Source organism: Brachyistius frenatus, unplaced genomic scaffold, assembly GCF_029030835.1.
Source record: "Brachyistius frenatus isolate BFR_SWC_R1_liver_20210118 unplaced genomic scaffold, ASM2903083v1 Contig_3, whole genome shotgun sequence".
Lineage (NCBI taxonomy): Eukaryota > Metazoa > Chordata > Actinopteri > Embiotocidae > Brachyistius > Brachyistius frenatus.
The window spans coordinates 9,622,531-9,744,224 of NW_027210602.1; the positions used below are offsets into that span (position 1 = coordinate 9,622,531).

The window sequence follows — 121,694 nt, forward strand, 5'->3', positions numbered from 1 at the left end:
ACTGAAAGATGTCACACACTGTGCTGACAAATACAAATACATTATTAGGAAGTCAAACATGGAGGGAAATGTTTCTCATTAAATCCATAAAACATAAACCTGTGAGAGTGTTTTGTTATAAGTTCAGAGACCGTTTGTTTGGCTGGTTTAAAATCCAAGTGTCTGTGTCTTGCTGTCTGTGTTTTGTCATTACACCAGCTGACTGTATTGACGTTTGTGCATTTTTTAAGGCAGGAACACTGCAGTTACATAAGCATCTTTCCATACATGCATTTGTAAGATATACAAGAAATGGCTTCAGCATTTTCAACACCATAGGAATTACAGTCAGTGCACAGATATCAGAGTCCCGGTGAAATGCAGTACAAAAAAAACACACACCAAAGTCACCATCACTGAGTTAAAGTGGATTATTACTTTAATATGAACCGGGAATGAACTGGTGTAATGATACTCTGACATACAGCCTCAGCTGTCAGGTGGCAGCTCCTCTTCATCCAGCCGCTGGCTGATCGGTGTGGTGAACAGCGCTGACTTCCTGAACGGTGCTTTCGAGGTCTGTGCAGCGGTCATACCCTGAGACACAGAACAACACAAGAAGAACGTTCCACTGTCATTAATCATGTCTTGATGTCTTCCGGGCCATATGCTCTGAAAGTGAGTTAAAGACATCAACACTGAGGAATATGACACAAAATTATAATAAGCATTCAAACATACATCGTACAGAGAGGCAGTAATGGGAAAGAGCTTTGAATACAGAGTCAATAATCATCTTCTGCCCGACCTTGGTGGATAAGAGCAACTCTTCTAAGAGCTGCTGCTGCTGCTTTCTCCTCAGACATATTATCTGGCGCCATTAGTGACTGTATGTCATTAGAGAACAAACAGCTGCTCACATGCTACCGACCACAGTGTTCATCATTAGAGTAAATCTCTCTCACACAGATCACATATCCTTTTTGGCCCATAAATCAATCACCTATAAGAAACTGAAATTATTTAATGAGGCTTTTGGATTGACCCAAACAAAAATATGATGACAACAGTAAATTAAAAAACAACCCAGAATGACACACCTGTATGCGCTGGAAATTGTCACTCCAAAATGTGATGGCCTGATCAGTTTTATAATCATGAACCTGGAAATGAGACAGGAACAAAAATGAAGTGAGAAGTAATGAAGAGTATTTTGTAACATTTTTATAGATCAGATAAAGTGCTTTGATTATTGTAATAATTACATCAGAGATGGACTAAACATTTTGCACAGCCATGTGTAGTTTGTATCAACAAGCTATGACGATTAGTTTCATATTATTGATATTAAGGAATTAACTGGCATATGTAAATGAATGGCAATATCATAATACAAATTCATGCTGCACTTGACATCTGATGATGTTCTTCATGGGAGATTTAATACCTGGTTTTACTGCAACAAATATCTCTTTAGTCTTTTAGTGTCACATTCAATCTTAAATTCTCTGTCGTCATTCAAACAGCCAGTTATATATAGAAGAGATGAAAACACACAAATGCAACAAACAGATGAACCAATCAGATGTTAAACTGGTGCAACATAATGATCAGAATCTTAAAGTCACTTCCAAACCTGAAGCTGCATTTCAGACAAAGCACCTTTTTCAGATTGAACATCATAAATTTGACCTCATCCCTGTTCGTGACCGTTAAATGCTTCGTCACACACACAGAGAACATACACCTACACATACTTGTGTTGTTTCAGGTTTGCGGGGCACAAATCCCTTGACACAGAAATCCGTGTGGCTTGTGGAGGAGTACTCAGTTTGGAGAGTCGGAGGGTTTCGTTCGGCGTGAGCCTTTTCACTGTGGAAACAAGAAGATGACACGTGAGCACCAAACAGAGTCTGGTCCGTCTGCCTCATCGTGATTCAGCACATCGAAGTATTTCTTTTCTAAGGAGTAACATAAAGTACAAGTACATACATGATTATTAAATGAAATGTTTTCACCTCTTTGGGTGAACCAAAAACGTTGGCATTGAAACCTCATCACAACAATGTCAACAGACAAATTAAAATTAAAAAAAAAAAAAAAAAAAGGCTAATATTGCTCCCAAAATATAACACACAATATCACAATATAGTGAGGGTAGCCATCTTGAAATGATGCATGAACATGTCAGAATAATGGATGGGTTTCCCATTCCTCAAATTCTCTGGACATTTTCTGAACTCATGAACGAGACACATGGAAACGACGCGGTGACGGAAACGAGGACGCATTCACAAAAACAGTGAAGGTGTAAATTGTCTGGCGGGTTTAGGAACACGAGCAGCCAAGCACAGTCTGCTCATGCCCACACAGCCCTGCAAAGAGCTCGAATAGATGCAAACAACTGTGTGGGTGAGCTGATGGTATGTAGGCCGTTTAAGACTGGTGATATAAGCAATTGTTTATTCATACCATCATCATTACATGACACTCGGTGGCTCCGTGGTCACATATTGCAGGACCATCCACACCAGGAAGAACAGAGACCTTATACCAATTTATAATTGTGTTTAACATAACAGCCAGTAAATACAAAACCTCTGAGCGCTCAGCCGCACAGTCACACAATATGAATCAAGCAGCGTTGGTGTCTAATCATTAAATCCAGGAAATTAAGAGTATGGCTCAAAACTGAGGGGTGAGACACTGTCTACTACTGGACAAGTTTGTCTTCATGGAAGACACGCCGCTTTGAGTTCTTTATGAGCAGCTAACTCGTGCGGGATGTTAACCACCCCACATCTGTGGGGATAGACTTTATAAAGCCCATTAGGATGACTGGCCTCCATGTAAAACAACACCGTAAAATCTGATTTAAAAGGTATTACAGCTGGGATTGAACAGTAAAACAAACTCAGGCGTGTCAATATTACATCACTCTGCTCCAACATGTTCCCCGCAAGACACGCTCAGGCAGTGGTCTTCGTTTCCATAAACAAAATTGTTTCCAGAAATAATTCATTTCTATATTATATATCAAAAGACTTGTTCATAGTTGATTTACCTTGTCATCTGGGCAGCACGTTTCTCCAAAAGCTCGCATCGGACGCCTGAAATATAAAAAGAGAGATGAGCTGAACGTCCGTAGCAAATCCTCTAAAAAGACTTTGAATCGCAATAAAAAAATTAAAAAAAGAGGTCACAGCGGTTTTCAGTGTCTCTGCCAACGCTGTAATCTGGTATTAAGACACCTCCACCTGAAAGAAATCTGTTCGGCTCCTCTGAAATACTTGTCCAGTCTGTATGTGGCTTCTACACATTCAGCAGTTCCTTACTCTGGCAGGTGAGAGACAAAGACACGCACCCTTCAGCCTCACCCCTGGACTCCTCGGAGTGACATAAGCTGCTTTCAACGTGGTCATAGTCTCCATTTTAGCCTCCTGGTTCATCGTCAGAATCCCTTTGTGTCCGTGTCTCCGGATTTGCATCTTTGTCTCCTCGGTGTCAAGAGCTCCCTGAATTAAAGGACAGACGGGGTTAAGATGAAAAAAAAAATGCATTCTGGTTAGAAGCAATGATATAAATACTACCGCTGTAAAGATGGTGATGTTCAATGGCAGGTATCAATTTAAGATGAATACTCTTGACAGTGCTATTTACAGTTTATTATTTCAATGTTCACTCGTTATCTTTGTATCACCTAAATCTGTGTTCTGATTTGTTTAATTAATCCATAAATCAAAACAAAATTTATCGGCAGCAGTTTGGATTTCTGTTTACATCATCATCTCAAATGCAATTATATTCAGTAAATTGAATGTCGTATGTTTTGGACCTTTGCTCAGACAAAAAAATATATATATATATTTTTGAGAAGGTCACCATAAGCTCTTGGTTCTTTCAATGGTGATTTTTGTCATTTTATAGATCAAACAACTAATCAACAAGTATTTTGAAGCGGATGAAAATACACTGATACATAGGCTTTAAATCAAAAAAGGAAGTACGCCAGCTGAAAGGACACTTTCAGTTCAATCAGGTGGACTATTTTTTTTTTTTATCTTTAGGCTTCATCTATTCTCAAGTCTTCCTCCCTCTCACCGCTTCCTCTAATCAGCTGACAACGGGTGTCCACGGTAAAGCAATCAGATTTCGCCACGATCTCAGATAGCTCATCATGCCGTCCCTGTCAGACTTCAAATCTGTTCTCCTTCATCAGTTGTTATTTCAGTGCATTTTACTTTGATCCTCTTCCAACTGAGCTCATCAGAGTCCTCTCATCCAGACCTTCAGCATCCCTTTCTTCCCAGTGTCTCGACCCCAGGGGGTTTCCTATACCATGCACAGCCTCTTCTAACACGATGACGTCACCGTGGGGTCGAAGTGATCCAAAAGGATTCTCACAAACAAAATACACCAGCAACTCCTCTCTAACTGTCTGAACAAATAACATTATATAAAGATTGTATCAAATGGGAGGGCAAACATATCACAAAGAAAAAGGTGATGGTGTGACTTTTTTTTTTTAATATCCAGTCTTATGCGGTCCAACCAGCCCGCTGGCGACCTGACCTGTCAAACACTGCAGGTGTACCTGTGTCACTAATGACACTAACGACTCACTAATGACACTAATGACTCACTAATGACACTAATGACTCACTAATGACAGGAATTACGAGGTCCACGTGTGTCAGGTCGAGTTTCCTGTGATAAAGGTCTGACGTTATGTCTGTTCCTCGTTCTAATGATACGAAAAAAACAACAACAAAAAAACACGGTCGTGGTGTTAACGAAGTGAAACTAACAAATTAGTCGTTTATTTTTCAGTCATGTCTTGAGTGAGTTTGACTGAGACGTTAACTAACATTCAGCAGGATAACTCAGACCAGCGCTGACTGCACTCACCTCTTCAGCCAAGATGTGCAGGAGACATTTTCCAACACAATTTTCCTCATTGGTTTGATGGCCGCTCATTGTAGCAACAAGACAACAACTAAAATGGAAGAAAAAGAAAAAAAAAAGACCCGACGTAACGTTGAATAACTGACTGTCGCGTTAAATGGGACATTCCCTGTCCTCTGGCTGAAGTTACGACTCTCCTTCACTTAGCAACAGGCTTCAGTTGACGGAAGTGTTACCATGACAACGGAACGAACGAAGAGGCTATTTGTCATAAATTCCTCAGCTGGAAGTGCAACATTCACAAGTATCATGAAATGGAAATGGATTTTTACAACGAAGTATGAGACAGTTTCCGTCCAGCACTTAAACAATAGAAATGAAATAAATTTGGACACATCTGCAAATTCATAAATTCTGGAAATTTGAGTGGAAAGGAGAAATATATTTTCAGGGTTTTTACAAGATAGTTGAATCTTTTTGTGGACAAAAGCATAACTGACACACATTCTTAATCAGACTATTTTCTAAACAACTTGAAACATGTCTGGAGGGGATCTTTGATATTCTTTTGACATCAGTATTACTTTTTTTCTTCCTCCTGCTGCCTTTTTTTAAAATTTGTATTTTATGGTTTATTTTTGTGTGCATGTTACTGGTTGTCATATGCATTACATTTTAATGTACTGTACACTGGGTTTTCCTGCAATGAAACACCTTGCCTCCTTCAATGTTTTTAATATTACATTGTAATGAATCATCAAAAGCTCTCAGTTATTCCAAAAGGATGCAGAGTACATACAGTATATTTTGGCTTTTTTCAGTACGATCTGTCTGAAAAAAAAAAAAAAAGAATACATCTTTTCTGAATTTGTAAAAGTGACGTGTTTTGTGTTAAACATTATAGTCACACTTAAATAAGCGTGTGAGGTTACAGACAGGAGGGTGAAGCAGACGTCTTCTTCACACTCTTTTAGGTGAGCACAGAAGCAGATCTGGTCTCCAGAAGACAGCTGCAGCTGAAAGCCTCATCCCATGAGGTGCAATTAAAGTGAACACAGATGACAATCTTGTCATTTGATCACATGGTAAAATGACTTTACATCCACCTGCTGATTGATCCAGCCAATCACCCCCCACTGTTACATCCATCCAGCTGAGCTGATCCAGTCAGACATTTTTTTCCCCTTTATTCATCTCAACAAGTCATCAAGAAAACATGGTTCTGTTGACCAATGAAAAATCTACATTTCTGTATTGAAGATTCTTCTTAAATTGACAGATTGTTGACAACTTTTACATTCTTCAGATTTACTCAGCCTAAATGCTGCTGTTAGATTTGATCTTTCTACTAATAAAGAAAACACTACTTGATTATAACATGTAAAGATGCTTCTAATGTTGAAGTGCTCTATCTCGATGATTCTTTAGCAACACCATTCACCTGCTTTGGAGTGTGTTGGCCTCTGTTTCTCCACCACCTTCAATCTGCAATAGTCTGAAGCAAAACCTCCCTTCACATTTTTACCCTCTCTCTTGTTATACTCTGAAGGTTAAAGCTATTTGCTGCTAAATCAAAAAAGCCCATCAATACTGAAGGGTACAAACTCAATTTGAATGTTTTTACTTTGCTCAGTAACCTTGCTGAATCAATAATCATTGAGAATCACTTACCATTTATTCATATCAATACAAACCTGCTAATTTGAAATCTCAGTGTTTGTTACTGTGGATATGAACTGCAGAAACAAACCACTGAGTCTGTTGCTGAGAAACAGCAAGAGGAGTTTTCACTGTCAGACAGCCAGAGCATCTGGAACAATCTACCTCCTCAGCAGGAAGCATGGTCAGAAATTTAATTCATGTTTTATGGACGCTAGACTGTCAAATGGCGCTGCGTCATGGCATGCAAACTAATAGATGTCCAGCCATTATTTCATAGCAATCTGTGAATATGGTGGCAATAAATACCACATGTACTGTACCAGGTGCTGTAACAAAAGCACAACATGATGTTGAAACTTTTACAGTGGAGGGATGAACTCACCAGAAGCAGAATTTTCACAAAAAAAAACTGCACATTTCTTGCTTTTCTGTTGTATAATTTCATTGGTTTTCAATAAACTGAAAGAAATGTCATAAAAACAAAATACATGAAAAGACAATAATGCAAAAAAAAAAAAATGAATATATATAAAATGAGATCAAAATATCGTTCGTTATTGTGCCACACAAATGCTGTGTTTCTCTATCAGTAAGAGTTTACACTCAGACCAGTGGCTCTGTGAGGCTCAACTTTTGCACAACTCGTTAATGCTGCACATTAAAGCACAATTTAAAAGTACAGACATGCTCAGATTCACAAATGTCAACCTTATGGTGACAGAAGAGGAAAAATCCGGGGATCTCCGCAGGCTGAATTTAAATGTCAATTCTTTGGATATGTGGACTGAGCACTCACGAATGAAAAGAGTGGGATATTAAATTAGTAAACTTTGCTGAAGTCTGCACCCCAAACCCACTCTCTGGAAGTCTGTAGAAAGCCCGCTGGAGGGCTGCTGAGGACTGGATGAACTGTGGGTTTGCACGCCTCTCAGCACTCAGACTTCCCAGCAAAGTTCAAGAGTGTGCAGGAGCGTTGAAGTTCGAACATTTGGATTCAACCAAAGTCATTAGGATACATCCTCTGGGAACTATGAATGTCTGCACAAACCTTCATGCCAGTCCTTGTAGTTAATGTTGAGAGATGTTACTATATAAGTACAAACTTTGACCTGTTTGTAGGATAGCAGAAACAATTCATCCCAAAGGGGGCAAGAACATATGTACCTCATTTCAAGGCAATTTATCAAGTTTTAATCAAAACCGCAAATGTTAACCTCATGGTGCCACTAGAGGGAAAATCAGTGGATCATCAAAATCATTAGGATTCCTTCTCTGAGCACCATGAATATTTGTACCAAATTTCATGATATTCAATTAACATTTAACATTAACATTTTAATCTAACTGTGATAGACTGGCGACCTGTCCAGGGTGAACCCTGCCTTTGCCCAAAGTGAGCTGGGACAGGCTCCAGCCCGCGGTGACCCTATTCAGAATAAAGCAGGTATAGATAATTGATGGATGGATTCACATTTTTTTCTAAATATTGTACACCTCATAGTGCTGCTAGATAGATAATTTGAGTCCGAAACAAAGTGTTTGACCAGCTGACAATCAAGTGGACCGACACTGCCGTCCCCACACTGCTGTCCACACAGCCATGTTGCATAATCAAAACGTGTTGCAATGGTTTGGAAATAATTTGGAATTTGACTTGTTGACATACCTGAGCAGGTTCATCATCCATCAATTGAAAGTTGGCAGTTTCTTCTGTTTGAAATCTCATTCATGCACAGAGCACTTGAAAGTAAACAGGGAGTGACTTCGGGGCACAGCCTGGTTCTGATTCTTATGTTGTTAATTTGGGATTGGAGCATGGAAAAAAAACGACATCACTTTTTAATATTAAACCAGTCCGAAAAGCACAGGCAAAGACACAAATACAGTAATCTCTTAAGTGAAATAAGTGGTATGTTCTTAATTTTTGCAGATCATGTGTTGGTGAAAGATGTTATTACGAAATTATGTTTAAGACTTTTGGAGAACCAACATCCTGTATACTATGTGACCAGTCCAAATCTAGCCGAGGACTTATTCCCTGAGCAGAAGCACACATGCAATAGGAGCTTTTCAAGTTAAAACTCCTAAAGGCTTGGAGCAAGATTTCCCCACCCAGCATTAATGTTGTGGCTTGTGTTGCCAGTGAGGCGAGTGGGAGCCAGATTGGGACCAGATTCTCCAAATCCCATCCCTGCAGCTCACTATTCATTCTAACCATCCATGAAAAAACAAGATGCAGGGACAAGTTCTTCACAGGGCTTTCCCTCTCTCCGTCTCCAGCCAACACGCAGAGCACTAGTGCTGCTATTTTTGTATCACATTGTGATTACATGTTGTCTGACCATCTCCATGGCTACCAGCATCTCTGCAGATATATTGATGGGGTATGAGTGTGTTAGTCTGTGTTTTTCTCTTGAATTCGTGTCTCGCAGCACAAACAGATCACAGATAGTCACATTTTGTCATGCCTTCTTTCAGTTTTAGCTAAATTACTTTGAAACACTGCACCACATCAGCTTTCATCTCTTTGCTTTCATCTTCCTCTGCAGTCACATCCTGACCTCAGGACCAACTCACACTCTCTCCTGTAGTGATTATGAGCCTCACATAGCCAACAGTAATGTTGGGCTTTCATCTTAAGGCTCCTCAAGATGTGTTTGGAGTCATGTTGTGGGACATCATTATCATCTTCAGGATAGCCACATCCCTGGTCAAGAAATGTCTTTAAATAAACCTTTTTGAAGAAAATGATAGTTCTTTCATGGCAGACAGGGAGGTCCTGTCATGGCTTACTACTGGGACACCAAATGGAACTCAGCCATCATTAAGACATCAGTGCTTTCCCTACAATGACAAGTCAAAATGTCTGCCATGAAAAAGGTCTATTATATTATGAAATATATGACATTGGGAACTGTGCAGCACCTGCTGAAGCAAAGCACATCGCCACATAAATCTATCCATTCGCCATCATCCAATCAATCAATCAGCAATCGTGTAGTGACTACGGTCATTGTTGATGATGGCGAACACAGGGGAACTCTCAGCACTCATCCTCCTCCTGTTGAATGAAATCTCTCCTCCAAAAGTCCATCTGAGAGGAAAACTACAAGTTAAAGAGCTTCGGCCCAGATATTCACAAACACAGAACAGGCTAGAGTAAAAGGTAAAACATTTATGCAACTGTTACAGCAGAGAGGCAACTGACGGCAGTCATGCAAATTCCTTAATTCAGTAAGGGGAGATCATTACGAGTGGAAAACAATTTATTGACGTAATGACAGTTTGACTTTTACGTTTTGGTGGTTAGACTCCGATGATGAGAGGTCGCTTTGTAGAGCGATGTCCCAGATGGGTGTAAGGGACAGGACAGGAACCCTTGTAGCCTAGATGCTGGAGGTGGTGGAGTGTATTGATTTTGAAATTTGTGTTAATGTAGCACCAAATCATAACATAAGACATCTCAGGGCACTTAAGAAACCCAACAAATGCCACATGAGTGACAGCTGGGAGGAAAAAAACTCCCTTTTAAGAGGAAGAAACCTCCGACAGAACCAGGCTCAGAGGTGAGCGGTCATCTGCCTCGACCGGTTGGAGTGAGGGAGATCGGAGACGACTGATGGGAATTTAGGTTGAGATTCCCAAGAAAACCAGACGTCTCAGGTGGTGATGGGGAGGAGGAGGGATGAGCATCTCGAGGTCTGAAAGGCAGAATGACAGAATTAGGATGATATTTAAAGAACAGAAATGAGAAAATGATTGGCTCAAAAGCGCAGGCAGAGAGACCATTGGGCAAATATGGTGAAGATTATGAATCAGTGATTTGACAGAATGGGAAAGTACAAGTGACACATAAGAAAGAACAGCAGGATTAATTCACCTAGGTGGAATTAAACCATGACGCCAGGTTAGAGATCTTCATGATTGAATTTACGTAAAAACTTCATTTTGCTTTCTGTGCATATGTTTTAAAACAGCAGAGACAGATAAAACCTGGGCCTTGGCCTTGAACCATTCCTCTGAGTAAATTAACAGTACCTATCAGAGTATAGTCTCATGCAGATCACGCAGGTCGGTTCATTATTCCATGAGTCAGAAGTTTCAGTTCAGCTACTTGATAGTCATTACACAGTATATGAAACTTTTAATTGGCATATCTCATTAAATGATACAGTATGTGCACACATAGACACCCACAATTTGTGATTGTACATTTTTTTATGATCAACAAGATACATTTTTCCACTACAAATTCCACTAATCACCAGAATTATAAAACTGGAGTCAAGCAGGTGTAAACTAATATTAATGTGTTCCATGTCACACCAGTCGAGCATGATCGTGATTTCATTGTTGCCATCAAATAATTAAATAGGTTAGTACAGTGTTTTTAATAAATGGACGGCATTTTGTTTGATACCTTGCAGTAAATGATACTGGGGTATTTAGAGACAGAGGTTTGACATGGCACAACCCCACCACCAGCTGCTCTGACTGATCCAACAGCAGTAATGAGGAGGAAATTGGAGTTCTCTAATGATCCCTTCATGCAGAAATGGAGGGAATAGTAAATTCCTGATCCACTAATCAATAAGGTTTGTATTAACAGTGACTTAAATGACTCGGTCTAAAGTAAAAGCAGTGGGTTGATAATCAGACTGATCTGCCAGTGTGTCTTCTTTCACTCATCCTGACACTGTGGTCTCATTAGAGGAGAGGATTTTCTTTTCTCGTTTTCTTCAAACTAATTAGAAGAGACAAACATGTCAGTCCCGCCAACATTTTTTTTTTTTTTTGTCCACATGGAGACTGCAGTTGTCGTACTCAGAGGTAATTAGCTTGACGTTTTCACAATGCTTGAGGGAATATGTCTATTTCTTCTGCCAACTTGTAACAATGTGCAGGCTTCAGCTGCATCGATTTGTCCGGCTTATTGACATTTCTCGTCATTTTTCTGTCCTTATTTTTCATAGTTGTAGCTACATCCTGCTCTCCGAAGCACTGACTGGTCATCTGTTTGCGAAGTGCACGGTTATTCAGAGAACTGTAACTAACATGGATGTATTAGGAGAACTGGAGATGGCACCACCAGTCAGCCCCGCTGTTTATCTGTCAATGTAGTTACTCATTCTGTTGTGATGGAAAAAAATAACTCTGAAACTCAAAAGCATTTTCGCCATTGACTACCATTATAAAATAGTCCCCACGGTTGACAGGACACTTTCCACTGCAAACAAGGCCAGCCCTCACTCTTTCTGTTATGAATTTTGTCTTGTCATGTCTCATGTTTATTAGTCTTGCATAGACAGAACAGTGTGTGAGATTGGTTGGGCTGCACCCATGTGACACTCTGCGAGAGGGGAAAAACACTCTGGCGTGTCTGGCTTTCTTTAAACTAATCACAATCATCTTGGGTGGCGCAAACCTCAGGATGCAGGGATGGTTGCTCCTGAAAAATACCTTAATGGTGGAACTTGTTTTGGTGGAACATTTGCATGTGGCGAGGCAAGCCCTGGTATTAAACTGACCAAAGAACCAGGCAGGCCTGCCTAATTGATGATCCTGCTCTGATGGGGGCTTTAAAAATGGTCACACACAGAGAAGAACAGGAGAAACTACACTGAAATAGTCAGTCAGGTACATTTTAGCTGCTGAACCACCAGTAACAGCACACTTTCAAACGTCCTGCCTTGTTCATTATCTTGAGTGGCTGCAATACAAACTCTGACCTAAGATGTTTTGTACTCACTCAACATAGCACTGAGCAGTGTTGGCACATACCAAAGCCTCCATGTACATTTCATTTGACTTTCTTGTATGTGACATAGCAACGAGTACTGATGAAAAACCGCTCACTCCTAAGGTGGGAATTTCAAAATTTTTAACAACTTTAAAAGACAGTTTTAGCCGCCCAGCTATCCACCCTAATCCATGCTGAAGCTCATTTCCCCCCATTAAGGGAATAAGGTAAGGTAAGGGAGAAGGACAGAGGAGAGAACGGAGGAAAAGAAAGCTACTCCTACACTTTGTGTAAAAATTGTATTCTACAGGTGTAGCTCTGAGGTAAATGTGCAAATTAAACAAATGTTGCTAAGTAAAAGTATGAAGTCTAGCAAAATAGAAATACTCGAGTAAAGTACTGACTTGTTAGTGATATTATTTTGTTACTTTGCACGTCTACCTTTGTGTAAAATCAGAAATCTCCTGTTGCTGATTTCAGAGCAGTGAATTGCAACCAGAAGTTCCTGCCCCTGTGAGGGAAGTGCTGTGTGCATGTTGCGGTACAGAAATCCTCAACCTGTCTGAGCGCAAACGAAAACTGAGATTTCAGTCGGTCAGACCTCAAAGCCGTCTGACAGAACGCACCGTGTTGGAATTTTAACAACATAATTCAATTTGTGCCTGTTAATAGATTCAGCGCTGTCAGATCTGTGTCCTGTATTTACCTAGCTGGAATAACACTTCAGCCTGCGCCGTGTGGCCCGCCGCTCGGTCCCATTATGAAGAGAAGCGCCGCTGTGTGCCTGAGGGGCCGGTGTTATGTGAGAGCCACTGTCTTCTCTCAGCACACAGTTGGGTCTTCTTACACCGTCTTCAGACTCCCGAGCCTTGTGTTTTGGCTGGCGCCCATCGGTGTAGTCAGCTGGTCAGCACATCTCAACCTCTGCCTTTTAGAAATCCCTCTTTTCTCCTTTTGGACGAGGTGTCGGCTGTCTGTGGAACAGCAGCACCTTCGGCAGACGGCTGCTCCTTCACACCCGAGGGCAAACATGGAAAATGTTCCCTGCCTCTGCTTTCACAGGGACATTATTGACTTATTTTATTAACACACATGGAACAAAGTGTAAAAGAACATGCAGTGGTTTGCATGCACGTCATCTGATGGTTTTTGTTTCAGATATCCAAAGCAATATTCATATCTAGAAAGAACCAAATGACTTCCCTTCTTATATTTTCAAATTTATGATGACAACTTGCACATTCTCTCTGCCTCAATTCACAATGAGCAAATTTGTGTCTGTTTATATCTTTGCATTGACTTTATATGCTGCTTCTAAAGTCTTTTAGGGAGAATGGCTGCTTGTACTATGCGTGTAATCTGAACACCAAGGACCAGGATTAACATTTTATCTCCGACTAGCAGCCAGTGTTGGTTTCCTTTCTCTAAGCTAGAAGTTCAACAAGTGTTCCAACCCAAAAACCCACTTGACCCACTTTGAGAGAGATTATGTTTTGGGTTAAAATGATGACCGGAACGGTGTTATGAGTAAATTTGCTCCTTTCTTGAAGTTAAGGAACCTGAGTCATCATAGCAACAGTAAATGCGGTTTTAAAAAACTGTCCTGATTTGTGACCATCAGTCTCCTGCACCCAAGTGAACCATCCGCCCAACTCACCTCCTATTAAACAAGGAAAAATGATCATTATATAGACATCATCATTGACAGCTAACCCCTCGATTGACTCCCTCATTGACTTTCTGCTGGTATTGTTTTCATGGTACCGGCACATAATTTTAACATATTACATGACACCACTATGTAATGTGGTGTTAAGAGGTTAGGGTCAATTCACGCAAGGTCAAAGGCCATCTGATGACGAGAAACCCGAGACACCAGATTGTCATTACCGCTGGAGGTAACGACATAACTCAACTGTGGGTCGTAATAAGCTGCTGCACAAGGACATATGAGGAGACTATGGGACAGTCAAACATGTTGCCTTCATCCATCTGCATATTTTAACATCTTGTTAAAACTTTACTAATACAACTGTAATGCTGTTTACTCACAGGTCATAATTGTTGCCAAAATGTGGCTCTGATCATCTTTATGATTCATATTTATTATTTTTGGTAAACAATTTTTAGTATTTTGTTACTCACTGTATATTTACGTTGGATATTTGCTTAAAGTTAACCATAACTCAAGCAGAAATTGTTTGACTTAGCCACAATCTTTCACTGTCCAAGTAGTTTTAGTTGCTGTAAACTGACATTGGTGTGTCTTTGTCTTGATGAAAACCGATTATTAGACCTTCGTGACATTGTATATAAAACATTGACATAACCCGTCTTCATACGTTTTTTTTTTTTTGTCAATGTTTAATTCTGCGTAGGTGCATTATGAAAGGATGTGTTGGACCAAGGAAACAGCTGGTCTCTGAGAGGAATCAAATAGATATTTTCTATTGTAACCACGGTAACCACTATCAATAGATGGTGCATTTTCAATGAAAAATGGTGCATATTATGGGGGAGGCAACACATATTAAAACTGTTCTGGATATGTTTGAGAAGAGAGATTAAATGATATTTTTCATGAGTCCTCTTACTTGCAGGCTGACTGCAGATTTGAATTGTTGGCAGAAAATGACTATCTTCAGGCATACCATTATTTTCTTAAATCCTAAAAACACCATCTTTTTCATGGATCCATATGGTTTTCATCTAAAACCAGCAACAGGCTCTTTTACACCATTAACAACCCCAGCACAGGAAGAGCGCCACCCATCCCATCAATGAAACATATGAATATCTGACATCGAAGAATGAAAGATAAGATTTAAACAAAACCGTCAGTCTCCAGAAAAACATCACAAGGCCGTTCAGAGGGTAATAAAAACAGGGTGTAGATAACTCTTAAAAAGCCAGACTTTTTAAAAACCGCAGGCCCAGTTTTCAATAAGAACTGGCCGACAACACTTCCCAACTGATCTTCCCAGCTGCTCTTTACCACCAATAAAATAATCCTTGTTTAATGACAATAATTACATGTCTAGCCATCAAAGTTTTGCAATGTGCTGCAAATCATGTCAGTAAAAGTAATTTAAATGCATTCACTGTTAATGTACAGTGTTAAGTGTAATGATCTTAGAGTTCTCATATGCTTGGTATTCACAGCATCTGATCCAAATATCAAAATAACTATGTTTCTGGAATGGCAGATGACATGAATTTGTCCACATTATAAAAAAAACATTGTCGACATCTTTGATCAGACTCACCTGCATAAATTACAAAACCTAATTTCCTGTGGATCTTATGAAGGGGCAGGTGTGCAGCCCTCCTGCAGCACCTATCAAGCAACTGTAATTAGATACGGTTGTAATTATGTTGCAGTCTGGCAAGCGATCAAACCAGCTTCTACCTCAAGGCCTCGGGAGCAGATCTCCTGTATATGCTTCTCTGAGAAACATTTCCTAACTTTTCTTTTTGACACGTTGACAGAGAGCTAATGCCATGAAGACACAAACACTTCAAGAATGATTTGTTTGCTTCCCCCACTAATCCAAGGTTAAATCCCTCAGTGATTGTCACTGCAACAGCTTTCATCAGTGAGCATCAGACACCACAAGAGCTTCACGGGTGGGTAATGCATCCTCGTTGTTTTAAAAGGTCGTAATTTAGGATTAATGGTTTTCTTGGGTGTCACCTGTTCAAAGAATTTCCACTGTTTCATCGTCAAGTGTCCAATATGAGCCACCACATTGGAGATTTTAATTAACTTTCTGTGAAAACAACACACTTGAACGCTGCAAGAGTTCGACCCAACTGCCTTTTAATGCTTGTGGCTAATTTCCTGAACCCAACAGGAGAAGCTTTGATGACGATGTCCAACGTTGCCAGTTCACGATGTCCAAAATGGTATAAAAGCCCATGATATGATCTCAAAGTCAGAACAGCGAACAAGACTTCTGGAAAGAAATTCTCCCACCCAAGCCAACGCTTCTCAACTCCTGGAAGACCTTCACCATGAGACAGTCACTCATGTCCGTCATCTTCGCCACAGCACTCTTATTCAAGTGCTATGCACTATCTGTGTCGTCACCCATGGGCAAGAATGAAGACAGCTCCTTGGAGCAAGATGCTTTTACTTCGCTGCTAAGCGACGAGGCGACAAAAAACAACCTCGGCGACTCAGATCTGGCCGCTGTGACCAAAAGTAGAGCGCCGAGGGTCATTGTCGTCGCTGCCGACCCCAGCCTGTGGAGGGACCTACGGGTGCTGCACAAGCGGAGAGCTGATGACAACAGCCAGGTGACCGAGCACAGAGATGTCGGACAGGACCTGAGCATCCCCATCCTGAGGAGGGACACCATGAGGTGCATGGTGGGACGGGTGTACCGGCCGTGCTGGGAGGTCTAGGACAGTTTGCTCCGCTCCTCAAAGCGCCCACACCGAGGACAACCGTCAAGTCCTTTCCTTAGCTGTAACATAGTCAACATATCTGTGTATCTATATTTAAATTATTACAGGTCTGAGAATAAAAATCATTGAATTCTGATTTCTGTCTTTTGTATATTTGGTAACTGTCTTAAAATTGGAGTTGTTGAAAGTTAAAGTTTCTATTTTAGATTCCTTCATTCGCGGCGGCATAGCAGAGGCAGTAGCTTAATTCGTTAGCTACATAGGTGCTGCTGGGTTTGTTATTGGACTGAGCCAGGCGAGCTGTATTGATCTGCTTCCATTGGTTATGCTAAGCTAGGCTAATGCCTTGGAGTTTGCCAAAATGTCAAACTACCTCTTTAGCACTTGAATCGAGGCTCTAGAGGATGACAGAGAGGGGAAAGGTTTAACGGACACGAAGAATACTGGCCTGATCTTCTTGATGTCATTCAATCAAGATTCATTCAAAATGTTTCTGAATGTGTTTCCTGCAGTAGATCTTCAAGTAGCTGGTAGTTGCAGAAACAGTTTGGCTATTCTGTTGGTGTTGTAGGTCTGATTCAACAACAACATCTGTAATGGCAGGAGATCCTTTGATAACCTCTATGACTCGCTCAGTTGTGGCAGCTTCCCTTTCTTCGACAATTACACACAGATTCTCAGAAGGGTTTGTTGCATCAGATTCTGCATACTGGTAAATGACTGCTGTATTACGTCATGTTGGTGGCCGGCTGCCTGTGGGATGAAGGCGAGCTCTTCGGAGAGTATTTAGAAATCGTGCAGGAGCTCATCTTTACCAAGAATTGAGGTGTTCATCGTTGCCAGGGCTTTAGGCTTAAGTGATTTACTAAGTGCTGCAGATGTGTCCTGCACATCTGCCTTCGACTAGCAGGGGCTGGATTTAATAGAAAATGACCTTTCAGTGGATTAGGACCAGAATCAAGATCCCTGACATTTAATTACAGAGGGTTTGGCTCATCATATTGTATTGGTGCTGTGGTTCATGTTTTATAAATACTAAAAAAAGAAGATCCACAGATTCATACGCAGAACTTTAGAACTGCAGGTGTGAGAAAGCGATTGTTCGATTTGTATTTTAAAAATCGACATGGTAGGTTGTTTCGGACCATTTGAGAGCAGGACATAAAAAAAAATAATAATAATTTTAATTGTTGCCAAAAATGTATTTCGCAGTAATATATGCAGGACTACATTTGTAGCCACATCATAATCATTCAAACCCCAGCTAATATTGCTGTTTCTAAATTGTAGGAAAAGCTTTTGGGAACTCCATAATGCCACTAAATTTGCTCAGCTTTGACACCACCAACAGACTGCATGACATTAAAACTGATGGTACAGACCCTTGGCATGGCAGATAGATTTCTCCAAGGTGAAACAGATGTTAAAAAAAAAAAAAAAAAAAGATTTACCGACATGTTACCGAGGAATTGATGAAGCCAAGAACAAAAGTATCAGTACCTTTTATAAGACATGATGCAATTAAACAGGAACTGTGTGGACCCGTGGACTAGTGGTCTGGTGTTAATATCCTGTTGGTAGGGGAGTTTGTTTCTGCAAGAAATGGTAAACTTGGCCAAGACTGTCATCTTGAAGAATGTATAAATTACAGCTTAGAGATCACCAGCAAGACAATGATCCTAAATATGCTCCCCCGGATTAGAATCCCATTGAAAATCTTTGGAAGGGAAACCAAAGAACATGATGAGCTGGAAGCTGTTGGACACGAGGAACGGGCTAAAAGGCTTCAAGATAAGTAGGGGAATTGTTGGAAAGTTTTCAAAAATATTACAATATTATGAGATGATGGCTTTGTCTTTATGTATATATGCGCCAATAAACCGCGTGGTTAGGTTTAGGAAAGGATCATGGGTTGGGTTAAAACAAGTAATTGTATGTACATAACGTTACAAAATTCATGTAAGTTATTCAACACACATTTCACAAGCTAAATAGTTTCTCAAAGATTTCAACACTGGTCCTGTGTTTGTACCATCTGACCACCACCGACCTCAGACTTTACCCCTCTTTGTAACATGACCTCCTTCTTCAACCCTGGTCATACATGCAAGTACTTTTCACGTCAGAGGAAGCAGAACGTGACACCGACATGGCATCCTCTCCCTTTCATCATACCGGGCCGTGCTGCAGAATGATGCTCAGCTTGTGAATGAAGCACACTGAATTAATTCAAAGTGTGCACGGTCACGTATGTGTCATGTTAAGTGGTAACTTGTGAATAAGATTTGCTGCCCTCTACCAGGAAAGTGAAAAAAACAAGCTTCTGCTGCTTGATTGTTGTGGGTCTCTGAAAAGGCCTCAGCCAACGACTGCACAACATTCCTCACAAAGTACAGAATGAGTCAGCAGAACAGAGGATGTCTGCACCTTTTTGGTATTTAGGAAAAAGCCTCTGGTTGGAAAAACAATTAGGCTGAAGGCGTCGGCAGATATCCAGCACGTGAAAAATGAAATGCTTACTCTGACAAAAAGATTCGTGGGCCACAATTTAAAAAAAAAAAAAAACCTGTGGTACTTTATAAACTATAATTAAAGAAGTAATGCCCTGTTTGACAACATGAGAAAAGATTTTACCAAGTAAAACCTTCAAGTCTCATAACTATCGAATGACAAAGCCATGGTAATGGCTTTTAGATTATGACGGCAGAATTTTAACAAAACTTCAAGTTTTAGTCACCATGGTGACAAAGATGTTTTTTGGACATGCTCGTGATGTTTCTGTGGTCAGTTTGTTGGTTTTTCACTTCAGACCAGACTGAAATATCTCTTCAGTGATTCAATGGAATCTATAATCCTCAATAGACATTCATGATCCCCAGAGGATTAATTGTAAAAATGTTTTCATCATTGTGAGTATATTTGCATTCACACTGACTTTTTATTACTGTAATTTATTTTTCTTCTGCAGCAGTCTCAGAGCTTAACATGATTTGTTTTATTATGAACAAAATATACAAAGGTAATTAATGAGTCCGAATTTTCAGAAGATTTTTCTATGATGTGTAAGCAGAATTTTGTTAAATACGCTTTTTCCAAATAATATAAATACCGATCACAGTGTGTGGTTTCTCCACAAACATGACATAATGCTTCAAGTCCCCAGCTTTAAAAAATAAACGCTCTGCCCTTTAAAATTACGACAAATTAGAGGTGGAGCCTTTTGTCATTTTCATACCTCATAAGAGTACGCAATTTAGATAAACGTTTTATGGGAAGTTGTTTTGTTTTACAGGTAACTGTGGGGTGCAACATCTGGAAACTGTTAAACAAAATGCTGTGCAACATTTTTTTTTATAACCAGTAGTTGGTTATATGTGGTTTTTAATTTAACTTGTCATGAGTGTTAATGGTTTGACACGTCTCAAACACTTTCCTGAGATGTTTCTCAGAGAAGTATTGGACAGAATGATTCACTCAGACTCACTGCTAATGAGACAAGCGTTCAGTAGAATACCAGATTTTAATCATGTAAAGACAAAACACCAGACTTTAGAAATATTATCACTCTGAAATGATGTGTGGTAGAAAAAAGCTATGAATTGTAACATGTTGTTACCATGCTGCTGTCTGCAGCCCAAGCTCCACATCTGTTAGCAACAATAGCTTTATTGGTGACTCTTCACTAAAATATTTAGGCACAAAATATCTGAGTGACAGACAGTTTAGAACAGCAGCAACTACAAAGTCGCAGCATTATTCGAACAGAGTCAATAATCAGTGTGACCAGGAAATACTGTCCAACAGAAAAATGTCCACTTTACATCTGTATTGTTTGAAAGGTTAACTTTTCTTCAGTATTATTACTGCTTTTATCAATCAAGGTTCTTTGTTTATTAAAAACTATTTTCTCTTGGTCTCTGGTCTGAAAACGTTTAGCTTCTCCTCCCTAGTTAATGACAAGTTTTGTTAAAATGTGAATGCAAATTTGACTTTGAACCTCTAATTATTAATATCCTCAATAGCAGCCTTCATCAAGACCATTAATTATTGACAATTTCCCATTGACTTTTTGCATTACACTTCATAATAAATGCTTGGCCTGTAGCTGCTGCAGTTAATCAAGGGATTAAAAGGCACTTTGTATCCTCTGCAGGCAGACATTGTAAAGCTTGCTTGCCTTGCCTGTCTTTTCTTACGAAAGAATAGCACTATTAATAGCTGAGGACCAGGCTGTCCGCTTTATGCTCCATGGCTCAGTCCCATTTTCTCCAGAACAGTTTTATTTAGGACAACGAGGCTCTTAAGTAGCCGCTGGACAGTCAAACTCACTGAATGGGGATTAAATGAGGATGATACTTTTTGAGTGGGAATTTAAAGGAAGGAATTTGGGAGAGCAATAAACGCAGAGTTAATGTTCTTACATGGTGCCGTTTAACAGAAGGTACAAGGCAGGATAAAGAACACAGATGTGTCATTAAACATCAGGGTTTGACTCATTGAGTGTTATTTGATGTTAGGAAATGTTATGATGAACTGCTGGTACACATACAGCGAGGCAGCATACTGTATATGGAAGATCAAAGTGAGGTGACACCAAAAACCAAAGTGTTAGTTTGATGAAACCCAGAACATTTTCCATGGTGTTCGGGAACAGGACTGTGAATGAAGAATGGATGCCGTCGACTGGCTGGTTTACACCAACAGTCATCTCACAAACACTTGTCCTTGTCGTTTAAACAGAAGATGCAGTATCTGCAGGCACAGGGCTTGAGCTTCAAGCCGCATGGACAATGCACACCACCGTATTCTTTTATTTCAACACAAATCATATTTTAGATTCATAAGAACATGTAAAGGTAAAGTATTATTCAGCCAATAATATGGAGACTGAAGAATCAGGATGTTGTCAAGCTTTTTGAGCACTAACCACTGTACAATTTAGCAGTTTCACATTTGCTTATGTATTATTATATATTATTGTGACTATTTAAGTTTTCTTGACTTATTTATACATTATCTTGCACACAGGATAATGACATGTACAGAATATGAAAATGTTTAGGAGGTCTTGTAAAAAAAAAAAAGTGCAAAGTGGAGGAACCACCAATTTTTATGTCCTCCAAAAAGGGTGCTGATTGGTCAAAAGGTATCATTGTTTTAATTATATAACATATTTTCAGCTTTATAAAGCTGAATGACGAACATAAAACAAACCACTGCAACCACCGGAAGAAAAGATTTATCATTTTAGATGGCAGCAGTACCTTTTAAATCTCGATCAATTCCTGATGTGGCTCCCTGAGGTTCAAAGCAGAATTAGTGGTATTTTTTTACCATGCAGAGGAGAGCTGGGAGGGTTTTAACATGCTAATGTTTTGGACAGAGACTGCTCAAGCTGCGGCAGGGAAGGCCGGCGATTGTCTGGAATAGCTGAAACAGCTGAAGCGGTGAAACGAGGTGAACACATGAAGGCTAATTATAGCAGGAAAGCAGTCGTCTCCTTATGGTTTCTCCACATTTTTGTTTGTTCAACACTGCTCGTTTTGCGCAGTTTACAACAAATGGCGTTGGCCCTCAATGGGGTACTTTGGGGGGAAAAAATAACATCTGGATCCCATTTTTGGCAAAGTGATTATTCTGTCTGGGCTGTCAAGATCAAAATCTCTGCATTGTTTTACCAAAGTGCAACTACAGAGTTTTTCTTTTTTTCATGCCCTGAGATATTTTGTTCAGCTTACTTGTGAATTTGACACTGGAACATGGAAATGCCAGGAAGAGCATCAGAATTGTGTTTTAGTTTAGTTTACCACCTTAAGACACACTGTGACGTTTGACGGCAGATATTAAAGATCCAACAAAATGTTACAATAACCTCTTTCAAAAGGGATGTTGCGATGGAACGTTATAATGAAAAGTTCAAAACAATGAGTTATCTGATTTGTCATAACATTATCAATTGGATGGATTGCTTTTGTCAACCGGCGGTGCAGCGTGAGGTCGTCACTGGAACTGGATGAGGTCATTTTAGTTTGCAATAGTTGTTCAATAAATAGTTTGAATAGATCCGCATCGGCTCATTCTTCAGAAAAATGATGGATTGAACTTCATCTAGTGATGAAGATCTTGTCCTGCTTGTCCTCACTCAACAAAAGAAGAGGAGAGTTTAGTACATTTGCCAATTAGACTCCTGCTAATAATTAAAGACACAATCAAGTTTATGACTTTGTGTGACAACGTAATAGGTGCTTAATTTAGCCAAATCCAAATTACAGTTAGTGATGGACAAATGCAGCAGGTCACAGTGGACAATTATTGTCATCGTGGCGTTTTCCTCTGCTTCCCTTTATCGAGGAGGAAACGCTTCCTCCCTCCATGCAGGGTGAAAGCAGAGAAGACAGGTCGGTCGCACCATGCAGACTCCAGAGCGGGAGGGGGTCAGCCATTGAAGCCCCAGGACTGTTGTGCAGGAAAAACACTTGAGGCCAACAGGAAGTGATTCTCCAAAGTGATGTCAACATGCCTTTAAACAGACAATGCTAAATTTATGGAACTAACTAATCTGTTTGTTCAGAATTCAAAGCATCCTTCTCGGGGGGCTTGAAAATGTATATATTATAATTAAAATTTCTGTAATAAATAACACGGTCACCATGACTAGAACAATTGCATTTTGAGTATCATGTTAAAAAAAAGATTCAAGTTTTATGTAAAATATTATACTATTTAAGAGATGAGGGACAGATGCTGGGATCAATATTTTCATCTGCTCTACCATCTGTCTCAAGCCGTAAACATTAAATTGAACCTCTCTATAGAGCAGTGACAATGACTGGCTCTATGTGAACGAAACCTGATATTGAAATCTAATTTGGTCCGACTCTATTCTTTGTTCAGCATAATAGTTTGGTCAACCGGTTACATGACATCTGCCGCCTAAGGGCTCTCCGATGTCTACTGCTAATTGAATTCCTCTCAGTCAGTTTAAATAATCACCGTAACAGCTCAACATGTTCAACATGTCAGAGTCTGACTAGCTTTTAAATGTTCAACGCTGTTCTGATGGTTTCAGAGAATTACAAGATCGTTTGAATGCTCATATTTTCAGAAAATTATCTCTAAAGGACTTTACTTACAGACATACTTCACTAATGCTCTCACGTGAATGGCATCTCCATCAGTGTATCAAGCACTGACCTAGTTTACAGGGACAGTTCGGGGTTCAAACTTTATTTTACTTCTTCACCAACGTTTGACATTTTACAACACAAATTGTTAGATTTTACATGTATGATTTTATAAAGTAAACCACCAACAGTAAATTTGCTCTAGTAAGTACCGCTTACATAATAATACGCCAATAACAATTATCTGGGCTGCCCCATTACTTTAATGGTTAAAGTGCATACAACATAAGTGTTGACAGTTCAACTCCTTCATTGTGTGGTAGTGATACCATGTGTGAAAAGGTTGCTCTTCTCCCTCCACTAATCCCCAACATTATCAGTGTTAACTGGTTCGTGAAATTATTAATTTCCTTGCAGTTAATGAGTAAATATGCTAAATGATCAACCCAGTTAGAATAAAAACAAATCTGTTTTGTCATTTTTGTTGTTGTTGTGCATGTGTTTGTGTGTTTCGTTCTTCTTCATTTGAAAGGTGAATTGCAACCAGGTGGAGCATTATCGTCACATAGTGCTGTGTTATACCGTCCTGATTTTCAGGTGTGCGTCAATGAAAACGTCCCAGCCTGGTATGTACGTAGGATTTTGGAGACTTTAAGGAGAATACACCGGATGCATGCTTGAATATTGTCTAAAGAAGTGTAATATTTTCTCTGAAGGACTCTGTAGGATGTTGAAGAAGACGAGACATTGGAACAGTCCTTCGTGCGATTTGATGAAGTAGCATCCCAGAAAAACAGCCTTCCAAGGACTTGTCCTTGAGATCGAGAAATTCCCTCAAAACACTATCCACTGAGGGAAATGAGGCTGCATTTATTCCCTCGTGTTTTGTAGATTTTGGCTCATTTTGTTGCCTGTTGTTATATTTTTGTTAACAGATGCTGTCATTCCTCCTTCTCGACCCTGGTTCTTTTAGATTCCATTCAAACTTCTCTTCGTTACCAAGAAACCAGAACGGCCTGTCTCACTCTGCTGCTGAACATACTACTTCAGAATTATGAATGGTGATAGGTAATATGCAATCGGTTAGCTTAAAATAAATGAACCAGGAATCTTTGAATCAACAAAGTGATCCATAATTTACACGTTTAGTTTCTAGACTCAGTGTCTTTCTCAAAATCTATCTGCTATCTGGCTGGGAAGTACTAGAGATGATACTATTATCCTCAGCTGTTGATATTAATGCATTTCTAAAATGTTGGTACACTTTAAAACTTTCAGTTATAGCTGTGAAAAGCAAATATTAAAGTAAAAAATGACTCTGAAACTATTTCCTCTAATTTCCACCCCTGTCTCCTGAGTAGTCTGTGCAAACTCAACATTATTTTTGATGTTTTCTTTATTTACCTTTTTTTAAATTGCTTTTTTATTAAGTTTTCTCATCATGGTTGCATGTCCATTTACAACCAATGTGCGAGGGGCATCCAAAAAGTTTAAATTTGGGATGTTTGGGACCTGAAAGTTAAGCAAGGAGCGCATATCAAAGTTTTTGTCAAATTTTTGGGGAACAGAAAGAAGTCACAGGGAGCTAAATCTGGTGAGTGGGGGGATGGGGAGCGACCATTGTGTTGTTGCTAGTGAGAAACACATGCGTCTTCAACGCATATGCATGTTATGTGGGAGAACCCAAGTGCCATTGTGCCACTATTCAAATCATTGGCAGCCAATGTTTTTCCTCAGATGTCTCAACATGTCACAATAGAACTGGGGGATGAATTCATGGTGCATAACTGTCAAAGAAAACACTCCGAACCTGACGATCCCTCTTGAAACCCAAATGCCAATTAAAAACACGTCTCCAGGCTTAGTGCTTCATTGCCACAGACATTTGATGTGCGTTCTCTGCTCCCGTCGACGGTGAAATCACAAATGCACCTGCACACTGCTACCAAAGTCATGTGTTGTGTGAGGTGAGAACTTTTTGATTGTAGTTGAAATACAAGATGTCAAGATTCAAGAAGAACAAAAATCTTAAAATTGTAAAATAGCCTAGTTGCTTGTTTTGTGTTTGTAGGTTCATGAACAGCATGACGAGCAGCGATATCATCACATCGGTACATCAGTCAACAAATCCAGTGAAATATCAGCAGAAATATCCCAAACAACTATTTGTCCAGACGTTTTGTGCAGACATTCATTGTACCCAGAAGATGAATCATAATGACTCTGGTGATCGTTTTTATTTATTGTCGTCATTATTGTCTGATACTTTGTGCCCAAACATCTGCACGAGCAATGAAGAACAAAGAGCAGCAGGAAGAACACATCCACAGAGGAATGAACATGAAACGTTATTGACCTTACGCACAAGCTTCATTTATTAAGTCCAACTCAGCTCTACATTCACACACATTTTAAAATTGTGGCTCCTGAAATATTAGGTCCTAACCCTTAGATGAACCCATAGTCAGAAGCCCTGAACTCCATCCTGGCTTCAGCAGTCCACAGACATTGGAGTCGTGACATACCAGATGTTAGCCCGTGCCACTGATTTGAAAACCTTTCCAGACATCATGAAGCCCAGAAGGGTGAGAGACAGAGAGAGTAACGAGGAGACAGAAAGACGGAAAGAAAGAAAGACGCCTCTTGGCATCTGTTTTGCTTTCATATCTCCTGACTTTGTTGCTCACTGTGTTGATTTTCCACTGTGTTTTAGTGTTTCTGCTGTGTATACTGCAAGCCGAACTTCCCAGAAATGAGACCGAAGAAGACCAGCAGGAGAGCAGAAATACCTCACACTCCGGTGAAAACACACATGGCTTACTTCATGTGCTTTCAAATTTGGATTAGCAGCAGGGTATTGCGTGTATTGTGACGTTATTGCTTAAGTTAGATCAATTTTTTTTCTTCTATTTTCACAGCCTTTCACAAGGGTTCCTTGAGTTCAGATTGGACCGTATCAAATAGGAGTTTAGTGGGAATTAATCTGAAGTCAATTGGTTGTTACAAAGAAGTTTCTCATCAATACAATTCATATTCATTTCATAGCACAGGACACTTTTTTCCTTTTATCCCAAACTGTATTTATTTATTTTTGTTTTATTTTATTAGTCTTTTTGTGTGTATATAGTCTCTGTGTATTTATTCTAAAATATATATATTTTTTATCTATCTTATTTCTTATATCTTATACGTATTTGTAATTTATTTCATATTGTGTGCACTTTTTGATTTTCTTTGCTGCTGTGATGACCGAATTTCCCCACTGTGGGATTAATAAAGTCAAAACTATCTATCTAATCTGCAAATCACAGGACAATCAGCTGTCATCCTCCTGGAGAGACCAGCTAATCACACTGCTATAGTTTGCATACAGCTGAGGAACACTCAGTTGAGTGACTACAATCCGGCTTTTCCTCCACCTCACTCTCCCTCACATCTCATACAGCGGTGTTGACATTCAGATGGCTGTCAGCCTCTGAGTTCCCGTTGACTTCACTGGCAGTCTGTCAGCATCAGGCTGAAGAAAACCAACAGTCAAAAGGTGGATAGTGTGTAATCACGACGATCTTTGCCAGGAATCCATCTATTCAAACATATGTTTTACTCTTTTCAAGATTTGGATGTGACAGTTTTCCAGGTACAATTAGGCTGACTGACAGATGTGCAGCAGAGTGTATATGCACATACGTCTGTGTCAAAATTGCACACACATGGTAATCATGTCACAGTCTGTCATGTGATCTTTGCTGTTTGCGACTTCTGTTCCCTCATTCTGGAAAATGTTTACTTATGTTTGCTTATTTGCTGTTTTTCTGAAAACATAGAGTTAAGTAATATATGAGTATGATTAAAATGCCTATATAGACAATAATAATAAGCAAAGACACGATGACACAGACGACTGTCATGACTTAAGCATCTTAAGATGTAGTGAGAAGGACGGAACAGACAATGTTACTCTATTGGCAGCAGCAGTAAATCATTTCTTTTCAGCAGGTTTTAATGGTCAGTAAGAAAGTTCTAAAGGCAAAAACACGCAGGCGGTGATGACCATTGTTTTCTGTGAACCCAAACATCGGCGGCGGTGAGGCGCGCGCCGGCAAGCATGGACGTACCGCCCAGTGACACGTCACGCCACTGTCCTATTTCCAGTGCTGCCATGCCTGAAAAAAACCTTTTTTCCCCAGAGAAAAGGGCTTTTTTTAAAAAAAAAAATTACTTTGCAGCTCCTGCAGCAGTTCATCTTCACTCCCGACACACACAACTACCTCTGAGTACCGGGGCAGCTCGACTTCCTCACTTCTCTGCATTGCAGTTTTTCCTCAGAACAAATACTTTTTGTACCTCGCGGTTCCTCTGTCAGTTTTTCTGCTCCTGTTACAGCTTGACTTCCTCACCTCTCCCGCAATGCAGTTATTACTAGGACGGTGGGCAACTTATCCGTTATATTGTTTTTTCCGTGTTGTGTGTGACTTTCACGCATTGCTGAGCGCTGCGTCCTATTGGTGCCAGCTGCGGCTCCTGTGGGTTTTAAACTAAGGTTCCTTCAATACGTTGTAATGATCCTTAACATGGTTTGAGGGGTCCTTGAGGTGGTTCTCATGCTCAGTCAGGATGAGGTTCTTGGGGATTTTCATGTTATTCTAGTTGTCGGTGAAAAGCTTCTAGTTGTCGTGTAAGAGGTTCTAGGGTCCTGCAGGAGCTACTAGAGGGCCTCAATCAGGTTTGACTGGTCACTGACAAAGTTGTAGGGGTTGTGTAGGCAGTTGTAGTTCTCACTGAGAAGGACCTAAGAGTCCAAGGTGGCTTGAGTGGTTCTTTAAGAACTAGTACCTATTGAGGAGGTTCTACTAATCTTTATAGGTGGTTCTACTGGTTCTTTAGTTGGTTTCTAGTGGTCATTGAGGAGGTTCTGTGTCATATAGGTGCTTCTTGTGGGCCTTAAGGAAAGTTTAGTGCAGCATCTAGGTCTGAAAAGTGAAAACTGCCAGTGCCATAAAGAGCAATACTCTGGTTCCATAGACTCCACTTCAACTTTTTCTCATGAAAGACAAAGTCAATACATTTTTTTCTACAAGTCAGTATGGTTTCATTGGCTAAATTCACTCTTTTCTTATTAGTTTTCTAGTGGTCATTCTGAAAATAATACCATAATTAATTAGATATTAGGCCGATAGCATTATATATTTTGGGGTGTGCCTGGTTCGATTGACATAGCAAGGGCCCTGTCGGGTTTACGCAACAGGTGGGCAGGCATAATGTCCTTCGGTTTCAAGTTAGATCTCGTCCGATTCTGGCTCGAAAACTCCAAGATGGCGAAGGCTGAATGCCAATCAATCACAAACTAATGTGTGACATCAAAGTTGGTTGCCATTTGGTTTAAAGGTTCTTAAGGTGGTTTACTGTAGATGTTGGAGCAATGTTTGAGGTGACAGTCTCAGCCACCAGCGTCACAATGCAAACGTAAAGGTATATATTTTGTAAGAATGATGTCTATCCCTTCAGTAGATGTACAGAGGCTTTTAGAATCTATAACAAACAGCACTGAAGCTGTTCGTGGTCGAAGAACACGTGACAAAGACTCGTTGGTTTTTCTCTCAGCATCCAGCTGTACTTTCTTACCTTAAGAACACAGGTCTGACCTGAGGACTCTCTTTCTTGTCTGATGTGTCTCACCATTTTTCAATTCTGTTCCCCCTCAGCAGTCATCTGTCATTATGAACTGCGGTTACATAAGCTTGTATTCACAAAGACTCACACGTATTCACTGTTCCCTCTTGACCACCAGGGTCTGTTCGTGAAGTGACCTGCGAAGGCAGAGTGCACACCGCCTCAGGCAGACTCTTCCGGCAGAGCTGTGGTCCTCCACAGCTGACTCTATCATTCAGTCCCAGGTGCCCTTGTCTGGCTCCATGGGGCCGGGTGACATCATCGTCACCCCCCTCTCTCCTCTTCCTGCTGTCTCTAATGGAGGCGTGGAGCTGGTGGAGGGGCCTTGTGAATAATTTAGGAGCTCTGGTGCACTTTATAACCTGGCCTGCAAGGCTAGCCGGGCCATTCGCCCTAAGTGCATTAGTATAATAGTCGGGGAGGAAACTAGCCTTTATTGACTAATATAATCAATATCTGTGCCTCTGTGCGCTGTTGAGTCCCTGGAGGTTCCTGTCTGTGTGGGATGATGGACCAAACTAGCAGAAAAGACTGAGAAAAAACACAAAAAAGTAACCTCACGCTTCGAGGAAAATGTGTTAGATTCGCAGAGAAGTATGGAGCAGATGTTGTCTGGAAACAAACAGCTGATGAATAACTGGAGTAACTGCATTAATGCATTCATTTTCTGACGTTGTTGACTGAGGAGCCATCTGTAACAATCAGAAACATATTTTCCCCACAGTAAGGTAAAAAAAAACAGTGGCTGTGCATCATGTTTCTGAGGCAACTGATTTCAACAAGGAAACAGCTTCATAATTAAGTTAATTCTGTCATTTCAGAAAAGTGTCTGTCGTGACAAATGGCGTAATTATCTGGGGCTACTTCAGTGAAATGAGAGTCCTCGAAACATTTGCACAGAGGAGGACCTCACAGTCATTGGGTGAAAGCTGGAAGAAAAATTACTCCATTTTAACTTATCAAAGTGCTTACTCGGCAGTGTACACAGAGAGCACACTGTTGTTAGCGCTAACCCCAAAATGAATGTGTTTGCACTCATATAATTTTGATCTGGTGTTAGAAGGCCACTTATCCTGTGGAACTTTGAGTAATGTATGTTCATTTATTATATTTCCTTGCAGAGATTATCCTTAGAAGCATTTCATAATTCAATTAATATGAATGAAATGGAAGAGGATTTTCCTTTCACTTCCTATGATGATATATAATTATGTTATTAGCACATGTAGTCTCACATAGCCCGACATGTCGCCACCGCACTGTGCCAGCACTGTGTAGCAACCATATATCATTCTGCTATAGATATCATTCTTGTTTGAATTTCTTTAAACCAATCACAGACGGCTCCGTCCAGGATGCACCGACACTGGTTTTGCAAAAAAAGTGTCGCAGGGAGCTTGTTTTGGAGGAACATTTGCACGTGGGGAGGCGAGCCCTGACATTAATATGACTAAACTAAATCCCTGCAAAAGACAGAGAAGTAGGTAGCTGATCGGAAGTTGTTGTTGTTGTTGTTGTTTCCAGTGGATTTTGTAAATAGCAACAAACAGCTAACAGAAAAGTAGAACAGACTTAGCAAAATTATATATGGTCCTGTATGTGTTTATGTTGGTATGAGGTATAGCTTTGAATTTTTGCTTCCATATAAACTTTTTGTTCTTTAAAAACACTTTTTTTTACTATTATGTATTTAGAGTCAGTGTCACTTATCATTTCTTTGGAGTCACAGAACTAAGCCTTTGATTTTCTGAATGATTACTGTGAAACCCTTACAGCTCTTCTGAAGGTCTTTCCGGGATCTTTAAAAAAAACCTGATATACTGTATGTACCTCAGTGAAAAAATTATATTTTGTCCATCGAATGCTGAAAAAGATCTTTACCAGCTTTATTTCCTGATACAGTTTGGGGAAATAGACACATACCCTTTCTCATTTTGTACAGTGTAATACAAATGTGAATACCATTTGGACATTGTGATATAAAATACTGTGCATATAAATAGTGAAACATAAGTGATAGTGTATAAAAGTACAATTTTAATTTGGTTCACATTAAGCCCATAGCTAACATATTTATGGCTACTATTTTTGACTGGCTTAGAAAAAATAAAGAGTAAAATTGGAAAATTGGGTTAAAATCTTTTTAATGCAGCAAACTGGCTTTATTTTTTTATTCAGGTGGTTTAAAAAGTCTTTCAGAATTCTGGAAATAACTTCACAACAGTAAGTGTTGACCTTGGTCCTCCACTGTGCTCCATATTTCAACAAATACTTTATTAAAATGTATTTTAAAAATTTTTAATTAAAATTTGACTTTGCCAATGTGACATTTTCCTCTCCTTTCCACTTGCCTATTGAAAGCAATATTTGAGTCTTAGTCATGTTTTCACAGATATATTTTGCTCTGGGACTCAAATGTAGTAACAGTACAAGGGATACTCAAACTGTAGATAATTTAAACATACTGTAAAGATACTGTACATTTCTCGATTATGTTCCAAAAACAAAGCAAAGTTGGTGAGATGATTTTTGGAGATTTGAAAATTTTAATATTTGGACTGTCACTGATTAGTTGTTCTTGGAGGTGTGATTCATATTCTGAGTATTGCTAAAAAAATAAAATAAAAAAAAACAGCAGATCCATCTATTCAATTTGGGTCTAAAACACCAAAAAGTAAAACTGTGTGAGATGTTATAATTGAATGAAAAAATACGACATGCTATGCTTCATCAAGCTTGTGGACTCACAAGCTGCATCGGTATCCATTAGACGCAACGGAGGAGCCAAGGTCCGTGTCGCATGTGGGACAACAAAGGAGATGGCCAAGTGACCCCGGAGGTTGATTTACAACGTGTCAGCAGGAGCAGTGTGTCCCCTTCCCTCCTCCTATCACACTGTGAGGATTCATCACAGGTCAGAGCCGATGTTTTCCAGGCAGCCTGACTCACCAAGCAGGTCAGATTACAGCACAGGAGACATCTCTGAAGACCAGTCATGCTGGATGTTCACATCCCTTTAAATTAAATAAAATAATGGTGCCATTTATGTGGGAAAGCAACAATGATACAGATAAAGATATTTTGATTCATTGTGTAGAATGATTCTTTTTATAAATATATGACATAAATGCGAGAAAAAAAAAATAACAAGTTAACAAAGAAAACGTTACCAGCCCGTAGTTCTTGTCATCACTGAAAGAAATAATGCAGCCTACTAAGAAAACTCCTATCACAGGATCATCATTCATGCGTCGTCTTGTTCTCATTATTACTGATCTCGTAAATCAAAACACAAACACTGACTCAGTTCCTAGGAAGTAAAACACTGTGATATAACCTCTGATAGCCTGTGTTTAGGACAACATTAACTTAATGAGCCTTCAGTGAGTATTTTGTTGAACAGTGCAGTTCTGTTGAAAACAGGGACATTATTGTTGCTTTAGTCAGTATGATGAAATATGAAGATCAATCAAGTTGTACCATACATGACCACTGCCGATGAGCTTAGTTAGCTGTCTTTCATTAACCTGATAAGCAGAACTGAAATATTTAGGGGAAATATTCAAAGGACGAAATGAAGACTTGTTTTTAGTAAACGACAGCAATATCATGCAAGTCCACAGTTTACTCAGAACATGTGCAAGATTTCTGTATATTTGTGTGTATTTGCAGGTTGTGTTGTAAGGACTTTAAGTGCCTTAAAACAACTTGTTTTGTGATTTGGTGCTATTGATAATTCAATTCAATTAATTTGTATTTACATAGCGCCAAATCACAACACAGGTTATTTCATGGCACTTACCGCAGAAAGGTCCTTACAGCAGAACTTTACAACATTATACCAAGGAACCCAACAATTCAACAATACCGATGGAAAAAAACCTCCTCTCTAAGAGAGAAAAACCTCCAACAGAGAGGGAAAAACTCCCTTTGAACAGGAAGAAACCTCCGACAGAACCAGGCTCAGAGGTGGGCGGCCATCCGACCTCAACCGGGTTGAGGGGAGAGCAGAAAGATTAAAGGACAGCATAGAGATCAAATTGAATTTTGAATAAAATAGAATAGAATTGGAGCGAATTAATCATCCAACAACTTTGTAAGAACACAAAATGTTTTTTTTCCTCGGAGAGTAAAGCCTTTTCCACTGCCAGTATCGGTTCTACTCAACTCCACTTGTTTTCGGTACCAGGTACTTTTATGAATTTTGTTTTCCACTGCAGATAGTACCCCCTCTATTTGGTACTGTTAATTTCTTTAACGGGACACACACACAAACAATGGGGTCTATATAAGGGATGCTGTTCTTAAATCTCAATTGTTTGTCACAGCAAGGAGAAAAGTTTTGTTTTTGAGGAGGCTGAAGCCAGAAAGACAAAAATCTGCTGGAAAAAAAAACAGGAATTGTGATCGCCATACTAGCTTGGCCAATTGACAATAACAGATTTTTGCAGAAAATGCAGAGACTGTTCCTGTTGAGCATGAACAGTGCATACCACCAAAAGCAGCTGTGAACTTCGTAAGTAAGAACTCCCAAGTTTAATCGCTATATCAAAATCAGCACCTGAGTTATACATGTTTTTCTGAGCAGTGGTCCCAGGGCTTCTGCAACATCTCTGTGGACATGATCAGAGGGTTCACAATCAATTTTGTGTCAGACTCTGGACATCTGGACCCTTGAAATACTACAGAGAGCCTATGAAGCATCGAGGCGGCTGGGGTGTTTTGGGATATCCGTGTTTCTGTCTAAAACCGAAAAAGCAACCAGATGGGTTTTCTTTGACATTTTCTGCAGTTGTGCACCGTAAATTCGTCCGCCACGGTCAGACTGTCGAGACCGAGTGCTCAAAACGCATTGAAAACGCACATGTTTCTCACTCACATCACAGTCGTTGCTCCGGGTGGCAGATGATTCACGGGTCTACAGGCAAGCTACTAAAAATGTCCTCATCACAAGTGGGGATAACAGAATCCTTCTCAACAAGGGCATGTGTTAGATTCTTGTTTGAAATACAAATCTGACCTCAGAGCCTCAAATGCGTTTTTATGTTGCACCCAGCAAAATAGTCCTCCTGCCTTAAAGAACATGTAGTTGGCCGGTTTCTTCCTTTGAGGGACTACAAGTATACTGGCACTTTAAAATCACTGGACCAAAGCTCTTAATCCCCAAAACATGTGGAGTGAGAGCCAGTGGAAAAATCTCATTTAGGGGATGTGAACAACGAAGAGTCCTTGCCTCTCTGCAACCACACGGCTCTGAACGGGTCCAGGGGTGTTGCACAGAGGCCAAAAATAATCTCTGAGAGCTGAAACAAGATAATAACTTCTTTTTGTCTCCCCAAAACAATATCTCCTGCCAAAACATGCATGCAATAAAGTTTTGGCTTCCTACAGTGGCTGTCTTTTCTATAACAACTTAATTTCCACACTGGTGTGGAATTGTTGTTTATACTGTGTATGATGAATAAATGGTTATGTGACAATATTTGATGTGAAGTGGCTCAAAGGATAAGGTTTGTTTCATTGCTTTGTGCATACAGTGGTGCTTGAAAGTCTGTAAATACAATATTTTCTATATTTCTGCATAAATATGACCTAAATAAAATTCGTACAATTTTCACACAGGTCCGGAAAGAAAATAAAGAGAAGCCGGTTTAACAAAGAAGATTATATAATATGATATGCTCGGTCATTTATTAATTGAACAAAATTATCCAATATTATATATCTGTGAGAGGCAACAGTATGTGAACTTTTGCTGTGAGTATCTGGCAGCAATAACTTGTTGATTAGTCCTGTTGGTCTGCTTGGAGTCATTTTTGCCCATTCCTCTATACAGAACAGCTTCAGCTGCGGGATGTTGGTGGGTTTCCTCACATGAACCTCTCGCTTCAGGTCCTTCCACAACATTTCTATCAGATGAAGGTCAGGATTTAGACTTGGCCATTCCAAAACATTCAGGATTGTTTAACTATTCTTTGTAGAGCAACGTGTGGGTTGTTATCTGGCCTCATGCCCCACTTTCTCCAAGATTCAGTTCACCAACAGATTTCCTCACATTCTCTTTTAAAAATTCACTGTTGAGTCAGAATTCATTGTTCCATCAATGATGGTAAGTTTGAGAGCAGCTACTAAATGGACCATGGGGTGAGACTGTTTACTGAACAACTGTTTTTAAAGTTGAGAATGAATTTAGAAGCTCGACATTCAAAGTAACATAAACAAGATGTTCTTCATGTGCTCAGGAATATAATTCAGTCTGCTGATGAACACCATGTGTTATTATCAAAAGCTCCAGATTAACTACTAAATGGTAGGAATGTTTTTGTTAGATGATGTACAATAATAAATAATCATATAGGACACATAATAAAGCACAAAAGCAGATAATTCACTCGTTAAGTGGATACATTCTTGTGCACACCATTATTTATTTTATGATTTCCAGTTTATAAAAATGCTGAAACCACCTTCAACATAACCTTTGAAATGCTCTCCCTCCAAAGCACTCTATCAGTACAGTGTCAGAGGAGAGAAAAGACAGCAAATTGTCTGCAACAATTCAACAAACATTCACCTCCTTGATTGTGAGGAGATGATGACTTCCTGCTTCGCCATTCAAACCGTTCACAAAGAGGCTGAGGCTGTCTGGAGAAAATCCTCTTCACACCTGCCTCAGACGCTCCACTGTTTGGGCCACAATGGGAGCCTTTCTTTCCTCAGACTAACATTGAGCGTCAAAGGTCAATAAAGTTCAGGAAGCACATGATTTTTATTTGAAAATCTATAAATTGGGAAAATGAATGACCCTGTGTTTATTTGTGCTTCTCTCTCACTCTCCGGTCCAGAGGCCTCGCTCTGCAGCCAGCTGCCAGCCTATTAGCACCCCACAGAAACCCGAACAGTGCTGCCACGGGCCGCCTGTTTGTTTGACTTTGTCATTATTGAATTGAGACACGCAGACTTGGAGGATGGGAGGTGTTAAATGGGCATTGACTCATTTTGAAGGGTGCACTTGTTAAATCTCTGGACATCTTGGACGATGTTTAGACTGCGAAGGAGTTCCAATTTTTTGACTCTCGTCTTGGATGATCCGCTTGTGGGTGAGATCTGTAGTATTGCTGAAATGCTGAGCGGGCTGAAGCCAAGCTTTGCATTCTTTCTGGACCTCAGTGCTGACTCGCAAATTCATTTAATGTGGAGAGCTTGAATAAACATGGAAAACGATAGAAGCATTTGGGCTTTAAGGACACTGAAATGTGCATGAATACATAAACATCCCTGAGGCCACTGAGTCTGTGGGATTTTGGATGGCTGTCATTGAAGCTGACAGTTCACCCAACATATTTTATCACTCAATTAAGCTGTATTTAGCCCTGCATTTCATTCAGGTTTTATTTGCATACATAGGTCTGGAGGTATCTGCCTTTGATGATACTGCCAACCCAATACAATGGGACTCCATTAAACATCTCTGAAACAATGTCCCGCCGACTGTAAAGAACCAACAAACCTTGTGGGCGATTGTCACTGGAACTACTTTCTACTAAATAAATAATTCCTTTGAAAAGTGAGTAAGCCTACATCAGCAGACCAAAAGTTATCAACCAGGAGTCATTGGAAGGCCGGAGAGAGATCAGGGACATTCACCTCCTACACCACGGACCATCTGTGAACAGAGACACGGGTTACAATTAGCCCGACCATATACAGTACAATCACTTGTTATCACGTCACTGAATTACCCAAGTGGAAACAAATGAACACACTGTCAGCTCTGATCACTTGATCTCATCTTCATACAATCATTGCTGGGGAAAACTTATTTTCTTAGGAAGTGGTTCTCAACTGATGGATCGCGACCCAAACGTGGATCACAGGGCCATTCTGAGTGAGTCGTGTATGTATGTGGAGAAAAAAAAAGTTGATGGGGAAAATAATGGTCAAACAATGACTACATTCAAAAGGGGATTTCTTACACTGAGGACAAAAGAGAGGAACCTTAGTGTTGGGTGCAGCAAAGTGTTAGCACATGAAAGCATGTAGCTAAAAATGAAATGCCATTATGAAACAAAACACTCTTGAAGGACAAAGCTGTTGTGCATCTGAAGAAGTTGAGGGCCTAACGGCTGCATGTTGTATTGCAAAGTCCAGAAAACGGTCTAACTCTGTTGCAAGAGACTTTATCTTCAGCATTCAGGTTTACAAAGCAAAACATGTAATTCAACATAAGTGCCTTTTTATTTCACTGGGCTTTTAAGCCCAAATCTTTTCTTTTGTTAATTTCATGTTTTCAACAGTGCATGACAGCATTGTGTATTACTGCACTATTTCTTATGAAAATATTTCCCGTCCTGACTTACTGACTGAGGAAAAATGTGGACCCTGAGGGTAGACCAGTGAGCAAGTCAAAGGCAGACATGTATCTGTCAATTCCAGGAAAAACGACATGTAAAGCTGCTTCTTTTTATTAAGAAATGGTACCAGTGACACATGATGAGCCATTCTTTAACTCTGCACATAATCCCCTAAACTATTTTCATGGCTAGATACCACAAGACTTGAGTGATGACATATGTTTTTGTAATTTGGGTAGAGTAAATTTTAAGGTTATTCGCGAGCGTGGTGTTCCAGTGTTCCACTGCTGAGTTGTCTTGAACTCCACGGCCACTATGTTCAATTTTCCATCATAATAAATGTCACACAGCTGAGTCTCTGTCGGAGAGGCCAAATACTGTTCCAGGGAGCTGCAAGTGTACGGTTTGGAGCTCCGCACAGGAGGAATCTGTCTTGTAAACCGATATGGCTGCCCAGTCATGACCTCAGCCTCCAAATATGAATTCTGTTTGATCTGCTGGGCTTTTGTCACAATAACTGAGCCTAATTATCACGTGTCTCTGTTGAAAAAAACCAGAAGGTTCAGAAGTGGATGGATGAAGGCGATGTGCTCTTAAGGTGTCAGCATTACTGCCTATATGTCATTGTCAGGTAACAGATGCTTGGGATCTCAGATGAGTGCTGTATCGAATAGTTTTTATATTACACAACTTCTTAAACCAACACTGTTTGGCTGTTTTGACCTCAAGACTTTTATGTGGAGCTTACTCCCCATTTCACTTTGCGCATGAACTACAATAAACCCAAACTCCCAATGTGCCAAATAATGTTTTCCCCCATCAGCAGCAGTTGATTTCTGGTCTCAGCCTATACAGCAACAGATGTAGTCAAGCTGTCATCCAACAGTCCTTTAAGGATCCTGATGATGTACACAGCGATACATGTCATGCAGACAGCAGGTGGTCCAGTACAACAAACCTCATCCATCCTCCCCCGAGGGTGGGAGGATGGATGAGGGAGGCTGGTGCTGGTTCCCCCAGGGTTTCAGCTATGAAAGGGTTAAAGTGATAATAGCTCCCTCTCTGCCCTGTCCATTAGCTTTAACTACTTCTGGACTTGATGTGATGTAATTGAAATTGCAAGAAACTTAAGCATCTGCACCTTACATGAGAGCCGCATGTATCAAGTATTAGAGACTATAACAGAGTCACAACTAAAGTTTTCAAAAAGTAGAGTTCTGGAAAAACATTTATAAATCAAATAGCAAGATTTTAAATGTTTTTTTTTTTGCTGAGAACGCCAACTCAATAAATCAAAACCTAATTGCTGAAAATAAAAAATCTTAATAGGCTCCTGCCACTTTGACAACAGGAAATTCAGGGGTGTACATTAGATTAATAGCAGAATTCAGTTGAACAGTTTTCCTTGATTGTACACAAAGAAATTAGCTACTAGTGGTAACACTGGTGCTTTCCTTCTACATTTTGCCTTTGCAACTCAGCATTACGAGCCCACAGTGGTTCGTCTTTTGAAGCCAATATTAGCATTGAGTCAAGATAGGGAAACGCAGCACCTGTGAAAAATCGAGGATTCCTCCAAATGTACCCGATTGTTTTATTACAACTAAGAGATGCCCCAAGTGAGAGTTCAACCGACACCAACAGACCTGCAGCAAGTTAATTTTCCCTTAATCTTTAACATTACATTAGCTCCATTGGAACTAATGTAGAAAACAATGCTACAGAGCTATTAGGCTTAAATGTTTGAGATTAGTTTGATAAAACATTGAATACAGTGGAATTATATAGTTGTAACAGGTCTAACATGATTAAGGTTTGCTCAGAAAAAAAAAATTACAATCAGGACAAAGCATAAGATAATCAATATAATTGGGATCAGGATTGACATCTAGAAAAGCACAACATGGTAAACTGCAAAACTTGCTCCACTCTGGATCAAGGATTTTTGGTCAGGGGAAACATTTTGCCACCTGAAAACCTCTCTGCCTTTAAAGAGTTAAGTCAGAGGCCTGAAAGCTACTTTCATCCTGTCCTACAGCAGCCTCTAGTGGTGATCAAGATTCATTACAAGGGACCAACTTTCTGGTCAAAACCATTTAATAGATGCTTCAAGAACAAGACATTAAAGAAAATGTAAAATAATTTTTAAAAGTATTGCTGTACATGTCACACATTAAGAACACCGTTAAATAGGTATAAAATAAAAGGGTCACCTGTCCAGCTGTTTTCAAATCATGCCACAAGTTTTACATTTACAACCTCTGTGCATACTTTAATCATATTAATGACTTAAAATGCTTGATTGTACATATGCTGTAATTTTGGTCAAATCACATTTTCACAAATCAAGAAGTCTCACTGGACATTTGTGTGGGTTTATGTGGCTTTCAGGGTCAAGACAATAGGACATTAAAACTTGGAGCATGCTTTGAAAAGTGGCCAGAACAATTAGACACCATTTAATTTGGTTAAAAATTCAAACTACTAACATGGTCCTTACCCCACAGATTTGTCAATCACATTTAAAAAAAAATAAAAAAATAAAAAAGTAAGTTACATCTGTACAAATGGCACATGGCGCCAGAGAGAGAAGTCGGCTCACTGGTTGAGCTGCTTTGCAAGATCTTTAACCACTGAAGATTTGAGCTGCGAGATGGTGGCAATCCTCATCTGCTTGGAAGTGGAGTACTTTCCTTTAATGGCCTGCAAGAGGACCAACGAGGTGTTAGAGGCATTATACACGTCAAGAGTCAGAACACTTCGTTGGTCAATTTTAGTTTAGGGTTTTGATTATGTGCCTTGGGCTACAACAGATAATTCAGCGCCTTTCTGGCTGAAGAAGTGTCATGTCAGCTTACCATATGCTTGGTCTGCCCGTCATTCACTTTGACAACATTCTTGGCAATGTGGGCCATAACAGGACTCAAACTCTCTGCTGCGTAGTCCATGTAGTGCTGCAGTGTCACATCCTGAAGAGAGTTTAGACAAATAAAACTCATGAAGCATATTTTTCTACTCGGCCCATCATCTGCACTTTTGAGCAATAACTGTACAACTACAAGCAGAAGTGTAGCAGAGCTACTGATTAACCAGGCTGACATTGTTTGGTGCACATTATATATATAAAAAAAAAAAAAACACAATAAAAAAACACCACAAGCATCTTTCTGGTTCAATTTAGAAATGCCTTAATAGCAATTACAACCATTTTTTTTCTTAAACACCCCACTTTGTAGTGTTGGTCAATTCTTTCCAAAAAGATATGGACATGTTGTGCAATTGCATATCTAACCTCATCAGGGGCCTCAGATGCAGCATCAATTAAGCTATAAAAATGTTTGGAATAAGAGATTGGGTTGAAACTTAAAATGTCAAAGCCACACTCACCCATTCGCCAGCATCTAAGGCCTTGAGGGCAAGTGCCAAAGCAGCACTTGCCACCATGGAAGGCGGGAAATGAACCATCTCGTAGTCGACCATGGTGAGCTCCAGGAGGTATTTGGCCAGTGTGTGTTGCTCAGCAGTTACCTAAGAAAAGTTTTGTCAGAAATGAATGTCACTGGCAGCTAAATGGCTACACAAAAACTTGCAAAGTCATCATTGAAATTGCATTTCCTGCTGGACTAAGATGCTGCGACAAACCTCATAAATCTTTGAGGCCCTTCTGAGGAACTGCAGGGGAAGAGGGCGGCCGAGTTTGAACTTGAGCGCCCGCAGAATCGTCATCTCCATGTCTCTGATCTGGGCAGTGGTGTAGGCCTTGTCTGTCACATAAGCGAAGTCGGATATCTCCGGGGGATACATCTCTTCATATTTGGAAGCGAGGAACATGGCTGTCACGCCGACCAGCTGCAGCTGCTTCTTGGGGACCGGGTGGTCCTGTTGAAGGTGCAATCACATGTAAAGTCACAAAGCGTTCATGAGATGGCCATCAGTGGAAGGCTGGGAGTCTTCAAAAGAGCAAGATATACTCACCTGAAGGAAGCGATCAATGATTCCTACAGTCATGTACATCGTCTCCTGCAGCAGACGGAACTTGAGGTTCACTTGCACCAGCCAGTCAATGAGAATGGCCCGCATGTTACCAGTGACCTCCTGACCCTGTAGATAACTGGGTCTGACATTCTGCTCAACCTGAACAGACAAGAACCGGTGTTACAACCAAGTGTGTGTGGGGGGGATTGCATCATTTTAAATAAGTCAACTTTGCTTGCCTCAAGCTGACGGAGATACTTGTAGATGTCCTTCACATATTCACTGCAGAGCATGGGGTTGTCATAGTCATCTGCATCGACGTCTCTGACCGCAGCGTGAAGCATAACATCTGAAAACGCTTGACAGAGGTCGGCAGGCGCACTGCCAGAAGTCTCCATCGGAGTGGGGGAAGCTGGTTCTGGCACAGCCTGGAACAGTGGAAATGTCAAACGGACGCACCGCACCCAGTAGTGATTTGAGGATGAGATGTTGGTGTACAACTCACCTGGACCTCAACCTGCACCTCAGGTTTAGGCTTAACAGGAACAACATTTTTGGGTTTTGGTTCAGCTTTGGTGGTAACCTGGATCTTCTTGATAGCCTCAGTCTTGACGGTCTAAACATGAAAAATAGATCAGCAAGCACTTATGGCAGATTAAATATAACAGAAATGACAACTTCACAGTTACTTTCAAACTTGGTAAAACCCATTAGAACCACTTTGTTAAAATTTACTCATTTTTTCAGGACTAATTACAAAAACAGCGTTTTCAAGTGTTAAGACAAATCATTTTTAAAAGATGCCACTGGAGGTGAACATGCAAGGCTTTTTCTGTCACCATTTAACCTTTAGCAGCCAAACTTTCATGACAATATAACCATTAAGAGTATATAGACAGACTTGCAAGCAGTACCTGTACTTAAATGCAAGCATGTGCGATTAACCTGTGCATTTCCATGTCTTTTAAAAACATTTTAGCCAATTTAAATGCTTTAATAACAGCTGCCAACCATTTTGTATTGAGGGTTTTACTCGTGGCATGAATGCCGAAGTCAACTATATTCGGTGCATTCATGATTTACAGCTGAAGGTGAAACTTTTAAATTCGATATATTTCATAATAATAATAATAATAACAAAAAAAAAAGGTCACTTTATTACCTTTTTCTGTGCTTCTTTGTTTGCTGCAATATTTCCGATTTCGCCCAGCGCCGCTCGAGGTTTCTGTGTGGGCCCAGCCATCGAACAGGCCTTTCCAGCGATGTCCGTCCTGGTAGAAGCCAAGCGGTTCTGCAAAAATAGATAAATAGAGGGATTAAGTTACGTCGCATGCTGCTAATTAAAAGAAGGATAATGAGCATTTGGTCGCATTCTTTCATTGTGGAACAGGCGCACGAGACACCGCCGCACGAGGGCATTTAACACGGCAGGTATTTAAAAAAAATAATTTGATAAACATTTGCTTTTAAAATAGCTTTACGGGCTTAAGTAACTGGATAATAAATAAATGCTGAAAGTACTTACTCTGGTCACTCGAAGAGCCATTTTGAAACGAGCGCTGCTTCAACAAACAGGAGAAGACTCGTAATGGTGAATGGGAGAAAGTATCGTTACAAGGTTCAGCGTCTTGATTTAAATCCTCGCTCGCTACAAACGGATTCGCTGAACCCTGGATCCCCCGAGCTCTCTGATTGGTCGAGCACATCTGTTTCAAATGCGTTCCCTGGACAACCCTTGGTCACATGATGTGGCTTCTTTTCGTTCATTTCCTTTTCCGGTTACGTTCGGTCACACTGTATAGCGCTTTATTGCTCTTTCCATGTAAAAAAATAAAAAAATAACATGTATAAACTGTAAGTAAAATAAAATAGATCAGATGACGATCAGTTTATAAATGATAAACTCCAACTTGCATGCAGTTTATTACCGTTTTAATCAGCAGTCGTCCAATAAATTGGGCCAGAATTTGACTTGGGGATGACTGACCCCTCCTGTCCTAGATAGTTTATACAGTAGAGCACACACTCACATAAGACCTCAAAGCCAAGTGCTTTGTCTTATTTTCTATTGTTAAATCTGTTTGAGAACAATTAATAAAAGTAAATATGAAAAGCCTATCTTTGCAAAATATTACATTTGTTCTCAGATAGATAGATAGATTGACTTTATTAATCCCACAGTGGGGAAATTTACTCATCACAGCAGCATAGATAAGACAAAAAAAAGCCCACACAATATGATACAATTTACAAATACTTATGAGATATAGGAAATAAGGTAGATAAAACATAATTATTTTAGAAAAATGCAGTCTTTATCAAAGTGATAAGCTTTTGTACCTCAAATGAATTATGATAATATTTGTCAACCCTTAGCTATTGACAAGATACTCATTCAGGACTGTGATATGTTCTGATGTGTTTATTTATTTAGACTTCCTAAAGGTTGGTGATTCAGGCCCTTGGTCCTCCCGTCTACATACCCAAACGTCTTCGGTCAAGATACTGAAACCCCGAGTTGCTCTGTCACGATTGATGTGTGAATGAGTGACTGGAAGGGAAATTATAAAGCCCTTTGAGACCACTGAGGTGAACAAGTCAAAAGTGCTTTATAAGTGCAGACCGTTTACTATTTAAAGTCTCTTTCGTGTGTCTTTAAGCTACAGAATGACACAATATTCAGGATGGGCATTGCAAATGAGTTTAGGCTATAAATGATGTGGCTCGTAATATTAGTCAATGGTACACTTGTCCCTATATATATATATATATATATATATATATATATATATATAGGGGGGTGTAGGGGCAAATGAAAAGAATGAATTACTACAAATCAGATCAACCTCTGTATTGCCACACGGCTACATAATACTAAATGATTAGGTTTTTTAAAAGATGATCAGTACTAACCCATCTTTACCTGAGCCCTGTGTATTTCTGACAAACACATTAATTGTGTCGTGGGGCTGCCTTAACCTCGGGCCCTTGGTCCTCCTTGGTTTGTCCAGTAATCCAGCCAGGTGCTCCTGTACTTTGAGGACAGTTCACTTAATTGACATGTATCAGGGGCACGAGGTTAGATCGAGTAAATGTAAAGTCTTGAAGGCACAGGTAAACCCTGGATGAAACTGGAGCACAACGAGGGTCATTTTTAAAGCAGCATATCTGCTCCGACTTTGTTTTACTTAGAGCCACAAACAACAAACAAACAAACAAACAAACACAGATTTGTGAACAACGCGATAACCGAGTCTACCTGCGTGTTAATCTCTGGCGTTCACTCAAACACCAACTCTGCCTTCCAATCACAGGGTCACAGTTTCCGTGACGTCACCCGGAAACAGAGAGGACGCAAACGCACCACGTAAAACAAAACAGATGCCCCCAAAAAAACCAGCGGCGGAGGACGTCAACAAAAGCAGCTCCGAGGCGGAGAGAAGCCTCCGCACGTCTGTGGGTGAAGACTTGAAAACAAACACGACGTCCCTAGACGGCCCTAGTCAGTCAGATCCGAGATTAAAAACCTGCTTCATCCGGGAAAAAAAAAACAAGTCAAAATAACTCGCCAGAAAAAACAACAACAACAACAACAACAACAACCCCCGTTTCTCTTGACAGGTGAGTTAACGAGTTCAACCAGCTAACGGGGAGGTTGTCCGGGCAGTAAACAGTGACATACTTGAATCATTCATTTTAAAATCTTCCTTTTATAAACGGGATGAAGCCTCGACGTCGGTGTCTTCGTCGACTTATTTAATTAACAAACATCGTACACATGTTCCGTTTAACTTTGCACGTGCTGCTGAAAAACTTTTGTCCAGCTGAGACATCGGACTTTATTATTATTTATTATTATTATTGACGGTAATAAGTTTGTTATTTAAACACAGAAAACGAGCTATAAATAAAGAGTCTTTATTTAAAGTGGCTGTTAATCTGTTAGCAGCGAGTTTACTGAAGCTTGCGGGCTAACACGCATCTTAAAGAGTGTTCTTTGTTTTTCCTTTTTATTTACCGAACAATCAAGTGTAACAAAAAAAACCCCACGTCTTTATTTAGTTCATGTGAAGATAAACACTTCTTCTGTTCTCGGAACAAAACAAAAAAAACAAGTTTTCCGCGTCAGCTAGCTTCGAGCATGCTAACGGTATCACGAGCTCGCGGCGGCTAACTCTCGGTAGCACGCGAGCGATTCGAGTTAAAAAAAACAAAAACAAAAACAACCTGAGCGCGAGGAACCGGAGCTTCAGTTCCGGGTGTTTGTTTTTTTAACCGGTGTGTCGCAGAGCGGTCGTGGCACGATCCCCGCGTGCCGCCCCGGTGAACCGGGCTGCACCGGGCGGGAGAGAGGAAGCGGCAGGCGGTTAGCTTGCTAGCATGACTCAGTGGATTTGTAGCTGTGGCCCGGTGTGTGCAGGAAGCACCGAGGGTCGGACCGACGTCACCAACCCACTGAAAACACCTTAAATAGCCCAGCAGGTGTATATATTTACGTATATGTATATTTATAGATATGTGTATTTATGTATACGCTGTGTTGCAGAGCATCGGGATGATGTCAGCCAGCTTGTGAGTGTAGAAATAGGAACAGATGCAAAGCGTCGATCTCGAGGAGAGACGCTGTCTTTTGTCTCGGTGATGAACGTGCTCGACTTCATCTACAGGTGTTGTGATGAAGCTGTTGTGATGAAGCTGTTGTGATGAAGCTGTTGTGATGAACTTTGACGGCCAAACCGCGTCCGACCGGGACACAAACTTTGGCAACGACACCAGCTCTGATCGCAAGACTCCCGAGGTTGTCTATAAATAGATGCGCTCACAGCCTTATTGTACCGAGGTAACTCGTGTGTGTGTGTGTGTGTGTGTGTGTGTGTGTGTGTGTGTGTGTGTGTGTGTGTGTGTGTGTGTGTGTGTGTGTGTGTGTGTGAGATCAGTGTCACATTGCCCTCCTGTGACAGTGGAAACACGTCCTCCACAGGTCCATGTGAGCCTGGAGCTGCTCCCACACTGAAGCTGCATGTTGCAGCGGTGCCCGATTGAACAATTCACCAGAACATGATCTTGTTGTTTTGACTACTTCTTCTTTCTTTCTTTCTTTCTTTCTTTTTTGGGCTTCCCCAGGTTCTGCCGGTGAACAGCCCGTGCCGCCCTCGAATGGGATATCTGAACACGATCCTTTAAAAACACGAGCCTGATGCAACTTTATGTTCGCTTGTCTAACTTTGACTTGAGTAGGAGGCCGTGTTCCTGCTTAAGCTGTAATTATGCCAGTGTTTTGTTCTTGAGTACAACAGGCCTCCAGATTCCTATTTGTGACAATATAAGTACACAGGAGAGATTTAAACTAATCAAACCGGTAACATTGAAATATCTCCGGGTGTTATATTGATATTTTTATCATAACGTAATATAAGACTAGTTATCGTCTTAGATTTGAGATATTGTGATATGACATAATATATTTGATATCTCGCAGGAGGTTTTACAATTGAGATTTAAACCAGTCATACCAGTAAAATGATTGCGTTGATACCCATGCTGATCCAAATACTAATTAGATGTAGTGGTGACACTTAAATAAGTCTTATTTAAGTTTTAAAGACTGATTGGGGTTTATAAACCGTGGGTAGTAACAGTGTAAAGTTTTCAAATCTTGAGTGTTTTGGAAACACCGGTATCTTAAATGTCTTATCAGTCTCTGTCTTTATGAGCAGAGAGGCTGCTTGCTTTTCACACCAAATACCATCTTTAACTGAGATATGTTGCACCCCTCGCCTCATACAGTAATCTTGATGAAAACTGATAAATGTGGACTAAAGAGCTAAAAACGGCAAAAGGTGGACCTACATTAGGGATTATTTTGTCGCATATACTGATTTCAAGTTCAAGAATGAAATTTCCTTCCGCAGTCCAAAACTTAACACGACTGTGAACAGGCCATCGGTGCTCAGTTTGTGAGCAACTCAATGATTTCTGCTGTTAACACATTCCACTCTGTCCCATAAAAGTATTGTAAAGTGCCAACGGCATAAACTGCATGATTATGGTGATCTGAAGCCAAAATGCCAGAGAGTGACAGGGTTGAGGGAAGATGGAGGTCAGCTTTTTTCCTTCAGCCGCCGGAGGAACGGCTGACAGGAGAGAGAGGCTTCTATCAGCGGGGATCAGGGACTTCATGCTCTTTCCAAGTGCTGTTCGAGGAGCGTGTGTGTAAATGAGAATACAATGTTGTCTTTCTTGTATTGAGTAGCTCTGCAGCTGAACAAGCCAAAGTCAGATGCAAGCTTGTGTTACCGGATGATAGTGGTAATGAGCTGTCACTAAACCTATTAGGAATTTCCAGCTCGTGAGGTAAAGTACGGCAGAGCATGGTAAGGGAAGCTGGACCAGGGTTAAGAGTGATTTAGCAAAATGTCTGCAGATCAAGCTGAAATGAGTCTTTCACATTTTTGCTTGAGTAACAGCATTTACCGTTTCAGTTGACTAATTGCTTAAGCCCATATTGATAATCATCACAATAAGTCCTACGACAAGTTTTGGAACAACTAAACCTTTCTTTTTTTGACATTCGCCTGTTCAGTGGCCTCGAGTGGAGGATTTGTCTCCGTGCGGCGGGTCTCCACTCACCAACGCTAATCATTTCTTGAGCTGCATTTATAAATTCCTCAGGTCGGATTTTTTTCCCTGTATGTTAGTTGTGCTAACTGTGTGTGTCTTTGTTTTTGTCTCCAGGTCAGCTCACCAGGTGGCAGACGTCGCTATGGCACAGGAGACCAATCAGAGCCCAGCTCCTATGCTCTGTGCCACCGGCTGTGGTTTCTACGGTAACCCTCGGACTAACGGCATGTGCTCCGTGTGCCACAAGGAGCACCTATCAAGACAGAACAACGGAGGAGTCGGTTCTCTGAGTGCTGGGGGTAAGACCTGCTGTGGCTGTCACGGTTTTGTTTTTTCTTTCCGCGTGGACGTAGAACTCCCAACCTCTGCCTGCAGCTGCACTGCCTTTGTCCTCAGTGTCTGACTGTGATATGTGCTGACATTTTCTCCCTCAGGCAGCAGCAGTGGCCCCACAGCCGAGGCCTCTGCCATCCAGAGGTTAGAGGCCACCTTGAATAATGCTGCAGCTGCTGCAGCTGCTGCTGCAGAGGTGGCAGCTGAGGCCGCCGCCTCTGCTGATGCTGCTGCCGCCGCCGAAGCTCTCAGGTGAGGAGGCCCTCCGAGGTCCAATTACACCCACTTCAAACAAAGACTTTCAACTGCTGGTTTTGAAACGGTAAACTGTGTGTACAATATGCCGGACATTTAAGTTCTTTAAATCATCAGTACGTTATTGCTTTTCCTTCGATGCCATTTTTATAATCATTACAAAACGTCATTATTTCCAAGCTTTGTGCCATCAAACAGTTTCCACTCATGAAGTCATAAAGATCGTCTCTAGTGTCTCTTTGACAGGTCAAGGAAGTGGGATATATGTGAATGTTTAGGGCAGGGTACCAAACTGAGATACTTTGATGGGACGGTACTATCTAGTATCTAAAAAGGCCTTGTATTTGAAGTTTTTGAACAACACCCATTATAGAAACTGATTAATTTAATGTCCTGAAATTGAATTATTTGGTTTATTTATTTTTGTGCTCTTTTTTTTTCTCGACAGTGGGATTTCAACTTCCATTTCTGTAACACAACAGCTGACTGAGATGAGTCTCTCCTCTGAGGAGAAAGGAGCATCAGGGAGCAAAGTAGAGCTCACTGAGCCAGGTGGGCACGCACACACACACACACACACACACACACACACACACACACACACACACACACACACACACACACACACACACACTATTATTTAATGACATTTACAGAGTTGTTTTGGTCACCTGTGCTCTGTAATACAATGCAATATAACAGTCATGGGATGATAATAATATTGTGAAGCTTCAGCTTTGTTTTACTATGAGATGAAAAGTATGTAGTTACTGCTGAATAGTCTTTCACTTTACTATTTCTGGTTTTATTTGAGTGTGCAGAAATGCTTTATGGCACTATTGGATTCAGAGAGTCGGCCCATCGATACATCAAAGTATTTAGATTTGACAGACATTAAATCATAGACTTGGTCAAAAACAAGCATTTCTATCAGGTTATTTTCAGTACAAATCTTGGATAATGTGCTGTATTGCAACATATACTTTGCATTATAAAGTTGTTTATCCCTGATTTAAATATTTTCTCCACTGCCATTCGCAGTTTTTACCAATCTTGGTTTTTGAATGAAGGTGGAGCAGTACCTCGGTGTAGGTTAGTAACAGAGATACTTGACTGACTGAATGTGTGTCTCCAGTGGTGAGTCAGCCCACTGTCTCAGCCTGCCATCCCTCCACTGCTGGCAGTGAAGAGTCCAAAACCCCGGAGCCCCCCAAGCCCAAGAAGAACCGCTGCTTTATGTGTCGCAAGAAGGTTGGCCTTACAGGTAAGAAATAACCGACATGGGAAGAAGTCTGTTTGCTGACGGTGCAGGTTTGGGCCACTGTTTTCTAAGAAGTGACGGCTTGGATCTTCAGACTGAAGGTTTCCTGCGGTTGGACACGACTCTTCAGCCTCATCGCTCTGGACAGCAGCTTCATTTGAACTCTGGACACGCCAGAGCTAATGAACAGCAAGAAACATTTTTCATGTCCACAGCAGAGAAGTGAATATACGTAATTTTTGGCTGATTAACAATAAAATCTACCGCAGAGAAAAAGACAACAGGAAGAGGAGGGTTTTTATGGATTTCAGATTTCCTGGAATTTGGTTCCTGTTTTGTGGTGCCGTAAAAACATTCGAATAGGAATTTACAGCTAAAAGCCACCAGTTAAATCTCTTAAGTGAAAATAGTCGTACATCTCAATACTAGTCCTTTTAAAAGCAACAGGAAGCTGTGGTTCTGTGTGACGTGTCCCGTCAGATCTCAAACTTTTCACTTCAGTATATCGGAGGTTGTACCTCCAGGAGGTTATGAGCCCTCCTTTCTGATTTGACTCGGTCTGTCCTCTGCTCCGCCTCTCCAGGTTTTGACTGCCGCTGTGGGAATCTGTTCTGCGGACTCCACCGTTACTCCGATAAGCACAACTGTCCGTACGACTACAAAGCAGAAGCTGCTGCCAAGATCCGCAAAGAGAACCCCGTAGTTGTTGCTGACAAGATCCAGAGAATATGAAGAGGACTCTCGGTTTGACTGTGAATACTTGGAGCGATCGGCTTTGAAATACAGACTTGAGCCCAACCTTCTTCCTGAAGGACCTGATTTTTTTTTTTTCTTCTTCTTCTTCTTTGTTACACATTCAGGACTTTTCCACCCAGTGCATGAAAGTTCACACATATTTTCAAAGCTTTCACTCGTTTGTGTGTGAATCTAACACGTTTGACTTTTGCAGGGTTGTATAGAACAATGAAATACTGTATATGAGGATATGTCATGGGAGGTTACTAAAGGAGATTACTGAAGAGAAAAAGAAAAAAAAACTGCTACGGGTGGCTGCCCGGTCTGTTTTCGTGATCCTCCTGAACCCGCTTGAACTCTCCTTGGAAAGGGCTCGGACACTCGGGGCCTGTTGGGACTGGGACTAGTCCTGCTGTTGGCTGACTGGGACAACTCGGCCACGCTTGCTCTCTGCTGGCTTGAGTAGCAAAATGGATATCTTTGCTTTGTTTTAGTTTGTTTTTTTTGTGGCCATCCTCGTGACTTGTCAGACTTTGTGGCCTGGTAGATTTTTATCAACCTGAAATGCTTCTCTGTGCCGCCGGAGTCTCGCCCACCTGCGACACTCAACTCAAACGTACTGATAGACTTCGAAGAAGAGACGTTGTTGCCGGCCTTTTCCCGCCGGCTCGTATTCCTTCCCTCCAGAAACACAACATGGCTCGACATTTTCTGTGTTTCCGGTGATCTCGGGCAGATGCTGTTCCCGGGATCTGGATGGCAGGAAAATGGACCGTCCACTGAAGTCTCATGGAGATACACATCACCTGACCGTTTATCAGATGCTGTTGACATTTGTTCTCTTGATTTGTTTTGTTTTGTTTTGTTTCCCAGAAAAAGTAGTGTGTATGCCGTGTGTTGTTTTTATGACAAAGTAGCCGTTGGAAGGGTTTAGCTCCACTAATATTTTCATCTTTTACTTCACTATTGAATGTTTTCTTCTATTTTTAATGTGAGTTGAGGAGTTCACAGCGTTGGGGAGTGTTGGCTTGTTGCACACTGTGTATCAGACACGGGTGTTTTGTTTGTGGGAGTCGATGTGGACGGCGGGTGAATGAGTATTGTCATGTACTGCGGTGATTTAGTGCGATCTGTGGTCGTAGGTTATTCATTTTCATTTTTGGTCCAGCTGCTTCATGCGTGTGTTTTAGTTTTTTACCCTTTAGTTATGCAAGTTTGTACAAACCTCTTTATTTATATTCTGCAGTGCGCGTAATCTTCCGACAATACAGAAGAAATTGTATGATGTAAATAAATTATGTTCACAAATACTCCGTGAGGAATGAATGGCCCTTCATTTCCTGCCACGGTCTTCTAGTCCATCTGGAATGAGAATGAGTAACTTGCTTTCCCATTGTGCAGCTACACCATGTAAACAACCCATCATCATCAATCACCCGCCTGTTTGGATGTACAAATCTACATTCAACAAGTCAGATGGAAATGTAGAACGTGACAAATTACTGGTACAGTAATAGAATTTGTACATACAGCAGTTTATCACTTTTTCTTGAAGTCCAGTCAATTGTAAAAATATCTATTTGCTTAGTTTCCCTGAATGATCTCAGTCACTCGTGTCTTTCTTTGTAAATGTTTTTTTTTTTTTTTCGGCAAAGAAAAACACACAGGATAAATATCCCTCTTGCCCCCTTTTCCAGCCCAAGTCTGAAACTACTGCTGGCCAAACAATAAGCTAAACATGCTAAAGCTAAATTCACTCAGACAGCAGTAGTGGTCAAAGCTATTTAAATGTTAGTTCCTCAGAAGGACTAATTTGCTGTGAATTCTGGGTAAATCAGAACTTTTCATACGAAAACACATGACTGACAAAGACCTAAGTTCTTGGTAAGCAGGGTGGCTCACTTTTTTAGGCTTAAAGAACTTTGGTCTTTATATTTCTTAATGCTGTTAATATTACTTTTTATAACTCTTCTGACTTGCAGTCGACTAAGAACTAAATTAGGAAGATCTCTGAACACCCCTCCGCCCCACAGAAATCCACAAATAAAAGTTGATGCAATGCGACAGCGCTGTGCCACACATGGCCACGCGGTCTACGTCACCACAACATGGCGCAAATGTCAGGAGTGTTTGAGAACAGTCTGTAGCCATATTTGTTTTACAGCACTTTGAAATACAACAGCTTTTAATGACGCATAAGCCAACGTTTTCCTGAGCAGGATTAAATGTTCTGTACAACATCCAGCTGATGTTTCCAAGCTGCTGTCTGTCTGTCTGTCTGTCTGTCTGTCTGTCGGCCGACGCTCTGTCTCCATGTGACCGGTGTCTCTGCAGGGGAAACAGGATCTGCTGCAGCGAGAGTGGCCTCGGGTCACATTATGATGCCCGCTGCCTCGCCTCACCATGACAAGTGTATGTTTTACACACGCAAGCACGTGCAGACTGTTGCTCAGTTATTAGAAGAAGAGAGCACCATCACCACTTGTGATCCTCAGCCAGGAATCAATGAGGCCCCAAACAGTCTGTCAGAGGAAATCAGCGACCACCCAAAGTTTTGATCTTTTCAGTGGGTACGTAGTTTTTTTTTCATGATCTATTAATTATATATTTATTTGAATTATCCTCATTAACTCCACAGCAACAGTTTGTAAGCTAATCATTCTGTATTATCCACAATAAAGTAATCTTGTGTCAAAAGTAAAGGCTAAAATGATAAATAGTTGATGTCTTATATGTCCTGTTGCCTGTTTTAGGAGATTCCTACCATGTTGATTCTCTACCTCCCATATGTGGTTTCATTATATATATATATTTCTACCTGTGATACCAAAGTAAGTAAAAGCTGCTGTCTCATGGAAATAGAAATGTAGGGAAAGTGGAAAGTCTGTTACGTCTTCTGAAAGTGCTCGTTGACTGCAGTCAGGTCGTGTGTAAAATGAACTTGTTGGGTTTACATCGTGCTTAACATCACTTCATACGTTCAAAATCACATCGATTCCATGTATAACACAATATACAATGCTTTATCTTTTATTGGACAGTGGTGTGCCAGTCGTTATTGGTATCTGATATATGGATGTCTTAAGATGTGGATTGTTTTCATTATCATGACCAACCACCAGATGGCGTAACAGACGCATATAACCCCATTTAACACACATTTTGTAACGTGATAATAAAGAGCTGAACTGGAATGGAAAATCTACATTTTACATATACTCTGAGTGTAACATTAAGAAACTCTTGAAGAAAAATACAAATATGAAGGCCGACACCATGAATGAAGAGCACCTAAATGTGAAGGCTTACTTTGAACAGGTGTAACTATGTAATATAGACGCAAGCGGCAGTAATCAAGGTCCGAGCAAATTGCAAGCAGTAGAAGACATTCTTGTCAACGCTGAAACTGACCAGTTGTAGTGGATCTTCAGGTCTACAGAGAAGATGACTTTCTGACTGTGACACCAGGGAGTCATGGGTAGCCAGTGAGGAAATGTCCCTCTGAGCTACTGTAGGTTCAGGCAGGCCTTTGCACCTCCTACTTCCCTGGTCACCCATTAGGCAGGGTATAAAAGCTGCACCAAATGAGCTGCTGTCAGCCTGCTTTTCCCTTCTGGTGTCTGAGTGCTACATTGAGATTCGCAGTGATCTGGAAGGTGTTATTAAGGTTCAGTCTGGAAGTAAAGCTACTCTGCTGTTTGTTACCTTTTGTTTGTTTGTACTCCAGATCCAGCTCCTCAGGGAGGCCCAAACTATGTGAGCCTGCGCAGCGGGAGGAGGCACCATTCAGGCCAGAAATGAAAGCCACTGCTGTTTTGTTTTGTGTTTCTTTATTTCTGTGGTATTGTTTAGTTAGATTAATTTTGTTGGTGTTCGTTTCCTGTTTTTTTGTTTTTAACTAAACTGCGTTTGATATTTTCCCCCAAGAATATTCATTTCCATAATATTGTACTTGAGTTAAGTTTGATTGTCTTTTGCCTTGTAGGAGTGCCTGGGGCTGGCAGCAGCGTGGCCGCCGAGACGGTGGTGGGTTTGGTGACTGGGCCTCTCGTGCTCCTGTGTGTCCTTGTGTGGTTGGTGGTATTTGCTTTTAGCTTTTTTGCACATCCTCCCAGTATTTGTATGCTTTTGGTTATAATTTTGTATTGTTCAATGTGAGTGTGTGGAGCACAGGAGCTGGTGAGGGCTCTGTCCCAGAGCCTGATGCCACCCCCCCCTTCCTACTCCTCCCATCCCACTCCCCATCCCCTTTACTGTCTACAGCTGTGGCCTAGTCACCATTAGCACTCGACTTATGTCACTGTTATATTCTAAGAATTGTTTGAATAAACTTTGTAATCTTGACGGAACTCTTTGTCTCAGTCCATTGTTTTCTGTCTGTTTGTAGATCTGTGGTTGTTTATTTACAACCTACACGCCAAGTTTGTTGAGTTTTCCCCACAATTATGGGTTTTGCTGCATAATCACTTTTAGCGGAGAAAAATAAGCAGAAGCGGAATAAATACGGGAACAAAGGTTCCATGCAGCTATGCTGCTTCGAACCCTAATTAAAGTTATAAAATACAGTATGTTCACCACTGTTTGGACAATGTGATTAATACTGTCACAGTAACATTACAACTCCCTCTGGACCTGATCCATTAACGTTTAATTGGTCATGCATATTTCATATTGACCATGCATGAAATATTGATTTAGAATTTCAGACATGAAGTCGTTCAGAAATTTGCATCAGGATCAGAAATGTGAAATGACAGAATATGTAAGTTTCTGCTGTTTGTCTTCAGTTTTATTAAAGAGAATACCTCTCCTGCAGACTGCACTAAAGCATGCTCCCAACACACAAAACATGATATTTGGTTTGAAACCATCAAAATAAATAATTATTTTTATCATTTCATTATTTTTGTTTTAAGTCTAAACGATTACAGCTTTGCAAAAGCTTTGAAATATTATTTGTCTGTTGAATGTCACAGTGCATTTAGTTAAATACTGTTTGAACATCAAATTAATCCTAAAGTTGCTCAGCATTGTTATGCAGCCTAAATAAGTAACAGTTTGCTGATATAAGCTCAGTTTTTTACCATACCCGTGGAACTGGAGTCATATAACTTTTATTTTGGTCAAAAGCTCAATTAATTTATTTAAGAAACTGCAGAAACAAAAAACTGACACAAAAAGAACTCCACACTTTCCAACCACCACTCCTCATTAATTAACGGTACAAAAAATATATATTTTTGATGTATTGTATATGCAAAATGTACATACATATATATACACACACACACACTATTTAATACTTGCAGTAGTGCTGCAGGATCTTGAACTATACCATCAAATACTCTATGTCATCAGCCCTCTTGCAATATCTAACAGTAATATCTCATATTATTGATGAGTGAGATGTGTCACCTCAACCGGACACCAGCACGAGTCCTCCGAGGTGTTAGCCACATCTCACCTTTGGGAAGTCACAACCGTGTAATGGAATCATTTTGGATGTGAAAAATGAGCTCCACTCTATTATTTAATGAGTCTCTGAGGTGTTGCTCTGCAGGGTTTCCAGCTCTGCACACACATTTCGCTGCTGTCAGTCTGTGCCTCGGGTTAGCTGACTCTAATGGCTGCTGTATTTTTATCAAACACGTCAAAACAACAGAAATCTGCCAGGTCATCCCTGGGTATTCACTGCCTGTCTAATGAGCCTCACGTAAAGAAACCGAGCCCCTCATTAAATCTTTAGAGCTGTCTGGTCTTCTTGCATGTGTGTGTGTGGTCTCCAATAACAAGACAAGTGAGAGTGTTTCAAGGCACTTTAGATCATGTAGTTCTTTGGCCATTTAAGCAAAGCAGACCACAATCATCCGGGACAGCTAAATACAGTAGAGACACACTGAATGCTGTTTCACCTCTAGGAATCAGTGTGGTCCTCATATTAAACACAGCAGTGACCCACAGCCGTGTATCATCACGTCCCAGCTCCTGAATAACACAACCTTTCTGCTTGACGAGCCGAGGTGCATCACCTTTGGTTTCCAGAATTTACTGCACTTGTCCGAGAGCACCTGCTGGGAGCAGGTCACTTGCAGCAGTCGTCATAGTGACGGCACTGTCAGATACCTGAGTTGGGTGCTGGCGGGGAGCCGAGGCAGAGGAGAAGCAGCCGGTTGGTGTAGATTGGGCGAACACTGCAAAGGACACAGAGGACAGACGCTCAGTATTTTCCATCATGCCGAGAAAAAGTGATGCAGCTAAAGTGGAGGAAGGTGAGTAGAAGATGAGAGGACAGGAGGATTGATTTGTTTCGTAGATTTAATTGATTTATGTTGTGAAACTCCATTTGTAAGAATAATTTGTGTTGTAAAATGTCAATTTTATTTACTTTGTAAATGAGCATTGATTGTGTATTTGTACATCTTAATGAGCACTCACCACCTTACAGACTTCAAACAACACTACACACTTTAATGTCACAGGTGAGGAGCCAAGCCATGTGACTTTTGGCCCTTTTCCACTGCAGGAACTCAACAAAGTGTGACGTAGCATGTCATCATCACAGGTTCTGCTTTAGTTTCCACTGGTTTTAGCCGCTGCTGAGCTGAGTTCCAACTGAATTTGGGCCTTGTTACCTAGATATGCTAAAGACAAGTAAATGCACAGCATCTGTAGGGACCCGGACAATTAATACTTTAACAGGACTGAGACTGCAGCCACACAAGCTGGTGGCGCTGTGAGAATATATTCTGACACACAGTGGTGCTTTTAGCTGAATGCTAACATTAAATTGCTATGCTGAATTTGAGCGGGTTAAATGTTTACCAAGTTTGGGACCCTTAACTATTTTCTCAAGATCCTAAGTTTTCAGGATCCTAAGTTCTTCAGGACTACCATAATGGTACCCTGAGCCCAAAACCTTCCCCAGTTCAACCCTAATCCCGGTCGACTAACAGCACTTGTCATTAAGTGAACACAGAGCTGGAGGAAGCTGCATGGAAGCATCATTGACTTTTGATCAAAGGCAAAATAACTGGACAAAACAACATGTGACGGAGATCACCAACATTATTGCAATCCTTCTGGGGGGGAACCATGACAGCCCAGTCATTCGTCCAGCAGAGATTCTGGTCTGTATTTCAGTCTCCACCAAAGCAGCAGACCAGTTAACTGACATTTCCATCCATGGCGCCACAAATGTGGTTAATAAAAATGGAGAGCAATGCATATGTCTATTTTGGACAAACTATGACCTCCAGGTTGTCAGTAGGCTGTTAATGGGAACGTTTGGGCCTTGGAAAACAAAAGAAAGTTAATTGATATTATCCATAAAACTACCATTGACTTCGCCTATCTGCCACAGCACACACAAATGTTGTAGTTGTTGCTGTGTTTTTTGTATGACATATCTGAAATGCTCTTGTCTGCAAAGCACAGGGATCAGCTCTGTGAGACTGTACTTCGGCCTAATGGTGCTTTGAGCTAAATGCTAAGAAGCTGCAAAGCTAACTAGCTGCGGTTACATCTTTCATGTTTTTCACGTTTACTATCTCAGTTTAGCATGCTAACATTTACTAACTGGCACTAAACACAAAGTGCAGTTGAGACTAATGGAAATGTAAATAAATGAGCAATTTGCTGGACTGATTAAAATTCTAACTTGAAAAACACAGACATCAACAAAGTTAGAATAGTTTGTCCTTTTGGGAATAAAATATCCAAGTTTCATAACAATCATCATGAGACAGCCAACGGTCTTTCAATCTGAACTAAAGTCACAGACTTAGTGACAGACTGACGTTCCCAATTTTAAAATTGGTGTTTTGAATAGATATTTTTTGACTTTCCTGGATTAGAAATATGTTGCACTGATGTTGATTAAATATCATAGAAAAGTTCAAATTGTTGCCAATGCAGAAAGATATTTTGAAGGTCGATCAGTTAAGTATTTTATCGTGTGGTTTCGCGTGTCTGTTCTTCCTCAGTTGGGATCGACGTAGATGGGGATTTGAGTGACAGTGATGGTGAGTGGATGACACAGCTTTTTATGGTTCTTATGAACAGTCAAAGTCTAATCAAATTCTCAGGCTATCTAATGTGTATTTAATGTGTTTTGTATTGCAGACGGGGCCACTCAGAGGAGAACAAACAGGAAGCAGGCAGCTGGAAGAGGAGGCGCGAGGGGAAGAGGCCGAGGCAAAAAACCAGCCAGCGAGGATGAGGATGACGAAGAGGAAGATGAAGCTCCCAGGGGACGCAGGGGCGCAAACAAGAAGAAGCCAGTCAAGAAACGTCGTGGCGATGATGATGAGGATGACAGCGAGGATGAGGCTCCCAAGAAGAAGCGAGGAGGTGCAGCCAATAGGAGGAAAGGAGGCAAAGTCCAGGACAGTGATGAAGAAGACAGCGATGCAGGGAAAGGAAAGAAGGGAAAGAAAGGAGGAGGAAAGAAAGGAGGGAAGGAGGACGTGGACAGTAAGGGCAAGGGCAAAGGGAAGGACAAGGGGAAAGACAAGGATGACGACAAGGACAAGAAGAAGAAGAAGAAGAAGAAGGATGACAGGTAGGCCAGAGGAAGAAAAACTCCATGTAAGGAATCAGATACAGGACACACCTTCTTTCTTAATTTGAACAGAGCTCTTTATATCAGGACCCAATTACTTAATACATACAATAAAATGAAACGATCCTGTGATCTGCTCAGTCATATTGACAATTTATCAACCAATACTGACGATACCAGGGTGAATTACACCACAAAAGAATGAATGTTATTAGCTGACATTTTCCACCTTTAGTAAAGCACAACTGTATTCAGCAAATTTGCTGATGATCTAGTCGATATTATTAGACTCAGATATTGTGTTTGCAAAGTTTACATTGGTGCTAAAGAACAGAGGGTTCATCCTCTGTGGAGCATGAGAGTGCTGAATAAATTAAATGTCTGAGTGTCTATTAGGATTTTATATCTGTTGTAGATTATTGCATGAGTTTTGTCTTCAGAGACGTGAGGTGGCATCACCAAAACCACTACAATTCAACCTCCAGATGGAAATGTATGGAAATCTGGCCTTTGACAGTTTTGGTTTGAGTATAGTGCTGGCAGAAATGAATAATAAATATAAAAGGATTGTCATCTGGTGAACATGAATTTCCACATTATGCCGTTAAGGCATTTTGGGTTACAGCTATCAATATATATATATATATATATATATATATATATATATATATATATATATTACTCTCGACCAAAGTGTTGGACAGACGGACAGATCAAGCAGCTATCTACACAACTAACACACCAACATAGTGGAAATGCACAAATTAGCTGCTCAGCTTTACCAAGAGCAATACTTGTAATTAGCTTGTCTTATCTGTGAATCTGTGTGTGATGCCCCAAAATGAAGCAATGTATACTGGGAACTTTGGTCTAGAGGAGGGGTCTCCAACATATTTCCCCTGAGAGCTCCTTTGATCTAAGGGGTAGCTTGCGACCTACTGGTTGGAGACCCCTGCTGTAAAGGAACAGGTTGGTAGACTGAAGTGTTCAGACTGAAATATCTCAAAATCTAGAATAGGTTTTCTTAAAGAGTAACTGAACACCCCATGAAAATGTTGTTTTCGCTGACCTGTCGTGGTTTCGCCGACATCTGTGGTGTGCCAGTCTGCCATCACTCTGCATGCACGTGTGTGCATGTAATACACCCGTCAGTATCACATCACACCTCGCCTAGTAGTGACAAGCACATGTATGTGTGACCAGGGTCGAAGAAGGAGGTCAGAGAGGACAGGGTTGGTTGGATAGCACAGGACTTTTACTTATAGGGGAACTGGTGGTAAAGTCTGTGAGAAAACAGAAGTCATTGTGGAAGTATTTAACTTAACATGATGTATGTAACCTTACTAATGTAAAAGTGTTTTTTGGTACCTAAACCTCAGTATAACTTCCTTATCACACTCAGGCATAACGTGACACTGACACAGTGCACTCTAGTGGACTGATGGGTGTGTTACATGCTGATGGGTGTGATTCCAGGTTGGCTGGGTAGGAGTCATAGATATATAAAGAGAGGTGGGCCATGAAGCCTCGCCACACTATTGCAACAAAAATATACCCTGAGGCCCAGAAGCATTTTTTTTCTCATAGATCGCCGATATAAAATGGACTTTTGTAAAACTATTGCCCTTACACAAGATCAGTTTTAATCCTTCTATTATGAACATTTTCAGAGAACATACTTGGATGTGCTTGTGTAGTGGGAGGCAAACCTAGAAGCTAAAAAACGTTGTTGGCTCATGGTAGAATACATCCATTGTGGGATCATTACAGATGCAACAGTGCGTATATCTGACCACGCAGGGAGCAGCGAAACTCAGCTGTCTTACTACATTTATTGTCCTCAGAGGATTAATATTTGATAAATAAATTGTCATGAATCTGCCCTCTCTGCTCCAGTTCATCTGATTCCAACTCAAACTCGGATGAGGAGGAGGAGTCCATGTCGGAGGGAGAGATGGCGCGGCTGATGGAGGAGGTGGAGGAGAAGAAGAAACTGATCGCCAACATCAGGAACAAGCCGTGGAGGATGAAGCGGAGACTCGTACACCTCAGGTAATCTGTTTTACCTGTGACAGAAGGTTTTGTCTGAAATTAGAAAGCAACAATGGATTGGCTACCTCCTTCGGAGTTCTTATTTATATTTGTCAGAAAGTTGTATTGATCGTCCGCGTGTTTGTTGACAGGGAGGCTCAGGAGTTTGTGGATAAGTTTGAAGGAGCTTTGGGCAAAGGAAAAGGCAGGAAGTGGTACGCCTACAAAGTGATGATGACAAAGGTTAGGCACACAATTCAAACTGTTTATCTTTTTTTGCATTTGTAAGTGTGTGTGCTTTCTCTCTATAACCTTCAAACTTGTTTTGTTTATCTCAGAAATGGATCAAGTTTCAAAGGGATTTTGAGAATTTTAGAACAGCTTGTATCCCCTGGGAGAGGAAGATCAAAGAGGTGGAAAGTAAGTTTTGTTTCAGCACAGCTGTGTTCACCAATGAAACAGCGCCTTCATGTGGACAGATGTTGAACTTAACAATCTTCTCAATGTTCTCAGGCCACTTTGGGTCATCTGTGGCATCTTACTTTATCTTCCTGCGCTGGATGTACGGCATGAACCTCGTCCTTTTTGGCTTTACTTTTGGACTTGTGGTCATCCCAGAGGTGAAGTGATTTACTCCTGTTACTGAGTTTAAAAGAAAAAAAATTCAGTAAAGTACATTAAATGCACGAATCAAGTCAAACCAGATTACAGTTCTTTAAGATACGTAAGGAAAAAAAACATTTCAAGAGGGAATTCAAAAGAAGACACTTGTTGACATCTTTGGGGCCCTGTTGGCAGGGAGAAAGCTTGCCTGTAGAGTGATATTTAAAATTTAAATCAATGAATTAAATGTTGATTTCAATAATTATTTGTAACTTTCCAGGTCCTGATGGGTCTTCCTTACGGGTCGATTCCCAGGAAGACTGTACCGAGAGCAGAGCAGGACACAGCTCAAGACTACTCTGTCCTCATGGACTTCAATGTGAGTCTGAGATATGATAAAGATTTAGTTTAAACAAAAATTATGAAATGCCTCTAAATCCCCTCACAAGGGGCCTATATGACACAACAAATGAATGTAATCAGATTCAGGATGAAATATATACATTTTAATGGTAGAGTTAAAAAAATATAGAAAGTATAACAAAAAGCAAACATTATTGGCATCTCTTTCTTTCTCAGGGATACTGCAAATACTCAGTGCTCTTCTACGGATTTTACAACAACCAGAGGACCATCGGCTTGCTGAAGTTCAGGCTGCCTCTGTCCTACCTCATGGTCGGGATCGGCACGTTCGGCTACAGCCTGATGCTCGTGATCCGCACGTGAGTCTGTGAAGCTCAGACAGCCTCAAACATTTGCATTTTTAGGTATTTACAAGTCAAACAAATAATAATGATTTTTTTTTTTAGAGGCTGGTTTACCTACCCCAGAATATGTCAACATCTTAATACAATCAGATAAGAATCATTGAGATCCACCTTTGATTAATTTTTTTTTTCTCCAAAAGTGCAGAATGGTTTGGTTTGGGGAAAATGGGTGTCTCTTTAGATATGAGCCATATGCAACCTAGTCAGATGGGTTTTACTGTTCAACTGTGCAAACATCAAGATTATTTTTGACAATGCATGTTTTTTCCTGTACTGATAAATATGTCTTTCGTATTTTATTTGTTTGTTTGTCTTCAGAATGGCCAAGAACGCTGATGTTGGCGGTGGAGACGGCGATGAAGGAGAGTTCACGTTTGCCTGGAAGATGTTCACCAGCTGGGATTACCTCATTGGCAATTCAGAGACCGCTGACAACAAGTATGCCTCCATCACCACAAGCTTCAAGGTAACCATGGCAACCTTACAGCCTCTTCATATAGCTTTTTTTTTGTAAAAAAGGATGCTCGATGTACATTTCTATATACATATTGTACTTCTCCATGCTTTCAGTACACTCTTAACCGTAACTGCTCATAATGATGGACAAGTGCTTTACTTACAGTGAACCCCTCTACATGTTTTGATAAGAACAGGAGTCCATCGTGGATGAGCAGGAGAACCAGAAGGATGAGAACATCCACCTGCGGAGGTTCCTCAGAGTCCTGGCTAACTTCCTGATCACCTGTAGCCTCGGCGGCAGTGGGTATCTCATCTACTTTGTGGTGAAGAGGTCTCAGGATTTCGCCTCCAGGGACGACCTCAGCTGGTACGAGAAGAATGAGGTAATGTTAGAGCTGCACCTGCTACAACCGGCTTTATGGAACAAAGGTTAAAAAAAAAAAAATCAGTTGTAAATACTAAAGGTCTATTTCTGTGGCTTATATAGGATCATGGTGAGAATTTTATATTTTGCAAAAAACAATGAATTTCTGAATTACTCGCATCCAGTTGGAGCTCATCATGTCTCTGCTGGGCCTGGTGTGTCCCCCTCTGTTCGAGACGATCGCTGAGTTGGAGGACTACCACCCTCGAATCGCCCTCAAGTGGCAGCTGGGACGCATCTTCGCCCTCTTCCTGGGAAACCTCTACACCTTTCTATTCGCCCTGTTTGATGAGGTCAACACCAAGGTTAGCTGGCATTGTGTGTATGTGTTTTTCTTCTCTCCAGACAGTCCACTGGGACAGTTTTCTAATGGGGACACATTTGCCACGGTTATGGTCGGGTAGTCTTTCCCCAAAAGACTTTTAAATGTGTCGATTTAAAAGCCTTTTTTTTGTCCTACAAGTGGCTTAAAGCATGCTGGGTTAATGATGGGCATTTTGATTTGTTGGCCAATCATTCATTTAATGTCCATCCATTCTTTGGTCCTGATATCTCAAAAACAAGTGGACAGATTTCTGATGTGGATATTAATGGCACATTCTTTTTAATTGCAATAACATAGCCCATAACAATTGATCAGATTTCTGTGAATCCTCATGTTTGGGTGACTCTTGGTGATTAACCCTCCAGCATAACAATCGGGCGAAAGTTTCCCCTGAAAAATCAAATGTTCACGTTTTACTACCTGCAGACAAAAAACTATCAAGTTTGCACACAGGATATCTTATACTTTTCAAACTATTTGTTTAAATGACCATATTGTTCTGAACTCAGGTTAAATTTATTTAATTCTTCTATAACTCTGTATTATAGACTGTAATGGACATTTTCTCCACCAGGGGTCTCTGGCAGAACTTTATTGACTTTCTTGTTTGTTTGTTTATTTTAGCATGGGGTGATGACATTAGAATGCATCACCATCTCTCTTAATCTTAACATTGAATATGATCTTTAAGGCCTGATCTTTTTTCCCAAAAGCATTCAGCGAAGATCCGCCATCCTCCACCACAGCCTGTGATTGGCTGATAGTTACCTTCATTGGTTTGGTTGGTTAGGTTTAGGCATGAATGGTCAGATGGTTAGGCTGAGAACAACCAGGTCAGAACCAATCTGAAGCAAAGTAAGGGTGGGGCTTGAAAGAATTTGGCTGATAAATAAATAATGCTTATTTAACCACTGATGTATGTATAGATCAGTTTTTACTCTTTCTGTTATGAGTTTTCAATCCATGAAGTTTTTATATTCATAAAACCTTGACTGTATCGTAAGAAAAAATATTTTTATTTCCACGACGAAATCACAGTCTATGATTCGAGAAAGAACCTGCTGGTGGGAAAACACTAATGCACATTTGCTGTGTGCCATATAAAATGGGAACTATAAACTTTTATAGCTCATGCACCAGGTGAGCGATCTTCTATGTAGTGAGCGGACACTGTGTTTGACGTCCAGTATGCATCTCTCTTTAATAAATCCTGGCATTTAAGCATCATTTATCATTTAGCAAAAAGTTTTCTGTAAGCTGAAATGAAATCAGCTTCTTTGTTCCCCCTCAGTTGGAAGAGGAACACGCCATTAAGAACGCCTCCATCTGGGCCATGAAGGAGTACTACGCCAACTTCACACGTCTGGTCAATGACACTGACACCACCCCGCCCCCCATGAACCCTGCTGATGTCATCAGAGGACCCTGCTGGGAGACTGCTGTCGGCATAGTAATGCAAATAAAACCTTATGCTTATACATTCAGATTATAACACAGAAATCACAATATGACAAAAAAATGTTGTGCATCTCATCAGTTAACATAAATACTATTATTTTTTCAGAGTGATTAGCCAAATAATGATGCAAATCCCCCGCTCACTTTATGTATTTTCAAACACATGCCAGCTTTACCTCGTTCCCCAGGCCAAAAAAATAATCAGATTTTAGAATAAATGGAAGAGTTTCAGACTTTAAAAACATCCACTAATGCAACTATCTTTTAAGAAAAGAACAAGTTTTAAAATTCAGGGCTAACTCGGTTCTGTGATGTCCATATTCCAGGAGTTTGTGAAGCTGACGGTGTCAGACATCCAGGTGTCCTACCTGACCATCCTGATTGGTGACTTTGCCAGAGCCGTCATCGTCCGTTTCCTCAACTACTGCTGGTGCTGGGACCTGGAAGCTGGATTTGTAAGTCTGTCAGCGGCTGTGTTTTTGGTTCAAATTGAAATAAAATGGTTTAGTATAGAGCTGTCATTTCTGTGTGCACTGTAGTCTGTATGCATTGCGAGAAAAGACTTGTCCACACTCAGGAACCGGTCTTTTTCACACCAGACATTTCAACATTGGTATAATATTAAAAGCACAGGTGTTATAGTCATTTTTATTGCATGTCTAGTGAGTAATAATTGTCTCTGATCCTTTTCAGCCTTCTTATGGAGAGTTTGACATCAGTGGAAATGTTCTTGGATTGGTCTTCAATCAGGGGATGATCTGGTACCAACTGTATTTGTAGACTTACACTGCACAGGCTCAATCTTCAGTATGTTCCTTTGTGTGTTTACTGGCATAGTGCATGTTGCTCCATGTATCCCTCATGAACAGAAACAACCATTACTAATCATAAAATACATGCTGCAGTACATTACATATACTGTATATAAATTAGCATTATGCTATGTCACGGGACATGACCATACTGTATATGTATATGTACAGTTTTTTATCACATTTTTACATCATATTTTTTTACATTATTACTTTACACTGTATCATATTGTTATGCTCCATTTTATTGTTTCACATAGTCAAATGTTTTGTAATGTTACATTATGTTACATGATACACAATGTATGTTTGTATATTATTTGATGTTCCATTATTTCAGGTTTGCCAAACGTCAGCTTATGACCTTTTTTTTGGACACAACATTTCAATGAGAATAATCACATTTTTAAAGTTATAGTATAGCTAACAAAGATCAGTTTATTAAGCATCAGTCACCAGTTGATGTGTGTCTGGATGACACCAGTGTGCGTTTTTCTTAAGCGTTTTGTGACCCTTTTCAACTATAATGCCACACCACTGTGGCTCCTTGCACTAAAAAGTTGAGAAACTATGCATTTACTTGTTGCTTTTCTTATATTATATTTAATCCACTTCCTCCTCTGTCTTCACACGGGAAATAATTCCAGGATGGGGGCGTTTTATGCTCCTGGGCTGGTCGGCATCAATGTGCTGCGCCTCCTCAGCTCCATGTACTATCAGTGTTGGGCTGTGATGGCCACCAACGTCCCCCACGAGAGAGTCTTCAAGGCCTCCAAGTCCAACAACTTCTACATAGGTCTGCTGCTCCTCGTCCTCTTCCTGAGTCTGTTACCTGTCGTCTACACCATCATGACCCTGCCACCTTCGTTTGACTGTGGACCCTTCAGGTAATAACACACACAAAAAGTCACCCATCTAATATATTTCTTTAGAGATGAGCATGTACCAACATGAAACACACATGTATGTGACTGAGTGGACGGTTGCAGTGGGAAGAAGAAGATGTTTGACGTGGTCATGGAGACGATCGACTTGGACCTGCCGGCCTTCATGGGGACGCTCTTCAGCTATGCAGCCAACCCAGGCCTCATCATACCAGCTGTACTGCTCATGGTGTGAGTGTAAACACACACATAGATCCTTCTATACTTGTATTGTTACATTTTATTTTATTTTTGAGCTTTTCTAGATGTTAATCAATCATCTAAAAGCTTACATGATAATTATGTTGTAAGGGATCCAGATTTCACATTCACATGTGTGTCTCTGGAAACACACTCAAAAGTGCACACGGTAATTTCACAAATAAATTGTTGTTTTGTGTGTTTAAGGTGGTTAAACTCCCAGCGCTGCCTTTACAGCCCCCTGAAAAACAAACACTTATCTGATCTCTCCTTCACAGTTTGGCCATCTATTATCTGAACTCTGTATCTGAGGCCTACCAAAACGCCAACATGGAACTGAAGAAGAAAATGCAAATGGTAAGGAGAAGATGGGAACATTGTGATCATCATGTTAGTAGTGAGGCTAGTAGTGAGCATGTTTGCATGCTGACATTGAGCCTGAAAACTAACAGTGAGTACATGTACTTTACATGTCCATTTATAAAACAGTGTGTAGGATCCATACCAAGGTGTACATGTGCACAAAAGCCCAACATGTCATGCCAATAAAACCGTGCGCACACATACAATGTTTCGTTCAAAATCACAGTCCACCTGGAAATGTGGATTGTCTACATAGATCAACATCAGATCCAAACACTCACATTCACCCACAAATGGTCAACGCAAAGCGTCTTATGAATGTTGATGACTAAAAATGAACCTGCTGCTCATTGGTTCTTTGGTGAATCGAGGCAACAACAGAAAGGGAGACCAGGACAAAGATTTTTTTTTCGGACACAGAGATCAAGGTGCTTGTGGGTGAGGTTGATGTAGAGTTGCACACATTTTCCCATCAAGTTTGTTTTTAAAGATATAGACTTTTGCACGGGAAAGAGCGTGCAACTCTTTTAGGCATTGATTTGGGCATTTGCATTTAACATATTTGAGGTCACAGGTCTGCAGCCTTTTTCTCTATTCTGCGTCAAGTCCACCACTAAATGTAGTGTTTAATCAGTTTGGTGTTATTTTATGTTTTTCTTATTGTCTACATATCACCCGTCAACACCAAACTCAGCACTGAATTAATCCAATTGACAAGTATTGTGTGCGTATCTAAAGCCTGTTACATCTTATTGTTTTGTACCAGAGAGCTCCATAAACGATTAACACACATCAACGCTCTTTCTGTCTCCCTCCATCTCTCTTTATAAAGGCTCGGGATGAAGAGAAGAACCGCAGGAACAACGCAGACACCACCAACCAGGTCATGAAAGACCTGGAGGACCTGCTGCCGAACCGATCCCTCATGCCCCACGCTCCGCCCGCGCCTGGTCAGTCACCTCCTGGTGCAGATAAATGTTAAAAGTTAAATGTCATAATTGGTGAAATATCGATGGCTTATTTTCACTCAGGATCTCCACAAACATACAGTAAATTGTGGTATTAAGGTTATGAGACTAACATGTCAATGTAACTCTAGAGATGGATCTGATCAAACTGTTTCTCTGTCTGTAACAGAAAAGGCACCAGAGCCAGATGCAAAGCCAACTAAGATGAAGCCTGGGTCAGCAGGTAAAGGCGTTAACCTGCAGAAAGATGTGGCCCTAGCGTCTCCCAACCCGAACGCTCGAGGGCCGGTCAACCGGCCACCCGGGCCGAGAGGACCCGGACCAGGGCAGAGAGGACCCGGACCAGGACCAGGTCGAGGCCGTGGGAGAGGGGCTCCTCCGAGATAGCAGTGTGAGAGAATGACAGTTCATCTCTCAGATAATCTCTGTTCATTTCACAGCAGGAGACAGAAGCAGGTATAAACGCATTCAACAGACATTTTAAGTCATCATATTTTTAAGTGACATCAACAACAGGAGGTCATTTTTTGAAATTATAACCCTGTAAATGGAAAACTACTGCACAGTTTTGCAACACAGAGCTGCAAAAAGCGTAATTCACTCTTGAGTAATTTATAATTCACAAAGAAAGACTGTGTTGATCTGTTTTTCGCTCTGTGGGTCTAATAGGAACATGTTGGCTCATTGGCTACTGTCCAAACCATTTCACTGGGACTGACTTGTTTTTGGATTAGCTGGTGTCTGCTATAATCATATATCAGGACTCCTCAAACAAGATAAAAAAAACAAAAACAGAACTCCTGCAGAGTTATTAACTCCATCTCACAAGCTTCATTTTCATTTTCTCTTTTGTCATGGAGACGGCTCAGTGATCATCACATGACCAAAGCATGACATTTGGATGTGAATGTCCTTCCTGAGCTTTCTAGCTCTTTGAGATGAACATGTCAAAATACGTTTCTGATATTTTCTCTTGGTCCAGCTACTGTTTTCTACGTTTTCAAATTCAGTTCAGTTAAACCACAGATCTACGTCGGTACTCAGTATATCGTGTTTGTGTAAACACTGCTTCACCCTGTTTCAAGTGATGTGATCCAAACATTATTAATCCAAAATGTATTTGTTTTAACCCAGAATGAACCACAGAAATATTGTTTTCAATAAAAACGAATTTAATTAAATAAAGGAAAGTAATGATGGCAAATCAACTTGTAAATTCAACTGGAGACTACTTGTCACTTTGGATCACTTTATGCATTATAACAGATGACTATTCATGCACAAGACTCTTTTCCTTAAATGCTGTGAGCTCAATAAGACAATATTAGAAACACTGAGAAGTTTAGGTTTAGAAAATATTGCATCTAATTCCTTGTTTTTTTGTTTTTTATGAGTACAATTCATGTTTTATTGCTTACCTGTACAACAGCCAAATACAATACTTTATATGATTGGCTTACAAATCATGATTTCAGGATAACTCAAACATAGTTCAGGTTAACAGTCCTCTGGCTCACTTTCACTTTAGGTCCAACTTAACAGCTTTCTTTGACAGACACATAGAAGAAGCCATATTGGTTATCTGTCATTTGTTGTCAGTTTGTTAATAATGTCAAATGTAACACATTTCCAAGCTGTGACACCTCTACCTACCACTAAGTTTGTTCATATACTTATGTAAACGAAATGTGTGCTCATGTGTGCCTCAGTTTTTGATTTTCACACTTTAAAAAAAAGTTTTTCTTACAATAACACTGACTTTGTAATTTATTGTATTTGATTTTGACTTCTCAATAAAGTTTAAAATCTTTAAAGGATATTTTTAACTAGTCTGTATTTATATGAGTTCTTCCTACTTTGGTCGGCAAGATTAGTTTTCATTAGTTTTATTTAGTTATTAGCTCCAAGATCAAATGTCATTCTGTCACCAACAGTTTGGACAAGTTAGCATTGCAGTCCAATCCAAAGGGACTCTGACTCAAGAATAGACAGTATACAAAGATGGAAGTGGTAAAAAAAAAAGTGAAACCAATGTGTAAGTACCTTAAAGTGTTATACCTCTGAGGGCCACCAGGGGCTGACTTAAAAAAAAAAAAAAAAGAATGCTCCAATAGACTCCCATTCAAAAAGCATCAATGTCTCTCATGAAATACAGTCAGTAGATTATCATAGGAGTAGTAGAAATCATCATGGTGACATTTGCTAAATTCACTACTTCTGTTCAAGGTTCTGGTGAGATTCACAGAGAGGTTTGTTTGAAGGCGTGCCTGGTTTGATTGAAGAACCTGGGATGCAGTCAGGTTGCGAATATAGCTGGGGAAGCATAGTGTCCTCAGGTTTTGAGTCAGATCCGGCCTTCGCTCCTCCCACCTCGTCAAAATATGTTTACTTCTGCCTCAAAAAACCCAACATAATGATTGTCACTGGACTCAAGTGTCAAGGTATCAAGATTTTAGTTTGTTGGGTTTCCTGTTTTACTTTGAAATCACTCACCTCTTGTGTCTGCTTGTTTTACTTCCTGCCATTGTGGGGTTTCTTTCCCACCAGTTCTTGTACTCACCTGTGTTTCATTAACCCATCAGCACTGTATTTAGTTTTGCCTGTTTCCTCTTTAGTCACCAGATTGTCTGTGTTCATCCCTGTAAGTTCACAGTTCTCCTGCTGTTTTTGATTCTCATTGTTTTTTGTTTGGATGACTTTTGCCTGCACCTTAAGTTTGGTTTGTTGGTTAACATGCAGTCAGTAAGCAAAGCTCGCTTTTACTTTGACTACCTGTCTCAGTGTTGTGTGTTTGAGTCCTCCACTTAGATAAACTATGTGAAAATACAACCTGTAAACACACTCTGATATGTAACATCAGTGCAGTTCTGACTACCTCCAAAGAGAAATGTGGAACATCAGGTTCAGTCAGGTCCAAAAACAACTCGGGTAAGTATTTGGGCGTGTTTACTTCACCAGCTCCTTTTTTTTTTTTTTTTTTTTTTTACATCTGAACTTCAGTTACTAGTTGTGACTGTTCTCTGCATGTCTGAATAATAACTTGTTTGATTAAAGGGTGAAACATTGGTTTACAACACAAGTCTGAACAAAAGAGTTACCCAACCAGTCAGAGGAATCTGAACCTGCGACTGTCACCTTGCAGGAATGTTGTCTTTGAGAGGTGACAGACTATTGGCTGATCCTCCGCAGGTGGAAATAAAACTACCTGAATATAATGTGTGCAGCGATGGGTGGAGACACTGCGGAGTGAGCTGAACACTGCAACTGGCGGCTACAGACTCGGGAGTGAGAAAGGTCTTCATTGGCGCAGGTGAGGGTTTTGGAGTTTAAATATGACAACAAAAAAACATGAAAATCACCTCAAACCATATTTTCCTTTTTCCTTCTTCTCTTCACAGATTAAGGGTTTTGTTTAAGATTTAAACTTTCCAGCTGAGTAAAGATGTCTGCCTTCAAGAAGTTCTTTACAAATATCATCCGTGACAGAGACCCCAAAGATGACTCGGTAAAAGTAAGTATCAGATCATCTACAGGAGCAACAACGTTATGAAGAAGGGCACCTGCACCTACAGGTTTAATGACAAGCAATCTGTTTACTTGAGTATTTAGGTTTTCTATGAATTTTACTGACTTCCAGACAGCTGTCTGTACCTCGTGATGAAAAGAAAACTTGAAGTTATTTTCTGGATGGTTTGCAGCAGCCAGAGTTTGTAATAAAATATCTGCATTTCTGGTTGTTCTTCCAGGTGAAGGGGAAGCCGAAGTATTATGGAACAGTCTCCCCATACGCAAACTTCAATGCCAGCAGTGACGCTTCAGTCCTTCAGACTGCCATTGAAAGTAAAGGTTTGTGTACTCGCTCATATTATCATAAAAATAAACTTGTAGATGTGCAAAAGTTAGAAAAGTGCAACAATTGAAACATGGTAGCCAAAATGTTTCCTTCCTGAAAAACCTCCTTTATCACCATTTAGAAGTGTATGCGAGTGCAGCTGCTGCCGAGTTTTAAAAAAAAAATTTTTTATTATTATTTTCAGGCACCTTTCTGTTGTCCTTTTTAAAAGAAAGTAAAGTCAAGCTTGTCCTCCACAGGAGTGGACGAGGATGTGATCATCGCAGTCCTGGTGAAGAGAGACAATGAGCAGAGGCAAAAGATCAAAGCAGTGTATGCAGCGTCCACTGGGGAAGTGAGTAATTCATTCCTCATGAAGACTAGTACAGTATGTGCAAATACATCGGCAGCAGGCTGAACATAAACTAAAGTATAGAAATGTATGAAAACATGAATGTCACTCATCCCCCTGACCTCACAATGTACGGGGTTTTGAGCTTTAACTGATTTGCAAGAGAAATTATGTAAATATTGTTAGAGCAATGCTCTTGCACTTCTTTTTACACGCGTGTCTGATGTCTGTGTGTTGCAGAACCTGGATAAAGATCTGAAGTCAGCGCTCAGGTCACATTTAGAGGATGTCTCTCTGGCTCTGCTCATGACACCGGCTTACTTTGATGCCTCCCAGCTCAGGAAAGCCACAAAGGTAAGTATCAGTGGTTTATGTACTAGATATCATTTCAGTAATTATGTGTGCATCTTCAAGAGCTATAGATGGCTAGATGCAAAACTATATTTTAAAATACCCAAATAAAAAAACAATTATCAGAAAAGTTCCACAAATACAGAAACCACTGTAACTTCCTGTTGTGGGGAGAGAAAAAAATTGTGTTGTCATTTTTTCAACATTTATCTGTATTTCAATCAATGGTAGCTCTTTGCTAACATTTCATTTGTATGATTGCATTACATTTTAATTCCGTTCAAAGTGTCTTATTTACAATTATTACCATTGTCTCACTGTTTTTAGATTTCATCACTTGTGGTGTTTGCTTCATTCTAACAGGGTCTGGGCACAGACGAAGAAGTCCTGGTGGAGATTCTGGCAACCAGATCTCATGAAGAGATTCAAGAGATCAAGAGGGTCTTTAAAGAAGGTTTGAGGAGCTGCTCTGTTATTTGTTGATCTCTAAGCTTGAGTTCTTGAATAACATCTTGGGTATGTGGCAGACACTCTCAAGTGTCTCTGGTGTTACAGTAGAACAACACTAAATTCCCAGACAGTGCTGCGTTGTATTCACCTGGTCATTGGGCTCGTAAGTGTCTAAACAACAGTCATGACTACTGCAGTCACTTTGCACCATTATACTGTTGTAATCTTCACACTGAAATGTTCTTGCCCTCTCAGAGTACAGCAGGGATCTGGAGGAAGTTATTCAGGACGAGACCAGTGGTGACTTCACCTCGGCCCTCCTGGCCTTGCTCAATACAAAGAAAGATGACAGCGCTGAAGTAGATGTTGCTCTTGCCCGAAAGGACGCAGAGGTAAAATCACAAACATCTACATTTGAAACCTTTGGGCTCGTGGTATTCTTTGTTTTTCTTACTGTCATGAAAAGAACCAAAAATATTGTTCTCACTTCACCGTGTGAGGCATTTAGTCACAAGCCTACTGATTCCTGCTGTGGTTGTAATTCTCAAGTCACAAATATAAACGGTTGTTTATTTCTCAAGGAAACTTTAATCTTTGCCTAAAACAGCTGCTCACTGGAATTAGTGGCAAATCTCACCTGAAAGAGGAGTAAATTTGGATTTATTAGGGACCACTAGGGGCAGAAGGTATGTGTATGTGGGACTGAATCAAAACTAAAATACAGCATATGTCTGTATAACAGGTGGAATACCTGTTCTCATCCCAAGGTGTCAGATACTGCTGTTTTGTCCCAAGTTGCTGTTGTCTCATAGATACACACAAGGTGTCTTGGGTTTAGGCAACACAATTACTTGGTTAAGATTAGGAAAAATCGAGGTGTGGGTTAAAGTAATTTCACATAGGTAACATTAAATACGTCTCGCAAGTTACTTCTTGTACCCCCTGGTTGAAGATCCTGTGTTTCTACCATCGAAGCACCACCACGTAGTTACGGTGCTCACACCAAAAGCCATTTTGTGTGTTTCTCTGATGTTGGCGGTTTTGAGAAAATGGCAGTATTTGATGCTCTGAGAATGAGCTGTGTATTGATGATAATGAAGGAACATATAATAAGTGCTACCATGTGGCTCATTCATGTGTTTTTTGATGGTTGGACAACAACAATATGGTGCAGATGAAAAAGATAAATCAGACTTTTGATACAGAAAGTATTTATAAGTAGAGGCTCAATTGTTGACGATAACAAAAGTATAGAATATCACCAGAGTTATCATTCAATGTAAAAGTATTGAAGTGATCATTATTAGTATGAACAGGTATTTGAGTGTTCCTCTTTGCTGTCTGCAGATTCTGTTTGCGGTCGGCGAGAACGCCGAAGGATTCCACATGTGCACCTTCATCGACATCCTGACCACGCGCAGTGGCCCGCAGCTCTCTAAAAGTGAGTGCTTAAAATGCGCCAGCTATTCGGTTTGACTCATCAGACACCTTCATTTAAAAATATGAACGAACACGCACACCTGGACAAACGGGTGGAACGGCACTCATTTAGGTAACAGGTGGAACACACCCAGCAGTGTGGGAACAGTACAATCGGAGTAAAATCAGCCTGATTTTCAAATGGTTTTCATTTCCTTTTGATGGTCTGTGGAGTATTTAGTTTCTAATTAGAGTAAAGGTTTGTCTAAACTTTTTTGATGAGGCGCTGCTCTGTTTACTCCATCTCTGTTACATACAGTACTACACATAATAAGGGCAAACATTACATGTGAATGAAACCATTGGATTACATTTCCAGCACCAAATCTTCATGAACATCTGAAAAGCAGCCAGTTAACTCTTCATGTCTGTTCAGAGCTGCTGTTGTTCACACAAACGGCTTTCTATTGTTTTTGTTCTTCTGTTGCTCTTTGGACGGTTTGCCTACAGATCCTTTCAAACTGTTAAAGTTCCCCAAATGTTATTGGCAGCACTTCTGACTACAGTCATTCTTGGAGGGACATCTGGTTGCTGTCTGACTGCCATCTACCCATAAATACCTCTTGTTATTTTACATGTTAGCATTCCAGCAATACACCTGCGTCAGTGACCTCACATTACCCAAAGCCCTGGAGATGGAGTTGAATGGAAACATCGAAGACTGTCTCATTGACCTCGGTAGGTTGAAGTCACCATATCTTTCCTGATATAATTTGGTATCAGTGGTGGAGTAGAGCAGATATCACAGTTTGAGTTTTGCAGTGCATGCAGAAAAGACCGAGACCCTCAACATGAACACAACACAGTTAAAATGTTAGAACAGCTTTGATTATTTCACCCAAGATTTTTTTTTTTTGCTCTAAAGAAGGCAGGCACAGTTGGGAAAGTGATATCACACATCTCGGTGCACCAATCAGGATTTATCAGTATAATGTGTGTGTGTATACAACAACAACAACAATTGTAGGTTGATTGCACACGTGTTCAGGCTGCTGTCAATCAAATCAGACCAAACTCGCACAACACTTCTAGTGTAGCATAGCTGAGTGTTTCAGATTCAACCTCAGAGGAGCAGGAATGTGCTCAGCAAATATTATGCATCTTTGCCCATTAAACTTTAATATTTATTTTGTGCAAGTAAGACATTTGGCATCATGATGACTTTAAAAGAAAGCTCATCGGGTAATTAAAATCAAACCTGAACATCCACAGGACATTTAATGGAAATCCAGCCAGCAGTTGTCAAAGTTTACAGACTTATTTTCAGATGTCTGAGAGGACCAACTGATAAACCTCGTTATACTCGAAGCATTTCTATCTGGATGAAAGGATGTCGCAAACTGTCCAAAACTTGAATAAACATGATTTACTGTTTAGTCCCAGTTGCAACATGTGGTATCCAGAAAGAAACCACTGGTCACCGGATGTCCATAAAGAACCAAACCGCAAACAAATTTATTCAATGCACAGAAATGTGTGTGAAACGGGAGGTTTGATTGATGCTGTCTGCACCGTCGGTGGCATGTCTCGCACACCTTGAGATCAGGGAGTATTTCAAACTTTGTATGGGCTGCTTCAGGCTGAATAAGAAACTTTACAAGATGAGCTCTACCACAGCTGTCAGACATGGCAGCATCTGGACTCTGCAAGATGTGTTTTGGTTTGTGACTGTGTTTGTTCCTCTTTGATGTCTAGTGAAATGTGCCTGGAACACACCAGCTTTCTTCGCCGAGAAGCTCCATCTGGCTATGAAGGTGTGTATGAATATGTCTCTGCTGCTCTCTCTCACCTTATGTCCGAGTACAATATGCATTTGTGATGAGGGTCTGACCTTCCCAGTGAGGGTTCCAATAGGCTGAAGACTTCTTTCATTTACATTAATGGACAGTAATTTATACCTGTTTAAAGGGACAGTTGGGTTAATGCACTTTTTTTTAAATCTCATTTAGAGTGACACAAGCTTGTCTTTGTTGTTGTTGTTTTTTTTTTGTATTAAACTCTGCAGGCAGATTGAGACCAAGTACTACTCAGTCTGTGAAAACAGTAAACTCTTGCCTTGTTCTGGTGGGAGTGTTCCCAAGTATTTAAAAAAAAAACCACCAAAAAAAACTCTGGGTTGTCTTTGATTTAGGTCTGAACTTGGTTTTGTTGTTGTTGTTGTTTTTTTGTTTTTTTTAAACAAAACTAACAAATCAGCGGTGTGAACTTTGAGAGACATGAGCATTTAGAAGGTATGTGGCAGGTCTAATGAAATGTGCATTATGGGAAATGGAGGCTCCAATGTTTTGTTTTACCCACATTAGAGACTTAAAATCAGGATATCTTGGCCTCTGCTGCTTCAGTTTTTAGCGTTTTTGTGTGTGTTTCTCAGGTGATTCTCCCAAGCTGATTTTGGAGTTTTACCAATAAATACCCATTATTTAGATGGTCTGCTCTTTTACAGTTGCCTGTACCCCCAAAAATGTAATATTCTGTTCTATTTCACGTCATTCTTTCAAATGCCAGCTTTGGAATGATATGAAATTGTACACGTAATTAAAGTTTGCCATAATAGTCTGCATTCACATGCAAATTATACTTAAACTGGTAATACTAAAAAAAGTTGGCTTGTAAAATATTTTCTGTTTCGTTTTCTGTGATATGACAGATATTGACGCTTTTAAATTCATAAATATTCTTATTTCAGGAAAAGACATCTGAAGTGTTGCTGGCTGTACACAGATAGTCTGTTCAGTGACAGAGGCTCTGCTTTGTTCTCACAGGGCCATGGCACATGTGAGGACACGTTGATCAGGGTGCTGGTGAGTCGCTCTGAGGTCGACCTGAAGAGGATCGTGGAGGAGTACGGGGCCATGTATGAAAAGACCCTCCAGGAGGACATACTGGTAAAAATACACATGAAATATTACAATGTTCCTAAAGGGCAGCCATCATGTTGCTTTTCACAAATTAAAGCCACAATTGACATTATACAGTTTGCAATCAAAGTATTTCAGCTGACCAAATCTTTGTGTTTTACAGAATGACACTAAGGGACATTTTCAGAAGGTCCTGCTTGAGTTGTGTGGACCTCACTGATAATCTGCTGTTATCGTTTGGAAATCAAGAACAACTTTATGCCAAATGTACATGTAACTTTAGAAATAATGTGACCTACCTGTCCTAATAAAACTGTTGTCCCAGCAACAATGACAGAAGTGTCTCATTCTTCATCTCTGATTACATTTCATTTAGCTGACGCTTTTATCCAAAGCAACTTACAATAAGTGCATTTCAACCATGAGGGTACAAACCCAGAACAACAGGAATCAAGTAAATACAATTTTCTTCAAGAAAGCCAAACTACAAAGTGCTAAAAATAAGTGTCATTTTAAGTGCTACTATTCAAGGTAAGGTCTGAAGAGGTGTGTTTTTAGTTTGCGGCGGAAGATGTACAGAGTTTCAGATGTCATTGGGGAGCTCATTCCACCATTTAGGATCCAGGACAGCAAATGGTCATGCTTTTGTAGAGTGTTTAGCTCACAGTGAGGAGCAACAAGCAGATTGGTAGATGCAGAGGGAGCGGGCTGGGATGTAAGGTTGGACCATGTCCTGGATGTACACGGGACCCGATCTGTTCACAGCACGGTACGCAAATACCAATGTTTTGAAATGGATGCAGGCAGCTACTGATAACCAGTGAAGGAGGAGGAGGAGGAAGAAGAAGAGGAGGAGCGGAGTAGTGGGAGTGAATTTAGGAGGTTAAAGACCAGTCGAGCTGCTGCATTCTGGATGAGCTGCAGAGGTCGGATGGCGCTAACAGGTAGACCTGACAGGAGGGAGTTACAGTAGTCTAGACGTGAGAGGACCAGGACCAGAACCAGGACCAGAACCAGGACCAGAACCAGGACCAGAACCTGGACCAGAACCTGGACCAGAACCTGGACCAGAACCTGGACCAGAACCTGGACCAGAACCTGGACCAGAACCTGGACCAGAACCTGGACCAGAACCTGGACCAGAACCTGGACCAGAACCTGGACCAGAACCTGGACCGCCTTCTGAGTGACAAGAGGACGTATTCTCCTGATGTTGTGCAGCATGTATCTACAGGAACGTGTTGTTGCAGTGATGTTGGCAGAAAGAGAGAGTTGACTGTCGAGTGTCTCCGAGGTTCTTAGCAGTCAGGGTCGGGGATAACACAGAGTTGTCCAAGGTAGTAGTCAGGTCGAGGGTGGGAGAGTCTTTCCCTGGAAGGAAGAGCAGTTCGGTCTTGTCCAGGTTGATTTTCAGGTGGTGTGAGGACATCCACTGAGATGTCAGTCAGACAGGCAGAGATTCGTGCTGTTACCTGTGTTTCAGATCGGGGAAAAGAGAGGATTAGTTGGGTGTCATCAGCATAGCTGTGGTAGGAAAAGCCATGGGAGTGAATGACAGAGCCGAGAGAGTTGGTGTACAGAGAGAAGAGGAGGGGACCCAGGACGGAGCTTTGAGGGACACCAGTAGTGAAAGGACAAGGTTCAGACACAGATCCTCTCCAAGTTACCCGGTAAGTGCGGTCGTTGAGGTAGGATGAGAACAGGGGGAGAGCAGAGCCTGAGACACTGAGGTCCTGAAGGAGGACAGAAGGATCTGGTGGTTCACTGTGTCAAATGCAGCAGAAGGTCTAGAAGGATCAAGACAGAGGACAGAGAGGCTGCTCTAGCAGTGTGAAGCTGCTCAGAGACAGAAGGAGGACCGTCTCTGTTGAGTGGCCTGGTGAAACACATTTCTCTCCGCTCTATTCATGTCTTCACAAACTTTGATTTTGTGACAAAGTTGTAGTCACATGCAAAAGATTACAATGAAAAGTTTATTTTTTTTGTGTGAACTTTAAAGTAAATATCTCACCAAAACACTCATCCTGATGTCACAACAAAGTTGGTGTGTTCTTAGTGCAGTCTTGTTTCTTAATTATGTATTGATTTGATGTCTTGGACTTCATGTTTGTTTCCCCTCTTTCATGGGGAACTCTGTTGCAGGCTATGTCTGTGGCATTGTACATTGAGCTGTTTTTCATGTGGTTAATAACATTAAATTCTCCTGTTTTAAATGATCAAAGGACATTTAAGTTTAATATGAATGCAACATGTCCCTTGCACATCGCCTGCTTTCTACATTAAAGTGTCATAAAAGTGAAATGGTAAAATAAAACAACCGGTAGGCCTACTAAACCTAATTTACTCTATCACGTGCTTAGTTACTTGAAGCATCGCTGACGTCATCGTCGTCGGCCCAACTGCGCAGCAGCGGCGCTCGCGAAGACACGCACGTGACGTGGAAAGTTGACCGTGTCCGGAAGTGCCGCGGCTTTGTGGGAAGACTCGTGTGTTTTGTCCCGTCGCTGCGGACTCTCGCGGTTCTTTTTGTCACCTCAACCCTGACATTGTGAATCGTCTTGCTCTCACTTAAAATCCCAAATGTATTTGATTGATGTTCGCCGGACACAGAGGACGTGACGCAGCGGGACACTTTGGACACACTGGCCATTTGTCTCACCAGCTAACAGGCTAACAGGCCAACAGCTGACTGCAGGTTCATGTTTGTGTACAGTTTTGTTTTACAAAGTAAATAAGTCGTAACGGGAGAATGAGCAGCGGGCAGGAGACGCCTGTTTGTATGCTCCGATAACAGTGATGTGAAGCGTGTTGGGAGCATATGTACTAAAACTGGACTTGGACATGGAGGACAAATACAGCAGCAACGTCCTGTCCGGGGGGAAACTGGGCATGGTCGAAGTGCCCGACTCCAGGTACCTCCCGCTTCTTTGTCTTCCTTTAATTTCATGCACCTGGAGTTATTGTTTGTAATCTGAATCCTGGAGTCGGAGGTAAGTCGTGTCTTTGTGTAGCTGCGGTCCAACATGTGTAAACGAGTGTGTTGAAACCTGCCACGGATTCAGTGGTTTACTATTAAACCATCTGTAAGTTGTTCAGCCTGTAAAGTCCATGACAGTTACCACGTGTTAAAGGTGACGTCATCCGTTTGGTTGTAGTGTCCAATATGCAAATGAATCAAAACTTTTGAGAAACTAAAAAAGATAAATTGGGTTAATTATCAATCGTTTGTCAAATGTTGTTCTGTCAGTCGTAATCAATACTCTGGTTTGGACACCTTTTTTTTTTAATTTGTTTTTATTGTAATGGTGAATTCAGCTCACTGGGTTTCAGACCTGCAACAGGACTGTGTGACTGTATAATGACAGTTATTGTGTCCCTGTCTCATGCAGCACTAATACTAATGTAGTAAGTCTGATGTCCTTTTGCGTCACAGGTTAACCAGGTACATTGTTTTACTGCTCGTGTCAAAGGTCCTTAAAGCTCTTGGGATCTTTGAATCGTACGATATCCTCAAAGTGGTTCACATAGTTCAGTTCATCTTCATACTAAAGTTAGGGTAAGTACTCCTTATCTTATTCTGTGCAGAAAGTTCATTTAAATATGTTGTATTGGTAGTCGCACTTTGACTTGTACATTATTACTTTTGTATTTCTTGACTTATTGATGGTGACGACATGCTGACACTTCCCTTTTTATTAGGAGTGCTGTTATTCTGCTCTTCTTTCAAAAACCTTTTTCATCTGGCAAAGTCATCTCAAAAAGACAGGTATGTTGGACATGCTGTTCGGTTTGAGCCCCTGTTTTATTAGAGGGGAAAACAAATCTGCTTCTCATTTGACCATCGTTTAACTGCCCTTCTCTGAATGACATTTTAAGGTGAAGCTTTGTGAAAGTAAACTATAGCTATTGACCTGGCATAATGATTCTTGTTAAATCTGTTTGTCTTCGTAGTGGATAAAGTTACTAAAGCACGGCATCCTCAGCTGTGTGATTTCCCTCCTGGGCTTCTTCGGTCTGACTCTCTGTGGGCCTCTCAGGTAAAATATCTTGATGTTTTCATAGCGGTTCAGTGCAACACATACTGTGTATACGTGTTTGTGTGCTCGTGCGGACACTCTTGTGTTCAGGCTGTAATTAGACTCTTGTTATTCACAGGACATTACTGCTGTTTGAGCACAGTGACGTGGTGGTCATCGCTCTCCTCGGTGTCCTGTTCACAAACTCCGGCGGGGGGCCGTCTAAGGTCGGAGGTCTCGCAAATGAGAAACTATTTTACACATGATTTGTTAATGTGTTGTAGTATCAATGTTATCGCGGTTTTCATTATAGGAGCAACGTATGCCACAACACTATAAAACAGATGTATGGTTTCATTTGCTGATGCTTCAACCGGTTGGTTGCGTCTCACTTCACTACAATTATTTCAGTTTCATTTGATCTGTGGTGGATTTGAAACCCGCAGTCAGTGAACGGTTTAATGTATCATTGTGATATAATGATTCATAATAATCTGAAGAGCTTTTTAAACAGAGTATTCAGGTGAAGGAAAGTCCTGACAGCCCCACTGTCTTTGATCATGAGTCTTAGTTCCATTGTTTTGGCCGTTGTCCCTACCGGAAAGGATAACATTTTGCTCATTTACCAATTAAATTGATTAGATCTCCGAAAAATAGTAACATCATTCAAAATACATCTGACTGGTCAGGAAACCTGAGCAGTCAGATGAACAAACAGGTTTTAACAAAACTTATTTGAACGAGAAAACAAAGGTAAATTACAAAATGATTACCTTAAACTGTCCATAGTACGGAGATTTTTGGTGAACTCACTTTCAGTTTTACCTTCAAATGAAGTGGTTTAAATAATCTGAATGAATCTCTGACAACGTGTGTGTGATCGTCAACATTTATTTTCTTGTTGTTCATCACAACTGATAGGAATGACAAATAAACCTGGAAATAAGCTTCAAGTCGTAAACAACCAGATTTATCCTTTAATTCTTCATCAAGTCGAACAGAATTCATATTATTGGAGGGTATTTCTTTTTTCTTTGGTTACCTCGTGGTAGCCAAGAGTGTATATGGTCGTCAGCAGGGACAAACTTTAAGTGCAGGCAAAGAAAGTAGCTGAAACATTTTATTATAAAAAGAAAGCCGAGGTGACACTGCTTCATCTCTTCTACCGAGATTGAAATGACACGACTGTGTTGCACTGAGGATTTTGCATCAGCTTGATTTAACACGGTGGTGGATAGGAAGGTTGTAATATGCACTTCTGTTGGTTTGTCTGTGATTTTGTGCAGACAAGAGGAGCTGCTTTCTTTATCATCGCTGTGATCTGCCTCTTCCTTTTTGACAACGATGATCTGATGGCAAAGATGGCGGAGCACCGTATCCTTTGAGCCTCGTGAAGAGCAACAGTTTCATCTCGCGTCACTGTCTGCTGCCCTGATCTGTTTGTGCTGCGTTATCGTATGTCTGCTCCGTGTGGTATCACCTTGACTCGTCCCGTAACCAGCTGAAGGACATCACGACAGTGCGCTCACTCATTTCCTCTACACTGCCATTTCATTTTTAGGAGTTGCAGATCACAAAGTAAGCAAAGACTGAGCCCCAGCTTCAAATTTGATGTTTCGTGCCGCCCACAGAAGCAGAGTGAAAGCTCTGGGTTTTTAAAAAAAAAAAAAAAAAAAATGTCCTCCCTTCGTCTCCCTTTGCTTCCTGTCAGGGTGGTGTTGTCCTACTGGTGGTCTCTCTGTGTCTGAAGGTGGGCTTCCACACCGTCTCCAGGAAGTTATCAGTAGAGATCGGTGGTGCCAAACGTCTCTATGCCCTCGACAACCTGGTTTCTGCCGTGGTGCTGCTGCCCTGGGTCGTCGTGCTCTCAGCCACCACAGATGTAAGTGCACAGAGCACGGGGCAAAATCTTTACATGCATGTTGCCCATTTCTTCTTTTGGAGAATACGTCGACTCACAAAAACGCTCAAGTTTAAAGATTTAGACAGAACAAGATGGCTTTTTTTATATATATATATATATACTTTAGAGCTTTCAAATGTATTTTGTATCCATCTGAAAAAAAGACAAAACCACAGATTGTGTTTGAAGAGGTGGTAAGTTATGAAACGGAAGTGAATATTGGGCCGTTTCAGTCCTGTTTTCTTTTTTTTAATGTTTTTCCCGTTGCTGGCGATTCAAGTTAATCTATCTGTTAATCCAGCTCTTTGATCTAGAACAAGATATCTTGCCAAATGCTGACCAGATTTTCATGTAATTTAGTGTGTATGATGCCCAAAGAATACATTTTAGTGACCTCCTCATTTTCACTGCACTTTCACCTTCCTAAATTGTATATTAATTGTTTACACCGTCTTTATTTTTGCCTTCATCTGTGGCTCTTGATCTTTTTATTTTACCTCACGGATCACGTTTCACTGTCTGAACAACAGAGCAAAGTAGAGTCCTGGTCGGCCCTCATCCTGCCTTTTGGGATGATCATCTTCTCCGTGATGATCCTGGAGTTTTACGTGGAGGCCGTCTGCTGCGCCAAGATGGAGTCGCCGAGGTGCGCCCGCTACGGCACCATCGCCCTCTTCCTCAGCGCTCTGCTGCTGGCCAACTTCTGGACTCACCCGCTCACCGACCAGCTGCGCTCCATGAGCAAACCACCCCAGCAGGTCAGCACGGAGCATGTGCTCTCTGGAGGAGTGCTCGTCAGCGCCGTCTTCTTCATCATGTGTGAGCAACAGCTGTCGGAGTCACAGCACTTCTATCTACTTTATTTTACTTTGACTTCTGTCACAGTTTAGATTTGACAGTGGAAAAGAAACGCAGAAACAAACCAGGAGGAGTGAGGTCATCACATCAGAACAAACAAACCTACAGATGCGCTGTAAAATCGATGTTAATTTCTCCTCACGTTCTGCCGTCCCTCACCTCTCTGCAGCGTCCAGCATTCTCTCGTCTCCGTCGAGGAAAGGTCAGAAGGGCACGTTGGTGGGTTACTCCCCCGAAGGGACGCCCCTGTACAATTTCATGGGCGACGCGCTGCAGCACACGTCACAGTCGCTCCCACGGTTCATCAAAGATTCACTGAAACAGATCCTGGAGGAGTACGACTCCAGACAGATCTTCTACTTCCTGTGTCTCAACCTGGTACGTACGCTGCTGGGAAGAGGCGACTCAAAACCGACTGTCGGGTGCAAAGTCAAGGAGCAGCTCTTATTGTTCTAATGTCTTATTTAGATTCTTATTTTGACATTTTTAATTTTTAACATTGTGCATTATGTCTTTTAAAAGCTCATCTGTCTATTTTCTGCCTCAACCTATTTAGATTTGACTGGTTCTGAAAATATATCAGAGATTCCAAAATGTCACAAAGATGTCAGTAAAATAGAAAAACATTGAGATCAGGAGATGAACTTAAATGTTATTACAAATATTGATATTTTAAATTAATTCTCAGGTTGTAAATGAACTGTCGCCGTTGTCTTTCTCGGACTCCGGTGTGGTGTGTAGCTTCCGGTGTGGTTTTGTAAGCTTTGTTGCTCCTGTGTTTTCCAGGCTTTCACCTTTGTGGAGCTGTTTTATGGTGTTTGGACCAACAGTCTGGGACTCATCTCCGACGGCTTCCACATGCTGTTTGACTGCTCTGCTTTAGTGCTCGGCCTGTTTGCTGCCCTCATGACCCGCTGGAAAGCCACCAGGATCTTCTCCTACGGGTAAAGTCCATCAAGAACCTGGAATAATAACGCATCTCAGATTCAGATGGGAGTTTAAAACAAAGACTCTTGTTTTTGCAGATACGGTCGTGTTGAAATACTTTCTGGATTCATCAACGGCCTCTTCCTGATGGTCATCTCTTTCTTTGTATTTATGGAGTCAGTCACCCGTTTGGTGGATCCTCCTTACATAAACACAGACATGCTGACTGTAAGTAGACTGCATCTACAACTCTGTAAAGACTTGTGCCTGAATGTATGTTTGCTTCATTATGATGAAGTTATATACACTGCTCAAAAAAATAAAGGGAACACTTAAACAACACAATGTAACTCCAACTCAATCCCACTTCTGGGAAATCAACCTGTCCAGTTAGGAAGCAACACTGATTGTGAATCAGTTTCACCTGCTGTTGTACAAATGGAACAGACAACAGGTGGAAATGAGGCAATTATCAAGACAACCCTATAAAGGAACAGTTCTGCAGGTGGTGACCACAGACCATTTCTCTGTCCTCATCCTTTCTGGATGATTTTTGGTCCCTTTTGCATTTTGCCAGTGTCCTCACCACTAGAGGTAGCATGAGGTGTCTCCAACCCACAGAAGTTGTTCAGGTAGTGCAGCTCATCCAGGATGGCACATCAATGCACGCTGTGGCAAGACGGTTTGCTGTGTCTGTCAGCACAGTGTCAAGAGCACGGAGGACATAACAGGAGACAGGCCAGTCCACCAGGAGACGTGGAGGGGGCCGTAGGAGGACAACAACCCAGCAGCGGGACCGCTATCTGCTCCTTTGTGCAAGGAGGAACAGGAGGAGCGCTGCCAGAGCCCTACAAAATGACCTCCAGCAGGCCACTAATGTGCATGTTTCTGCTCAAACTGTCAGAAACAGACTCCATGAGGACGGTACGAGGGCCCGACGTCCACAAGTGGGGTCTGTGCTCACAGCCCAACACCGTGCAGGGCGATCGGACTTTACCAGAGAACACCAAGATTGGCAGCTTCTCCATCGGCGCCCTGTGCTCTTCACGGATGAGAGCAGGTTCACACTGAGCACATGTGACAGACGTGACGGAGTCTGGAGACGCCGTGGAGAACGTTCTGCTGCCTGCAACATCCTCCAGCGGGACCGGTTTGGCGGCGGGTCAGCGACGGTCTGGGGAGGCATTTCTTTGGAGGGCCACAAAGCCCTCCATGTGCTAGCCAGAGGTACCCTGACTGCCATTAGGTCCCGGGATGAGATCCTCAGACCCATTGTAAGACCACATGCTGGTGCAGTGGGCCCTGGGTTCCTTCTGATGCAGGACAATGCTCGGCCTCATGTGGCTGGAGTGTGTCATCAGTTCCTGAACGATGAAGGCATCGATGCTACGGACCGGCCTGCCCGTTCCCCAGACCTGAATCCAATCCAGCACATCTGGGACATCGTGTCTCGTTCCATCCACCGACGCCACGTCCACCGCAGACTGTCCAGGAGTGGACTGCTGCTTTGATCCAGGTCTGGGAGGAGATCCCTCAGGAGAACATCCGTGGTCTCATCAGGAGCATGCCCAGGCGTTGTAGGGAGTGATACAGGCACGTGGAGGACACACACACTACTGAGACTCATTTTGACTTGTCTTGAGGAATTTCCACAGAAGTTGGATCAGCCTGTGATCTGATTTTTCCACTTTTATTTTGAGTATGATTCTGAATCCAGACCTCCATGGGATAATGATTTTCATTTCCATTGACCATTCTTATGTTATTTTGTTCTCAACACATTCCGCTATGTTATGAGTGAAGATTTTCAACTGGAATATTTCATTCATTGAGATCTAGGATGTGTTGTTTAAGTGTTCCCTTCATTTTTTTTGAGCAGTGTATTTCAGTGTTTCCTGGTTACAGTTTGGCTTTTAATCCTAAGTCATTTAATATTAATACAAGTATCTGTAATGATGTTTTTCCTGGGTTTTTATATGTTCCTGTGTAGTGCAGCTGCACATTGCACACATAAGGTTCCCTAAATGTCAAACAAATAAATAAATTAACAAACTTAAAGGGACATTCAACCAATCAGTCAACTTGAAAAGACTAGACTAGACAAAGCTCTTCCAGGGCCACATAAAACATTATGTGGCTCTGGAAGAGCTTTGTCTCGTCTGGTAAAATAATCCTTGTCATCGGTCTCTCTTTACAAATGTTTAACTGAAAGCCTTTATTATGAAAGAACATTACCAGACAGGGAGAATCTGATGGAGAGACGTCATCTTGTTTATTAGCATTATTGGAGCTCTATGATCCACCTGAGAAACGTAACATTCAGGATGTCTCGGCCTCTGCTGCATCAGTAATAACCGTTCTCTCTCTCATAAGTTGTTCTGTCACATGGATGAACTTCTCTTAATTGCTGCAGAGCAGCATTTTAAAAACTAATGAAGTCCTTCTGCCAACTACAGAAGCAAAGTAAGATAAAAGGAAAGTAGGCAAAACACCAAGTACCATACTTGCATGTCAAAACATAGTATATCAAATGAAAACTTCATCATCTCAAACATATAATCAGTTCAAATACATTCAGTCTCATCCAAATCACACCCTGTAAAAACATTCAAACACACCAAACGGTAACATTTAAACTGACCTCAAGTTGATGCCATTTCATTCTGGTTTTCTTGAAAGTAGTTATTTGTTCCTTTAAACCTTTCACATTGTATCGTTCTTATTTTGTGACTCAACAAAGCAAAACAGTTTAAAAAATGTTTTTTTTTTTTCCACACTCCTCCCACACATGCTTCGTCATCTGCCTTCACTCATGCCGGCCGTGTGTCCTGACTGACATGTGATCGATAGGAATCCATTAAATTATATTCTGATTCGATCAACATATGTATTTGGCTGATATCGGTCCTCTGAGATCTTTAGTTAAGCGTGAACTCTGTGCCCTGCTGCTTGTCCTCTGCAGCCGGTGTCTGTCGGAGGCTTACTGGTCAACCTGGTGGGTATCTGCGCTTTCAGTCACGCTCACTCCCACGGAAGCAAAAGCTGCTCGTCACATGACCACGGCCAATCGCACCACGGCCACTCCCACAGCGAGCACAGCCACGGAGGTCACGGACACTCTCAGTTTATGGACAGAAAGTTTCAGACAGATGAAACGCTCATGTTTCTTTGTCTTCCAGGTGTTTTCCTCCACGTCCTCGCTGACACTTTGGGCAGCGTCGGGGTGATCATCTCCACCGTCCTCATCCGCCAGTTCGGCTGGTTGATCGCTGACCCTATCTGCTCGCTCTTCATCGCCACACTCATTTTTCTCAGCGTCATCCCTCTGCTGAAGGACGCCTGCGAGGTTCTTCTTCTACGAACTCCCCCAGAACACGAGAAGGACCTGAACATTGCGCTGGAAAAGGTGAGGAGTCCCACACGATGAGGACAAAGTTAGTCCGGGTTTCTCTATCAGATGTTGGTCTTGACAGCCCTGCGAAGTAAATCTGCATCTATTACAGCAGTAGGCGGACGTTGAGACGAATCTGTTTACTTTTCATATCTAATTATTTGAGTGAATGGCAGCAGATTTTCTACCGCCTGATGATTATATTTTAAGTTAGTAACGTGTTGCTTTTTACTTCCACCACGGAGGCTTTGTGTAGTTTGTCCATTTTATTGCTTTGCAAAATATCTCAAAATTGTGACTGATAAATTAAATTTGGTAGAAAGTCAGATCCTGGGCTACTTTTTGAAACAAAGCCCAGATTGGACATAATTGAACAATGAAGAGAACTGAGTAGGTTTTGTTGGAAATTCACCAGTTGATTTCCACCGAGTTGTTTTGATCAGAGACACCAATAGGCAGATTCAATCAGCAAGTTGATTTATTCAGCAACTTCAGCATACATGATATCACGGAGAGCCCAACATCAACCAGAGGTCTCTCTGTTGGAGTCTGATCTGAGCACTCGATATTACATATTTTATACAGAGTAGGGTGGGACTTTAGTCTCAGATGTTCCACAAGAGGAGTAACAAGTGCAACTCGCGTGTGAGTTGTCACGTACCGAAACTTACTTCGTGTTTTCATGACCTTGGGCACACAGCTGTGTGCAGCACATCTTAATGCTGAGTCGACAGGGTTACATATAGTATCATAATAGCATTTGATTAAAGACTGGATCAAACATATATATATAGATATAGATATATATATATAAATGGGCATAGCATAAGCATAATCTACCACAATTTAAGCATAATCTACCACATTTAAGCATAATCTACCACAATTCCCCCTTTTGATCTCATTTTAAGAGATCACAAACAGAATCATACCATGATAACACACATCACAAAACGTCCAGAAACTTTAGAAAGACAGTTCCAGGTCGATCTGGCCCTCGGCATCGAGAAGGGGCATCTGGAGGTGGGGGTCCGCTTCGGCACCAACAGCTCGGTTGATGAGTTTTACCATCAGGGCTCGGAGGCAGGGAATACAGCAACATCCACACAACACCAAAAGTGCACAAAACACAGCCAGTGAAATCAGGATGGAAGAGATAAGTTTGGACCATTTACCAAACATAGTGGTCATCGCATCACTGAACGGGTTATCTATACCTGACATTTCATGCATTTCCTGTGACAGAGTGCGCAGCCCTTCCAGAGCCCGGGTCACAGAACCATCCGGTGCGGTGTTATTTGCAATAAACGTACAGCACTGATCACCAAACATATGACACACTCCACCTTTCTCAGCGAGAAGCATATCCAGCGCCATGCGATTTTGTACAGTCATCAGGGAAGTGGCAGCTAATTGCTCAGAAAGACCAGCCACAGCATCACGCGTAGCATTAGCTAAGCGAAGCACATTATAATGCACAAAATTAATGCGATCCACATTCTTATTGGGAGTGATCGGAAAGAGGGCAGAGATAATAGGCAAATTCTCAAATCCAATGTAACATAAGTATGTCTTCAGGGGACCTGGCAGACCCTTGTTGTAAGTGGGCTAACACCTCACTCTTTGGAGGCGTTCTTCTCGACGTCCGCAGCCGTTTCCTGCAGGGTCCTCTGTGGCTCCAATCCTGGCGCACACTGCAAGAGGTGGTACCAGGTGTCTCCTTTGCCCTCCAGCCAGACCGCGTGTGATGTCCTCTCGGTCACCAGGAAGGGTCCAGTCCACCTAGGCTCGCTCCACTTTCTCGTGATGACTCTCAGCAGGACCCAGTCCGTCAGGGGGAGTTCTGGCACGGTTCCGCGTGGATCCTCACTTATCTGTTTCGCAAAATAAGAATTGACAGCCGCAGTTTGATTATACCATTCTTTGTGTGAAATACGGCGGTCCTCTCTCCCCCCATGGAGAGCTCTGTTGGGACCTGGAAACGGTCTCCCATGCTCCAGTTCAAATGGGGTGTGTCCAGTGGTCCTGTTGACTGATGACCTGATGGAAAGCAGAGTCAGTGGCAGAGCATCTACCCAGTTCAGACCTGTTTGTGCACATATTTTGGATAGTTTAGCTTTGACAGTCTGATTCATTCTCTCTACTTTTCCTTGGGACTGTGGATGATACACCGAGCCGAACCCATGTCTCAGCCCCAGCATTGCTTCTACCTGCTGCAGATCCTGATTCTTAAAATGTGTACCATTGTCTGACCTAATTTTTTTCAGGAAAACCATGCTGTGGGATGTAATGGTTAATCAGGCATTTTATCACAGTTTTGCTATCCTCTTTCCTTGCTGGCCAGGCTTCAGGCCAGCCAGTGTATGCATCAACACACATCAGTATGTATCTGCATCCTCGTACCGGCTTGATCATATCTGTAAAATCAATGATTATTTCTTTCCCTGGTACAGTTTTCAGTTCATACCTACCCGGGCCCGGTTTATAAGGAGGTTTGACGTTGTAGTTTGTGCACTCTGGGCAGGCTTTTCCCACGTGTGCTATCATGTCCTGTAGATATGGATGCCACCATTCCTCCAGGGTTTTCCTCATTTGCGCTGCTCCATGGTGACCCACTCCATGGGCTTCCTGTAGGAGAGATTCTCGTGGTCCTGGAGGCATGACCAGCCGGCCATCTGCGCTTCTCCAGATTCCATCAGCTTTCTTTGCTCCTCTTTGCACCCATACTGATTTCTCCTGCGGGGATGCTTTGTCCTGTTCTTCTCCTATTTTGGAGAGAGTCAACATATTCTGCCGGTCTTCACAATCATCTCTTACCATGCACATCGTGACCTGGTATCCAGCCGCCTTTTTGGCAGCTGTATCCGCTGCCTGGTTTCCTCTGGCCTGTGGGGAGTTGCCGCTGTCGTGTCCTCTGCATTTGAGGATGGCCACTTCTTCCCGGAGTTGTAGGGCGTCCACCAGCTCTCTCATTTCTTCTTCATGTTTGATCGGTGTTTGACTGGCGGTTCGAAATCCCGCCCTAATCCATTGTCCTAAATCTACCTGGGCTGCATGCACTGCGTAAGCTGAATCAGTGTATATGTTCACCTTTTGCCCTGCTGCCGATTTAAGTGCTTCGATCAGGGCCACCACTTCTGCTCTTTGTGCCGATGGGCCCCCTTGAGGTGTTCAGCTGTCACTGTCAGGTAGTCGTCTCGTTGTCTTTTTACCACGGCATATCCTGCTTTGAGCCCCTCTTGTGGGTGTCTAAAGCAGCAGCCGTCTGTATACACGTCGTCTGCCTCGGCTATTGGGCTTGTTTTCAGGTCTGGTCGCGCTTTGTCTTCTAATGTCACTCGTGTCGCGCACTCGTGTGTAGGTCCATGTCCTATTCTGTCGGCCATGTTGATGCCTTCGTGTGTGAAGAGCAAATTCGGAGCTTCGAGAACTTTGGATAGTCGTTGTTGTCTCAGTGAGGTCATTGTAAATGTCTGTGAGTTTACATATGCCACGATGCTGTGTGATGTCAGGACGTGCAGTGGGTGTCCCATGACTATGTGTGTGCACTTAGTGATCAGTTCGGCCACTCCTGCTGCGTGTCTTGTGCATGATGGATGTCTTTTTTCCATTGGATCCAGCATTATGCTGAGATATGTCAATGTTGTTCTATCACCCCCTTTTTTCTGAAACAATACTCCATTGACCACGGAGTCTGTTTCAGAAACATCCAAATGGAACGGGAGGGTGTAGTCAGGTATGGCTAGGTCGCAGGATTTAGCCAGAGCCTGTTTTAATCGAATGGATGCTTGTTCAGCCTCCAAAGTCCAGTTAAGAGAGGCAGTGAGGTTGTGCATTCCAATTTCGCGGACTAAGGCCCATAGCTGTTGTGTGAGACCGGTAAAATTGGGAATGTAATGTCTGCTGTAACCGACCAGGCCCAGAAACGAGAGCGTGTCTTTGACAGTGTGTGGCTGAGTGTGGTGCAAGATGGTGGTGCGGTGTGCAGGAGACATAGAGGCCCCCTTTTGAGATATCAGTCTCCCCAGGAATGAAACTTGCTGTCGTGCTATCTGTAGTTTAGCCTTACTAACCTTGAACCCATGTGTGTTCAGATGTCGCAGGAGGTCAGTGGTGGCAGTCAGGCAGTCTGAGGCTGTGTCAGATGCGAGGAGGAGGTCGTCCATGTACTGTATGAGGACAGTACCTGGTGGCAGCTCGAGGTCAGACAGACAGGATTTCAACACTTGATTAAATATGCCTGGGGACAAAGCAAAGCCCTGAGGCAGGCGCGTGTACCGCAGCTGTTGGTTTTGATACGTGAAGGAGAATACATCACGTAACTCAGTGGCCAGTGGGAGACAGAAAAATGCATTTGCCAAATTGACACAGGTAAAATACTTGTGAGTAGGACTGAGGTTATTCAGAGCTACATAGGGGTTGGGAACTGGCACCGTGTTAGTGGTCAATATTTTGTTAATGGCTCTTAAATCGTGTGCCATGCGAAACTTGCCTGTCCCTTTCTTTTCCACCGGCAGGATGGGCGTGTTCCAGGCAGATGTAGATTCTTCCAACACTCCAGAATTTAGGAGGCCTTGTATCGTTTCTGCAATACCTGCCACCGCCGCTGGTTTGTGTGGATATTGTGGTACCCACACAGGGGAATCTGCACTGATGGAGAACGTTACTGGTGTGCACTGTACAGAACCCACATCCGTCGGTCCCTGTGACCACAGAGAGTCAGGCAGCGCTGTCAGGAGGGAAACTGCGTCAGAGTGATCAGATTTGTCACGCCCGTGATCCCTGGGGATCAACAAATGCTCCAGTGTAATAACATCAGACGTGCTGTTGTGTATGCGAAACATATTGAGGGACCTGGATCGGAGCACTCGTGGAATACAGGTGCTCTCCCAGTCCTGGCAGTCATGCCCTCTTTTAACCATGGGCCCTAACTCCCGGGCTTCATGTTGAGGATGCAGAGCCAACGAGACATGTGGAAACGATGTGTCAGACATTTTAAACCAGAGTTCCTGTTCTGTACTCAACTCACCTATGGCCGCCACTCCTTCCTGTCCCACGAGTATATCACCTGTGTGAAGTTGCCAAATCTTACCTTGGACTTGTTCCTGGAATGCTTCAAGATAGCACTCGTCTCCATCTCGATCGTAGAACAGGGTCAGATGGGGAGGATCGGGAGGAGGAACGTAGGGATGTACACGGGATATCCAGGGACGCCAGGAGTTGTAGGCTGAGAGCAGTCCTGTCGTTGGTTCGTGTGAGGGCTGCAACAGCCCCCAGTAGATGTCAGCATGCAGTGTGTCCGGAGACCGAACCAGGTATTGTCCGCTACGTTCGCAGGTCAATCCACAGGGAATGTCAGTACCGTTTGGGAAAGATACGACGAGACCCTCGGGGCCACACAATATTGTGGCACCCAATTTAATGAGCAGGTCTCGACCCAGTAAGTTAACAGGGACTTCAGGGGAGATCAGGAAACGGTGGAGGTGCTGCTGTCCAGCCAGTTGGGTGGGTAGTGGTGTGGTGAATGATAAAGTTTGACTCACCCCGGAGAACCCCACAACGCTCATAGTCTGGTTGGATATGGGACCAAGGGGTTGTTTCATGGTGGAGCATGTGGCACCTGTGTCCACCAGGAATGGCACCTCTTCTCCCGCCACTGTCATGTTCATCATGGGCTCTGGGGTGGGTCTGTGTGTGGGGTTTCTCCGTGTATCGCGTCATTGTGGCAGCATGTAGTCGTGTTCACCGCCGTAGGGGTCCTCCCACACTGGATATTGCGTGTAGACTGGGCCGCCACGTCCTCTGGGGCCTCCTCTTTCTCCTGGGGGTCCCCGTCCACGTGGTCCTCCACGGCCTCTGGCTTCGGTGTGCTGCTTCTCTGGACAGTTGCGTACATAATGACCATATTGGTCACAGTAATAACATTTTCCATCATTACCTCCTCTTGCCCCCACGTCTCTTCGGTCCCATCCTCGCCCACGTCCTCTCCCCCTTTCCATCCGGTATCCTCCCCTGTCATACGATGCCGGAGACCTATGGGGAGGGCCAGGATGCTCCTCCCATGAGGGGACAGGATACAGATCAGGAGTATGATCGGGGCCAGACATCATTAATTTTACCTCTTTTTTTTTTTTTTTATCGTCATTGACATCTTTTCTGGCCTGTCCCAGCTGTAATTTGAGCAGCTGTCTCTGGAGTTCTTTCACATCGTCGCCGTCCTTGTCGGTGGCATCCTTCGCCCTCTGGAGGTGGTGTACCAGATGTCTTTCCCATGTCTGGCTGTCACTGCCCTGTAAATCAGGATTATCCATCATTAATTGTTGCACAGATTTGGGCAGCCCCTCCATAACTGCCTGTCTGAACCATACTTCCTGTGAGCTCTTACTTGGGTGCACCCCAGTACACTTAGTCCATTCTTCTTTAACCTCTGACAAATGCTGTCGGGGGGGTGTTTTAGGGTCCCACCCTAGTTTGGGAATGGCGGGGCCTCTGGGGGCCGGGAAGGTCTGTCTGGTCTCTTCAGCTAGTCTTTTGAATACCACACACAGTGGCTCTTCATCGGGTGTGTTAGTAGTCCCGGCATCTACTTCGATTTGTCGGCGTTCAGCCGGAGTCACACATCGTGCAATAATCGCTCTCCAGTCCCCTAATGCCATGTTTTGTCCCGTTGTCAATTTCTCGAACTGCATGATCCACATATTCCCTCCCTCTGTGATTGGAGGCAGCTGGTTTGTCAGTCCAGTCACATCTGTCAGGTTCAATGGTTTGTATATAGTTTGTCCGCTTCCGGTGTACAGGAGGGGGAAGTTGCCCGCTCCTCCTTCTTTCTTTGAGCGTGTGTGATATGCAGGTCCCTGCCAGACTCTCTCTAAGTCGGTCCGGTACATTTCTCTGTCTGCCTGTATCTGCTCTGTCATGTCCTCTAATACAGCCTGTCTGGCTCTGTCCTCCCTCAGTGTCTGTTTGAGTTCGTGCAGGTCTTTATCACTTGCCCTTTCTTCCTCTTCTGTCAGTACACGTTCTCGTCTTTGTGATTCTTTACAACTTTTCAACAGTATTTTTTGCAGAGCCTCATTGGTGGAACGTTTGACCTGATGAGCCGCCTCCGAGACTTCAGACAAATTAGTGTCTGATCTCCATTTTCCTTTTATTTGCAAAACAGCAGTGCACGGCTTACCTTCGCTCTGTGTCTGCCTCTTCGGGTGCGGGGTGTCACAGTATCGCGGGGGTCGCGCTGGTGGAGGTCCTCCGCTCCTCTCAGTTTGCTTGTTCTGTAACTCACCATAATACTCCTCCATATGCTGTTGATACTCCTCCCTTTGTCGTTGTTGCAATCTTCTGAGTTCATCACCCATCGGTCTTTCTGCTTCTTCCTCCTGGCTTTCTTCTTGTTCTTGCTCCCGCCTGTCCCATTCGGGACCGGTCTCCTCCTCCTGAGATGAACCTGTGTCAGAGGGAGTAACGGACCTGCGGTTCACGGTCTTCTCCTTACCTTTTTTCTTTTGCTTCTTTTTTTGTTTCCTCTTTTGGCACTGCATTCTCTCCTCCTCCTCTTCTTCCTCCGTTGTGTTGGCCGTTTCTATCAGCAAGGTCCCTTCTCTCACCGTGAGGACAGGATACAGTCCCGGTCGGGCCGCTGGAGTGCTTATCTTCGGCTGCGGCCTCTCCCCCGCGGCGCCTGTTGCTGGAGTTCCTGTGAAGCTGTAGGGAGGAGGAGGGGGAGCGCTCGGAGAACAGGGTGCGGTTACTGCTTTCTCCTCTTTTCCTTCTGCTTTTCTGCACGCGTGTTTGACTCCTTGCCAAATTACCGCCAGTTGATGCCATTTACTACTTGTTTTGTCCAACTTTTTTATCTGCTTCTTCCACTCTCCTCGGAACATCCTTTTTACGGTTGTTATTTCAGCCTCTGCCTCTTCTTTACGTTGTTTCATGGCTTTAGCATTGTCCCACAACAATCTACCAAGTGGCAGACTTAATTCTTCTTTCCCTTTCACTGCTTCTTCTAACATTTCTTTCAATATGTCTTGTCTTTTCTCTTCTTTTCTGTCCCCTGCTGTTGACCCCAATCCGGCCAATATCACTCTCACTTGGGCCCCATACGGTCCCCATCCACCATCATCTATTTCTCGATCAAATTCACCGTCCATGATTTCTGTCCCTACCGTCTTTTCCTACCAGACTGGGAATTACTCTCTTCCTACCAGGTCTTAGACCTCTTCTGCCCCTACCGTTTAGATTATTTCACGTTGTTTCGCTACTTTCGAGGTTTACACCGTACCTCAGGCTTTTAAACCCATATTATTTCGGGGGTTCCTCAGTACCCCGGGCTTTTAAACCCAGCTATGTCCGGAGACCCGTCGGCCTCCGGTGGGGCTTGCCACAGCCAGAAACCAATACACTCATCCCAGTCTTTAAATGCCTTTTTAGCGACTCGGCTCTAGCACAGATACACAGAGTTTTATTTTAATAGTTTTCAATTGCAGAAATTCAGATTAAACTCGGTCTTCTGCTCACCTTATCTTCCGACCGGTCGTGGTCTCTGTGCGTCTGTGTGTCCTGCCTCGTCAGTTCCAAATTCTGTCTCTGATCCCGGACGAGCCCCCAAATTGTTGGGAATTCACCAATTGATTCCACCGAGTTGTTTTGATCAGAGACACCAATAGGCAGATTCAATCAGCAAGTTGATTTATTCAGCAACTTCAGCATACATGATATCACGGAGAGCCCAACATCAACCAGAGGTCTCTCTGTTGGAGTCTGATCTGAGCACTCGATATTACATATTTTATACAGAGTAGGGTGGGACTTTAGTCTCGGATGTTCCACAAGAGGAGTAACAAGTGCAGCTAGAGTTGTTGGTACCGTGACCTTCGTGTTTTCTGACCTTCACACAGCGTGTGAGTTATCATGCTGAGTCGACAAACTTACTTAGTGTTTTCATTTGCCTTGGATCAAACATATATATATATATATATATATATATATATATATATATATATATATATATATATATATATATATATACAGGGTTACATATAGTATCATAATAGCATTTGATTAAAGACTGGATTAAACATATATATATATATATATAAGAATCATTCACATGGATTTTATTAATGCTGACTCTATCTGTTAACATTTCACTTTATTGTGATGAATCCTATTGTTTGGCGACACGCTGACCTTTTGCTAACCACCGATTTCACTGGTTCCTGGAATAATTGAGGTCTTAATGTGCAGATTGCTGTGAAGTTTTGACTTGGAGCTATTTATTAGTAAATATACTAAAGCAAGTGAACAGACAGTTGGCATTGATTTACTGATTGATTGTCAATTGTCATCGGTAGGTGACGGCCATTTTGAAAGACGCGGGGGTGAATAATCTGTCGGTGCAGGTGGAGAAGGAGGCGTACTTCCAGCACATGTCGGGACTCAGCACCGGATTTCATGAAGTTCTGGCAATGACGCAACAGATGGAGTCCATGAAGTACCTGAACGACGGGACGTGCATCATGTAACGTCCATCAATGGGACCAAACGAAACTTTAACGATTCAAACCTAACTCTCTTTTTTGAAATGTACAGTGTATGTATGTGGTTTAAATAAATCTGAATATATTGCTTTTATTTTCCTGCCAGCTGCAGTTTGTTTTGTGAAGTGTGCCGACGTGTCGATATTTAACTGACGTCATTATTTGCTTTTTTTGTTGTTTTCACTCTTAACATGTTGCAAACAAAAAATTGCCTTTTGGTTGAGCAATACAGTACGTGTCAGGACACAGACATATTTAAACATTTCTCCAAATCATATTGGATGAGTGCATACATATCTCTGGGATGATTGTGCAGTCATGAACTACTACAGTTAAAAAGTAAAGTCAATATCAACCTTTCTGATTGGCTGTGTGCAGCACTGTATTTCCACTTGGTGACAGTAAAAGCAAGTTTTTCTCATATCTGAATTCATTTATTAGTGAATAGAAAGAAAAAAAAATCACGTTAAAGAACCTTCTTGCTTTATTAGAGCAATGAGCATTAATCTAATGCATATAAATGTGAAGAAGAACACAGCTGAACACACTCATGCTACAGCGCAGAGACATGCTGACTGACAGCTGATATGTGTTGCTCCGTGAAAACCGAACTACATGAAAAGTTTCCTTTGTCCACATGTTTAAACCGACATGTAGGAGTCAAGAGTCGACAACGCTTTCAGTTGTATGTACTGTGCAAAAAAACTGACGGAGGGGGTCATGCATCCTACAGAGCTGTTTTCCTCCCTCCATTCTCTACTCAATCTCATTGGAGGTTCCCACGGTGGCTCTGATCTCCATTTCTGCAGGGGAAATAAGAAATCAATAAGCTTCTGCAGATCTTAAAAATAAATGTGCAATTTCCTTCCTTGGTGGATACTTAATCTTTAGCAGAAAATGAATTGTTTACCTGGACAAGATCCACCCTCTAAGATAATGTCATCAATGGCGATGTCACTCCTTACTGAAGAACCTCTGGTGGCTTCAAACACAATCTGGGACAGTGACACAAAGAAGCTATCATTTACATCATTTTAGAAGGTGTTAGATAAGTAAGACGTCTCTTTTTTCCCTTTTAACGGCTTAATATTAAAGCTCAAAGTCATTGATTCCCAAACTGTGGTATGTGGTCATATGGGTATTTATGAGATGTTTTGAATGATCAGTGTATATTTTTTCTATTCTCCTAATTCCTCTGCCTCCCATCCTCTCTCTTTAGTCGTCCAGCAGGTGACTCAGAAACTGACCTGGGATTTCTATCTGCAAAACACCTGATAACAGGAGGAGAGGGCTGTGGAGCTTAGAGAGAGGAAGCACCAGGTTTTTAACCAGTCAGCTGACCTGATGCTGTGGAAATTGACAGCACCTATAGCAGCTCTATGGGTATTCATTGGAAGTGCATATTATCCACACGATTGATTAAATCTTAAAGCAACAGTGCAAGACTAGTACATTAATGAACTTCCGTTATACTCCAGCGTTTGCCAAACAACTTTACACAATGCTGATTAAGTCCATCATCGCCAGATAAATCTCTTTTCATATCTGGATGGATACAAACTGGACGTGGGCCGAGCATGCGCACCAGAGATCTGAAAAAACAGTAAGGAGAAGCTTTGTTCCACTCTTGCCTGATGCTGGCTGTCACACTGGTAGTCCACTTGAGCCATCAGCCAAGCGATGCTCTGCTCGTCCTTCTGTTGCCACAGCAACACGTCCTCTCCGTCCTTGTCGATGTGAACGTTGAGCTGGCCCGTTCCTGAGCCGTACATGTGGTAGTAGAAGCGAAGACACTGAGGCCCCCTGGTTCCCCTGAGAGGGCGGGACAGCAGTCTGACCTTCTGACCGGGCAGCAGGGTAGACGCCTCCATGTGCAGGTAGTATCCTGTCAACACAGCGAAGACCTTTGTCTGTTTACAGATTTATAATGCTGATGATGTTCAGTTATATTGAACCTTTGTGTATTTTACAGAAAGTTGAATGGGAGCAGAGCTGAAGCAGAGGGCATCCTCACCGAATCCTGTGCTGTGGTCCCCTCTGGGTCCGGTGTACGAGGTCGGGGTGGGTCCTCGCCTCCACTCCCAGTCAGCAGCATCGCTATGCTTGTCCTGAATGTAACCACACAGGCCTGCTTCAAAGTCACAGTGTCCGGGGAGAGGAGACGACAACAGACCTGCAAGAGGAAAATGAATGAAACTTAAATGAGAAAGCATTTTATTGTCACGGCCCAACCCTGAAACAGAACTAACTGCATCTATCAATGGCCCTAAATTATACTTTACCGTAGGGGCTGTACCTTTTGCCCCCAATGCACTGTGGATTAGTCAGTGATGTCCTAGTCTCAAATGTGTGAAAGAAAATTCTGTTTAAAGCTTAATTCAATTGTAGCTAAAGATATTAAAAGTAGTTTGTAGTTGATATTGTCGTGAAGTGACGTGTTCGATTTTACCTTTGGCAGACTGTCTGTGTTGCTGTGTTGCCTGTTTAGTAATACAAGCTTAATTCTTAGACAGGTTCAGGTATTCTCCTAAAATCACGGCTTCTATCAGCTAATCAGAATGTCCCTGTGGCCTTGGTGATCTTGAGTGTTTCCCAGATTTGAAATGAAACTCAAAGGTCACTGAGATGTCAATAATCCATTCCTCTATAATCCACCCTTCTTCTGGCAATTTTACAATTGTACAGCATTTCCTGCACTGACCCATGAAACTACTGTCCACTGCTTTACTGGTGCTCCATAACGACTGCTTTCTGTAACAAGTTTGAGCAAGTACATGTACAAGTACAAGAGGATTACTGGTGCTTGTGAATGCGACTTGTGATATGGCGTCATCATATTTCTAAAATTGGCCTATGTTTATTATGATTGAATTTAACTGCTGTCTACTGAATGTATGTCATTTAGTGGACCGCATGTCATAATGTTAATGAAGATGAAAAATGGTATGTGGATCCGCTCCGTGATTCAGAACTGCATCAAACTTTTTATCAACTGTTCTCAAGCTCACCAAGTTTTATAGAAATCGGGCTTGTTGTTTTTTTCCGTAATCCTTCTGATAAACAGAAAAACAAACCACACTGAAAACATAACCTCCTTCCCGGAGGTGATCTCCCTTATAAACAACATGTATTTTTTAAAAATGCAGATGATTTTGGAGTTGCTACCTGCCGTCAGCTCGCAGTCCCCGAGGCTCACACTGATGTCGTCCAGAGCCACCGAGCCGCAGTCCCAGAAGCTCCTGCAGGTGCTGATGAAAAGGACCTGAACAGCAGAAGTCACCAGTGAGCAGTCAGCTTTTCCGTACCAGTGGAACTTCCTTTGTTTTACAACCATTAATTGTTTACAGATCTGTTCCAAAACCATAGAAATCCTGTTTGGGTTGTTGATCACATTCTGCTCGTATGTGTGCAACTCTTAAATCTTTCGTAGGGATGAAAAATAAATCACCAGTGAAATTCTTAGTATTTTAAAATGACTTCAACATGTGAAGTGAGGAACAAAGTGCGAGTGCTGAGAAATCCTTTGAGCACTGTGGAATCTGGATGAATGATTCTGATCACGTAGTTCACATGATGATACCGTCCTCCAACAGGAGAGATTCAGTGAAAAGAAGAAATCCCAGCTCAGAGCTCAAACAGCCCAACAAACAGGAAGTGAAGTTTCCACTCGTAAGTTGGTTCTTTGGAAATTCCATTAGTTTTTCTCTCTGCTGCCTTTGTATAATTTTTTTCTCTTTTCTTTTGATCTGAACCTGCAGTGCAAACTTTTGTTATGCTTTTCTTCCAGTGTGAGTAATTATGAAAACATTCCTCACATGCTTAAATTATAGGCTCTACAGTAGATCACTCTGTTGCTGCTGTTGTGGCTGTAAAATGGTGAATAAATTATTTGGTGGTTCACAACATCTATGAAATGATTCGTTTCACTTTAATAATTTGATCTATTCTTTCCAATAACATTTAGAAAGTCGAGAAAAGTTGCTCTATTGAGTTATTTAATCCTCATTCAAGTTAACGTAGGGGTACGCTGGCTTGTTGGGTGGTGCACATACCCATATAGAGCATTTCTGTGGAATTTGTGTCAAAAAAATACGAATTAAAAGTGAAACGTACAATTTGCAAACAAGTTATTTGTGTAAAATATTGGTCTTTTACATAATTACACAAATAATCAGTTTTACTTTTGAGATGACATTTCAGAGAGTTGTATTCTCTCTCAAATTCTTATTTTTGTTTGATATTTAAGAAATTTTGTTTGAATATTATGACGCAAATCTATTTCCATACATGCCGAGTAACTTTTCTGGCCATCACGGGAGTATCTCACCAGACGGTTTAAACACTCTGCATACTGTGAAATACAAAGGAATTTTGTGGTGGTGACTTTTCTTCCTTACATTTTTTCTTTATTCTTTTTATCATTTGTCTGTTGGCTTTTAAAAAAATTCTTTCTTTGCTTAGTTCCTCACTTCACCCAATTCTTCTTTGATAATTTATATTCATTCATTACTGTCTCCTTCCCATCTTGCACCAGTTTTTGTTTATCCTCTAATTCTTTCCTTCCATTCCCTCATATTTCTGTTTATTTTTCTTCGTACCTTCTGCCCTCCATGTTTGTTTGTTTATTCTGCTTTTCCTTTCTTTCCTCTTTAACCCGATATGCCATGTATTCTCTTGTTTCTTCTCTCCTTCCTTTTTCTCCTTCCTCACGTACGCCCTTCCAATCTTCCTTCTGTCATTCCTTAATTTGACCTTTAACCTTCCTCCCTTCCTTTCCTTTCCTTTCCTTTCCTTTCCTTTCCTTTCCTTTCCTTTCCTTTCCTTCCTTCCTTCCTTCCTTCCTTCCTTCCTTCCTTCCTTCCTTCCTTCCTTCCTTCCTTCCTTCCTTCCTTCCTTCCTTCCTTCCTTCCTTCTCTCAGTGTTTCTCCTCTCTTTTATTCTCCGATGTCGCTCCATCTGACATTCAGACTCAAGCGATATTTCCACTTCCTCTCGCCTGACCTTGGCAGGCTTTGACGTCTGGAAGGTGACGTCCGCTGCGATCCAGATTCCTCTCGACTTCTCGCCCTGAGTCCAGATCTTCTCCTGGCTGGTGCTCTGCTGCTGCAGCAGATAAACAGCCAGAGCCTGGTCTGTCTGGTTGAAACCTGCAGTTGCCAGAGTTATTTCTGGTCAGTGATTCAGTCAAACAGATTCCAGCAGAAGATTTACACACAGACTCAATCACTGCCACAAGTAGACAAAAAAACAAACATCACAAATATCTATCAATCTGCTGAGTTTAGAGGTGGCACTCACCCCTGAGGGAGAAGTAAAATCTCAGGCAGTACTTCATGTTCCCTGGCAGAGTTGGACTGATCAGTCGGGTAACGTATCCGGAGTGTGGGCCCAGCCGGTAGTGAGCCAGCAGGAAAGATCCTGGAGGGAGAAAACAGCAACTATTTTCTTGCAAAACTCTGTCATCCTCTGAATCTGCTTGTCATTATTGTTCCCTTCTCTGCTCGCACCTGGTAATAATCTCGTTTTCATCTGTTTTTCAGTTGCAAAAATTACTTTCTGCACATCCGACAGTTTAATTTTTTTTTATTTTTTTATTTTTTAAAGCTGAGAGACACGCAACCACCACCAAATCGTTGTCTCATAAAGTTGCGGTGGCTTTCGTGTTAGTAAACAAATGCACTTATTCAGTTTTTGTGACCAGTTTAAAAGTCAAATATTTTGCTTTCTTTTTGGTCTTGAGCTGCTAAATGCTTCACTATGTTCACCAGCTTAACTGTGTTTGGTGGAAGGCAGGTGGTGGAAACATTTACTAAAGCAGACAGTAAATGTGACGCACAAACAAAACTATGAGCTACAAGAGAGTTAAAAGCTGAGTGGAGCTGCAGAATGAACGACTTCAACATTCCAAGCATCCCTCCAGTAATTTGGCTCAATGATCCCTCTGATTTAACATTGACCTCCTGTCATATTGTCAGATTTATGCCTCACATTTAAAAAAACAAAAAGATATAATTTTTTTGCTGCAGATCCACCTGCCCCCGTGGTGTGGTCTCCACTCCTAAATATGTTGGGCTTCACAGACACTCTCCTCCACGATGACCTCGTCACCTGGTCCTGGGTGTAGAGGCAGAAACCGGACTCAAAATCACAGTTGGCGATGGAGGGGTCAAAGGTCGGCTCTGTGGAATAATTACATAGAATCAGCATGTTGATGTTGGATAAACACTTTTGTGGTTCCTCTTTACTTTAGAAAGACTCACATTTGCATTATATTTGCACATGTTATGGCTATTTATAGACCTCAGAGGATAACTTCTCCATTAACCCGGTTAACTGTATGGTTTATAGTAGAGTCATCCTCAGGACAAACTTTACATTTTTATCCCCAATAAATCCAAACCTCCATGTTTGGATCTTAACAAAGTTTTAAGCTCTTAGTCCTTTTAAAATCCTAAAAGGATTTTCACCAGTAAAGTATCATGTCATAAATAGAACAGTTTCAATGACTTCATAAACATGGAAACAAACAATGGAACAAACAGTGTGCAGCTCACCAGTGTCTGTGCTGCAAAACTCTGGAGAAAAGGAAATGTCATCAACTGCAACTCGTCCGCCTCTTGGACTGTTAAAGGCCACTTCAAAGACCACCTAGAGGTGGAGACAGACTCTCATAAACAAAGTCATTATGTGCACACAGACACACGCACACACACACACACACACACACACACACACACACACACACACACACACACACACACACACACACACACACACACACACACACACACACACACTTACATTTTAATGGATGTTTTTAACCGATTCTTTTTGTTTATTTTTCTCAAGCGTAACTAGGTAGGAGACAATGCATAGGACACTTTATTAGGTACACTGGTACAATTTATTGTGACTCCATGCAATTTAGATTTCCAGATCCTAGCTGATGATGTTGAACTGAATTACAATATATTCAACGTAAATATATTTTTGTCCTCCTTATTTACACAGAGTGAGGCCCAATGTTCAAAAAAACCTCTGAATATAATGCAGTCCAGAACAACATCAACACTATGACTTCGCCTCCAAAATATGTATTTAAAAAAAAAAAAAAAAATCACTATGATAACATCTGCAGAGAAATGGCACAATTCATTTTCTTAAGTTTTCCATAATTCTCCTGGGTCAGTGGTTTAAAAATGTCATCATCAGGTGATGTGAACGAGCTTAAATGTGGTGTAACAGTGGACAGTCAGTAAACTGGCTCAATCTGCTTAAAAATTCAGCTTCACACTTAAGAATGTGTTGTTATCGTCTTTAAAAGTACCACGGTATTGCTTTAATATCTTTAAATTAAAATCCAGAATGTGGAAAAGTAATCATATAAAGCTTTAATGTTTACTGACCTGCACTGAGTACGGTGCCCTGAGGTCCACCTGCACAGATATCCATTCTCCCAGAGTCCCGCTCCAGTGGCTCTGGTTCTCTGAGCCGGCCTTCCACAGTTCCTGGTACTGGCCCAGACGGTCCCGGGTGTAAACAGAGAACAGGTTTCCTCCCTCCTCACTGCGCTGGTACTGAAAACTCAGGCAGCCGGACATCGGCACCATCGTCAGGGGAGACACCAGTTTGGCCACCTCTTTGAAAGTCTTGGCGTAGTTGGAGTCCACGTACATGAGGTGACCTGAGAGGGGTTCAGTGACTTCACTGACATGAAACTTCTGAGTTTGAACATTAAGCATTATTTGGTCACCTGCAGGTCAACAGATGTGTAGACATCTACATCAAATAGTTGTCCGGGTTACATATAACCTTTGTTTCCGCAGCATTTAGATTACCTTATTGAAACCCGAAGATCGCCTTAAAAAAATTGGTTCAGTGATCTGTCTAAAAAATAAAAACTTTACATTTTGAATTATGATTGCTACTTTTATTGTCACAGTAAAGCAAACAGGACCAAAAAAAGAAAATCGGAAAGCATAAATGAACATTACGGTGTTTAGTTTTGTTTGCTTTGGTCATTTATTGAGGTGTCTTTTAAGATGAGGAGTGAGTATAATCATAGTAGAATTGAATGAAAAGCATTTACTGTCTCATTTCATCTACAACGAACAAGTCGTGGGATAAAAACAGTAGAAACCTCTCTCACCTGTCCTGTTGTTGTAGGTGTGGTCAATTGGCATATTAATGTGAGGCAGCTGGATCCTTCCTCCTCCCACATACCAGTTCACATTGGCATTCCACTGGTTACTGTATCCACACAGGTGAGAGTCCTCAAAATCACACTCTGGACAGACAACAGAGAAGTTACTGACAGATCTGACATTTTGGGTTTGCACACAGAAGGATTTCATGGTTGTTCTTTTTGCTATGTTAATATGTGTGTGTGTGTGTGTGTGTGTGTGTTTGCATGCGTGTGCGTGTTTAAGGGTTTAAGGAACAGGATGTGGATCTTTATGCAGACATGTGGCGAATGTTTTTCTTTTCCTTTTAGAAAAGATGTGTGGGTGAATTCACTGACCCAGGCAGTATCCGGGGCTGATGTGGATCTCAAAGATGGCCACACTGCTCTCGGCGCTCGGCCCAGGTTTACCTTCGATGATGACCTAATCAACAACACATGTTCAGTAATACCCTGCAACCAGCAATGAGGTGTGACACAGGGATGACATCACAGAGGGTTAAAAAGAGTGCACACACGAAACACAGATATCTGATACACTGGTCGAAGGTTTGGCGAGCAGCAGGTTTGCTGTGAAATCACTTTCAGAGGAAGAAACAACACGCAGGAAGACAGAGAAGAAAAAAACACACCCATTAAAATCTAAGGTCAGGTCTTGTATGTGTGTGAGGTAGAGTAGTGTCAATTTACAGAAAATTGTTTGCTGAAATCAGCAAGCTGCTGCTGGAGACAAGGTGAATAAAAGGGCTGAACTATACAGTGAATGTGCTCCACAACCAAAGCTGAAAGAGACTAAAAACACCGATAGTGATAAAGATTTGTCAATTATTCTTTGTGATTTTGTCTGGACTTGGTTAAAAAAAAAAACATTAATCTAATTTCTACATAGCGGCTTTCCATTGTCAGTTAATAGTTGAACATTTTGGAACATATTCACTCTCAGACTTTGCTTAGATGAGAAAATACCAATCTCATGTCTGTGCATTAAGTGCACTAGAATAAGAACCTGGTTAGTATAGTTTGGCTGATGAAAACAGTAAACCTGTGGCTCTATCCAAAATGAAAAATATGCCTACAAACACTTCTACCGTTCAATAATTAGGTAGCATATTAAATTTGATTTGTTCAATCCATATAGGAACAGAAATGTAAAAAGTTTTGTTTCATTTTGTGCGAGTGACATAGTGTAACTATTTCTTGGCAGCTAATTGTGGAGCCAGGCCAGCTGTCCCCCCCCCCCATCTCCAGTCTTTATGCTAAGCTAGGCTAACCACATCCTGATTCAGGCTGTCTTAAAATCTTGCAAAAGGAATAAATCGGTGTTTCTAAAATATTGAATTATGTCTTCAATTAAAAAAAATTAAAAAATGGACTAAAGCCATTTTTACCAAAACAATAGCATTAAGTTATTTCTACACAGGTACATGAACCCCTGGACTGTCATGTTAGTGAGAAGTGAACGCATGAATTTGTCGCCTTGAATGAAGCAGGACGTTTTAGCAGTCATGGTGAAGTCCAAACCTCTGGCACATTCATTTTTTCCCCGCAGGTCTGGACTGAAATATGTTTATGCAAAGAGGAGCCCACACACAGCACAGGTCTGGCATACCATGATGTAGGTCACAGCCCTGTCAGCTCTGCCTCTGCATATAATATAAACATGTGCCACAGTGTTTAGAAAATGACAACACGCATCACACTGGCTTCAATTAAGGGCCGGTTTGCGGTATGTCAACCTAAATCTGTCTTGTTAACATATTGAAATGTTTTGTGCACCTCTGCTGTTATTTTAGGCTCAAGCAGGTTGGACAATCAGCTGTGACACACCGCACTTTTATTCTTTGATTACACTCTAAAAATAGTAAATAATTAGGAAGATAATATGCTGTTTGTACATTTTTTTTACTAATTTGTGTCTCATGACCTAATTGAGAGAATTAGCTTTTCAAACAGCTTGCTTTGTATCTTTTTTCCCTCACTAAAAAAAACTGTGAGAAAGTTGAACTGAAGTGCAGTAGGATTTCTTGTAAAATTACAACTTTTTGCCTTCACATCTGCAGCTTTATTTCACAATATTATCACTTGTTCTTTGCCTGCAATCTGTCAGTGGTGTGGTGATGGGAGATAAATAGGGCAGCAGAATTCTTATTTTTATAATCACTAATATAACATAAATTACAATCTGAATTATGTATTTGATTCTGCATAATCTTTCATGATATTATGATGAATTATGATTCCACTTGCATAACTTTGCCATGGACTTTAGTGAGAACATTTGAGCCCCTCAGAAGAGGAACATTTTCCAGTTTGGACCATGAATGACCTTACTCTTCTGCAATCAGTATAAATAAGACACTTTTAGTACCACTGCTCTAGGAATAGTTATTTTATATTTTTAGTAAGCTGTTTTTTTCCATTCAACATTTTTATTTTATTAGATAAGATGAACGTATTATAATCAATCTTGAAGCCTCAGTCATGATTTTTAATCTTTTCAAACTGGCCTTCTTCCCAAACAAAGATTAGAGACTATTTAAGGAGTGTTTTACCCTGTAAGGCTCACTACTTTTCTGCAGGTCCATGCTTGAGATGACCCAGCTGTCGGAGGGTGCCTGGCTGCTCCACAGCGGTCTGTCAAAGCTCTTTCCCTCAGTGCGCTGCAGGACCTCCAGTCTTCCCGACCCCGTGATCTGGTAGACGAGCCTCAGGCAGCTCCACTCTTCATGCTCCAGAGACGGACTCAGCAGAACCCCTGTGATTTCTCTCTGCGGTTCGGCACCTGAACCCATGTTATTCTCCTGGTCATCGTTTTTGGCTGCGTCCACTGTGACAAAACGGCCTAAAAAAAAAAGAAGAAGGTTTGTGCTATAAATAAACCTATATATGTTTAGAGGCACAGCATTTGTACTGCAAGAATATTATGCACAAGGATTTCAAAAAGGATTTATGAATGTTTTAGTTATGTTTTACAAATAACAATAAGGCTATTTATACAACTCATCAAAGCATTTACATATTTTATTTAACCTTTCAGACACTCATTGGTTTACTTTCATTCTTTATGGTAAACACCTGCACACACCTGCTTGAGAAGTATTTAACACCCACTGCCTGCAGGGCATTAACACCATGTACAACTCACTGCTAGTGTTATGAAAAGTTAAATAAATATGTGATTATATGATTAGACTCATGTCATGGTAATTATTTAACAAAATAAAAAGAAAGGTACAAATATTTTAGGTGTTTTGAGGCAGACTATACAACCAGCATCATGCTGTGGCTCATTTCTGGTAATCCAATAAGGTAATACACCAGTGAAAACATGATACCCAGTAAAATAGAAATTGCTTTCTCTTTTGGTTTAATTAATTCACTGTGAATTTCATGGCTGATGTGGTCCCCCTTAAAAGCAGAGTTTGTGTTATTGGCACTCTCACCAAATCCATTTTCCTGTAGTAATTTCCTCAAAAACTGACAAAGAAAAGTGTCGGAACAAGAAGTTTGGGCTTTACCAGGTGTGAAAATCAGGACCATGAGAACATAGGATCATAGGACCCTATAGGCCTCTAGGAACAGAACCTTGGGAACAAAGGACTGTCGGAACATAAGACCCTGTAGGAGTGTAGGATCTTGGGAAGTTATACCTTGGGAATATAAGACCTTGCGACCTTAATATGCAAGCAACAAAGGACCACTGGGAACTTATGACCCCAGGAACAGAGATACACTCCCCTTATGATCATTGACAAGCAAATAGCAATGAGGAAAATGATAGCGGCAGATGATGTTGCCAGACGATAGTAAAGTAGCGTCTCCATGCACTGCAGGCACAGTGGTGTTTTCAGCTGAATGCCAGCATGCTGCCCTTTAGCAGATAATAGTTGCCATTTTTACCATCACAGTCTAGCACGTTATAATGCTAACATTTGCTAATTAGAAATAAACAAGTACTGCTGAAAGGCTGACTTTCGCTAAACTAAATTGTGTCTCACAAAACAACTTTAGAAGCAATGACCATAGAATCCCTCTGTTAGTATGGCTAAAAAGATTGAATTAACTCACACATATGTGTCATCTCTGTGAAACGTTGCTTGTCTGTCCCAACTTCACGACTAGTCCAGACAACATACTACCGTACTGCATCAATCATTCTCTGAAGAGCTTATTTTTAAGGCAGAACTCCACAAACTTGAAAAGAGTTTAAATCAAGATCCTGTTTCTGTTAGAATCTTTATCTAAAACAAAAAGCACATTTTTAAGAATGGGATATTTTGCATAGTGATTATGCCCTCTGTCTTGATGCAACATGAAATCCATCTCAGCAGCTCTGAGCTTCTTTTCTGCTTTAGGGGCCTCATGGCTCTCCTCAGTGGTCTGTCATTTATTATTTGTTCGTGTGACACTGGTGTTGTATTCAAATCCAGAGCTGAGCTCATTTCACCTTTAATTTGGACATTTCACGTTTCTCCTTTTTTGCCACTAAACTGATATTGTTTGCAAACTCTGTATTTACACATTAAATCAATTGAATTAAAAGATTCTTGTTCAAAACCTCGGCGCACACACCAACTGACGTGATGTCTTGATTAAATCAGTGTCAACACTTTTATTGGATTCAGAACAAAGACTACATAAAACTGCTTTATATATTAGACATGACTTCACTTCTCTTTTGCCAAATGCACAGAGCACAGAAAGAAAAAGGAGGATTGAGAGAGAGAGGATACAAGAGCAAGAGCTGAGCACACCATTAACGCTGACCTTTTTAACAAGCCGGCGGCTACAGCAACAGGGATGGAAACAGGAAAAGAGTAAGTAGTTAATGGACGAAGCAGGCTGCAACAGCAGAGCCATGTTCAAACAAGTCTGAGCAAGGATCATGCTGAAAAAAGTATTAATGAGAAGTTCTTCCAACAGGGTCTGGTTGCAGAGACACCACAGCAGAAGGACACTGTCACGAGAGGAGAAAGTTTGCTTCATCAGGGACACAGATGTAGATTACAGACAGCTTTAACTTCGGCTATCTCTTATGATTGGTTGTTTTTTTTAAACAATAACCAGATACCATAACTTGTGAATACGTCATATTTTTATCATACTCTCAGCATCTCCTAATAATTGATTGAGAACAGGAAAAAGCAGATAAATAAACTGCTACTGGAATACACAGCCGGTTAGGTGAGCTTAGCATGAAGACTGAAAGCTGGGAGAAGCGGCTGGGCTGTCCAAAGTTAAAGGATCCACCTACCACCGACCCGAAAACGCATATTAATACAATCACCAGTTGTTACACAAGCTAAATTGGAATACTTTTAGGCCGAATTATGTGCTGGAACAATTTATCTGTCCATCCAGCACTTCTTGGATCTGTGTGACGTGGTGGTGACCTCTTGACATCAACTGCAATGTGACGAGATATAATTCCAGTACTTAATTCCCCCTAAAACCACAAATTAGGGGTGACCCAATGGCTGAGTGGTGATTGCTTACACCATGTGTGCTAAAATGCGTGAAGCAACTAGGAGCTAAGAGACATCATTCCTTTGATGTTTTTTTTCCCCACATTTCCTGTCTTCTTCATCCCAAAAAGGGACATTGGCCAGAAAATAAAAAATGATAACTTTGACATCACAACTTGTTGTTTTTGAACTTTGGAAAGAGTCAATCCACTTGTATTTCCCTATAGCTCCAATCTTTTGCTAAAATAGGCTAATAACCTTCAATCTCCTGTTCCTTCCTTATTTCTAGTTAACACACAAGATTGAAATCGATGGTCTCATCTTATTCTGTGACCAAACCCCAAATACATTTCACAAGTTCCCCTGTTTCTTTGAACATGAAAACAGGCGAAATATATTGCCCTATTTAGAATTACCATTCTAACATTTAGCGACTAGGATTTTTGTGTGAGTTTAAAGACTTAGAAACCGGTCAAGTTTGTCATTACTGTCAGAACACTTGAATATGTTCTGGTACACGAGAACCAGATGTATTGTGGTTGTTGCCTTAATATGGCTGCTTAATTTCCCTCGAATTTGTGTTTTGGACATGGTCCAATTTATGTTGTAAATCAAGTAGCTGAACCTGCCAGCTTTGGGCCACTCAACACCTGAAATCACACCAGTACTTGTGTATTGATAATAAAAACTGGCTTGTCACATTTACGTGTGTGAAAGATGATTCAAGTTAGATATGAGTTGAGAGGAGCTTGGAAAAAACACTGAGAGTGTTTTTTTTTCTTCATTTGTTTACATCCACATATCCTTAACCTCTTAAAGCAGGCCCCACTATGTCACGATGAACATGATGGATCCTCCTGCTGCACCAAGAGGCATCTGTCTTCAGTGCTATCAGCAGCCTGACCCTTTTCAATATTTCATGCATCTACTTTGCTACATTAGTTTTAAAGTTGTTTCAAAAGTCTGTGTCCAGCAAATAATGATGTTGAAGAAGTTGTTTTTCCAATCACACATTAATCAAATCATGTACGAATGATCTAATCTCCATTCATCTGCAGGCTTTGATCATTTTACATAAACAGACAGTGACGTTATTTCGATTTTTAAATGGGAGTGTACAGCACTCATTCATATCAGCTGCAGTACCACAGCCCAACCAGAATGCCTAAGTGTGTTTTTTCACTGACTCCAGATGTTCACGGATGCTGGAATCAATGCAGACCAGATGGGCCAGTACCGAAACTTACTAAAAGAGTCACGATGCCACTCATTACTAACAACTAAAATAAAACTGTTTTAAAATTCAGAGTACGGAAGATGCAGCGTGGCATCTTTTGAAAGTACCATCTTTGTGCAGGGTCCAGCTCGTGAAGTCTGCATCTGACGTGTATCCGCAGGTGTTGGACTCAAAGTTGCATGAGCCTGGCAACAGCTGGCTGTGGGCTTGGATGGTGGCTTTGAGCACAGAGGGAGGAAAAAGAGAGACGAGAGACATCAGAGAGAGGGAAGTATGAATCATAGCAACTGGCATTAACAAAAACATGCCCTCATGCAACAGCACTGGCACAACCGTTAACACGTACTCACCAGCAAAAGTTAGGAGGTAGAATAGAAACATTGCAGATTTCTCTGGAAAACAAAAAAAACGTCAACCTCAGAGGAAATAAGAAAAGTAAAAGTAGGTCTTGCATCCACAGACGGAAAAAATAACAGAAGCTGCACCAAAGTTTGTTTTTGAAGACTTTTCTTGTGTGTGTCGTCTGAGTGTCTCTCCAGCTCCCAGACTGGCAGCACACTGCAGGGTCTCTGTGGGGAGAACAGAGAGGAGGAGGAAAGAGAGGGAGAGAGAGGTCTGGGAGGGAGAGGAAGGGGAGGAGGAGAAAGAAGGTGAGTGATGAGCTGATGGGAGGCCAGTTAGGGAGCAGAGGAGAGAAGGAAATGGAGGGGAAGAAGGGGAAAGAGGTGGGAGGAAGGAGGAACAAAGTGAGATGGGAGAGTAGGTGATGAAGAAAATGAAGGAAGTGGAAGGGAACAAGTTGCAGAATATAATGAATGATTAAGTAGGAAGAGCATGACACACACACACACACACACACACACACACACACACACACACACACACACACACACACACACACACACACACACACACACACACACACACACACACACACACACACACACACACAGTTACACAATGTGTCAAAACAGTGATGCATTTTAAACAGTCAGTGTTATTCAGCTCCCCTCTCCACCCACATATATCCTCCCAATCTGGGGACTGAATATTAACTTACAAATCAAGACTGGGCTCCCATCAGCCCACAGAGAGGTAATGAGACTGTTCTTATCTGAAAAAACTGCATTTATTTAAACACTCATGACCTGCGTTTACATTTTCTTGACAAGCAACCTGATGTCGAGTGAATGACGACTGTTATCTCCCTGAAGACATTCTCACATGGTCACAAACCCTCAGAAGGAAGAGGTCAGTGTTCACTGGAGGACTCAGTTGTCACCCAACTACTAATGGTTCTTTTAACAATGACCACAATCTTTTTGTAACCTTATCCAAACAGCTGTAGTTGTCTTTACTCAATCAAACCTTAAAGATCCCATATGCCACTCTTTTCCTGTGATTTTTATTTGTCATCTTAATATCCATGAGAGGATATTTTTGTGGTCTTCAGTACCAAAAAACATAGTTTTTACATTTCCTCTTTTAATCTTCTCTCTCAAGCTCTACCAAGAACAGGCTGATTTTGTTTGTGTCTTTAAGGTGCATTGCTCTCAGTGACCCTCTCTTCTGATTGGCTGACTCCTGCTGAGTGACACACCCGAACCAACCACAGGTTTTCTGTGGTTTTGTAGCTTGCTTGGTAATGACCACTCTGTGTTTTCTTTCATGTAAAAGGCTGTAGAGTGGTCCGTGCTCAGGAAGGACAAATGACATGGGCATGAGTTTGTGACATCACAAACTTATGAAAGTCCAAATAGCAAAATTGCCGAATTCAGACTGTGCATTACTCTGTGGACTGAGCATTTTGACGTGTTCACAGAAATACGATGGCAACAAGACCTGCTTCATTACTAAAAAGAGAAAGAGAAATCTGACATTTATGCAATATGGGACCTTTAAGTGTAGGCAGCAGATGACACAACAGTCATCTCAGTTATTTTTTGTAATGGGGCATACAATGATATTTCAAACAATAGTTCACTTCTTACTTTGTGGTAACAGTTTAGTGACACCCCTTTTCCTCTTTTAACATGACAATTCCCCACATGCACGAAGCCAGGTCCATAATGAAATGACTTTGCCTGTTTGGTAGAGATGAAGCTGACCGACTGGAACAGAGCTTCACTTTAACCCAACAATAACACCCTCAGGGTGAACTGGAACTGGGAGCATATATCTACAGCAGGACTCCTAAATCTGACTGAAATCTTGTTTGCTAAAACAGCTTGGATAGCATGGTTCTTCAACTACAACATTTGCATGCTGAGCGTTCACACACTTTTGGCATATATACAGTGCATCCGGAAAGTATTCACAGCGCTTCACTTTTTCCACATTTTACAGCCTTATTCCAAAATGGATTAAATTCATTTTTTCCCCTCAAAATTCTACACACAATACCCCATAATGACAATGTGAAATACATGTTTTTTTAGAAATTTTTGCAAATATATTAAAAATTAAAAAAAAATAAAAAAAAATCACATGTACATAAGTGTTCACAGCCTTTGCCATTACACTCAAAATTGAGCTCAGGTGCATCCTGTTTCCACTGATCATCCTTGAGATGTTTCTACAATTTGATTGGAGTCCACCTGTGGTAAATTCAGTTGATTGGACATGATTTGGAAAGGCACACACCTGTGTATCTATAAGGTCCCACAGTTGACAGTGCATGTCAGAGCACAAACCAAGCCATGAAGTCCAAGGAATTGTCTGCAGACCTCTGAGACAGGATTGTATCGAGGCACAGATCTGGGGAAGGGTATAGAACAATTTCTGCAGCGTTGAAGGTCCCAATGAGCACAGTGGCCTCCATCATCTGTAAATGGAAGAAGTTTGAACCACCAGGACTCTTCCTAGAGTCGGCCGCCTGGCCAAACTGAGCGATCGGGGGAGAAGGGCCTTAGTCAGGGAGGTGACCAAGAACCCGATGGTCACTCTGACAGAGATCCAACGTTGCTCTGTGAAGAGAGGAGAACCTTCCAGAAGGACAACCATCTCTGCAGCACTCCACCAAGCAGCCTGTATGGTAGAGTGGCCAGATGGAAGTCAGTAAAAGGCACATGACAGCCCGCCTGTAGTTTACCAAAAGGCACCTGAAGGACTCTCAGACCATGAGAAACAAAATTCTCTGGTCTGATGAAACAAAGATTGAACTCTTTGGCCTGAATGCCGAGCGTCATGTTTGGAGGAAACCAGGCACCGCTCATCACCTGGCCAATACCATCTCTACGGTGAAGCATGGTGGTGGCAGCATCATGCTGTGGGGATGTTTTTCAGCGGCAGGAACTGGGAGACTAGTCAGGATGGAGGGAAAGATGAATGCAGCAATGTACAGAGACATCCTTGATGAAAACCTGCTCCAGAGCGCTCTGGACCTCAGACTGGGGCGAAGGTTCATCTTCCAACAGGACAACGACCCGAAGCACACAGCCAAGATAACAAAGGAATGTCTTCGGGACAACTCTGTGAATGTCTTTGAGAGGCCCAGCCAGAGCCCAGACTTGAACCTGATTGAACATCTCTGGAGAGATCTGAAAATGTCTGTGCACCGACGCTCCCCATCCAACCTGATGGAGCTTGAGAGGTCCTGCAAAGAAGAACGGGAGAAACTGCTCAAGAATAGGTGCCAAGCTTATAGCATCATACTCAAAAAGACTTGAGACTGTAATTTCTGCCAAAGGTGCTTCAACAAAGTATTGAGCAAAGGCTGTGAAAAGTTATGTATGTATTATATTTTCGTTCTTTATTTTTAATAGATTTGCAAAAATTTTAAACAAACTATTTTCACTTTGTCATTATGGGGTATTGTGTGTAGAATTATGAGGAAAACAATGAATTTAATCCATTCTGGAATAAGGCTGTAACATAACAAAATGTGTAAAAAGTGAAGCGCTGTGAATACTTTCCGGATGCACCATATATTATGAAAACACAGCTCTGAGACCTTATCTGGAATGCTGGTGCCTCATGGTTTAAGGTGAAGTCCGAATACAATGATCTAAACTACATTTTAAAGAGAGCTCCAACATTTTGCAACAATCCAAAATATTTGTCCTGGCTTCAGTCTTGAACAGTTTGCAGCCTTTGTGCACTTGTGACCATGAACAATAAGATATTCTGCCTAAATCCTGCATGTGCACCAACAAACGTTTGCAGACATTTTTATTCAGTTCCCACACGTTAAAGAAGACATGTGGAAATGTTAATGCTGTCCTGAAAAATGTGACTCACATTCAGGAAAAGGACTGTGCTCATCCCAAATACGACTTTTGGACGAGTGAGCAAAAGGACTGAACACTTTCAGTTCAGCTTCCTTGCAGAAGGGGAATGAATTTGAGCGGTAGAAGAGTACAAAATGTAACATGCTGGATATGGGAAACTGGACTTTGCTGTGCTTTTTAGAGGGAGTACTCTCTCATTCACATTTGTATTCCATCTGTCAGACATGCGCTCTCTGTCTTTTTCTCCCTTTTGGCACTTGTCCTGTATATTGTACAGACTGTGCCTTTCTTTCTCTTTTGGTCTTCAGCATTTTAACAAGGAAACATGGACAGTTTCAGACCAGAAGGGGAGGAGAATTCTCCCCTGATTATGTAATCACACAGCACGACTGCAGCCATCAATATTCCTATTTCAGAAAACACTAAGGATCTAAATAATCTCTGGTGGATTTTTCAGAGAAAATGAAAACAAAAAATAGAGTGCTAATTGTTTGCTCAAGAACACTGAACAGAGAGAAGAATGAAAATTGTTTTCTTGTGAGTTTTCAAACAATTATCACGAGATTTCTGCATTCATTCAGTTCCACAGAATATTTAAATTTTCCACTCGTTTAAATTTCTATCTTCCATCCACCATCAGTCATCCGTTTAATTTCCTGTTTGCTTGTGTCCATGTGAACAACAAGAGAGCGCTTCAAGAAATGGATGCCAGAATCCGTCATGTGCAATAAATGCAGAGGTTACTGTTTGCACAATGATACAGATATTAAATATTCTCCTCAGTATGTGATTCATTGCCAGAGGGATCACCAAGTTATGTCCCCTCCGGCCCTTCTTCTGGGAACACCCCAGACTACCGAAGCTGTTAGCATAATCTGTTTTTTTAACATACAGTTTTGATCTTCATGCAAAGGCAGTGATGAGATGTATCTGTGAGGGGGAACAGACAAATCTGACTCACATGCTGCACTTTTACTCAGTGTGATGAGACTTCCAAGTCCAGCTCAGTATAATGAAATGCCATTTCATTCTTCTGTTACTTCATTCCAGCATCTTTTTATTTCACAGTAACAGAATTTACTAATATGTATTATGAATTGTATACTGTACATAGATATCCAAGATTCATAATCTCATCATCTTGTATCTGCATTATGACAGAAAACTAGACAAATGGCAAGTCATACACTTTTTTTTAATGTTTTGTACAAACTGTTATTGCAGTATGTCAGAAATAATTTACGGTTTCATTACGGCAGTTAATTTATCAAGCCTGAATGATTGTTAGGAAGCCATTGCCATTCAGAAAGTATCATTTCGACGAACGCATTTTCAGCTACTAGAGTTAGAAAAGCACATTGATCGAGCAGCTGCGTTGTTTTACTTTTTGCAAAGTGTGTAAGTAACAGTATATGTGTGAACAGGTTGATCTGAAAAACAGGGTATCGCTTGATAAATAAAAGCTAAACAACAACAATAAAGTGTAGTAATATCCCATGTAACAACAACATGCTGCCATCGCTCCCCTCCCGTCCTGCTGAATGGCGCCATCTGCAGACCGACTGAACACACAGGTCCTGAGCAGGTAAACATGGATCCTGATTGTCTCCTCAACTGGAAACTGGAAATTGTAAATTGAGGCCAATGATTTTCTGCATGACAAGAGATAACTCAGTAATGGGCCATGATAAAATATTGATGTGTGTTAATTCCAGTAATGGGTTCAGCCTGTTCTCACTGCATGCTATGTACAGGAACTATGGACAAAACATTTACAGTATACCTTCATTGACGTATGCAGAGAGAAAGAGAGACAGAGACAGAGAGATACACAAATTATTGATGCCTTCTCTGGAAATAGAACAGCAGTGACCTGGACTCGTAGCATGAAATATAGGCTGTTCGACATAAGTTAATGCCGGCAGCAGTGCAATAACGTAACCTCAGATACACTCTGATGACCTAATTTCACACATTGTTATCTGTATATCGAAGCTTTTTGATTGGCTCAGGTCTTTAAAATGTGTCACACACGCCTACACGTTCACCCAGAAAGTTCACAACTTGTATTTTAGCAGAGTGTGGGATCAAATACGTGTGGTTGTAGAGATGGTAATAACAGATTGGATGCCATGGTTACTGCTCAACACCATCACCATCCTCCATACTGTTGTCACGGTAACGCGTGCTCCTGCGGAAAGGTGCACGTGACGTAGGTGAGAATGCTCAAAAATGTAGACACAGGCTCTGTTGATCTGCTCTACCAGCCTTCGAGTGACACCAGAATGTGGCTGGATTATCGTACCAGGAGCAAAGCCAACACACGCTCCCTCCACCCCTCCACCCCCTCCACCCTCTCCGCCACTTCAAATTTCACACTGCACATTGTATATTATTAGTTACAGTACTTCTGATTGGACATGTCAGCCTAACAATGTGAAGAAAAATGATTGGACTTTTACACAAAAAAGTAGCCGAAATTAGGAGAAAATTTGCTATTTAGTTTGGAATATGTAATTTTGGTGAAACTGCTCTGTCTGTTAAAATATACATTAAGATTAAACCACTTCTGTAGTAAATGAAGAGAGACGTGTTCATGTAGGATCCAGTATTAAAGAACACAATGTTCCCATGTGAACTACATTGTAATTTAAATCCATGAAATGAAATCGAGACGTGTCAGGGTCAAAAAGGTGTCACTTCTTGTCTTTGAAAATGTTTAAACTTAATGTAATCCTAAACATGTAAAAAAGTTTAATGTTTTGAATATCTGGACAACTTAAGGAAACTGAGGGATCCACTTCATCAAAGACTATAAACCCACAATGAACTGTGTTCCATCTACTATTGAGTAATGTTGCAACTCTTTTGCTTGGACAAATAAAGATGGTCCCCAGAGGTTACTTCTCCTCTCGTGTTGTAGGTTATTGGCCTTTTTCTTAGCAGACGTTTTGACATGTTATGACAGGAAAAGCAAAGGCTAACATTAATGATAGTTCTGTCCCTGTTTAAGTGTCCCTGTCAGCAAATATATATGTACATGATAACAGGACTAATGGTATTCAGCCATCATTTACTTCATTATTATTCACATGTGCTTTTCTTCTTGTCAGTGTAGGTAATTTGTTACTATTTTAACTGCGGGAGGCCCAAAGAGAGCACTTAACACAGGATGGCCCAATGGGACCATTTATCTAGACAATGTGATTTATCAATACACAGAGCAATTAGGCTCCTGATATTTCAGAGCCACGGGGCCATAGATTCCAACTTGCACAAACCTCAGTCAGATAAAGGATCAATGGGGAAGTCAGACAGGACATATTCAGTATCCTGCTGCTTCCAGGGAACGGAAAAAGAGATGGCAGGTTAACAAGGCAGATGGCATACTCCCTCATATCACCTACTGCCTGCTGCAACATATCAAAATGTATTCTATGAAAACGGTCTACTTCATTATTGTAATGGTTTTAGAATAAAATGTCAGTTTAAGAAAAAAAGAAAAGAAAATATATACAGATCAACCATAATATTAAAACCACTGATATACTCAGCTCAGCAATAAATGCTCCCTTCACATGAATTATCATGTTCAGTCGTAAGGCCATCGGATTGAGAGGGGTGTTGTCTATTTAAATGGACATTTCTAAGACTGTAATTTGTTGTGGTGCTGAACTGGACTGGTCAATACTGAGAGGTGTTCCTAATGT

At 41.4% G+C, this 121,694-nt stretch overlaps 10 protein-coding genes across 14 annotated transcripts; 5 read left to right on the forward strand and 5 right to left on the reverse strand.

The window, feature by feature from the left end:
• Positions 1 to 411: 411 nt before the first annotated feature.
• Positions 412 to 5,040, reverse strand: spag8 (sperm associated antigen 8). 3 transcript variants are annotated; one of them, XM_069707212.1, is made up of 6 exons: positions 4,888 to 5,040; positions 3,344 to 3,494; positions 3,044 to 3,089; positions 1,737 to 1,851; positions 1,080 to 1,142; positions 412 to 576 (listed from the first exon to the last, which is right to left on the reverse strand). In XM_069707212.1, exons 1-6 carry the CDS (start codon positions 4,954 to 4,956, stop codon positions 469 to 471), a joined length of 552 nt encoding a protein of 183 aa, XP_069563313.1. In that variant the 5' UTR covers positions 4,957 to 5,040; the 3' UTR covers positions 412 to 468. The 3 variants fall into 3 exon arrangements, with proteins under 3 accessions (XP_069563313.1, XP_069563335.1, XP_069563324.1); XM_069707234.1 differs by lacking the exon at positions 4,888 to 5,040 and adding an exon at positions 4,643 to 4,725; XM_069707223.1 differs by lacking the exon at positions 1,080 to 1,142.
• Positions 5,041 to 16,238: 11,198 nt separating this feature from the next.
• pmchl (pro-melanin-concentrating hormone, like) lies at positions 16,239 to 16,832 on the forward strand. The gene has a single exon (XM_069707247.1). It carries the CDS (start codon positions 16,301 to 16,303, stop codon positions 16,691 to 16,693), a length of 393 nt encoding a protein of 130 aa, XP_069563348.1. The 5' UTR covers positions 16,239 to 16,300; the 3' UTR covers positions 16,694 to 16,832.
• Positions 16,833 to 39,391: 22,559 nt separating this feature from the next.
• Positions 39,392 to 43,913, reverse strand: ccnb1 (cyclin B1). The gene is made up of 10 exons (XM_069705833.1): positions 43,748 to 43,913; positions 43,345 to 43,633; positions 42,982 to 43,110; positions 42,325 to 42,435; positions 42,059 to 42,247; positions 41,820 to 41,978; positions 41,487 to 41,723; positions 41,232 to 41,372; positions 40,703 to 40,813; positions 39,392 to 40,547 (listed from the first exon to the last, which is right to left on the reverse strand). The coding sequence occupies exons 2-10, from the start codon at positions 43,363 to 43,365 to the stop codon at positions 40,443 to 40,445; spliced, it is 1,203 nt and encodes a 400-aa protein (XP_069561934.1). The 5' UTR covers positions 43,366 to 43,633; positions 43,748 to 43,913; the 3' UTR covers positions 39,392 to 40,442.
• A 1,270-nt stretch (positions 43,914 to 45,183) lies between these two features.
• Positions 45,184 to 52,334, forward strand: LOC138625123 (AN1-type zinc finger protein 5-like). Of its 2 annotated transcripts, XM_069705847.1 has the most exons (6): positions 45,187 to 45,440; positions 48,555 to 48,739; positions 48,875 to 49,025; positions 49,477 to 49,580; positions 50,164 to 50,292; positions 50,873 to 52,334. In XM_069705847.1, exons 2-6 carry the CDS (start codon positions 48,583 to 48,585, stop codon positions 51,019 to 51,021), a joined length of 690 nt encoding a protein of 229 aa, XP_069561948.1. In that variant the 5' UTR covers positions 45,187 to 45,440; positions 48,555 to 48,582; the 3' UTR covers positions 51,022 to 52,334. The 2 variants fall into 2 exon arrangements, with proteins under 2 accessions (XP_069561955.1, XP_069561948.1); XM_069705854.1 differs by lacking the exon at positions 50,164 to 50,292 and having other exon boundaries at positions 45,184 to 45,440.
• Positions 52,335 to 57,213: 4,879 nt separating this feature from the next.
• On the forward strand, positions 57,214 to 69,741 carry tmc2a (transmembrane channel-like 2a). 2 transcript variants are annotated; one of them, XM_069706005.1, is made up of 20 exons: positions 57,214 to 57,293; positions 59,007 to 59,049; positions 59,174 to 59,569; positions 61,481 to 61,636; positions 61,768 to 61,858; positions 61,954 to 62,035; positions 62,129 to 62,235; positions 62,499 to 62,597; positions 62,798 to 62,940; positions 63,304 to 63,451; positions 63,639 to 63,827; positions 63,994 to 64,173; positions 65,485 to 65,643; positions 65,978 to 66,106; positions 66,345 to 66,412; positions 67,111 to 67,350; positions 67,453 to 67,578; positions 67,866 to 67,944; positions 68,783 to 68,915; positions 69,088 to 69,741. In XM_069706005.1, the coding sequence occupies exons 1-20, from the start codon at positions 57,257 to 57,259 to the stop codon at positions 69,303 to 69,305; spliced, it is 2,823 nt and encodes a 940-aa protein (XP_069562106.1). In that variant the 5' UTR covers positions 57,214 to 57,256; the 3' UTR covers positions 69,306 to 69,741. The 2 variants fall into 2 exon arrangements, with proteins under 2 accessions (XP_069562106.1, XP_069562098.1); XM_069705997.1 differs by having other exon boundaries at positions 59,007 to 59,045; positions 59,146 to 59,584; positions 68,783 to 68,900.
• Positions 69,742 to 72,132: 2,391 nt separating this feature from the next.
• LOC138625272 (annexin A1-like) lies at positions 72,133 to 78,579 on the forward strand. Its single transcript, XM_069706087.1, has 12 exons — positions 72,133 to 72,228; positions 72,317 to 72,429; positions 72,665 to 72,764; positions 73,011 to 73,105; positions 73,343 to 73,456; positions 73,817 to 73,907; positions 74,159 to 74,295; positions 75,251 to 75,344; positions 75,965 to 76,060; positions 77,078 to 77,136; positions 78,145 to 78,267; positions 78,404 to 78,579. The coding sequence occupies exons 2-12, from the start codon at positions 72,361 to 72,363 to the stop codon at positions 78,458 to 78,460; spliced, it is 1,035 nt and encodes a 344-aa protein (XP_069562188.1). The 5' UTR covers positions 72,133 to 72,228; positions 72,317 to 72,360; the 3' UTR covers positions 78,461 to 78,579.
• A 2,111-nt stretch (positions 78,580 to 80,690) lies between these two features.
• On the forward strand, positions 80,691 to 98,965 carry slc30a5 (solute carrier family 30 member 5). Its single transcript, XM_069706110.1, is given in 17 exon segments — positions 80,691 to 81,152; positions 81,674 to 81,796; positions 81,940 to 82,006; positions 82,192 to 82,277; positions 82,396 to 82,483; positions 83,543 to 83,630; positions 83,758 to 83,834; positions 83,968 to 84,138; positions 84,690 to 84,978; positions 85,187 to 85,395; positions 85,804 to 85,961; positions 86,043 to 86,172; positions 88,907 to 89,357; positions 95,521 to 95,544; positions 96,554 to 96,603; positions 98,134 to 98,175; positions 98,686 to 98,965. Coding segments are annotated over 17 exon segments (2,295 nt in total). The 5' UTR covers positions 80,691 to 81,081; the 3' UTR covers positions 98,857 to 98,965.
• Positions 91,128 to 95,049, reverse strand: LOC138625278 (uncharacterized). Its single transcript, XM_069706098.1, has 3 exons — positions 94,428 to 95,049; positions 93,828 to 94,064; positions 91,128 to 91,209 (listed from the first exon to the last, which is right to left on the reverse strand). The coding sequence occupies exons 1-3, from the start codon at positions 95,005 to 95,007 to the stop codon at positions 91,202 to 91,204; spliced, it is 825 nt and encodes a 274-aa protein (XP_069562199.1). The 5' UTR covers positions 95,008 to 95,049; the 3' UTR covers positions 91,128 to 91,201.
• LOC138625241 (ABC transporter F family member 4-like) lies at positions 95,535 to 97,689 on the reverse strand. The gene is made up of 2 exons (XM_069706025.1): positions 95,721 to 97,689; positions 95,535 to 95,625 (listed from the first exon to the last, which is right to left on the reverse strand). The coding sequence occupies exons 1-2, from the start codon at positions 97,480 to 97,482 to the stop codon at positions 95,618 to 95,620; spliced, it is 1,770 nt and encodes a 589-aa protein (XP_069562126.1). The 5' UTR covers positions 97,483 to 97,689; the 3' UTR covers positions 95,535 to 95,617.
• Positions 98,966 to 99,325: 360 nt separating the features above from the next.
• On the reverse strand, positions 99,326 to 114,546 carry LOC138625230 (MAM domain-containing protein 2-like). Its single transcript, XM_069706014.1, has 16 exons — positions 114,241 to 114,546; positions 114,106 to 114,147; positions 113,863 to 113,973; positions 109,606 to 109,895; positions 107,393 to 107,477; positions 107,021 to 107,158; positions 106,278 to 106,555; positions 105,426 to 105,519; positions 104,904 to 105,050; positions 104,170 to 104,289; positions 103,873 to 104,018; positions 102,037 to 102,133; positions 100,886 to 101,044; positions 100,503 to 100,756; positions 99,782 to 99,866; positions 99,326 to 99,674 (listed from the first exon to the last, which is right to left on the reverse strand). Exons 2-16 carry the CDS (start codon positions 114,134 to 114,136, stop codon positions 99,628 to 99,630), a joined length of 2,082 nt encoding a protein of 693 aa, XP_069562115.1. The 5' UTR covers positions 114,137 to 114,147; positions 114,241 to 114,546; the 3' UTR covers positions 99,326 to 99,627.
• Between the last annotated feature and the right edge of the window lie 7,148 nt (positions 114,547 to 121,694).

Coding starts and splice junctions, on each gene's coding strand:
- spag8 (XM_069707212.1), bottom strand. CDS start 4,956: ATGAGCGGCCATCAAACCAATGAGGAAAATTGTGTTGGAAAATGTCTC. Junction 1,143..1,736: donor GCAAACCTGAAACAACACAA/GTATGTGTAGGT, acceptor TCTCATTTCCAG/GTTCATGATTATAAAACTGA. Junction 577..1,079: donor ACAATTTCCAGCGCATACAG/GTGTGTCATTCT, acceptor TCTGTGTCTCAG/GGTATGACCGCTGCACAGAC.
- pmchl (XM_069707247.1), top strand. CDS start 16,301: ATGAGACAGTCACTCATGTCCGTCATCTTCGCCACAGCACTCTTATTC.
- ccnb1 (XM_069705833.1), bottom strand. CDS start 43,365: ATGGCTCTTCGAGTGACCAGA. Junction 43,111..43,344: donor TGGCTCTTCGAGTGACCAGA/GTAAGTACTTTC, acceptor CTATTTTTGCAG/AACCGCTTGGCTTCTACCAG. Junction 42,436..42,981: donor ACAAAGAAGCACAGAAAAAG/GTAATAAAGTGA, acceptor TTTCATGTTTAG/ACCGTCAAGACTGAGGCTAT.
- LOC138625123 (XM_069705847.1), top strand. CDS start 48,583: ATGGCACAGGAGACCAATCAGAGCCCAGCTCCTATGCTCTGTGCCACC. Junction 48,740..48,874: donor CGGTTCTCTGAGTGCTGGGG/GTAAGACCTGCT, acceptor TTTCTCCCTCAG/GCAGCAGCAGTGGCCCCACA. Junction 49,026..49,476: donor GCCGCCGCCGAAGCTCTCAG/GTGAGGAGGCCC, acceptor TTTTCTCGACAG/TGGGATTTCAACTTCCATTT.
- tmc2a (XM_069705997.1), top strand. CDS start 57,257: ATGCCGAGAAAAAGTGATGCAGCTAAAGTGGAGGAAG. Junction 57,294..59,006: donor TGCAGCTAAAGTGGAGGAAG/GTGAGTAGAAGA, acceptor GTTCTTCCTCAG/TTGGGATCGACGTAGATGGG. Junction 59,046..59,145: donor GGATTTGAGTGACAGTGATG/GTGAGTGGATGA, acceptor TTTGTATTGCAG/ACGGGGCCACTCAGAGGAGA.
- LOC138625272 (XM_069706087.1), top strand. CDS start 72,361: ATGTCTGCCTTCAAGAAGTTCTTTACAAATATCATCCGTGACAGAGAC. Junction 72,765..73,010: donor GACTGCCATTGAAAGTAAAG/GTTTGTGTACTC, acceptor TGTCCTCCACAG/GAGTGGACGAGGATGTGATC. Junction 73,457..73,816: donor AGCTCAGGAAAGCCACAAAG/GTAAGTATCAGT, acceptor TCATTCTAACAG/GGTCTGGGCACAGACGAAGA.
- LOC138625278 (XM_069706098.1), bottom strand. CDS start 95,007: ATGATGAACATGACAGTGGCGGGAGAAGAGGTGCCATTCCTGGTGGAC. Junction 94,065..94,427: donor ATTCCAGGAACAAGTCCAAG/GTAAGATTTGGC, acceptor CCCTCCTGACAG/CGCTGCCTGACTCTCTGTGG.
- LOC138625241 (XM_069706025.1), bottom strand. CDS start 97,482: ATGGACGGTGAATTTGATCGAGAAATAGATGATGGTGGATGGGGACCG.
- LOC138625230 (XM_069706014.1), bottom strand. CDS start 114,136: ATGTTTCTATTCTACCTCCTAACTTTTGCTG. Junction 109,896..113,862: donor CTGGACCCTGCACAAAGATG/GTACTTTCAAAA, acceptor TTTTTTTTTTAG/GCCGTTTTGTCACAGTGGAC. Junction 101,045..102,036: donor GGACTGCGAGCTGACGGCAG/GTAGCAACTCCA, acceptor TTCCTCTTGCAG/GTCTGTTGTCGTCTCCTCTC.